Source organism: Scomber scombrus, chromosome 4, assembly GCF_963691925.1.
Source record: "Scomber scombrus chromosome 4, fScoSco1.1, whole genome shotgun sequence".
NCBI lineage: Eukaryota > Metazoa > Chordata > Actinopteri > Scombriformes > Scombridae > Scomber > Scomber scombrus.
The window spans coordinates 11,658,628-11,802,806 of record NC_084973.1 but is presented as its reverse complement, the minus strand read 5'-3'; the positions used below and the strand labels follow the sequence as shown (position 1 = coordinate 11,802,806).

General features: G+C 39.8%; 7 protein-coding genes across 10 annotated transcripts in view; 5 read left to right on the top strand and 2 right to left on the bottom strand.

Moving 5' to 3' along the window:
• Nucleotides 1–50,503, top strand: part of LOC133979751 (phosphatidylethanolamine-binding protein 4) — a 56,219-nt gene extending 5,716 nt beyond the window's left edge. Inside the window, exons 3-6 of the mRNA XM_062418345.1 lie at nt 19,476–19,574; nt 43,016–43,061; nt 43,303–43,419; nt 50,329–50,503. Of these exons, the coding sequence (XP_062274329.1) occupies nt 19,476–19,574; nt 43,016–43,061; nt 43,303–43,419; nt 50,329–50,420 (354 nt within the window). The 3' untranslated portion in view covers nt 50,421–50,503. The remainder of the gene's footprint in view (nt 1–19,475; nt 19,575–43,015; nt 43,062–43,302; nt 43,420–50,328) is intronic.
• Nucleotides 50,504–55,857: 5,354 nt separating this feature from the next.
• On the top strand, nt 55,858–60,490 carry egr3 (early growth response 3). The gene is made up of 2 exons (XM_062418021.1): nt 55,858–56,346; nt 59,159–60,490. The coding sequence occupies exons 1-2, from the start codon at nt 56,193–56,195 to the stop codon at nt 60,235–60,237; spliced, it is 1,233 nt and encodes a 410-aa protein (XP_062274005.1). The 5' UTR covers nt 55,858–56,192; the 3' UTR covers nt 60,238–60,490.
• Nucleotides 60,491–65,388: 4,898 nt separating this feature from the next.
• bin3 (bridging integrator 3) lies at nt 65,389–100,828 on the top strand. Its single transcript, XM_062418344.1, has 9 exons — nt 65,389–65,489; nt 72,989–73,037; nt 74,058–74,098; nt 81,743–81,804; nt 83,531–83,667; nt 88,107–88,147; nt 95,533–95,674; nt 96,740–96,874; nt 99,228–100,828. Exons 1-9 carry the CDS (start codon nt 65,482–65,484, stop codon nt 99,372–99,374), a joined length of 762 nt encoding a protein of 253 aa, XP_062274328.1. The 5' UTR covers nt 65,389–65,481; the 3' UTR covers nt 99,375–100,828.
• A 1,064-nt stretch (nt 100,829–101,892) lies between these two features.
• acsl2 (acyl-CoA synthetase long chain family member 2) lies at nt 101,893–110,174 on the bottom strand. 4 transcript variants are annotated; one of them, XM_062418305.1, is made up of 20 exons: nt 109,679–110,174; nt 109,461–109,579; nt 109,261–109,375; nt 108,332–108,396; nt 108,142–108,243; nt 107,501–107,600; nt 106,193–106,371; nt 106,041–106,073; nt 105,783–105,834; nt 105,553–105,626; nt 105,150–105,227; nt 104,915–105,049; nt 104,660–104,794; nt 103,145–103,313; nt 102,937–103,025; nt 102,733–102,849; nt 102,494–102,637; nt 102,286–102,387; nt 102,130–102,201; nt 101,893–102,033 (listed from the first exon to the last, which is right to left on the bottom strand). In XM_062418305.1, the coding sequence occupies exons 1-20, from the start codon at nt 109,707–109,709 to the stop codon at nt 101,893–101,895; spliced, it is 2,052 nt and encodes a 683-aa protein (XP_062274289.1). In that variant the 5' UTR covers nt 109,710–110,174. The 4 variants fall into 4 exon arrangements, with proteins under 4 accessions (XP_062274289.1, XP_062274287.1, XP_062274286.1 ...); XM_062418303.1 differs by having other exon boundaries at nt 109,261–109,364; nt 109,450–110,174; XM_062418302.1 differs by having other exon boundaries at nt 109,461–110,174.
• Nucleotides 110,175–117,900: 7,726 nt separating this feature from the next.
• Nucleotides 117,901–124,565, bottom strand: prkg1l (protein kinase cGMP-dependent 1, like). The gene is made up of 19 exons (XM_062417704.1): nt 124,376–124,565; nt 124,149–124,272; nt 123,775–123,941; nt 123,052–123,165; nt 121,476–121,581; nt 121,126–121,189; nt 120,777–120,854; nt 120,494–120,588; nt 120,231–120,296; nt 120,007–120,084; nt 119,816–119,912; nt 119,563–119,702; nt 119,324–119,413; nt 118,997–119,138; nt 118,752–118,915; nt 118,534–118,656; nt 118,251–118,313; nt 118,091–118,157; nt 117,901–117,984 (listed from the first exon to the last, which is right to left on the bottom strand). Exons 1-19 carry the CDS (start codon nt 124,563–124,565, stop codon nt 117,901–117,903), a joined length of 2,052 nt encoding a protein of 683 aa, XP_062273688.1.
• A 1,827-nt stretch (nt 124,566–126,392) lies between these two features.
• On the top strand, nt 126,393–131,125 carry ubl4a (ubiquitin like 4A). Its single transcript, XM_062417763.1, has 4 exons — nt 126,393–126,546; nt 128,501–128,606; nt 128,981–129,189; nt 130,500–131,125. Exons 1-4 carry the CDS (start codon nt 126,499–126,501, stop codon nt 130,605–130,607), a joined length of 471 nt encoding a protein of 156 aa, XP_062273747.1. The 5' UTR covers nt 126,393–126,498; the 3' UTR covers nt 130,608–131,125.
• A 648-nt stretch (nt 131,126–131,773) lies between these two features.
• Nucleotides 131,774–139,437, top strand: si:dkey-32e23.4 (dynamin-1-like protein). The gene is made up of 17 exons (XM_062417808.1): nt 131,774–131,915; nt 132,662–132,788; nt 132,945–133,086; nt 133,651–133,697; nt 133,795–133,866; nt 133,955–134,041; nt 134,204–134,366; nt 134,892–135,012; nt 135,190–135,528; nt 135,951–136,071; nt 136,277–136,432; nt 136,541–136,630; nt 136,759–136,857; nt 137,055–137,171; nt 137,260–137,369; nt 137,472–137,631; nt 137,762–139,437. The coding sequence occupies exons 2-17, from the start codon at nt 132,687–132,689 to the stop codon at nt 137,816–137,818; spliced, it is 1,983 nt and encodes a 660-aa protein (XP_062273792.1). The 5' UTR covers nt 131,774–131,915; nt 132,662–132,686; the 3' UTR covers nt 137,819–139,437.
• The last annotated feature ends 4,742 nt before the right edge of the window (nt 139,438–144,179 follow it).

Sequence of the window (144,179 nt, the reverse complement as noted above, 5' to 3'; positions counted from 1 at the left end):
AGGTCATATTTAAGAATTACTTCTGTTTTGTATCATAATACTGATAGACATAAGGATACTGCGGTATGTAAACACCTTATTCAGTTTTCTTATCATGTGTACAATGTAGAATTCAGTAAAGTAAACATAATGATAAAGAATGCAATTATGGTCCATACATGCTGAAATAAATGTGAAAGTGTGACAGATGACAAATGTTAATAAAGCTCTTGACTTCCATTACCGAACATTAAATGTAGTAGTTAAATCCAGCAAAGCACTAAAAGTGTCCAGGCCGTCAGAAACCAAACTGAGTTCATCCTCAACACTTGAGGTAACTCAGTCAGTTTAGAAATGACAGCTCTGATGAATGTGGATGAGTTAAAGAAAAACCTGCAACCTCAGACACTCAGACATCTGGATAATTTTAGAATCAGGTTAACAGGGATATGAATGACCAGGTTTCTCATGTTTACATGTTCCATCGACACAACATACCCCAAATATGATCAAATATACAAAGATTCATGTAAATGTACTCATAGAAGCTTCTGTTAACTTAACTGTAATCAAGAATAAGTGTCAAAACAATCACATTAATTTGTAGAAGCCACGAATAAACGTGAATTCCGAAGTGACAGCATTTATTTGTTTTAACCTGCCTGTTGTCGTATTTGACATGCACACTGTAGAAATGACTTTTCGTGCCTTTGTGACAGCAGGATAATAATGATCCCAATACGTTTGTTTTTCCAAACCACCTCCTATTTCTGATCACTAGTGACAACATTAAGTAAGCATATTTGATAACTGATCTAGACAATGAGATTTTCTCATGTTTTAGATAGGCACAGGACAGAATTAAGGGGCCAAAGCTGTAATTGGATCTGAATTCACAAGATAAATAATAATTAAGCAGAAGTCACCAGTAAAAATCACATTCATAAATTTCTACCTTACACAATTTTGTGCATTAGACTGTACTGATATACTGTTGGTTATTGATATTAATTATAATAATGTTAAATAGAAATGCAGATTAATAGTGTAATTTATGATGAAAAAAGTCTCTAAATGTCGAATGTGTGACAACTTGTCCTGTTACAAATCGTCTCTCGTGGTGTTCCAGTTGAATGTCAGTATTTATTGCAAATCCTAAAATGCTTTTAGGAAATTTTGTTTCACAGAGAAGAAGAGCTGTGCGGGTTCCTGATGTTCACAGAAGCTCTTTGGAGAACCAGCTAACTTGGCTGGAAGACAAAAAACCTGTCAGATCAAGCTTTGCCTGCAGAGAATAATACAAGAATAGTGACAATTTGGAAGTCTCCAAAAATAAAATAACCAAAACACTCTGAATTGAAAAAGATGAAAAAAAGTGTATATTTGGCTGTGTGGCTTATCCAGATGAGCTTTTGGCACAACCAAAAAATGTTGAGGTGAGCTTTCATCTTTTTAACCCTTTGTAAAATTGTATGTGTGTTTAAGTGAGCTTTAAATGTACTATGTGTGTTTAAGTGAGCTTTAAATGTACTTTACAAACAGCCTGATTACAATTATTAAAGTTTGAACATATTTTTTTATTATAAGACAGTTTCATCTAGTGATGCTTATAGTTTAATACTTTAATAGATGGCAGTTATGAGATGTTTACGTATTTTACCTGGACACCAGTGCAACGTTTAGCACAATTAAGGCACCTCTGTGGAAAGTGAAGTCTGTAGTCTTTTCTTTAATTAACAAACTGATCACCTTATTATATAGGGGGGTGAGAGTAGCGTCTTAAACGCATCCTGCATGCTTACCTTTAACTTCCCAGTTAAGATCCCTGACATTAACATAGTCTACATATTATTTTAAATAATTATGTGCCTCTATTTTTTTTATACAACTTGCTCATCTTCCATTTATGTAGTAGGTGTAAACAGCACAGGCCACAGGAGCTATCTTTACCTCATAGTTACTCCAAAAAGTGGAGACAGTTTTGGATTTGTTTTCTTTTTTTTTCTTTCAGTAAGGACCATAGCCACAGGGCACATTCTTAGACATGGGGGATTTTAAAGCCTTGTTTTTGGGTAGACATTTCTTGCATCTGGTGGATGGAATGAGGGTTTAAACCATTACTGCGATTAGAGCTGCCTCACTATGATCTCTTGAGCTTGCTTACTGCTGCTAATAGCTGTTTCCTCTCTATTTCCCTCTATCTTTTTCTTTTTCGCTTTCTCTCTCTGTGAATGATTTTTATGCTTTGCTAAAACATGTGGGGGCGTTGAGAGAGGATTTAAATGCAACGATCCCCCTCCTCTTTTTTTGGTGAATCTCAGCGTTCTTTTCTGCAAGCCTCTGATGACGACAGGGCAGCTTTAAGCCTGGCAGTGCCCACGGCAGGCTGCCGTCTCAGCGCTGCCCACTCTCCTCTGTGTTGGCATGCTGGAGAAAGCGAGGGTGGGGTTCCTCTCTAGCAGACCCTGTCATTCCTAGGAAAGCCTACATGTCCACCCATGCAGGATTCCTGATAGGTCTTCATGTTGGGGATTTGAGAGCACAAAGATAGGGATTTTATTTTCAGTAGGCGATGGTCTTCGTTGTATGTATATTGTGTATATTTAGATCAACAGACAAGACACTTTCTTGAGCCTTTATACTGTATGACAGTGAGGGTCAACAAGTGAAGCATGTACTGTAATATCCATCTAATTGCATATTCTGTGTCATCAGGTGGGTGTTTTTGGCTCTGCTGGATTAAATCAGTGTGTTTGGCCGAGATTCAGGGAGTTTATTTCCTTAGCTAATGTTCCCCTTTGTCATTGTAACACCCCGTTAAGCTGACCCGTGTCCCGCTCTATTCAGTCATTGCCCATTACTACACAACATATATGATTAATGCTCGCTTCTGAAGAGGAAAGAATTACAACCCTCTGCTACTCGGAGTGCTGGATTGATTATGCATATTCAGTAGAATGAAGAGAAGCAATACAGCACCTAAGCCACCTTTCCACACAGAAGAATAATTAGCAGCTTGTATTGCATGTCTGTGACTTGTGGACCACTACAGGTGCAAGCAAAAGTATTAGGGCAGACTGTTGTGCCTCGAGGTTTCAGAGGCCAGAACCCAGGCCAAAGGGATATGTGCTAATGTGTATAAGTGAGCTTGCACATGAGTATTTTTTATTTTTTCCTATTTTTCAGCTCAGCTTTCTCAACCATTTCCTTTCTTCTTCATCTTCAAAATCATCTGTGTTTCCTCCCATCACATTCATTTATATACTGACACAGTCTGTTATATTTTTTGAAGCTACTCTTTTGTACCCTGTTGTTCAAGATGTATGTAACATTTGGTCTCAGAGCGTAGGCAGCAATACTTTTACTCTGTGGCTGTGAGTAAAATATGATTTCAATTACCATGAAAATGTATTGTATTATCAATGGGAGGATAAGAACAGATTAAGGAAGCTCTGGGATGCTCTTACAGTTGACAATGGTCAGGTTTTTATGTGAGCAGTGGTATTGGAGAAAATTCACAGTTTGACAAAAGCTCTGAGAAAAGGAGGTGGTTCCACATGTAAAGCCAACCAAACAGGACCCTGATGTGATGTGTGGACATTATTTCCAAAGGTCCACTTTTTATTTTTTTATTTTTTATTTTTTTACATACAGACTAATATTGAATGGACTGGATAATCCTGACATGTTGGAAAACTGCAGCCATCCATTCTTGGAAAATATAATATGCAAAGGCTGTTGGAATTGTGTGCAAATCCCAGCATGAGACCACACATGACAATTATGAAATTCATTAATTAGATTTAAATTTGCGAACGAAAAGTTCAGTACAGAGGCAATAGCAAAGACTTAGAGTAGCAGCCGGTCTTTAATAAAAATACCACCTGAACCTGTGCCTCCTGATTATTATTCAGTATTCACACAGAAATTCTATCTTGTCAGTTCATATACATTGACGGTGAGATCTGTTCAAACAGAGATTCATAATCTGCATGGGAAGTGCATCTGCTGCTGTGGATACTTAGACAAACATACAAGATTAAATTTCTATTTATATGAGCCACAGAAACCTAACATTTGCCTGGGAATCATTGTAAGATCTGGAGACGACTCAGTGGTACTTTTGCACAGTAAGAAACTACAGTACATTTTCTTAATGTGATCTGTCCAGAGGGGAGATGCATGTGTCCTCATGACAACTGAAAATGTCACCTTACAAAAATATCAAACTTCTCTATTCAGTTTTCATTTTGTCTTCTGATTTTTGTTTTTTGTATGAAGTGTCTTGGCCTCCGTTTTGCACTTCACACCTTTTCTCTATGTGAGGATGTTTCTTAACGACTGTTGTGACTGTTAGACTGTAGAATAACTCATCTCAACTTTTGTGAATTTAGACACTTCTCAGAACTTTGCGGACAAGATTACTGTGGTGCTTATGCTTAAAACTGAGGTAATTGACTTTATTTTCTTTGACAGCCTCTTTTCTTTTAGAACTAAGTAATCACAAAGTTTAAAGTGATGATGTGAAGTTTACTTAAGACCCAGATGCTTGGCTTAGTGGCATTTTGCCCAAAATGTTGTGTGCTTCTCATTTGTGGTCCGGCACAGGGTTTAGTTACAGTTGTGTCCCAATCCTCTGATTCACCTTCTTTAAGAACAGCTTCAGGGCTGCTCATAATTCTTAACTCTCCATAATGCCATCCCCTTCATCTCCCCAGTGGTCTTATTGTCTTAACTCTGGAAGAGTTGTGAGAAAGTGTAAGAAAAAAACAGGTTAATACACGTTTGGCACAGTAAAAGTAAAGTATAATTTCAAAGATACACTATTCAAGTTTTTCTTTGGGGAATGATTTCTGTTTCTCCCAACTTGTTCAGTTACATTTGACTGATGTTTGTGAAGTTAGTTTTTTTCTGTTTTTCAAGGTGTATTAGCTGTGATTCAATTTGCTTTTGACATTAAAAGAATAGTAGCAGCAGTGAGGTCCATTGATGTGTTGATTGATCTGAGAACAGGAGATGATAAAACTGCCTTCCTTGTCATTTTCCTGATCCTGTAGTTTGGAAGCAGAGAAAATGTTATGCAAATGATTTGTTAATCCCTTTACATTATTTGTTCCATTTCTCCCTTTCGTTTTCACACTAAATTTCTAGCACAGTGAGCTGACAGGCGGACACCCTCAGATTGCTAATTCGTAAGATAAAAAAAGTCAGCCGATCCATCTTGCATTTAGGATACACTGTACCTGCTTCAATTATTTAATTTGACTTGAAAGATTTACCTGAAAAATTTACAAGAAGGTCCTAAAACCCTTTCAAGTAGCTCACTTCAGGGATCTTAAACTTTAACCTCCTTCGCATTCTCTTTGTCTATTTTCTTACATGCTTTCACCAGCAGATTAGCAGTCTCTCAAGAAAAACATTGACCTGCACAATTAAGGCTATCATATAAGTATAAGCAGGATAAGACAGCTGAGTCTAAGCCGAGAGAGCAGTGGCACATGAAAATGTGACCAGTGTTTTTTCCATAGTTTTGTTGTCCCAAAGGTTGGTGTTAAAAATAATAAGAAAGAGGTGGGATGGTCTTAGATTCAAGAAGCTTAAAATGTAAAATCTCAAATAAGCCCAATTTTCCCTAGCCAATCGCGTTGCATTTTGGTGGGCTTGTGTTGATCGTCTCAACTGACTCACACACCGCCCCTCCCCAAATAAAAACACTAGAGATTTACGTGGCTTTTCAAAAAATGTATCTAGACATTTATCCAGCTTAATCTTCTTAACATATTAAAGTGATTTGCTTTACCCTGAAGTGGCTGAAGCTACGAGCTCACCGCCCCTCATGGCACTAAGACCTGAGAGGTATTGTGGACATCTTCCGCTCCTGAATAAGAAAGGTGGGCAGAAGTCAACCTGCTTCTCAGCTGTGAAGCTGTGACTGTCCCTGTTGTGCATCCATTTTATTTTTTTTTGTTCTGTTATTAGTCCAACTGTTGCACTCAGTCAGTGTTCTTAGGCACATTGCTCTGCCAGAACTGCCCACACTGTGGTGTGGAGGTTTGGAGCTCTCAGCTTTTGAGCTGAACTGAAAGAGCTCTCTCACAGAGTAGGTGTTGGCAGGATGCTTTGTTTCTTTCTCTGAATGTCATGAAAGGTATGGATAATGAGAAAACTGAAGCTGTTCTGCCCCTACAAATGTAGTTTGGTCTGTTTAAATTGTTTAACACATGTAATAGCACCACCCTGTGGTAATACAGGTACAAGGTTGTTTCTTATTAACTTTTTCACTTCCTGTGTGAGCCAGACTTTAGTAATCAGGAAACTGTAGTAAACTCACAGTTTGACCACATTTTAAGTAAACTTCATGAAAATAAACACCTTTGCCGTGAAGTTTTTGGTTAGCTGTCTGGATAGCTAGCATCTTCAGCTAACAAGCTCTAAACAGTGAAAAGACTGCAGCACAGTCATTGTGTGGAGTTACACAATCCCAAGAGCTAAGTGGCTAGCACAAAGGCATTCAGACAGCCTTCGTGCTAACTTAACTCTTAACTTCTGATGTTAAAAACATACACGGTCATAATGGAAGAATTTGACAACACAAACAAAGGAAATACAGATTGATCTGTAAGCTTACAGGAATCTCATTAATTGTCCATCTTCAAGGCTAACATAGCGGTTGCAATGGCAATAACAAAAGCTGAAGTGGCCAGCGTCCTTGCTAAATATCCCCACAGCAACCTAGTGACCTCTGGACCCACCGCATAGGATGACCAGCCAATGAACTAATGGGCAGGGAAAACGTCATTCCAATGTGCTTATGCTAGCTTAGACCTATCTGGTGGAGAAGATTTTGGCCTGCTAATCAAGAATCTAAAAAATGAAAAAAAATTCACATCCGCTCTGACGTTGACCTCTGGGAGTGGAGATACCTACCCTGAATGCAGCCCACCATCATACCAACCTTAAGCACATCACTGACAAAATACCACCCTTTGATCCGGACGCCAACATACGCCTATTCGGCAGAGATATCCTGGGGCTGCACAAGGTCCGTGATCAGATTAGTGATCCAGACAATGCACAGTTTGCTCAAAGGCTGGACACAGGATGGGTCATCATCAGCTACAGAACATCCATCCTAGAGAATGGTCGTGCAAACCATCTACAGTTGCGCAACAGCAAAATCAAAGTGAAGCACCTAGGCATCAACACGATCTAGCACCAACCTCCACATACAGCTCAACCATGCTCGTTGGAGAAAGCCTTGGGCCAAACCATCTTCACTCAAACTGCTGATGATCACAGATGGAGGACATGAGATTTCTTCAGATCATAGAGGCAAAGTTCTACAAGGACAGCTCCAACAGCTGGATTGGACCTCTATCTTTCTGGTTGCCGAGACAAGGTCTGCTCAACAATAGGAAACACATGACCACCTTGCGGTGCACACTCAAAAACTGACCGTAGAAGAAGTCCCACTTCCTAGAGTTCATGGAGACATGCTCAGCAGAGAGCACACAGAGGTTGCACTGCGTCTGCAACAAGAACAAGACACTGTAAACACAGTTCATTTGGCAAAATATATTATATAATATATTAATATAACCAGCAGGTTATATATATATTTTACTGTAGCTGAATAGCTATGTGCTAGCTCCACATTTACATGCTATCTGCCTGTACCCAGGCTAGACTTAACTGTATCTCTATCTGCAATAAACATAGAATAAGTAATGGTAAGTATCAGGTACTTACCATTACTTATTCTATGTTTATTGTTTAGTACTGTTTAATACTGTTTAATAGTCTGTTTATTATGCTTATAGACACACCATCTAAGATTCTCAAACTTCATGAAAATCAACTCCTTTGCTGTGAAGTTTTTTGGGAGTGTTTAACTGTCTGGATAGCTATTGTCATCAGCTGGGGAGCCCTACACAAAAGTATATAGATAGCATGATTTATCTGAATGCCAACTTCATGCCTGACTGCAGATGGGGAATTTTCAGATAGATGATGTGCTTAACCTTTTCTTCAGACGCAACACAAATCTGAGAATCAGTAGTGACGGTTACAATGTGTTTTTCTTAAAACACCATTTCACAGGCCAGGCAGCGTAAAGGTCTTGGTCAAATTAAAGTACTGCTAATGTTCTTATTTGGCATAATGCTCTATGGATGTGCTTCAGGGCATACATTTTGCCTGATTGCATCAGTAGAACTGTAAGTTTAAACTAGGGGACACTCATTGGAGCTGAAGCCTAAGTCCATTCATTGTCATCATGGTATTTAGCTTAATGTCTGTCAAAGTTAAATCAGAGATGATGGGGTCAAGGAAATGTGGCCATGCTACAAGCATAATTTATTTCAATTGCATTGGAGTTTGAATTTGAGTTTGCCTGAAAGATAGAGGTAGAGGCATTTTTTAAATTACTTTTTATATAAATTGAAATAAATTTTTATTGGTTTTCTTAATGCATAAATAATTTAATGTCAAATGGAATATGTTTTTTGTTATGGGCTGCTGTCCTGGCTACCTATTTAAGACACCATCATTCTGACAAGTGGAAGCAAATGCAGTGTATCACCTTTTGTGACATCAAAAGCACTTGGTTTGATGATGAAACTTCTTCTTTAGAGAATATTGAAATACAGCTTAAATTAGCAATGCATATTGCTTTGGTTTAGTTTTCTGTGGAGACATAAATGCATGTGATTGATAGCTTGTTTGCCACCTAGTTGTTTATGGCAACATTTTTTTTTTTTTTTGCAGTCTTTGATTACATTGTGGCTGCATTTTTCTCTTCATGAGAAGGCATCTACATCTGTCCACTGTGGCTCTACTTAAAGAGTAACTTATTACCCCCTTGAAAATATTGTCTTTGCTGGCCTCCTGCGGTTTAACTTCTCACCTCATTACAGGGATTTAAGTGTATTTCAGAACCCTGTGCCATTTGCTGAGTGGGATTGGTGATGATTATCTTCTATTTAATATTGAAGCTCACTGCACGGTGTGTATAGAGCTGAGTTGCAAAAGAATGACATTGGGAGTATTGTCACGAATGAACGATGAATTACATTTTTAAAAATGGATTAAAATATTGCTGCAAATGAATATGAATAAATGTTGTTTTTGTTTTTTTTTAAAACCTCTGATTTTCTCACAAATTGTACCCTGGTCACAGGTACAACGAAGCCCACTTGTGACCATACCAAGCAATGACAGATGAGTGGAAACTGCAACGATAAGCATGTGTTGCTGTAAGTTTGAAAATAACAATTTAATATGCTAATTGATTCCGTGAGATGTTGGAACTTAAGAGACATTTTTGCTTGAAAAAATAATCTACTAGTTGCTGATTCATTTATTACTGACCGAATAAACAATCAACTAATGGTTTCAGCTCTGGTTTCATTTAACTATTAAATTAATGTGCTAAGTGACAGAATAACCAATAACAATTAAATACAAAATAAACAAATAATGAAATAATTAATCTAATGTATTTTAAACTGTTGTGTATCACTAAATCCTCCACAGTTTATTGTTGGTAATGTATCAAATCTCAGAAGAATAAGTCTATGTCAAAGTCATTGATTCTGTATCACTTAGTTTGCTGTAACATACTGATAGTTTGCAAGAAGTCTATTTGCTGTTAACTAGACAGTATATTTTTAATTTAGGTTACGACAAATAACATTGTTAACAACCTGCTGACAAAGTGTGACAACACACAGCAATTATTTCCTGCTGAGAACATATATGCTGGTCCTATATGAGTTGTGCCATTGTTATTTCACGATGATGTGTTTCTATAAGTGTGTCCACTTATTGGATACCTCATGAAATGAAATTCAGTGTTTTGCTGTATCTCCTCTCTTACTCAAACTGTCAGGTATTTGACCTCTTGCACTTGGACTCAATGTCTGACAGGTGTTAAAATCATAGGCTGTCCATACAAAATGTTGTTGAACAGCTCTACACAGACGAGCACTTCAAACAAACTATGAGTGGTTGCTTCTTTTCATATCACAGAGAATAGAAGAAATTGATTGGAACTGGGAGGCTTAGGACTGGATTTTCCTCAACCATAATATTTTTCTTTAACAACTGCAGCTTAAATTTAGATTTTTTTTCTGGCTTTGTTTTTTATTTCTTTGTCCAAATCCTATCGAATGGTGCTTCAGGTTTTTCCTTGAGTAAAAAGTTGATATTGTTGTGGGGAGGGAGAAAGGACTTTTTCATGTGTGCAGGAATGTAGATTTCTTCCCCCCGTGAAATCCTAATTGTGCCTTGGAGGGCTGGTAGGGTATCTCTGCTCGGCTCAGCTCAACAGGATTTGTGTCTGTGTATGTTAGAGTATGTCTCTTAGCTTGAATGCGGATATAACCCTTTCATTGCACAAGCTGCTGATTTTTCATATTTGCCGATAGGCTGATCCTGTGCATCCATAGCTTTTTGTGGAAAACATTGAAAGTTTTTGTTTGGGGAGCCTTCATATTTACATTTTTTTTCTTAAATATTTGATATTTGTTAAGAGTTAATGAAAACAACACATGGACCTTTGTCTGTGGATCAACCATATTTGAAAATTAAGCTCTTGAGAACAGGTCTTATCAATAGTGCATGGTCAGATTGGCGATAGCCAGAGAATATATCTCAGGTCAAAACTATGTCTGTCCCGTGTGCTTCTTGAATTATTGCTGTGCATTTATCTATGCAAATCCAGGATAAGATCCTATCTGCCTGCAGCGACATATCCCCCTGGATTTGGTCTATATGAGTAAGGCAGGTTATGGTTGACAGTCAAAAAGGAATTGCAAGAACATATACGGGAAGATTATTGCTGTAGTCATTAATTGTTGCTTGAAAGGGGATTAGGATTACCAGTCCTATAGAACACTCTTAACACCTGTCCTTCCTCATATCTAACAATATTACTTCAGTTTTCCTTATTTCAGTATCAGTTCAAGTTGGCAAAATAAAAAAGGCTGATTTATTCAAATGAATCATCAACGCTGGAAATGATTCAATATGTGCCACATTCAGATGGGTGATATATTATTCCCTTGGGGAGAGGCAAAGATGGAGCTGTGGAGCTGTTTTATTTGTGTTGTCTTTATCAGTGTGTCAGGCAGAAAGGCTGAGCTTGTTCTCTATGAATGGACGAGCCCTTGAACCATAAACCTGTACCTCCTCTGATAACAGTTTCTGCATTGTGATATAAGTGCCATTCTCTGTGATGTCCTCTCTGACAGCGCTAAATATATCAACATACACAAAATGATCTGTCAGACGAATTATTTTATTCCAACCAGTTCTCCAAAACTAAGGATTTTCAGTCGTGCATGCACACTGTGTGTTTTTGAAGACACATTGTGGATTTTGTTAAGGATTCAAAGCAAAGCACAGTATTGTGGTTGCATTTTACCAAGCGTTGCTATTCATGCTTTTAATGTTTTGCCTTTAGGTGAACATTACATTTCTGTTTTTTCATACTTTTTGCTGCATATCGTTTAATGCTATTTCTGCTGCTGAGACCTCAGAGAGCACTGACGTCTGTGGTTTGCCACATCTTCTAAGGTGATAAGAGTGCTCCCTGAATTGCTCAGAGCCTGTGTGATGACATGGCCCTGATTGTCAGACGGGTGGGCTGGTGACACTGGAACACAGACGGTGCTTGTCTGTTTGAAATATTCTGTTTCAAGCTTCCAAGCCCTGGGCAGTCCTCTCTCCCAGTCTCCCAACACCCAGCTTCGCCCACTGAAACAAGAGTCTTCCATACTGGAAAATCCAGCCCTGTCAACTGGCAGTCTGGACTACGTTCAGCCAATACGCCAAGCACCCCCCACCACCACTTCTACCCCTTAATAGGCACTAGAGTTTGCCACCCCATGTAGATGCCTTTTGGTCGCCATCCATGGATGGCGTCAATAGCATCTTCCTACACAACAGTGACTGAACGGAGGGCACACGAAAATGTGGGAATAATTTACACTTTCTCACTGTACTACCATCAGAAACCATAATTAATCATGATAGAAAAAATGTGGAAGCCATCTTGGCTGGTGAAACACACAGTGCCTGTGAACAGCCCTGACACCTTTAACAGCTCTGATGGCCAAATAGGAATGGGTGTCAGAGTGCTTACAACTAAGCTCCCTTCATGGCAGTATGTATCCCATCATCTTCAGAATTGTGTCGGCTGCATGATGGTTCTTCGTGAAGTGTAAATGTTGTTATGTTTATATTTCTTTTAAATAAAGTGCTGTTGCAGGCACTATACAGTCTGAAAACCTCACAATGTGGCACCAAGTTTCAAATAGATGTAATAATGGTATTTTACTCTGCTTTCACTCATCAAAAAAATTGAGGAATTGGTTTCCAGAAGAATGAAAGAGTTGCCAAAATGAAATGTGATGACCCAGATAATGTTAGTTTTGTTAAAAACTTGTTTTTCAAAATGCAAACATACTGCCTTCAGAGCACACACACAGACCAAACCATGCTGACTTTTTTCCTTGTTTTAGTTTTTCTTTTCCTTTAGTGCTTTCAGAATCAAAATAGTTGATTTAGATTTCCATTACCTGGTGAAGTAATTAGAACATGCTTGTCAATAAGTTTTATAGGCTGCAATGGGTGGTAAAATAGCAGATCTATGACTTTTAGTGTGTGACATGCTTGACAGAGTAATTACGGATATGAGTCCAGCACTGTAATTTGCCCTGTTTGACTGTGTTGTGCTCTCATCAGCCAAACTACATGACAAAAATATTTCCCTCTTGCCTCATTTAGCATGGGATGAATCTAAAGTTCATATCACAGTGCCTAGCTGCATGTTACTTCAGAGTACCTGTTCGTGGTAGTTACTGTGTTTGAGCATGTGCATTTGCAGAAATGCTTTCATGGCAGTGAGTAGGTGTATGTGTGTAAAGCCACCACTAGAAAGTGTTGAAAGCCTCAGCTAGCAAGATCGCATCCAGGGTGACTAATAAGCTTAACATGAGCACGGCTGTGTTCGCAAGCATGGTGCGGTGAAAGAAGTCTTCAATGTTGAGAGAAATGCAGAAATGGTTCCCTGGGCTGCTACTAATTCCTTCACCCCCCTCAAGCTCCAATCAGACTGTGAACTATCTTACTGTTAGCTATGGCTTCATAGCAGTTCCAAACCGCAAAAGTACAAGGCTTACCAACAGAGTTCAGGACAGAATGCATTTAAACAGTTTTAGAGTTTATCAGAGAGCTGCTCATTTTTGTATTTTAGAACCCAAAATATAATGCATTGTTCAAGAATGTGCAAGTGACATACAGACATTTATATTCAACGTGCCGAATCTATAGGCTAAAATTTAGATTGCATTGTCACCTTGCATTGTTACCTTTTGTCATCTGTTGATTGTTGATCATTTGATTAAAATACAGAATTGTAATACATTTTTGTATGTTCAAACAGAAAAAGTGTTAATGTGATTATGTAATTATGTAAACTTGTGTTTCATATTCCACTGTGATTCCTCTTAAACCACTGCCTCATAGCTTACTCCTGTTTGGCTACCAAGTAGGGATGTAGTAGCTGTGTGTTTAGGCCTCGAATATGTGTTTGTATCCACATGTGACTTTCCTTTGACCATGTGGCTCCTCGAAGTGTGGATTTATAAGCCACTTCACACTCCACTCCTGTGTGGGAGGGAGGCTGAGTTAAAAATAGGCAGGTTTGGAGGTAGTGAGCAGCCCGCACTGTGTGAGGCGCTTAAGAACACACTGAGGAGTATTGGCATTCTCTTTGCATATCATTTATATGTGTCAATAATCAATCTAAATGTTAAACCAGTGACTGTAGTTGTTATTGGCTCTTTTGAGATCTCAAAAAACATCTTATATAATAGTCTCAGTTGCACCAAGGCGGCAAGAAGCACTGAGTTCATGTATTATACAATAAATAATACAGCATTCTCTGATGAATTAGACTTAAGACATCAAGTGGCTTCAGTTACAAAATCTTTAGCTCATTGACTCTGTGCGTGAATTTACACTGTACATAATAGCTGCATTTGTTTAAAGCCACTATATCTGATTTTTTTAGTTGCTTGGGGGCAATGGAAGCAAACTGTGAACACAACATTATCACCACATTTTAAGTTAAACATATTTGCATACAGTTCCTAATTACACATCCAGCAGTTACAGAGCAATCATTTCTTTGAAGTCGTGTTTCTTGCCACCTGGCTTGGCTCTGTTTCGTTCTCCTCCAACTCATTAGTGAAATATCTGGCTTTTTTGCTGTTAACTGCTCCATTACGTTCACCAACTAGTTCTTAACTTTGTTTGTCATCCAGTGCTGGGCAAGTAGCATACAGCAGGTTTTCAACATTTGCCTGTTGCTGCTCGATTGAACAAACAGTTAAGTTATGGGCCAAATAACAAAAACTGACCTGAAGGAAGCTATAAAACTCATTAGAGCTGACTCAGCAGACTCTGGGGCTAATTTTCTATAGGTTCAATACTATGAGTGAAACCTTTCACATTACAAATAGTAATTTGATGCGTTGTTGCAGATTTATTATTGCAGCTTTATACCATCTCAAAGGGGTACTCAAGCAATAAAGAATTGTACTTTCATAAAATTGGGGACACGCAAGAGACAAATTTATTTTTATTATTCTCAAAATTTGAGCCGAAATGTCCGAACCTTTATTCACTGGTGTACGGAAAGCTCCAAAAACATGGGATTCTACATCCATAATGTAACTGGATTGAATCTTTCATTACACCCTTCTTCAAACTCCATGCCCTCAGGTTGTAACGCAGACCTTTTGTTAAAAATGTCAAGTCTCCAAGCCCAAGCCCATTTCCCCCCAATAATTTCTGAGAAAAATAGCACAGTGACATCACTTGGCTAATTTTCGCAGACTTTAGAAAGGTGCTTTCAAAGCCACAGAAGACATGTTGAACAGTAGTAAATTGACTTTGACATGTTAAATTGGTAGAGCCCATTACACATATTTTCTTACTGGAGGCCTGAAAGCTGCAGGCAATGGACAGGTATGAGCTATTGTACAGTATAATTTGTATAGCGCAAAACATGATGCCTGAAGGGGCCATGTGTATGTTCACAATGCCCGGTATGAAAAACCTGCCTACTGTCGCCTGTAACCTGACACAATTCAAGGTAAATTTGTTTTTTTTCGTATTGTTGTCCCTGCAGTCATTACCTAAAGTAAAGATTTTATTCTGAGTGCTGTCACAATCTGTGTTTTTTCTTACCCAGTTTCACTGTGGCAGATTACCACTCTGCCCTTTGTGACTGCTTGTGAAGGAGGTTTTATAATGCTGCTTGTCTTGAGGAACAATGAGGTTTTATAGCTTCGGCACATTAAGGGGGAAGGGCTGTTATTAATGAAAGTGAGGACCCCCTCACCTGTGAGGTTGGTGACCTCAAGGTGAGTGCCGCAGCCCCCCTTCTATCTCCATTTCATTTTTGGGTGTTCATCCCTCATTCTTTGGTCAGGATTCAATTACTGCTATCTGGCTGACCCTTGACCTTGCCTTCAGCAGAATGAACCACATCTTCTGACCCCCATAGTGGTACCACTGTTAACCTTCCCAATCTCTCGCTCTTCTGCCCTCTCACTGCTGTCCTGTCTACAGAAAAATACCCTATTTCTGTATCCTAAGTATAAAAGTCCACACAATCGTTGCTTTGTGAATTCACTTGATACTAGATCATAAATTCTGTTTAATGTCAAATATTTTTAAATACAGTTTGGCTGCAAAGACAATGAAATTGAAGTTGAGATTATGTCTTCATCATCTGAAATATTTACTTTTCCAGCCCTCTTTTAGAGTTTATATTTTTCTATATTTACAGATCGATCTTTCAACCTCGCTCTAAGCTGCAGTCGATGGTTGTTAAGCCATCACCGTCTCTTAATCACAACACAGATACCTGTTAATTACCAAACGAGTTCAAGTGTTTTTGCTACTTAAACTGGGATTTGAGATTGATACGTTGCTTTGCTCTGGGTCGAGCAGTGAGCAGAGTTGACCATTTAATGAAACGTTGTGGGTTCTGTGCACAGAGGCTGAAGGAGATGAGGAACAGGGAGGATAAAGCTGTGGGTATATTAATAGGCAGCTGCACGGACGACACTGTTTGGTATTGGGTCAGGGATAAAGCATGAACTTGTAAACTCACAGAGGGACCTCTCTTCCTTCCCTCCCTCCCTCTCGCTAACTCGCTCTCGCCCTTCGTAGTGTCATCAGTTAGAAGAGCTGGGCTCGATAGCCCAGGCAGCTCTACGAGAGCAGCGATTAGACATCTCTCTGATTCTCATCCCCAGCAGAGTTCACTCAAAGGTAAGCCAGTAGTTTACATCCTCAGAGATACTGGTCTTCCTCTGCCTTTGTTCTTCGCATTCTTTTGTTTTGCAAATACTGTATCTATTCGATGCTATTGGCATGGAGTGGGAGTTTCATGCCATGAAAATAAAAGTGTTTAAAAATGAATTTTAACAAACTACACCTGCAATTGTATAACATAATAAGGAAGAGGCATTTAGTTAGTCCCTTGTCAATCCATATAGGTGTCACAGAAAAGAGTGCCCACCCTGTTCCTCTCTAACACTGACCAGTAGCTGTGACAAAGACGCCCAGTCGGCTTCAGGATTTATTCCAGCTGCCTGGCGTCTAAGGTGTGGTCCCAGTACGTCGTTTTGCTGTGATCACAGCAGGCAGTGGGAGGTTAATCCCAAGAGAATGCAGGCTCAATCTCCCCCCGCCTCCAGCCTGCACCCAGGGCCCTCACATCCCCTGCTTTATAATGGCCCAATGAAGCTCTGTGGTCTTTGGCCGACACCTACCCAGATTTCACTTCTGCTCTGCACCCTGGGATTAGCGTGACATTTTTAAAGTCCCGTAGATACTAAATAACATTACAGAGCATAACAGATTGAGCATACTGACCTTCCACCTCTTGTACAATATAAAATGAAGTAGATAAAAGAGATTAAACACAGAATCATTAAACAGTTTGTCTAATCAAATAGATTTGTGTGTGCCCCAAAATATAGAAAATTATCTGTCATTAGTAATGTATTTGATTATTTGCAGTGTAAAAGCAAATAATTAAATTTCTAATTATCATCAAGGCTCAAAAGTTTACTCATTAGTATTAGTGATTAATACTTATAAGGTAGAGCTTCAGCATAATTTTGGAAAATGTGTGCCTAACAGTATCCAGCTATGAGAATTAGCTCTGTTAAAACATGTTTTGATATACATTTAGTTTGTTTAAGCCCTGATGAATTATTTCAGATGGCAGGATATGCATCTGTTTTTCCCTGGAGTCTTTCACACATATCTGTGCGTAATTAATGTGGATTTTGACAGATGGAGAGAAAAATGTCCTTGTAAGAGAGAAGGGTACATGCCACAATGTGTGAAGTGCAAGCATGGAGGGAGCCTCTTGTATTATTTGATAAGTCAACCACTAAATATGTGTAGAAATCATTGAAATTCAGTGCCCACCATAAATAGGCTGTGCATTTGTTGTTACAGTTGGAAATTAATGTGAAATGTTCTTAATGTTGTTCTAAATTTGGCTTAAGGAAAGCTAATTCCGTCCTGTTCAGTGTTTCTCCATACATGGTAAGTTTCGTGAAATATCCAATAAAGTGCTATGTCTTTCAGTGATAATTGTGACTGGAGGTCATTTTTAATTTAAATGCTTAAATTGCCTTTGAGTCTGTGTGTATATGTGTGTTTGTGTGTGTGTGTGTGTGTGTGTGTGTGTGTGTGTGTGTGTGTGTGTGTGTGTGTGTGTGTGTGTGTGTGTGTGTGTGTGTGTGTGTCTGTGTCTGTGTCTGTGTGTCTGCATGCGTGCGAGAGTGTGTGCATGCATATGATTGTGTGTGTGTGTTGTTTGAAGCCATGTTATTTTTGAATGCATCAGACTTAAATATTAGTGTAACTACATTATCACAGTGTCTTTGCCTGGTAGCAAATATGTACAAATGAGGATTACAACTCTTGAGAAGGCAACAGGTCATGGTTGGTAAGCTGCCCGGGGGGGGTCACTGATATAGAGTCACTTTTGACAGGCTGTGGAGGAGGCTCTATTGTTGCTGGTGTGTCTGGATGTTACCTGCAGGCACTATCACTGAGACTACAGTATTATCCTATTATTAGGCTTAGTTGTTTACGCTTATTACTGCTTGTCAGGTAGGCAGAGAATCCTTCTGAAAATGAGCATCTGCAGAAAAATACATGACTACTTCTTTATCACATTCAAGTACATCGGCTTAGGATAATTTTTCGAGGCCTTTAAGAATGTCTTGATAGGACACAACAAACAAAAATTTAAGCAAGCTTTATGTTTACACAGGAGTATTTCATTCTATGAAATGTTTCATTGCACCACAATTTTGTTTGGCAGCGTGAGTATGTAGGAAAAGCTGCATCTGTTTTATATGTATTAAAGCTGATAACATTATGTTTCAATAGTACTTATACAGTAAGAGGACATTGTGGATTGAAACAGCTTCGATTAATGTCTCTGTTTGTAGAGAAAGTGAACAAAATAAAAAAAGCCCATCATATGGTCTGGCAGATTTTGGGCACAGGACCAGGGATGACAAATGTGCTCTCGCAATAATTCAATCTGCTCTCATAATTCTCTAACTTTTAGGGACAGACAGAATGAATTTTTTTCCGGCAATTAAGCCGCCAAGTCAGCGTCCAATAACTGTGATCAAGTGCTAGTTAAGATGCTTTTTCTCTCACTTTATCTATTGACAGATTGAGGGATATAAAGATACTGAATAAGTGGCAGAAAGTTACTGTGAATATGTTAACGAGAGGAAGTGGTATTGGATCCAAAACATTGTCATTTTATTGATGTCACAGTAATGATTTAAGGAATAATATACAAAGAGAGCTGTACTTTTGCTATAAATTGAGTGTAGTGCAGTAGGTGATTAGCATGGCTGCAATTCTAATATGTGCTGTTGCCTTATATAAACAGTTTTACTTCATGCTTTATTTTAACAACATTGTCTCATGTTAACATTTTTTTCTCCAAGTAACATTTTAGCTTTGACAGCTGAAGTAAGACTGTGTTATAATTATGTGTCAAGCCACAAAAGGCAAACCCAGCCTTCTGGTATCAACTGGCTCTGTGAGCCTTGTGACAACACAAACAACTGAAAAATTCAACCACAAAATGTGAATAAGATAAAATTCACACTTTTTGCAGGTACAATAAGTTTAAACTAACAAAGCAATGATATTGTGAAACATCTGTTTTGAAATATTTATAATAAGTATTATTAGATGCAGTCATGGCTGTCATGCCTTGGGCAAAGTGAAGTACAAACAGCACATTGTTGCATTGAGAAAGTGAAAGGGATCACCTACTGCTGTTACTGGAACTGCCTCTGGGCCAATCACAATGTGTGTGGTACTCTAGTAAACGTTATAACATATGAATCTCCTTCTGTTTGCAGAAAAAGATGTATGTTCTGGTGATGGTTGATCCTGATGCTCCAAGTCGCACAAAACCAACATCTGCTCACTGGAGGCACTGGCTAGTCGTGAACATACAGGTACAGTAAGTCTGCAGTAACCTCTGCGCACTTAAAAACAGCCTCATGTGTTTTGGTGATAGGGACACGGGCAGCATTTGTTATTGGATTAGGAACTCATGTGGTACACATTTATGAAGTACTGGTTGGATATTTTGTTCTTGAAAATTGTGCATTTTCATAATCTCAGGGTCTCACTTGGCATGTCTTGTGTTTACATCTGCACTGGGGCCGATCGCAAGGCTGAAAAATTATGAATGGTTTTTAAGCCTAACTTGGTGAAAATAGGATGCCAAGTTCAAAAATGTTAATTTTTCATATCATGTATCTTGTGCAATAAATGCCTGTGACAAAAGTGTGGGAGTAAGTCTTTCTAAATGGCTGTGAAAGTTTGCAAGGCCCTGTCAGCAGCAATTTCCCTCTGCTGCAGAGAGCCTGGGACGTGTCAATGCAGGCGTGTGAGACTGAGATTGAGGAGAGCAGCATGCGAGGCGCACACTCTTTCTCCCATAGAGCTCCAGTCCCTCAGCTCCCCCTCCAGTGGAGAGATCTTGGCAGAGTGTCCTCCCTTCATCTGTTCCCCCAGGCAGAGCAGCTCCCCCAATGATCCACACTTCTCCATATTTTACACCCCCGAAATGGGCACAGCTCCGATCCCCTTATTTCTCTTCATATTTCACTCCTTTTTATCCATTCGTTTGTGTGTTTTCACATTCTTGCATTCTAACGCCAAATGCGTGTTGAGTTGTTGATTGCCTCAAATATTTGGAGGTTTGCAGACATTTTATAATCCCGCGGGAACCGGGAGATCAACCCAGTAGATTAAGACTAGTGGTCTGAAAAACAACCACACAAAGACGCTTCAGCGATGTATCACTGCTCCCGTTTCATTTTATAAGGCGTAGTTGTACACTAAGTAAATGCCACATTGATTCAAAGATCCAAATGTGATGTATCTGGGATATATACTTCAGTAAACCAACAATAGTCATAAATTCGATTTTTTCTGATTCAGCTCATCTGTGCTGTACTCAAGATAAGATTTATGCAACCACAGTCCTGCTGTCTTTTAGAAAAACATGAATAATTACCTCTTATGACTTCCATACATCAACATTATACAAAAAATAAGTAATTTCCACTTTGTAAAATTGCATCAGGCATCACCTTTGCTTCTTATTTTTAAGCCCATAAAGTCTGTCTGGCCGCTTGACCAGCTGTGAATAAACAAATATCTTTCAAGTGCTCAGACAGACCACATTCTCTCCAGCAATTCAATTTCCTGTCACTTGTGTGGGTGTTGACCTGGCTTGCCCATGTACGGATTGGCCAATGTGACGGGATGTTTTTCTGATTGTGACTGGTGGTTGGTCAGAAGGGTTAATGAGCCTTTTGAGTGATGCCAACCCATAGTGGGAGGTGTTTAATTGACCAGGGTGGGTAGGTCACATCACACAACCTGAGTTTTGGTTTTTCAAGTGTCAAGGTGAACGTATTGGATTATGTTTCAGTGCAGTTGTGATTTTGACAGCAATGTAGGTCAATTTATGAATTACTGCATATATGTTATACTGAAAAAAAGACCAAACTAGTGAACAGATATGACTATGATATGATTTGTTCATTTTCTATAATTTTGTTCCGTCTGTTTATAAGGTAAAGAGACTGATGAGTGTTGTAGAGTAACATGTATTGCATCACTTTTTCTGATAATGCGTTTGGTAGATTGTGTTGTAAAGATAAATAGTTTCTGCATCTGAGGTCAAGTGTCATGCTATCAAATGTCAAATGGATCAATGTTTTGATCCTCACTCGTCAAACAATACGAGCTGCTGTAGCAAAATAGCTTTCATATATATATATATATATATATATATATATATATATATATATATATATATATATATATATATATTCATTAGTCCAAGGTCATGTAGTGTTGCCCTTGTTTGCAGATGTTTCCATAATTAGTGTGTATTCGTTATCCGTAGCCACAGTTATGAGGGTAAAAGGCTTCCTTAAGTCAGCCTAGAGTGAAGTGAGGTCAGGCTGAACTGAGCAACACAGCACTGCAGATTTACCCTGATTCTTCATCTGAGGTCTCATTAGGGAGACAATGGTAACAGAACAAGGACACACTAGACTTCCCTGTGCATTACAGACGCATCCCTCACCTTGCTTTGAGCTACATTACGTAGCTCTGGCTCTTCACTTATCAAAACGTGCTGAGGATCTCTTCCCTGTGTCTCAGCCATGCCAAACCGCCTTGAACTACGATGAGAGCTATTTGGGGGCCTAATATTTGTTGCCACATAATGTGGCAATACAGCGTTTCACATGTATACAGTATTTATCCAGTGTACAGCCGTATGTGAAGCAGAATTTAACCAGAAGTGAAAGATCTCACTGTGTCACTGTAATGTTCAGGCACATTACTTTATTAGCTATATAAACAGGAAAGTTTAATGGTGTATCTGAAGAGAATAGGATTTGTTTGTTATGTGGTTTAGGTGTGATCAAAGATGCTCAGGGTGTGATGATTGGCCTTAATTTCTGATCACTTCTTTTGGATGGATGATTTTTTTTTAAAATGACTTTGACATTTTAGCCCACATTGCAGACTGAGCTGGATTCAAGTTGCCTCTACTGGCATTCAGTTGGCAAGGGCACAAGGTGAACATGGTCCAGGTGTGACACTGATGACATTTTTTTTTAAATAGCAAAGCAATATTTGGATCAGTTTTTGATTTTTAGAAGCTATAAAATTCCTGTTGAATTGAATTTTCAGAAAGTATTGTAACATTTTAAAAAACAATCATTTTTATTATCGATGAATCTGTTGATTATTTTATCGATAGTTGTGTAATCTGTCACCAAGCCCAAGATCCAACTTGAAATGTCTTCTTTTGTCCTGACCAACAGTCCACAACTCAAAGATATTCAGTTTACTATAGTGGAAGACTAAAGAAACCAGAAAATATTCACCTTTAAGAAGCTGGAACAAGATCATTTTTGCATTTATTCTTAAAAAATGACTTAAAGCAATTAATTGATTATCAAAATAGTTGGCAATGAATGCAACTAATCAACTAATTGACTAATCATTGCAGCTTGAATTACATTTCAGTACTTTGTGGGTGAATTACTGATTGACAATCATTTTGAGTTTCTGAATTAATTTTGAAGTTTGAAGTTTTTATTTTGCACAATAATAAGACAAAAAGGAAAAAGATAAAGAAATAGCAACAAAAGAAAGGTGCAAGGTAGCGGCAAGAAACCCCAAAGGGCTTATACAGGGCCTCTACCTATATTAAAATTCACAAGTTAAATTAAAAACAAGTAACTATGAAATAGAAAAAGAAAAAAATAATTACCATAAAAATAAAGCAAAAGTGTAGAAATTTGTGTGTGTGTGTGTGTGTGTGTGTGTGTGTGTGCATGCGTGTGTGTGCACACACGCCTGTGTATGAGTGTGTGTACTACTTAGCAATCAGAGCAGCCCCTAAACTCCTCTTATATGTGTTAAAAGAGGAGAACTGTATGGAACTATTGACCAAGGGTAGTACGATACTGAGGAGGGTGAAGTTTTGTCAATTGTCTAGTATTGTACTTATGTAATTGTGAGTTAACTTGGAAATATTCACTGAAAGGTTTAGGAATGGAATTTGGAATATACATATACTTAAAGATAAAAATGCATATTTGGTATATATTGATCTGAAAAATTGTCATTATCTTGAGTTTTTGGAAAAGGGGAGCAGAAAGATCTAGGCGTTTTGAAAATGTGGCAGTTCTAACAAATCTTTTCTGAACTAGATAAATACTATGGAGGTTGGAGGCATATGTACTGGCCCAAACAATGTTGCAGTATATGAGGTGTGGATAAATCAAGCTATAATATAAAGTAAGTAAACAGTTCTGATTAACCAGGTCACGAATTTTCCTGATGACACCAAGCGATCTGGTAACTTTACCACCTACCAGGTTGATGTGCTCTTTCCAGCTTAATCTCTCATCAACCAGTACTCCTAAAAAATTTGTGGAAGTAACCTGGGAAATTTCTGTTCCATTGATTATAATTTTAGTTTCATCTTTGCAGTATTTCTTGTTTTTTATTAGCAAATATAATAAAATTAGACTTTTTTATATTTAGAGATAATTTATTAGATTGAAACCATTTTGAAATTTGTTCCATTCCACTGTTAGCATCGGATATAAGTGAATTAAGATTTTTATTTGTGAAGATCACATTGGTGTCATCAGCAAAAAGTATGGGAAGTAAGGTGGAAGATACAGCAGGAAGATCATTAATATATATGAGGAACAGCAACGGTCCCAGAATAGAACCTTGAGGGACTCCACACATTATTTTAGTCCTACCTGATACTGAGCCATTCGCAAATACATATTGTTCTCTATCATATACATAGCTGTACAACCATTTCAAAGTGAGTTCATGAAAACCATAGTGCTTCAGTTATTTTATTAAAATTCATGATTGACTGTATCAAGACAAATCTAAAAAGATACCAAGAGCAAATTCATTATTATTCATAGCTGTATATATTTTGTCAACAAGTTGTAATAGGGCCATGTATGCCGAGTGTTTCTTTCTAAACCCATATTGGTGTTCATAGAGGATATTTTGTGCATCTAAATGTTCTAATATACGCTTGTAGACCAGTTTCTCTAAAACCTTTGAAAAACAGGGCAGAATTGATATTGGACGGTAGTTTGTGAAGCTACTAGGATCCCCAGATTTAAAAAGAGGAATCATTTTAGCGACTTTCATACTTTTAGGAACAACTCCATTTTCCATAGACTTTCCACAGATGTATGTGAGTGGTTGTACAATATGAGAACTAACCTCCTTAAGCAGTGATGCACTTATTTCATCATGACCTGCTGCAGAATTATTGAGATCAGCTATTATTTCCTGTACTTCAGTAGCACTTGGTGGATCCAATTGCAATACAGAGGGATAATGACCACGCAAATAGTCAAGTGGACTTCCAGCTGACTTCTTGATTCTACTAGAGAGAGAAACACCCACATTAACAAAAAAGTGATTAAAACTACAGGATATATCATACGGATTGTTTATTATTCTCCCGTCACTCAAAAATTGTGATGGTAGTGCAGAAGTTGCTTTCGTTTTATTTAATAATTGATTGATGATTTTCCAAGTGGATCTAATATTACTAGCAGATTCCTTAAATTTCTGAGCAAAGTAATAATTTTTTGATATACGAAGTAAGTGGGTAAATTAGTTTTTATATTTCTTGTAATTTGTAGAATTTAAGAGACATGGGTTTGATAAGAATTTTTTATATAATTTGTTTTTTTTGACAGAAGATTTTTTTAAGCCAGTAGTAAACCAAGGTTTGCCATGATCAAAGTCCCTCTTTTTATCATATTTGACCAGGGGAAAACATTCATGGAAGACTGAATTAAATTAGTCCATAAAGATTTGATAGGCTGTTTCTACATCAGATTTAAAACGATCCGTATTTTTCTTGTTGAACAATCTGCATTTGTAATCATTAGATGTCTGTTTGTTTGCATTAGCAAATGTAAACTGAAATATTAGGAAATTATCTGAAATATCTGCATAGAGAACACCACTTTGAGTTTTATGACCTAAAGAGTTTGTAAAAATGTTATCAATTAGAGTAGCAGAAGTACTTGTTCTATAATAAGCTTAAAGCAAATAACAATAACAAATACCCACTTTTGTAATAAACTTAACCAGGTAAACAAGTAACCTGGTAAAAAAAAATAAGACTAAGAAAGATTTTTAGAACACTAAAGCTACCATTTCATGAAGGAACCTTTTAGTTACAGATTTTATTTGCAGAGCATGGGACAGAAAGCAAAGTTCTTTGTTTGCATTGTAATGTTACTATGTAAGAACTTGTGAATTTGTCTGACAGACTGGCATCTTGTCAATCCACAAGGGTTGGCCGCTTGTATGTGCTTGACACTATAAATTACTAACTCACTCAGTAACTAACTAACTAACTTTAGATATAGATATAGATAAAACACATATTTAGAAATATGCAGAATAAGCATGAGTAAAATCATCATATTTTAATGTTTACGTCAGGTGTCAAATCTTTTATTTAATTGCCTGTATCACTTGTCACATCATTACTTTTGACTGCCAAGAACAATTTACTCCAACAGTTAAGTGTAAACCGTCTTCTCCCTCCAGCTGTCCGGTTTCTTTCAGAACTCACATTATTAGATACTATATGCATTTTCATCACAACTGCCCACTTTCAATGATCCCACGAGCTACAGACACAGTAATTTAGAATCTTCTGCAACACACTCTGTGTTTTACATCAATTATGGACAATTACCAAAATAACCATCAACAGATTGTCGTCTCGCTCTCGAAGTCGAAATCCAGATTGTGAGCCTCTCCCTCCCTCTCTCTGCTCTCCCAGAGTCTAAATCAATGCAGATGTTCCGGTATGGTCTCGCAGCGATAATTACTGTAACAAGCAAATCATTAGTATCTGAATAGAGGCAGCTTATATAAATACAGCACTGGGTGTTACTTTTACTTGTTAATACTTATTCTCTCATTATAGTTTTGGCGGTTTGTGAGTCAACATGATGCAATATGAACTTAAAAAACAGTGGTACGCTTAATGCTCTTTCCTGCTCTGAGAAAAGCCAAGGTGTTCATTATCGCTGTAAAATCCCATTTAAACAGAGATGTATAGCCTTAGGTTTTTATGGATTTTCTCGTACTTTTTATTATGTATGAAGTTTCTCTGCTAGGTTTGTCTCCGTGAAAGGTTTTAATTTTCTGACATACCTAACTTTTTCTATACTTATGCTGTGCAGAAAAGTTAACATGAAGGTAATTATTGAATTATCTGTGTGCAATTTTTTTTTAAATGAAATGGTTGCATACAAAATCAATTGTGCACATGTTTATATTCCATTTTTAGACCAGAAGCAAAAGTAATAAAGCTATAAACCTTTTTGTTGTTGTTGTTGTTGTCATTCAACTGAACTGAATAGCAATTTAATTATAGACGTTTTTTGAGGTACATTTTAAACATGACAAGAAATTCATGACCTGTTCAGGCTGTGGTCTTTCAGTTATAATAGTCCTAGATTCACTTCATAAAGGTCTGTGGATTGGAAGCATCATATGTTTCTTAACTTCCTCTCTCTGGCTAATTGAAGGCCAGTTGGACTGTTCAGCATGCAGCATGCTGTGCTCATTATTATGGTGCATGAGGGATATGCATGCTTTAACATCCATCTCTGTTGTATCGGCTCCCAAAGGAGGACAGAGCCTGTGTTCTGCTGCTGGTCCGGCAAATACAAACAGTGAAGTATTGTGACTGTATCAGACCAGCTGGCTTTGTGTTTGTGAATTGTGCGGCCTGCAGAGATCGTCTGCTCCACACCTCAAGATGTCCTTTAACTGCAAACTATTAGGCGTGTAACACATTATTGCATTTTGCTTAATGTTTTGCTGTTAGGATTAACACTGGTGTTATTTTGTCCTTTTGTTATAGTCAACAATTTCTGTGAACAAAAAACTAATTTACCGCACAAAAGGCGTAATTATGTAATAAAGGAATATCTCATCCTATCTAAAAATAAGGCTCTTTTAGTTGTGGGGAGATGACAGTGGGGTTTTATTGCAAAGAGGCATTAGATTGTAAGACTATGGGTATCTAAACAATATTTGTTGGTAGAGCAAATTTATTGTATTTTTTTCTCTTTTCCAGAGATTTATTGATAACATTAAACTGATTTAGTAACGCCTGGCTTATCTTTAAAAAGTGTAACCATAAGTCAGTAAGACAAGTCCTCATAGTCAGACACATTTCTACATCCACACTGAGTGTCTAGATTATATTTCTCACACTTGTGAAATTACAGTTAATATGAAGTTTTGCAAAAAAAACAGTCTCATTGTAAAGCATCAGTGTCTGAACAGCAGCAAATGATAGTACTGAGTGATTGAAATTACATTTTTAACCTCTACAGTAGCCTCAGAGTTTGTTTTAGCAAAATACCTATCCAATATTGCAAATAAACATACATAATTGCATTGTTCTTTATCCTGTAATTATCTCTACTGTGGCATGTTATGATTTAAGCGTTTATTTTTGACAGACAGCTGCCCCCATATGGAAGCCAAAAACAATTTCCCAGAGGCCAGCCGAACCATAGCTAGCTTCATTGTGAGAACAAAGAGCCATTGGTATTATTCATAATTAAACTCTTATTGTGTACTCTGCTGAATATTTCCATTCTTCTGCTTCTCTCCTGCTCACTCTCGTTTCCCCTCTCGGTACTTTGCACCTCGTGCTGGGAACATCTGTCTGGCGTCAGAGTGGAGCCTGGCTGTGCAGATTGGAGCAGGTAGAGGAGCACATTGTAGCCCAGCTAATGATGAGAGTGTCTGCCCTCTCTCTTGGAGGAGACGCAAGCTGCTGCTTCACGCTCGCTCACTCCACTCATACGCCCAGGGAAACAGATTTCCAAACATATGCAGTATGTTTTTAATCCAGTTGAGCACTTCATTTCCCAGCAAACACAAATAACCTTACGGGACATCCATATCTTATGACAAGGGGGTGGGCGCAAAGGAATTGAACAATTTTCCTTTTTAATGTGATTTTTTTCCCTCCAAAGTTGCTAAACATGCTCATAACCCAGGTTAACAGTTTGCTTGTTTATGGTTTCACAAACTTTTACACAGAAGTGCCTCCTGGCTCCAAGTCATATGAAGCAACTTTATCCAATCTAAACTCCACTCGGTGCACCTGTTGTCATCCTTTGTTTAAACTTAAACTGACAGCATAAACACATGTTTTTTGTGTGAAGTGTCTTAAAGAATTTGAACAGATTGTTGTCAATAATACATATATATTGGAAAAGTAAGTAAACTAAGCATATGTGTACGTGAGAAAGAGTTATGCCAAAACTGAAAGAAAGTTTTTTTAGGTTTGGAAAATGTGAACTGAAACAGTAAATGATCATTAAGCCTATACAACTTGTACATTTTATATTCTAGCTCAAATCAGAGGTTTGACCCTGATAAAGTTTAGATGCAGGTCATTCACCCTTTTTCATAACAATCAAAACCCTCCCTTGGTGTAATTCAACAATAGCCCTTAACATGGAAGCCCAGCTGGAGGTGCTTAACATTTAGAGCGGTACTCATCCTGCTGTCAGCTACAGCCAGACAAATGTCAGAGGTGACACTACATGGAGTTCAGCTTTTGGAAGTCATTCGTTCACTAAATTTCCTCAAACTCTCCCTCCAGCCTCTCAGCTGGATTGCTAGTGTTCGTTAAATTGGCTTTTGTAGCTTTTTAGTTGTACTCCTTAATATGTATGTTGTATGTTCATCTGCATTCGTGGATATGTGTGCATGATGAAAAGAGAGAGCAGAAATGAGTGATTTGTCAGGTGACTTCATACCTGGACATGCTGTCACTGTGGTCGTGTCTCTATTGCTCTGCTACATTTGGACCCCTCTGGTCTTGTGTACAAACACCCTGTTATAATATTATCGATCTTCTCTTACTTGCAGCTTATTAACAAACAGGTTCTCCTTCAGTGTGGGCTGCTGCTCTCAATGTTCTCCGCCACCTAAAGGGAGAATTACATAAGAATCCTCCGCTCAATTGTCAGCTCCATCCCCCGTCCACATACAACAAACACACACACACGCATACACTCTCAGTACTGTAGCTGATAACCTACCAAGCCATCTCTATAACAACTGACCTCCCTGCTATGGTTGCCGTGGTGAGATGGTTGAGGAGGTTTCACTGCATGAAGAATGTGAGCTGCTATGGTTTCAGAAGTCGTGAATGCTGTTTGGACAGCGAGCGAATAATCATCCATAAATCATGGATTTTACAAGTTGCTTAACAGTTTTTTCTACAAAAGCCAAATTCTTGTTGAATATGCCACATATTATATAATGTTTTCTCTTTTGTCTCAACTGAGAGAAATGTATTAATCTCTCACACATTTATTCAAGAAAGTAGGCCTACTGTGTGTCAGTGTGCAACCTTCATTTTACCCTACATACTGTCCTGGATATATCACGATTACTCTCCAAGAAAACAAGGACAACCTGGAAAGCCCTCTTTGATCCAGTCTGTCACACCATAGCCTAGTGGGGGAAAACAAAGAACAGATTGGACCTTCTCCATGCAAATGCAGTTTAAAAACCAGTAGCTCTGCACGCATAAAGGCGCTTCTTTTAATATGTGCCCCCTTTCTTCACACCCACGACCATTGTGTATAAAATCCAGTTTTTCCTGAAAAGATTTCTAGTCGCAGCCGCAGACAATGTTCCCCCACACAAGCTGTCGTCTTTGTCATCCCCCCCCCTTCCACCCTCCCCTCCACTTCAGTCAGTAAAGCAGGATCTTTGGCAGTCGGCCCTCCGTTTACATTTTTGCATTTCAGGGTACAGGTGGGGGGCTTTGCCGGAGTCTGCCTACCTGTTCCCCGGTAAACTGGTCAGTTTTGACAGACATGGACAAGGGGAGAAAAAAAAAGTGGGCATGAGAAGCAGGTGGGGGGTGGGGGGGGGGGGGGGGGGGGGGGGGGGGGGGGGGGGGGGAAATGAACAAATGTCAGGGTTAGCAGGGGGTGACTGGGGCTGCGGCTGACGAAACTGCTTCCTCTTAGGGGTGTCTCTTGATAGGGTACAGTGAAGGGGAGTGAGACATGCTGATAAAAACAACTCACTAACAATTATGCTCACCTAAAATAGCCCTTACTTAAGTATATAGCATGCTTGCCAGTTAATTGTACACAAAAACAAAGACTTCATAAAAGACCTCCTGCAGCCAATGTATTTTCTTGTATTTTGGCATGATAATTAAGTGTGACAGCTATGAATGCAAAATTGGCAGATATATTAGTGGCCTGTCTAACTCTACGTACTGATTATGATTGTTTGTATTCCAAAAGTTATACTAAACTATAAAATTAGAAAACCGCAGTATAGCACAAATAACTATATTGTATAATTGGAACTAGTATGACAGTTCACATTGTGTGCAATAAAATTAAGTGCACTGACATACAGTACTAGAAAGAGTGCAGCTGGCTTCTGGTTTAATAAATATACTAAAGTGTTTGACAATTATAGATCGAATCATGGGACAGACTCTATTTTACTGATATTGAATATATTGTGCCTGTCTTTGTGATTAGTGCCAACAATTATGATCGTTGCACTGTAGAGGTTGGTTTATTCTGTGCATATTACAGCCCATATCTGTTCCTAACCAAGCAGCATGGCATTTAATGACAGCATTTCTAATATTCTCAGGAGATCATGCTTTTCGTAATGGCAAGCGAAAAGCCACTGCCAATACAATATGTTGAGTAGAAGCCAATATTTTATCCGTTATACACTTGAATAATTTGTGTATGACTGCTGCATTTCCTCTGAATTGTTCTCTGGATTTCAACTTGTTCTTATTGATATGCTGTAGGACTAACAACCATGAAATCTACTAAGACCTCTGATCTGTACTATTGACCATTATCATAGCCAAGAGGTTTGTTACAATGTGGTATTTTTATGCTACAGTTGGTGAGAAACCTGTTTACATTCCAGGGTGCCGTATAGTTCACTTCTCTCTGCAGCTCAGTCGGATTCCAAAGCACTGTATAGATTTCTTTCAGCTGATGAAATTAAAAAGACAGCAGTGTGTGTGTGGTGTGCCTTCCAGCAACGCGATTTGCCTGCGAGTTCACGATACGGGTTGAGAGGGGAGTTCCTTTGGGGGGGATTAAATAGCTCCCTCTCTTCCTTCCCTCCTCCCCTACCCTCCATACTTGCAGAACACAAACAGCTTGCAGGGCTGTACAGTGCTTGTACAACATGTTTGCCACAGTGCTGCTCACAGGTAACAATAAGCCAAGGTCAAAGGTTAAGAGGGATTGTAGAGCTCAGATTCTTGTGTGTTCCTCTGGCAAACATTGTGCATACAGGCACAGGAAACAGTGCCCATAGTATCGCTGGCAGAAAGAAAGAGTGAGAAACAGAGAGCATGGGTTGGCTTGGAAGAGAGGGGGGGTATCAAAACAAATGAGACCGGAGCCGGTTGCATCAATATATATTAGACTGGTCTATAAGGTTAGGACAGTGTTAGTTTTGAGCTCTTTCCATTAAAGCAATCACACCACCTAGCAGATGACAGTCCTCTCCAGAGAAACTACTAGTCATTTGTTCAACCTGTTTAAAATGACCAATTTTTATGTTATCTTCTTATCAGACGGTGAAAGGAAAGAGTTTGGAAAGTGTCCTCCTACAGTCAGTGTAGGTTTATTCCAGTTTTAATTACCCAACATCCGATCTTTTAATCAGGTAAAAATAGCAAAGAAATCCATTTCAAATAAAAGTCCTGCAAAGTCATGTGTAAGTATAAAGGTGTAAGCAAAGTGTACCATTGTGGAGCAGAATGGCCCCAGTCAGAGTTAAATCATTGTTAATGTTAATGTATTATATGAGAGGGTTGCTGTTATTACTGATGCATGAACATAGAAGGAGCATTTTAATTGTGTAGCTGGTCATGTTGGAGCTAATTTGAACAATTTTATATGCTGTTGGGCAGTGTAATCTATAAAAGTGCAGCGTATTTTATAAACTACTAGTGGCTGATTTAAAAAATTATAATCAGAAAAATAACTGGTAAGAATAGCTAAAAATGTAATATATAAGTATAAAATAGCAGGCAATGAAAATACTAAGTAAAGTACAAGGACCTTACAATTCTATCCAAGTAAAAGGTACCATCCAACACTGCCTAAATTATCCATCTCTTAATAATAAGGGACACAGATCAGAAAATCACAAAACAACATATTGATAACATTGATCATTGATAAGAGGATGTCTGGACCAAGTTATTTTGATCTGCAATTTTATCAATTGCAGACCACTGGAAATAAATTTAAAAAGCATATATTGTTAGATTCTTCTGGAAAGATTTCCTTGTTTTTTTTTTAAAAAATGTAAAGAATCAGAAAAATACCCAGATCTATGCAAATTAATCTTATTTTGTGTAGTCAAAAACTAGATCACGTTGTGCAACTGATTAGCTGGATATCTATCTGAACTCTGACTGCTAGACTTAAGCCATGGTGAAAGTCTACCTTTGTGATACCAGATTTCTGCCTCCGCCAGGCTCTTTGAATGGAAAGGAGATTATCCATTTAATCTCTTAATCATGCATACTGTGTGTACATAGTTGGTCCTGTGCCTAAAACCTCTGTCCTGATCAGATGTATCATAGCCACCTTTTCCGATGTTTCCCTCTAACCCACAGACTAATTCAGGTTAGCACTGACACTTTTACACATGCTCCTCTCCAACTGTCAGTATATTATACCCTTGGTGCCCTGTTAAAATGAAAACCAGAGTAACAGTGCATAAAATGGAATGTGGAAATATGTAGATTTTAAAACACAGCTTTTAAAAATCCCTCATCACCACAAATGTATTCAGAATAAAGGCATTTGTTTCATAACATGAATTAGATTACTGTACATTTTGCACAGTATATGTTCCCCAAAAGTAGGAATTAATAATGAAGATGCTTTTTGGCCTGAAATTGCTATTCAAACAATTATGTACTTAGTTTCTTCCAACAAATGCATTCCACATTATTGTTTTGCCACATAGCAAAGCACCCAAAAGACTAAAACCTTTCATTCCAGCAAAGGCCGCTATTGGTCACCATCAATAAAAGCATAAAAGCATTTATTTCCCACGTTTGTCAAATTAACAGCATACTCCATCTCCCATAGGACTTGTAAGGTTCATTAACCTTTCTGTGAAGTGGGACAGGTTTCCAGCAGTTACCATAACCTCTGTCTCGCTCCTGCCTCAATTATAATAGAAGAATTAAACATCCAACGATTCAAAACAGCAATGCTGCCTCTTAAATCCCTTTGTACCGGCTCTCAGTTGTTAATGACTAAAGACACTGAATGAACTATAGAGTTATCAACAGATATAACAGTGGACATAAGCAAATCAAATGGCTACTCTTAACAGTGGCGATTACTGACTATACATGGACAGTTATTGTTTGGTGGCCATAATTTAATGTTTCTAAAATAATGATTTTTAAAAATGGCATGTTGTCATATATGTTGTTGTCAACACAATGTGGGGTTAATTGAACATAAAACTGTCATTATCAGCTGTGTAGAAACACTAATGGCTGATTCTTAGTTTATTAATCTTTGCAAATTTTGAAATATTTCACCCAAATGTTCCTGTCTGGCTATTCCTTGGCCACCGTCTTTCCAAAGTCAAAAGTATGTACTGACCTTGAACAAATTAAGTGGTCAATTACACGCCTGTTGATCTCTTCTAATTTTTTAATAATTAGATTAATTGTGTGGGCATAGAGTTCCTTCTCTTGTCCACCTACTCCTACTCCTCCTTCATCCTCCTCCTCTTCCTCTCACTTCTTTTTCTCCTCCTCCTCCGTGCCCAGGCCCACAACGTTTCTATCGTCATTTATTTTGTGTCACCATTCACACTTCAAAAACTAGTTTAATTCTATGGCATTGACTGTCTAATAAGCTTAATCTTCCCCACCCACCCCCTTACATCTCCCCCGTCCTCTCATGTATTAATCAAAATCCGGGCACGTGCCTGGATGTATTTGTAGGCATACAGCTCTATTATAATCTATCCGTTTCCTATCTCAATGGATTTCTACTCTCACCATCGGAAACCGCTGTAGCCATGGAGCAGTGAGGCCTTGTGTTTGTGTGTGTGTCGTATGATGCTACTTGTGGGCAAGCTCATGCTGGGATTTTCCAATGCCACCCCCGTCAGTGGGAAGCCCTATATGGGGACATGTCAGCGCCTTGTTTGCTTGTTGTGCCGATGAAGCTGGGGGTGGGGCGAGTGGGCAGCTTTGTTCAGGTTCCAGGATTCCCTTCAAATGAGTCAGCCAGCCCCCACTCAAACCGACTGTTACCTTGGGAACTCAGGCTTGGGCTTCCCTCAACAGTACTAAAGTACAGACTCATCAGCACCCATACTCACTAACATACACACACAGTAGCTGTAAAGGAAGCAGGACCCAGGTTGGATGAATTTAGTTCATTAATATGCTTTCACTTTGGCCTGTACTGCCCTGTTAGGCCCAATCTGCTCTATGAGAATGAGATGACCAAATCAGCACGGCTACTTTGTTAAGGAGCGTTTGTAATGTATGCAAATTGGACTGAATAGATGAGGGTGATAATGAGTTTGGCTGGCTAGTTTCTTAAGTCAGTGATTTGAGTAATAGTATGCTTCCCTACTAATGAGCATGACTGAAGGAGTGTAGGTTTGGTACATCACAAGTGTGTCGGCTGATGTCAGTGATGGCTTGAGTTCAGTTAATAACTGGACTGTTTATGTTTCCAACTCAGTTCATTACCAAAGCCAAATGAGTTTCCTTTACTAAAGCCATTAGTCTAACAGGCAATTGTTAAGTGGGTTAATTTGTTGATGCATTGAAGCAGATCAAGGGTGACTCCCCCACTGGCTTTCACCCTGTCCTGCTGAGGCCAATCCACCCCGCTTAGCTGATCACCATTAGGTTGCTCTACCAACCAATCACCCCAGACTCAAGACCATAGGCTTTTTAATAACACAGGCTCATTTTACCACTACTGGACACACCAGAAAAAGTATTATCAAGCTTTTGTTTGAATTAATATGGAACATAATAATTTTTTAAATTTTTTTAAAGGACATTTTGTTGTTTATTTTGATGATAAAGAACCTGACCGAAAAGACAAGAAAGAATTTTATTACAAAATCAGTGCACACATTTCAATTTAACCAATAAAATATTACTTCACTAAGTTGAATTGATTGGTATTCCTTCTTCTTTCTTTTTTTTGATGGTGATGTGAGGAGCAACTACATCACTGCTAGTATTTTGCAGAACATGAATAAAAAAATAATACATACATTCAGCATCAACAGTCATGGCCATCTACCAGCTGCTCAACCATGATATAAATGCCACAAAAACAAAGGCTACTTCCAGGTTATGCATCACATGGCTGTGCCAAGGTCTGTTTGAATGCCACCTTTGTATATCCGACAGGTGGAAGGTAGCCGTCTCCAGCTGGCCAGCTTTTGAATTTCAGAGAGTTCGACTGAGGGCCATTGTCTATAGAAACCACGTGAAAAGCAACTCTAGGAAGCCTGTTACCATGCAAACTCTGCACAGACCTCCTATAGCCTCTAGTAGAAAATATTCTAGACCATCACAAGATGACATTGGTTGCACAGTATACCACAATGCTCCCTATAGAAAAGCTCCTGGTTCACTGAGTGAGACATGATTTTGTGGCTGGCATCACTGAAGCCTGCAGAGTTACTTGTTTATACAGATTTTACTTCAGTTCAGAAGTTTATTAGCTCCACTGAGGTCTTTGAGGATGACCCATGGACTAGAGCTGGGAGAGTGTGTTCTACTAAGTGGCCAGCTGGAAGTCTGGGAGAGAGTCAGTTGTGTCCAGGCCTGAATCTGCTGATAGATGGACTCCTGACCTGCAGGAATGTGGCAATTAGAGTTGTAAGGGCTAACAATGTGTCATTTTTAGGATCTCACAGAGTGGAGCGGTGTTGTGGTTGTGCCTACCTTCTTTCTGGCCACCAATCACTGCTTCCAGCCGCTTCTGAAGCATAGCAGTCACTTTGTTATGCAGTTTGAGTAGAGATGGAGCAGACATGGTGCACATGTAGGATGACCAGTCATATGTTAGTATGGAGTAGGGTCCAATAGTTGAAGACTGAGTGCCAGTCCACACTTCTACAGACAGTGGCCTGTTGTTGGTGCCACAGTGAGCCATTGTTAAGGGTTGCCTGTCGAGAGTTTAGTCATCAGGAGACATGTTTGCACTGTCCTGACAAAGAAGGAAAAGAGAGAGCACAGGTAGGGAAAACTCCATCTTTACCATCTACCTGTAAGATAGCATCAACAACCGAGAAAATGTACAGGTTGTAACTGATTTACAGACATCACCAACACCAGTTGCAACCCTCTGAATTAGGGTATAGTATCCAAATGATATGCCTTGTGATAAAGTGCAGTATCTAGATTATATACCACCTCGCTCAGTGATTACAAGGATAAGCCCCAGCCCCATTAAACCCTGAACGGGATATGAAAGTGGATTGATAGATTTATGGATAGATGGTGTTGGTATAACATTACTAAATCATTTGTCAGTAAATTGAAGCAGGTGAGGTTATTGAATCCAAAAGTCAAGTGATCTTTTCACTTAAAAGCGTCTGGTGACTTGGTAATTTTAAATGTAGAACTGGCAAATTATATTGTTTGACTAAAAAAGGAAATCTTCTATTGATAATGTTATTAGAAAACAAGAAATTTGATTGCTACCAACAGACATTCCATGAAAACTTTATCAAGATTATGAAGCCTCCCAGATGAGCAGTGACATGATTCTCTCTATCACTTTGGGGTAAAAAAAAAAAAAAGTGCTTAACCTGTAAACGGTGAGGCTCCTTGTGAGACAGATTTTTAATTCACAATAACCCTCCAAATGAATGGGCTGATTAGTGAGGCGAAGATGAGGAGGCAGTCATAAACACTTGGCTTTAGTAGAATAGGCAGGGGGGGGAGGGAGGATGGGTGGCTGTGGCGGTACAAGTCCAGCCTCAGAAATAGAGCTGTGAACACCATCTGTCATGCTCTCTCTCCCCGTCTGTTAGCCTGACTGCAAGTAAAAGGGAGAATGATGCTCTCAGAACTGCATTAGAAGGACGTGGGTGCTGATTGTCGTAGGTGTGGGTTTACAGGGTGTGCTAGGGAGGGGGAGGGAAGTGGTGGATATACAAGGAGGTGCATGAGTAACTCTTGCTGACAAAGGGAAGCACTCACCCACACAGAGAAGGAGAAGGGTTTTTGGGCAAGTGGGTATTCCTGGTGAAACCGCACCCCTGCACCCACCCACCACCTCCTCACGAACTCCTACCTATTGGCTCTTGTCAGAGGATTCCTAGCAGAAGTTATATAGACACATTATACAAACACACCGCTCATCTGCTCCTAATAGCACTTGTATTATATTAAACGTGTACAATGTTTAGCAGGTTTACCTTTTAGACCCACCACAGGTGCATCAGTATCATCAATGATCATTATCAATAATGTCCTGATGGCTGTAGAGGTGGTATCAACTCTGAACTAACTCTAGAGGAAAACATGGATCATTATGTGGATTCTGATAAATGAGTTGATCTGGAGCAGCATAGGATGTGCTCAGTTGGAACAGAGAGCCCAAGTTGTTGCGCTGAATATTGTTGGTTGGAGTGTCAGGCTATTACGTGACCCACAAAAAAAGCTCTGCTGCATAGCTTTTTCCAGATTTTCAGAATTATTCATTGCTCATAACGTGTAGGTTGTTCGGGATCCTTTAGTCTTTTTTCTGAGTCAGAGTGTGAAATGCAGTCTTTTAAACATGAAGGCAAGCTGGGACAGGATGAACAACAGGGAGAGGCAGTATGAATTATCGGTCACACCACAGCTGGATTCAGGTTATTTAGGTCTGATTTCTTCAGTGGAAACAGGCTCTCACATTAAAATTGAGCAGAGAAAAATATTCCAGTGATGAAATCTACAGTTGAAATAGTTCCTTTTACATTTGGGGCAAGTATTTGTTGATATATTTAACGTATAAATTCTTCTAATGTTAATTTTGGTATTGAAAACAACAACGCTGTTTTCCACAGTTGTCTCCCACATGTAGGTCAAAGGTCAGGGTCAGCTGTACAACAGCTTGTAGGTCCTGTCTTGTGGACCATTCAGCAGGGCACATGTTTCTGTTGTGTCCTCTCTTCAACCCAGGAGTTGTCCCTACTCACTGCCCCCCCTGCTGCCACAAATATATCACTAGACCTTTGGAAAGGGTCAGCAGTGTTATTCATTACATTGAAATACACTCACTGTCACAGTTAGTTTGAACTACAATCAACCAACAAAAAATCTGGCACTGAAAGATTTTCTGATCATATTGATTGGATTCATGTTTTCATTTCATATACAAGGTGACGTAGGACAAAGATCCACCAGGTGCCATAACTTCTCTCCCTCTGTTGTTTGCTGCTCACTGTTTCTTGATGTATTTTATCAAAAATAATGATCTCTTAAAAATGACATTATATATTTAAATATTTAAACACCTGTATGCATCAGAGTCAAAATAATAATAATAAACTGCCATTATGATGCTTTTAGTTTTTACATCTGTGTCAGTTTCTGCCTCTCCCACACTGCTTAGTGTATGATTCACTATCACAGCAACAAGAACGGGTATTCCCCTAGTGTGAGGCTGCAAGGAAACGTTGTCACATTTTGGTTGACAAAATAAATCTGGAATATATTACATGAACTCAATCCAGGTAATATATCTCACACAGTGTTCTTGTTTTGTTGCAGCAACAAAGGAAATTGTCCCTCAACAAAGGAGATTAAATAGACTGTAACTTTATGGTAACCATAGATTAAAGATTACTTCTTTCAGTACTGTCTGATGACCACCAAATGTACATGCTGTTACATGTTCCACTTATTCAGAAATCTTTTAACCTAATGGATAAATTGCAATTATGGCTTGCATGCTTCTGAATCAACTATTTAAAGTACTAAGCTTTTGCTTCTCAGTTGTAAAATCTTGTGATATTGTGATGTGTCATTTCCTCCATGCCGTAGAATTCTGTACAAGTGTTTGCATGTAAGATACTTTTATGTCTATCACACAAAAAGGCTGGTAGAGCACAAATAATTTGTGCATTTTGTACAAATGTTGTTGAGGGTGTCATATTGTCATAGTGTAAGCTAAATATGCTATATGTATTCTTAATTATGTGTTATTGTATGCATTTAGCTCAATGAGTGTTTGAAAACTCATGGCCAACTAAATTTAAAATTGTAATTATGTCTACATATGAAATTATAAAGCAACTCTGGTAATATGTTCATTGGTACATGCATAGATAATGAAGCCATGTCGAATCATATTCATCTTTCTGCTGTTGAAATGACACAATTTGCAAATATCCAGAGGTTGAAGCACTGACACAGTAGCTGTGATTACTCTGGGTTTTTGTGATAAAGATACACATTTTAATATGTTTTATATTAAAGTGCTTCCAATTTAAACACATTGCTAATAGAGACAACTTGGGAATTAACACAAATTAACTGCATGTTCCACATTTGGATTCTGAGTAAACATACTGTACAGATACAATAGTCGATACTACTGTTTTCTCTGACATCTGCCTCTGCAAATGTAACTTTTATCTGCAGCTTGAGGCCAGCACAGATTTTCCAAAAATATAACTGTATGTAGTTGGTCAGCATAGATGTTGTACTGCAAAAGAGGTACGCTGTTTATTCTCAGTGTACACATTTGAAGACGTTTCATTAGAACAAGGGCCCAACACACTTCCTTACACCAGATTTTCCTCCAAATCCTGAACTACATGTTCAGTAAATCACATTTTATCTAGTATGTTACCTTTAAAACTATTTTATGCTTTTCTCATTATGTTTACCATATTTTGTAGCTGTAGCTATTGTCAACAGACATGATACCCGTGCTAAATGTTTAAGTATAATACATATATATATTGTATTTGTTTGTATTGGGTAGCTTTACAGTTTATGGTGTGTCAAGTCTCAGTGCTTTTAACTTTTCTAACCCTGGGCTCAGCGCATCATCCTCACTGAGGATATCATTGATCTAAGATTAACTTCATCAATGCACAATGGGGCTTTTGATTCCCCCTTACAAAGCTGTAATAGATTTACTATATGAAAAACGCTGTGGTGCAAACAAGCACATCTATCTTAAATACTAAAATATAAAATTAAAATATCACAAAACTAGTTGAAATTACTTAAATTAGAGACTTATGTGGACGCATGTTCACCAGCTCATTGGTGGGTATAACAGACATTGTGTGAGTCTAATAATCATATTACATCCCTGATATATGACATCATCATTGAGATTTTGCACGGGTGGGGTTAACAAGAAAATCATTCAACTGGATTGAGAAGCATTAGGTGAATTTAATTAGGGCAAACTGCAATGAATTCCAACCTGTCAAGTGGTGTTTTAATAATTTGAGTCATCATTTTAATTTTCAGTACATTTCCCCTTTGAGATGTATTTTTGTCCACAAATGTAACCATAGAACTTAATCATTATTAGAATTTTTGTACATGTACACCTGCATACATATGTATACCTAATTAAATAAAAATAAGTATTACAAAAATGAAGTAACACCTATTAAAGACCATATTATAAGCTTAAATTGTTGTTAATAAATACAGTTAACGCAGCAAGTGGCTGTCAATCATTTAGTGGTGAGAACTTTTCACTTTGTGCCCCGCCCCCACAGCAGGGTCCTGAGGGAGGCCGCCCACCATGTGAGACTGTCCTGTAGATTACTGTAAGCAAGTCGTCACTCCCTGTTGAACATCAGGGGTCAGTGACCTCACGGCTATAAAGTCTGCTCTGGAAAAGATCATTATTATTATTATTACCTTATTTTTATTATTTATATATGTTTGTATGAATTTTGACTCATCTTTTATTATTTGGCTGAATTTCAATATTGCCTTCATTTGCTGTTGTTTTTACTCGATGTATTGTAATGAAATTAAAAGGGCATAGGGTGCCATGGAGAGTGAGCGAGAGCCGAGCATTAAAATGTGGGAAAATGTTGCACGCTCAAATGTTGACTACCTGTTGCTATGGCAATGGGTTTGGATCCTGCAGGCTGCAGGACTCTTGCTATTTCTAAATAAAGCTTTTTTTCTCACTGATCAGCAGATGAAGATACTCACAGTTGAAACTAATCTTCTGAATTTTATCAGCCTGTGTAAACACTGGTGCTGTGCACTCTAATACTTACTGCTTAACCTCCAAAACAGCAGTTACAGGATTATAGATAAAATGATGCACAATAAGGAACACATGCTTCACTACTGCTACATTTTTGTACACAAAGAATATAGAATAAATGTATATATGCTAATATGAATGAATCATTGCACAGTTATGCATCTCAATCATTAAGACATATTTTTGTTTTGTTTGTGACATTAAATTATCAATATGAACAATAGATAGCTCCAAACATAATTTCATCACCTGCCAAGTGACAGGTGAAGTTTTTTCATAAACAAAGTCTTCATCTGATTGGTCCTCCAATCTCCTTTTCCTTTGGTGCACATCATAATTGTTGGATGCAAACGGTTTATGCATTTTCCCCAAGATGTGTAACTAATCAAATCTACAAAAAACAATTGTTGCTGAGTTGGTCTACATACAATAGAAATGCAGCTTCAGTGTTTCAATCCTACTATAATGTGTAATCTATTGGTCTCCATTATCTACTGAACTGAAAACTCTGCTGAAGGAGAGGAGAGAAAATGCTCCTTGTCCTGCATGTCTATTGTCCTTTCGTGCTGTCTAGTAACACAGTACCTTTGTCACCCTGCGGGGGGAGCCTGTGTGTGGAGAAACAGGGCAGAAATAGGTGCTGGGACCAGATATTTGATGCCTATGATGGGGACTTCCATGCTTACCTCAAGTGGGTTTTGGGCCATTTCACAGACAACATATTTAGCCCTTTTCCACCCACTCAAGGATGCAGCCGTCTTGCAGTAAGCAGCCAAGTCTATTAAATAAACATTCCTGTGTGCAATTTGCAGTGTGAAGTGCCTGACTGTGTACTTCCTGGGGATGAGGGAGTTTAACCTGACAAATATACAGTAGAAAATACTGAAAAATAACTTCACTGCACATCGGGTTACATGATGTCTGTTTCTAGGCAACAAGAAGTTAATATACAATTAATAATATGGGAAATTGCTACCTGGAAAACCACTAACTGGTTTAATTTGCTTGGAAGCTGTCATTTGATAGTAATATCACAGATCATTCATATTTTTAATTAGACATATTTAAACATTTTAATGTGAACTTGTGGTAGTTGACTTTTTTAAATTACTAGTGATAAGTGATGTTTTTTTTCCCCAATTATCATCTAAATGTTGATGTCTATCAGATCTATGCAAGATACAATCCTTTCCTATGATGAAATATAATTTAGTCAAAATTTAGCAATTTATCAGGTTTGACTAACAAAACTGCCTCTGAACAAAATTGGCATTGGCATTAAATGAGCTAAGGAAGCGCAGAATACAGTATTTGGCTCTGGGAACACAGAACTAAGGGAGTAGTGACCAGATAAGCGACCTTTAACAGAGGTTTGGTCTTAAAAATGGATTATATTGCATTGTAGATATGTCAGCTGTAGTCTAAAAGTTCATCTCCTGAATGTTTTTCCTCACTGACTGTGTCTGAATTAACAGGGAAGTACACTCAAGAAAGGACATATGCATGGGACAACCCTCACTGGTAAGTAGGGTTTTCAGCTGACCATTCATTTTTTGGATATACAGCTTCTATTTGTTTATTGTAAAATCCAGATGTATGAAGGGGATCTTGAGCCACTTATGTTTAGAAACCTTGTGCAATGAAAAAGACTGGGACATCAAACACGGGTGGCATGATAATTATGCATTTAGCATTTTTTGCCATGTGGCTTCATTCATCAATCTTAGCTCTCCTGACTCTGATTCTTTGTTTATCCCTGCAGACTATCATCCTCCAACTCCACCACAGAAGTCCGGTTTTCACCGCTACCAGTTCATGTTGTTTAAGCAGCCGCCAGACACAGCAGTGTCACTCACGGAGCAGGAGAAGTCAGTCCGTGGTAATGACCAGCACTCACCAGCACCTTGAGTTCACAACACTGCTGGCCTCTGTGGTATCATCTATCATATACCAACGCTGATCAACACAGCTGCCAGCAGTTTGTTGTTGAATCAGCAATAGAAAGATTAACCAAAGGTTTGAAACTCAAGGCCCAAACATTTCCTCTCAAATTAACCACATTATATGTTTAAACTGTAATTTTTGTGGCTTTAGGTTTTGTGTTTTAGGAACTGCATATGTATGAAATCCCTGCAGTTACCTTTACAGGCTACTACAGGTATTTTTGTAAGCATGCACTAATAGATTATTCTATTCCCTGACATTTTGCGTTATTTTACAACACTGTAAAATGAGTGGGCTTAATCTCATATTTGGGATGAAATGTAACCATATTAGGTGATAACAAATGCATCAGTTGCACTATTTAAGCTGATATTGTTAGTGATATTATGTTCCACAGCACTTCCTGTCAACACTATCTAACCAGTTTTAACCCCAGGTTTCAGTCTGTGGCTGTGTTTGGTCCAGACAGATGTCAATGCACATAATGCAGAAAAAAATCATGAGCGTTTAATTGTAGCATTTCAAGTTGCTTTAGGAAGACTGTTTTCTCTAAGTGCTTGAACTTAACAAAGGGAATGTTAATGAGGTTAGTGAGTGAGTCTGTTGCAGTGTTAATGCCTGGAGGGTCACGACAAGTATTGTTGGCACCCACGCACACCTGCACGAGCCTTGCTGACCACATCTCGTTAACCTCCACCGAATCTGAAAGCCTCATCAGCAGATACACATGAACATATTTAGTTTTTAAATGTGTTAAATTTTAAACCACTGCTAAGATCATTAGTTAGTCATTTTCGTTGCGTGTCTCTGAAAAGACGACTTTGCTTGTTTGTCTTGCAGTGTGCAGAGTTATTGTTTTGTATACTTCAGGTTTTCTTTACTTTTCCTCCCCCCTGAAGTCTCTGGGAAGGTGGGCAACTGCACATGGATGTACAATACCTCACAGGAGGCGTGTCTGACTGTCTGCTCTACTCGGGTCACAGCCGGTGATTTGAGGGGGGGATCAGGGCGTTTTGAGACTTCAAGCAATGCAGCCGTGAATGAGTGGAGCTGCCAGTCTGTGCTGTTTGAAGTTTTGACGGCTGTGTCAGCAAACAATCCAGGCACATTAGGCTGAGGTCTGTTTGATGTTGAAACCTCTGGAAAAGGAAATGTCAAAAGAGATGTACTTTTTTTGTATTTTGTGTATCCAAACTCACATTTGGGGAGGTTGAGATGAACACTTATCACATTGTTAAGGTATTCATTGTGTCAAAGGTAGTTACGCTGAAGAGAAATAATAGCGTGAATAATAGCCTGCTATTTAGAATATTTTTATATTTTTTGTGTGAAGTAAACTGGAGCAGACTCATTTTCTGCTACCAGCTCCAATAGTTGCCCCCACATTATGAAGCGATTGAACTGAGTGGATCCACCCATCCTTAATCTACTGGATGAGTTTAACTCCCGCTGTAGCACTTCCTCTCTCCGGCAAACTGTTCTTTCTATTCAAGGGAAATGAAATTAAGAAATTCACTTTCAGATAATCAAATGTTTCATCGGATGGGTCAATTCTGGAGAGGATAACTGCTTTAGTAAAATGGGTAATGGAAATATGTAGTGCGTGACATATTAAGGATGGACGCCTAGTCATGGTTTATTAATAGAAAAATGTTTGATTTTACAGCAATTATTTGCTCATCTGAATTCAGTGGTGTACCTGCTGTATTATTACCGGCATCCACTTGGCCATGAGCATGGTATTCCTGCATTGACAAGAGGAACGGAGGGAATCCCATGTCTCCCCACCTCCTCCGTTAAGTATGTTCACTTATTAGCGTCTGTCCTCCCTCCATGTGGTGTGACACAGAGAGCATTTTTCATAGCCCATGACATTAATTGATGTGATTTGCAAAGGGAGAGCATTTAGTCGTGGGTGGGAGACTCCTAATGATCGTTTTCCACTTCCAGTAGGACAGTCATTGACTCAATTTTATCGCAAATTTGTTATCTTTTTTCTTTCATCTCTGACCATCACTTAAGTAATAAAGGGGGTGAACAATGAGAGGTGGAGCAGGGCTGTTGTGAGGAACCGTGGGAGTCTGCTGTGCCTCCTGTGTTAAGGTTATGAATGTGGGTCAGTGAACTGATGGAGACAGCTGGTTTGTTACACAAGGAGCTACAGGGGGGCTGCGCTCTTGGCACCGGGCACAGGGGCGTGATCATAGGGAATCCCCATCGCTCTGGCTCAGGAACGCTGTCCCTGACTGTAGGCTGCCCCCGTGCCAGGGTGGGGGGCAGGCGTGGGCACACAGGCCCTCGTGATACTTGTCAGCCACTTGGCAAGTCCTCAATATGTCCTGCTACTGTTTTGTGCCGGCGAGTCAGTTTGTCAAGGCAAACAGTGTTACAGTGCCGGGGAGGGAAACACTGAGGCCTTTAGAGTGAACGTCTAGTGTTCTTTCAGCTTATACAGTAGTTTGCACATTTACAGTTCACACATCCATCTCTCTGTCTCCTCACTGGGACCCAAACAGATACTGTGGAATGGTCCGAAACAGTAATGTGGCCAACGCATGAAGAGCAGCATCTGAAATACTGGCTGAAGATTAGAGTAAAAGTTGAAAATGAAAAATTGATCAAAGTCATTATTCTTGTCCAAATTCTCCTGTATTTTTGTGTTAAATTACAGAGGAGAGGATGAACATGATGATCACGCTGCGTGAATGAATGGATCACAGTGGAGTTAGCTGCTGGATGGTGCACGTTGCTCATCTTGCTTCCTAGAGTCCCTACTGCCAGCTCAGCACACTCCACAGTAATTGAAGCCATTTGCAATGTTGCAGTGTGGTAATGGGCAGATCCATGTCTACCACCCACCCACAGCCTCTACCATTAATCAGAGCTGCTTTGAGTCAAGAGAGCCAGGATTTGGTTGCTACAGAAGGCCTGACTTTCAGCCAGGAGTCGGCTGACTTAAAGGAACACTTTGACGTTTAAAATTTTGGCTGGTCTCTCTCTCTCTCTCTCTCTCTCTCTCTCTCTCTCTCTCTCTCTCTCTCTCTCTCTCTCTCTCTCTCTCTCTCTCCCTCTCTCTCTCTCTCTCTCTCTCTCTCTCTCTCTCTCTCTCTCTCTCTCTCTCTCTCTCTCTCTCTCTCTCTCTCTCTCTTCTCTTTCTCTCCCTCTCTCCCTCTCTCTCTCTCTCTCTCTCTCTCTCTCTCTCTCTTTCTCTTTAACAGTCTAGTCAGATTTGGGGTAAAGTTTTCTAAATTTTTCTTCAACTCCACTTACTGAGCTTAATTGTATTAGAATTTACCACCGGCATCAATAATCAAAGTGGAGCCAAAATGGTTCGTCAATCAGTCAATTAGTCAATTAGTCAATTAGTCTGTAATAAACACATAACCAGCAACTATTTTGATAATCAGTGAATCCTTTAAATCATTTTTCAAGCATAATTGTCAAATATCCCTGAATTCCAGCATCTCAGTTGTGATGATTAGCTTTCTCTTATGTGATTATGAACTAAAAATCTTTAGTTTAAAAATCTAACCCTAATAAAACAAGAAATGTTTGGGGTTTTAATAGATAGGTGGATAACAGAAACATGGAAGAGAGAGATGCAAGAAAGGTCCTGGGCCGGACTCAGACCAGGGACATTGTGGCTCATAGTGGGCGTCATAACTCCTACGAGGAAACTTGGAATTTGATGATGTTTCCTTGGACTTCAGTAAATTGTGATGGCATTGCATTTTTCCACTGTATTCTCTTTAGTCTTTAATGGCCAAATTCTTAACCAATTAATCAAGCAAATAATCTGATTGAAACAGATTAATTGATAATGAAAATAATAATTAGTTGCTGTTCAAGTTGAAATAGAGTTGACTAATCAAATTGCAAATTCATAGATAATTAATATAATTGATAGATGAAGCCCTAGTTATAACCCTTAATGAGTGCATGCTTCCTCTATTCACAAAACATTCTGTTTTTTCTAATTGACTAGGACAACCACTGCAAACGAGCTAAACAATACAAATACATAATGTAACAGGTGATAAATATGACAATATATTATGCAGCGAGGTGCAATTTAGTGTGAGCTTCAATACAAGACCATCAACATTAAAACACATCACACAACTCTTCTCCAGCGTACCATTGCCATTCATTCATGACAAAAACATTTGGTGAGTAAAGCATGGTGCATGACAAAAGAATTGTATGCATTTTAAAGGTAAAGAATATTAACCAAATATCTTCAACATGTGACTGAATATGGAGTCCCCAGCAAGGTGACAACAGTTGGAAACAATGTAGGCTGCTATATTAACAGCAGGCAGTGAGCTGAGATCGGCAGCCAAACGTGACACCATTCCTCAGCCCAGGTTCCAACACAGCAAGTATCTGCTGCTGAAGCCTTTTTTGCGCAAGGCACATCTCTGCTCCAAGGCCACTGTTCCCTGACTTACCCCTCACTTTTAAAGGCCACAAAGAGAATTTAAGATTGCATTACTGTTACTATGAATATTATGTGAAAAGCTCAGTGCAGCTGTTACCCTGACATGGCTTCTCTTACTTTACTGCAATGAACAGGATCGCTTGGTTTTGAGTATTTTTGAGACACTATAAGAGGTTTAGCAGGGACACCGCCCACACCACTAAATGTAGCAGTTCTGTGTCACCTCACAGCAGTCCTGATCTCCCTGCCATACCCAGACAGAGAGGCAAGGTGGAAACAAAAAAGGAGGCAGGAAGACTTAAACATCGCCCTCAGGTCCCACACTATCTGTCCTTTCCATGAGCAGGCAGATGGGAGAAGCGGAAACACGTCTCCGCACCCAGCCTATTTTAAGGTCACTTGTAAGTCTAGGCATTTGCAGGGTACCAGCCAGCGTGATACCACTAGATATTGTGAATTTGCCTCTTTTTGGACTGCGCCCAATGATTGCACAGCTTTAGATGGGATTATGTGTGTAAAGCCTTACAAGCAGTGCCTCATTTTGACTCACCGTTTGATCGTCATTCTACAATAAGATGATCTTCAGTGTGACATTTTCTGTTAGAGGAAATGTTGCCTAACATTGTGGCAGGTTCTCCGTACGAAAGGAAAAAAATAAAGTTGAACTTTTTGCATGTGACTGTCATAAAAACCAAATCTGTCACATGACTTGTTAACTATTTCCCACTATTCAGTGAAAAATGTGTTGTGCACCTACCTCACACTGAAGCTTTCTTTAAAGTGCTACCTCTAAAGGGATGAGGGACCTTATTCTGGTAATGCAGGGGAGTTTGAGGATCTGCAGAGGCGGTGCATTATCCCCCACTGAAGCACAGGCCAGAGGGGCCAACGGGGCCAAGCCCTATCATACAGACAGGTCACTTGACTCTGTTGCCCTCGCTTGATTATTGGAGCACTTTCTGCAGGCATTACTCATTCACAGAGAGGACCAGGGCAGATTCAGGTACTCATCTGCTCATCTTCCAGTTATTATTCATCATCCTCCCCAGCTGAGCTCAGAACCTGACCTGACCTCATGGCAAACCCAGACACACAGTGGTGTCAGTCTCATAAGCTAAACATGTAGGGAGGAACATGAAGGGTGTATGAGCTGAAAATAGTTGGGTAATAATTTCGTAATACTGTCATTTTTTGTTTTAAACTTTTGATTTCTATAAAGATGAACACAGAAAGTTAAAAGAAATCTGCTTTAAAATTTGATGGCTGTTGTCTGAAAAACAATTTTTATTCTGGAAAAGGTCTGATAGCTTTGAATAAGACAAGTCTTTTAGGTAAGTCTGAAATGTAAATGAACCTTCTTATTTGTTTCTGCATTGTTGGGAGGTGAGTGAGAGTGTAACGCTCCTCCCAGATCTCGTCAGTGATGCCGGAGGATACAAACTGTGGCTCCCTGATGGTGAAAACAGCCACAGCAAAGGCCTGTAAAGCAGCTGCAGCGAGAGGTCAAAAGCAGTAATGTTTCTATCCAGGCAGAGTCAGACTCGACCTCTAACTGTGAGACCATTCTCTCAACAGATTTGGGCCCTTTCAATAGTTGGCTTTCTTTTCAAAAGATTATTTTTCCTACGCTATACTTGAGCAGCTGTTAATGTAATTACTCCACACGGAAATACCAGAATGTCAGCGATTCCCTGGATTAGGGAGCAAGACATTATCTTACGTACACCCAAACATGTGAAGATGCAGGCAGACAGATATTTAAGTCTCTCCAGAATCTGTTGAAGTGTGCAAGTTTAAAGCATGCAGGGTTTTGTTGCCTTGGAATAATAATTACGAATTTGTCTTTTTTTTTTTCTTTTTTTTTTCATAAACGGAGGGGAAACTGCAGGGATTCAGCGGTTGTCAAAATCTAAGAAGTGATATTGTCATACCAGCCGGATGGCCGTCTGGTGTTTGTTTAAAAGGGGAGGGAAGAAAAAAAAACAGTCCAGGCGATTGAATCATATCTTCTTGCCAATACGTCCTTGCGTTCCCACCTCCATCATTACAGCAACATGTTTTATTTTCAGCAGTGCTGTTCTCAGTGACTCACGTCCCAGAGCCATGTGCTGCTCAGTTAGGCCTCAGATCCTTTAAACATGGACTGAGCGGTCATGAGAAATGCTCTTGTAATGTAATAGACATTGAACTAAGACTGTACTCAATTTAAGCAGGATATCATTAGGATAAAATACTTTTTGTCTAATAGACATGTTAAGTTAAGGTGCTTTATATTATTTTGATCCATCTGCACAACAAGCTTGTATCAGATTGAAAATGAACCCTGGTTTTCAGTACTTGTCCCCCTCAAATGTCTGGAAAAATAAAATAAATATATGTGTTTGTGTCATCCTGCTGTCACAGGTAAATGGGATCTACAGGCCTTCATCAAAAGGTTCCATCTGGGAGCACCTGTGGCCACTCTGCAGTTTCTCACCCAAAACTACAAAGACTGAAGGATGCTCAGATACCAAAGAGATGTCTTGGAAGAAGAATCTTTCAATACAATAATATATTATGTTTTTCCACTTACTATGAATAAATTCCTCAAAGCTTGCAGCAGGTCAGCTCTCTATGTCTCTATCTTATCACGTAGAGAAAGAGATAGAAAGAGAAAGAAAGAGATTTCCTCTTTGTGTTACACCAGCTTCTGGGTTTTGATGTTGCGCTGTATCTCTGTCACGTGATCTGTAACCAAGGATTTGGGAGATAAATTTCGAGCTCACTGGGGATTTCTTATTAGTTTCCGAACACTGTCTACAAGAGAAGGAAGACGGTCTGATATCACAACTCAGTGTGGAAAGAGTTGATTCTAATTCAGGGGCGGAAACACGTCAGGGCCAAAAAAAGGAAGTGGGAGGTGAAACCGAGACCGCAACACAGCCGGATGCCGCAGTGGAACTTGAACCAAAATACTCTTCTGAGTGACAGGACAGGGGGGAGGGGCTGCAGTGCCTGTGGTGAATCGGGTGAAGGGAACTTACTGTTTGTGTAATTGTTTATCATATTTCCATTGACCACTCTTACCCCAATCGGAAACATTGAGTTACTTTCAGGTCCTTGATTGATTTTTTTCTGAAACAAAAGCTGCTTTCTCTAAATGCTGAAGTGTCCTTGAATGTAACTTTGGGATGATGAACCCAATTTGAACTTTGGACAGTTGCATAAGAGGCCCACCTGGCAGGTCTGTAGAGGATGGTGTGGATAAACTTTTCAACCCTTTCACTAGGAGATACTTTTCAGACTTCGTGGGTCTTTGTGAAGGGTGGGTCAGAGTACCCCCCAGGAGGAATATTGGTTTCTAACCAGCAACTCTCCTCTGGGAGGGGTTTGTATCAATACCCCAGATGTCTGAAAAAGGCTGGATTTACATGAGGGACTTTGATGTTCTGATGATCAATCTTTAGTTGGTGGTTTCATTGACCCTAATTTGGTGTCTCATCAGTGGGCTAGGCAGGAGTAGGTAATGGAGGTTTTTTGTTCCTTTGGTGGATAAGCCAGCCTTGGTAAACCCCTTTGTGCCCTCTTGATGAACTCTGGGAGATCATTGATCAAATTGTCCTGCATCTGCTTTGTTTGCTTCCTCGACTTAGCAGTCAAAGCAGCTGGGTCCACAAACAAAACAACCAAAACAATGCATATAAGCACACAGCCAGTCAGAGTCCATTGCTTTTGAACAAATGTGAAGTATCCGTGGTTGGAATGCCAATCTTGACCTTGATTTACCCATCTTATTTGACTTATGAAATAACATTTCTAAAAATTGGCAAGTAGAATATAATTCCACACTCATTGTGTGGCATGCCAAGTGGGAGAGCATTCTTCCAAAAACCACCTACTTGAATCCATCAGTACACCATTGAAATGCCAAGATTTGTACGTCCAAATACACTGTGCATTTTTTTTCTCGTTTATATCTTGGAGATATCCTGCCAAAACAGCTGGGTTTGCCACTCAGCTTCCTTGAATGTGTTTATTTTTACTCTAAATGTCAGGAGAGTTGAAATATTATGATTAAGAAAAACTGACAGCTGTAGTTCAACAGTGCGCAGTATATTACCTTCTCTGAAAAAACACCTTTTCACATCCCCTGATGATATGGGAATGGCATTTAATATTTTCTTAATTTATTCAAACTTACATTAATTAAAAGGAATTTGTATAATCAATTCAATTGCCTAACCGGCACTAAAGTGATCTAATATGCATGATGACTTGAGTCTCTATTCTTCTGTTCTCTCTGCTACTGAATAAGTACAGGAGATATATCTCACTGGAGAATTTCTCCAGTTCATCTCTTGTTCTACATAGTGGCGAAATGAACTGAATAGTGTGACATGTGTTCCTTTTGTTATATACTTTTTATGCTTTATTGTATAATAAGTATAAAAAAGTGTGACATCTATTCAATGTATCTATGTCAACAGTGTGGCCTGCTGACCACTTTGCACATGTGTTTACTGTGCCTTTGACCTCAACAGACTGCCATTGTTCTGCAAGTCTGACTGCAGAGATTCAGTGCAGTTCACTTCCACCTGTACGTTTGAATTCTGGCTCTGAAGAAAAAATTCACATAAATGTCCACATTTTAAGTTCTATTAAACACTTGTCTTCATTCAACAACAAGGAGGACAGCATATTTAAATGCAAACTTCAACCTTTTCACAATTCTGTTGAGGTATCTGTGCTGGCCTTGTGTCTTTAATGCAGGTTTAAAGACATTGGAACTAATGTGAAATAATGGAATTAATAGTGAACACATTTTTTTAAATCCCTGTATGGATGATGTGGTGAAAAAGAGAAAGAAAGAAAAAGCTCCTATTCATTTTATTATCTCCTCTTACAAAAGAGCCTACTACTATTGCTTTAACTTCATTTGATGCAAATATCATACTATGGGTTGAATACCTTCCACTAATGAAACCCTTTCAAACTCTCTTTCATTCACTGTTGAGTGAACTTGAAATTTGATTCTGATCCACCTGAATAAAAGGTTAGTGATTGAAAGACAGCATGGTGATATGTAGTCTGTCTGGCAGAAAGAAAAATTAGACAAAAGTAATAGTAAGATAGTTTTAGGATAATTTACTTGCTGGGACATCAAAATCAATGATTGGAAAATATGACTCAAAAAATATGTCTCATGTCATGTTATCTGTATTAAAATGTGATAACACTGGTGATAATAGATGCACTGTCTTAAAAAAGTAAAAGAAAGGATGCAAAGACACTGTTGGTATTACTGGCAACATTTTTATCTTTCTAGTTCTTTCACCAACAGCGAGGAACAATTTTAGTCTCCCCCATGAAGCTTGGAAAAAAAGCAAGACTAATTTGACTATATATCCACAGTGCCTGGGCAGTTTTCCACTGTGCTTTAAAATGAGCCTGTGCTTCCATGGAATCCCCGTATGCAAAGAAGCCAGGATGCTGCAATCAGAGAGATCTAACATAGCGAGCTGTCGACCAACACTGCAGGCCCCATGTGACACGGCTCACAGTCGAGGAAATAAGCCCACAACAGGTAGGTGTTCCAGCCGGGATGGCCAACTTTCCAACCACAGAGTCACAGACGTTTCCCCCGAGGAGAGACACTGTAGGTACAGTAAGTTCTCAACCTGACCTGCCGGGATTTCTCATTACTTTGCATTTATAAACATGACAGTTGGGGCAGCCTTTTCCATGGATCTCCCACTGCACTGATAAGTCTGGGCAACTCCATGGGGGAGAGAGGGGGAGGAGGGGTAAAATAACAGGAACCGCAGACATTATAACACAATCTGATGCAATATTCCTGCAATTATTAGTTTTTTATTATTCTTCATTATATTTTGACTTTCCAGACATGTACTGATTAAACTCTGCTCCTTTTTGTAGCAGTAGGTCATTGATTTGTAGTGAATTACATTATAATGTTAGGACTTCCTGTTGTTTGGTCCAAACAGTATCTAACTCATGCCTAGATTAGATCAATTATACAATTTAGAAACAAGTTAATAATGGGTTCATACATTTACTCTTAGGAGATGTTATTCAAAACTGTTGTGTCTGATGTGACTGTGTACATGACACATATTGTACACCACAGCACCTAAACAGCCTTAGCATAGCATGTAAAGCTGAACTACTGTCAGATTGACAGTTCACAACTACAACTTTAGCTTCAAGCTTATAAAGTGCTTCATCACAAGCCAAAATGACAATTGTAGCTTTTGGTGCCTTTTGACCTCAGCATTGAGCCAGTGTGAGGCAGATGGAAAAGTTAACATAAACTCACATAATCCATATTTGATCTGCCACAAGAGTGTTGAATTTTGAATGGAGTCCATCAGGTTCACTGTTGTCTATTATACTGATTCAACATATCTGACTGGGCAAGGACGTTGCTCTGCCTGCTGGTGTAACTGGTACTCATAAAACACATACACACACACACACACACACACACACACACACACACACACACACACACACACACACACACACACACACACACACACACACACACACATCCACACAGAGGCCTGGCCTATGGTGATGAGACACTCAAGATCACTGGCTGCTCTGTTTGTGTAAGCCCCCTAAACACGGAGCATGATTCAGACTAATTCTCCCACACACTCTGTTTACACTTCTGGTTCATTGAGGTTCTATTAATTTCCCAGGTCTGTCTGAATATTCAGGCACTGACATTTCATTCAATATTTTCTGTGATTTTTTTTGGAAAAGCCCATGTTTTTCTCATAATTGTTACAGCTGAAAATAGGTAAAGTTCACACCAAAACTACGAATACCTCCACAAAACTATTAACTGTGTGCAAAAAAATTAAATCAATGTTGTGACAGTGATGCATGTGAAGTCAGTGTAATGACCTCACACAAGCATTTCACATAACCCATTCTTTGTTTGTCTGAGTGACAAATCTAATTATAGAGGGGTATTTTTTGAAACATTATAAGGCAACCAGAGTTAGGTTTTTTTTTTCACAAGTTTGCAAATTGGTGAAAAGCGAGCCATGACGCTTTGTCCACTGTCATCTCTTTGAACGTCTGTGGCTTCCGATCACTTTTCCACTACTACTTCACCCGGAACTCACATGTCCAAATACAGACATGGCGGGGCGGGGCCGGACACTGCCTTATTTGGAGTTTCCCACTTAAGCGGTCATTTGGGATCCAAGTCAAAGCAAGCCTGTGGATTTACAAAGCCCCGGCAATATTTACAAGCGATTAACTCCGTCAATTACTGTCTTTGTAAGACAGTTGCTGCATGAAAAGGCGAGTTTGAAGCAGTGTTCTGCAATACAGCATGGCCCAAAGTTTGTGCATGTTCACCATAAGCAAGGAGTATAAAATGAAAGCATTCATTCTGAGTCAGTTTTCTAGCAGAGTTTATTTGGACCAAAAAGTAAACACACATTGGGAATAAATTATCCAAATAAACTTCTTCCTATAGCATATTTGGTAAGGGTTCATATATAGGCCTTAAATGATGACATTAAGGAGTTTGTTATGGCCACAACACACTGTCTATCTCAGCTGCATGAATAGCTCACGCTGTGCCGGATAGTCCATAAAGAGCATAATAATGCCTGACAATAATAAAGATAAGGCGCAGTTGAATCAGTGTAATGTTTTCCACAGCAGAGGGGAACCCGGCTCATCCCGAAGAAGGACACCGCTGGAGGTGCCATGTAGATTCAGTAAACTTTGTAGCAGTTATCTATCGGAGCCTTTGCCTCCGCTGTAGTTTCCACCGACTGACGCGCGGAGAACCTGGCGCTGGGCGCTCTGTCCATATATGGTCATCTACGTCACGCAAATGTTCCATCCCCCTATTTAATACAGGCAGACTGGAGTCCCCTATCCAGCTCCAATAGAGCAAGTAGAGCCGCTCTTGTGCAACCAACACCACCACCTCCTCCACTGATTCACAGACTTCAAATTCCCCCACAAGCAGCCCATCAGCTTCCACGGTGATCAGATTAATAACAACAATAGCTTGTGAACACGCAGGAGGAGATAACCGGCCGCTGCTCGTCCTCCGCGGGATACTTGGATAGCTACAGCAACAGGATCCATCCCTGCTCCTTTCTCCTTTTTTTGTGTCACGCCTGATCCACACCTGTGTTTTCTACTTTGAGAACACCCGCTGCTTTTTTGTGTAACTACTTGGATACCTGCGCGCTGTCCTTTATAGCCTAAATGACGGACTGAATATAACTGCTATGACAGGGAAACTAGCGGACAAGCTCCCTCTTACCATGAGCAGTTTAATAAACACGATCCCTGAAAGTCTCTACCCAGAAGAGGACATCCCGACATCTATGAATATTTTCACCAGTACGGAATCTATTAATCACTATTCCCAGATGAACACAGGTAAGATTCAAACTTCTTTTTTTTGCGTGCTTGTGTGCTTGTGTGCTTGTGTGCTTGTGTGTTTATGTGTATGCGTGTGCATGTGTATGTGTGTGTGTTTGTGTATGTATGTGTGTACGTGTGTGTGTGTGTGTATACTTGTGTGTTGTTTTGGTGAAAATGAATCAAACTGCGCTGTGAGCGAAAGGCAACAGTTGTCTTTTGAGCACCTGTTTGCGCTCTGGCTGTTGCGCACAAAGGCAGATTCCCTCGCTGAATACTTTCTCTGGGTCAAGTGTAACACTGCCCGCTATAATTTAGATACACCTTTAAAATGCTTGACTTTTAGCTCGCCTCTGTCATTTTTTAAATTTTATTTGTATTTTCTCTCTTGTCCGTAGCCGAAATGTCAGGGTCTTTATTAAACTCGACGTGAGGAAAAAGGCAACTGTACTCATTTCAAAAACTTTCTGTTTAACCCTCGGCTAAGATGTTTTATTTAAGAAAACCTATTGTATTTATAGTGTTTTTTATTCTCCAAAGATGATGCGTGTTTGTGGAAATGTGTTTGATATGAAAGGTTGTGGAAAAGGGCTGTTTTACGCAAAGTCTTCTAAAAATGAAATCGGCTATTGATTGAAACTGAAAGCTGTATATTACGAGGAAAGCTGTTTAATTATTGCGGTTACAGTACAAATGCCACTGATTTCTTAATCCAATATTCACCCGCAAAGATGACCCATGTACTTTAGACAATGACTTTCATTCATAACTCTATTAACATGTCAGAGATCGGGTTTTAAGTAGGCGTTTGTGGCTGCCTTTCCCTAGCCTATATGATACATATTAAAGACGCCAGGCCCGTGGATCCTCTACTTCTTTATATTCGAGGCCTGATTTATTGCTTAGTCCAGATTAATGTATATTTCTGATTAATTCAGACGCCTACATAACGTGGTTTGTTGTTTCTGCTCGGTGTCGTAGATTGGCAGTAAATCAATCACTAATTGTGCAGCTTCACCTTCTGAGGTGATGGGTCAATGCCGCACAAAATATACTAAATCTTTCCTGATGTGGCTGAAGAGACCATCATGTGATGTTGTGGCCACAATTAACTTCTACCCATAACCAACTTTGTGACTAAATCATTTTTGTTTTATGTTCAACTTTATTTTGTGCACAATTAAAAATAACACTTCAGTTTGATTTCAACCCAAATATGTTTGCCTGATTTACCTCAAGAGTGTGTGTTTGAATTATCCCAGCGCCAAGTCTTAAATTATATATATTTTTTCTGAAGTAAATTAAATATATTACATATCACATTTTTCTTTAAACACGGGTATAAAATATATTTTATGCAACAACGGACAGGAGGCATTTAAAACAAACGGAATGAAACCTAATATTATAGAAAACCTTACAGAGCACAAGTGTGTGTTGCTCTTTTAATTATGTCTGGACGTGCTGAAATTTATATTGTAAACTGTAGATTATTTTTTTATGTATTTTTTTGCATGTGAGCTATTTTCTGGCAAATACATTTTTTTGTTTAAGTACAAAGCTGAGATGATACAGAAGGAGCAGGTGTGTGCTGTGTACTGATATGAGTGCTGACCCATTAGAAAACATTGATGACTTTATTTCATGCCCCTCACTCTTCTTAATTGCCCCCATATACCCCCAACAGTGTAAAGATTTAAAGTAAAATACATAAATATCAACTCAAGCTTGTTTTCTTTGTGTCATATCTAAGCCTAAATCATAACCACAAGTGTTCTTATGTACATCATGTGTTCAACAGTATTGTGCAATATATGTAATTTATTGTTTGTTTCATTAGAATTTGCCTATAGCTAAATTCCAGCAGGCTGTAATTACTGGGTGAGAATATATCAGCAGCCCTGTGTGTGATTTCATGCCAATGGGAGAGACATGTATTTTAACCTTCTGTTTAAGAAGGAATTCTTCTCAAATGTTTCATATTTAGCCTTCAGACCACGATCGGCACATAACTGTATCCCCATTAGCCACATCTGCATTTGATGGTTTTTTATGGCATCTTCGGAGTTGGTAAATGTGTGTGTGTGTGTGTGTGTGTGTGTGTGTGTGTGTGTGTGTGTGTGTGTGTGTGTGTGTGTGTGTGTGTGTCAGCGTGTGTATTCGGCATGAGGTGTAAGATTCTGTACAATTAAAATGTCAAGGAAATCTGTGAAAATTTAAGCTCACTAATGCAGAGATCGGATAGGAAACATTTATTACCCCCCCCCCCTTTCCATTATGTGCAGATGTTCTTTGCTGCAAATGTGTTTTGAATCCTTGAGCGTGATAGATGTGGCGTCTGCCTTATAATCCTCACTGCTGTAAAGAAATCAGATCTTGCCATTCAGTTTGGCTGTCCTCCTGAGGGACACAATGACTGGATCAAAGGGGGTGTTTAGGTCTTGATTTATGAGGGCTTGTGGGATCTGAGAGAGAGAGAGACACCACTGTCTCAGATGCAGCAGTCAGTCACTTAACTTTCAGGTCTGACAGCGCTCACATTTCTTTATGAACTGTATTGGACTTTTTCATTTTTGAACTCTTGTTGGCACACTATTACAGAGATATGCAGACAAGCTGAATTTCGGACAAACCCAGGACTGTCACTTCAAGTTCATATAGGTTGGCGGAGTGAATTTTCAAGACTTGTTTTTTTTGGGGGGGTTTTTTGCACAACTTTTGCCACTTTTACAACCTTTTCTTCTCAACTGATTGCATTTCATATTCATGTTTTAGAAACCATGTGGATGATTTATTCATGACATCTGATTTTTGTTTTGCTTTTATCTAGATAATATCATGGATCTGGGCATGGGAAGTGAGAAAGGATCGGCAGAGATTCAGTATGGATCCAGCTTCCAGTCCAACCGCAGCGGGCAGACTGTCACCTATCTGGGGAAGTTTGCCTTTGACACTCCTCCGTCAGGTGGCATTGGTGGTTCCGGCTGGTGCTCTGATAACAATATCATCAGCCTTGTCAGTGCAGGAATCCTGGGCGTTTCGCCATCACCCGGCACGGTAACCACGCAGACATCATCCTCCGCAGCCAGCATGGGCGGACAGACGTCAGATATGGAGCAAGTATATGGTCCACCACTGCCTGCCTATTCCACCTGCAGTGACCTATACCAGGATCAGGTCTCCTTCCACCACAGCCCTGCCACCAGCACGGCACTAGCCTACCCTGGCAATGACTATCATTCCACATCCAAAGCTTCCATGGATGGCAGCCTTTTCTCCATGATCCCTGACTACAACCTTTTCCATCATCAGGGGGAGGTTGGCGTGATGGAGCACAAGCCCTTCCAGACCATGGACCCCATCCGAGTCAACCCTCCACCTATCACACCCCTGGAGACCATCAGAGCATTCAAAGACAAGCAGCAGATTCACCCAGGATTCATTGGTGGGCAGCAGCACCCTCCTCAGCACCACCCACCGCCACAGACTCTGACACTCAAGCCTATCCGACCACGGAAGTACCCCAACCGTCCCAGCAAAACCCCCGTCCATGAACGGCCTCACGCCTGTCCGGCAGAGAACTGTGACAGACGTTTCTCTCGCTCAGACGAGCTGACACGTCACCTCCGAATCCACACAGGTCACAAACCCTTCCAGTGCAGAATATGCATGCGCTCCTTCAGCCGGAGTGACCACCTGACCACACACATCCGCACACACACGGGCGAGAAACCCTTCTCCTGTGAGTTCTGTGGACGCAAGTTTGCCAGGAGCGATGAGCGAAAGAGACATGCTAAGGTTCACCTGAAACAGAAGGACAAGAAGCCAGCTGACAAAGGTAGTGGGGCAGCTGGGAGCCACAGCTCGCCACCCAGCTCCTGTGGGGGGCCAACAGTGGGAACATCATGACCGTCACTACGTGCACTTGGACTGGACCTTCACCATGCCCCATAAACAGACTTAAGAAGAAGGGACCACATCCACTATGAGATAAATAGGTGACTCTTTTCCTCTCTTTCACATCCCCTGCTCTTTTCAGTTGTATTCCTTCTATTTTGAGATGGATGCCTTTAGTTTAAGTAAGAGGGGAAAGGCTGCTATGCCCTTCTCTTTCAAGCAACTCAGAGCCTCAGCTACTGTAACACAGTGCCAACACAAAAAAGGGCACCTTGGCATGTTCTGTCCACAAGGCCACTGTGTATCTGTCAGTTTGGGGTGGATACACTTTTGTAAATTTTACTGAGAATTTCTAAATTGGAAGGAAGCCAGAATCCATCATAGAGATCGAAACAGACACAATTACAATGGAGCTTAGTTTAAGGGTGAGTTGTCTGGGATGTATGCATTAATTTTACTAGGCTGTTTTAAAAGTGCAATTGGTTATATTTGTGTATTGTCATGGATACCTTATTAGTGGCACTTGTCTTTTTGTTGTTTTTATTGAGGTGTGGTGTTTTTTTTTTTCTTCTTTTCTATTTGAATGTTGTTTTCTCAGAAGAATGTGCCAAATGTATTGTGGTAATACAGCCAACCTTGTTCTTATTATTGTGCCTGACATTTGCCAAACATGACAGTGATATCAGCTTAGCACACAGTTAAAAGGAAAAGATCTGAGTCAAAATGCCGCATCTCAGATTTAGATTTACCTGCACAATTTGACTAAATCTAAATAATAACTGAATGGGTCACAAAGTAAACCAACGTCTTGTCCTGTTACTTATAAAACAAACATGCCTGCAGCAATCAATGCCTTTGCCAATACTTATTTATTTATAGTCACTTAGAGACACTGTGTAATTTTTTTTGCCTTTTTATATGGTGGCTTTATGTGGTGTTACCAGATATAATTTTCGTGTTTTTTTAAAGGTCACCAATACAGTTCAATTTTTTTTCATTTTCTTGAGTTCTGCCATTATATGCAATATATTCATGACATACTATGTCACCAACCTGTAAATCAAATGAACTGAGATCACAGACAGATAAACTGAACTACTTAAATATTTGACACTGCGTTGCAAACCAGCAGTATAAGAAAGCAAGGATGACGATGGAGATGATGATGAGGCTTCACATTATCTGGACACACTGTAAAACAAAAAGAAAAAAAAAGAGAGAAAAAAAAGAAAAAAGAAAAAAAAAAAGAAATTACTGGGTTTAAGTCACCCAAAGATGAGCAGCATATTATGAGAGGAAAGCTCAAACATCCAAATCCATGTTTACATCTTTTCTAATACAGAGAGACTGAGACTGAGTTGTAAACTAAGGGATTGTGTTTTTTTTGTACAGTATACAAATATGTATGCAGGTAGCTACAGTAGAAGTTTCACTTTTGTACTCAAATGTCAAATGCACCATAACTCAGTATTAAATTGTGCATATATGTGCATGCCCTCATGCACACTATGTAAATACAAATGTCTGCATAAATGACAACTTTCAATTGACTGAATGCTTGTGCGGAATGTGTCTTAAAGCTTTTAGTAATGTAGTTATGATAAAGAATATTTTGTTGTCAAAGGTCATTGCAAAATTTAGGAGCACTACAATAGTGCCAAATATGGTGTGTTATCTTCCATTTAAAAAAGAAAAAAAATAGCATTTACACCATCTGTACGCTTTAAAGTGGTAACTGGTTTAAAGAAGCACTAATGTGTTCTCTGAATAAACGACAAGATTTTTTTTTTGTACATTTTGTGTATCTCCATTATAGTTGCAATCAATTCTTTCAATTAACACATCTTCCCCTCTGTGTAGAAAACACTGGTTGTTCTCGTATAGAGAGGAAACAAAATTATTGGATAGTCTCTGAAAACAAAATACATGACAGGTCAATGCCAATGTTTTTTTAAGATATGGTTTCTTATTGATCATATGCCTGATAGGAGGAACTACCTCTCATATCACATCTTATTCAATGAAATGTTTTGTGCTGGCTCATCTCTTCAATTGGCTTTTCAATCCTAAATCTTATGTTAAACCCATATTGACATATGCACAGAAGTAACCACGTTTGATAAAACTTACTGATAATAGTTGAATTACTTTTTCTTGGAAATGTTGTTTTGATTTACGTCAGAAAGACATTTTTCCCCCTCCAAGACTGTATTATGACCCTGTGGAAGAAATGCAAAAAGTCAGAATGGAGATTATATTTAAAAAAATATGGATATAAAATATAGCATTGCCATCTAATACAATGCATTTATCACACGTTTAGTAAAATACAACAACAACAACAACAACAACAACAACAACAACAACAACAACAACAACAACAACAAACAAACAAACAAACAAACAAAAAAAACACAATGAAAACTGTGTGGTGAAGAATGAAGAATGAGGAATTAGTACAACTGTAGGAAACCATGACGTATTTACTTCTGTCAGGGCTATAAAATCCAGATGTCAAAAATATTAGTAGGTCTTACCAAACAATCAATATGTGTTTATTTCATTACTGTAAATGTATTATTCGAGGAGTAATAACCTTGTCAATTTCTGATTCATTAGAATCCTTACTTCTCTAACCTTATTGCAATTACAGATGTACTTCTCTCTCTTTTAAAAGAAGCATCCTTCTCTTCATCCAGTTTGACTAACAATATCTTGAGTTATTGGCTGTGCTCCCTGACTGTTAGGGAGAGCATGCTGTATGTGAGGCAAGGACGTTTTATATACATTGTCATCAGCTGAAAAAAGATCTTTGTACTGATTAGTAGATTCAGCAATCAGACTTAAAGAGAGTATGACAAATGCAAAGGCCAAAAGAAAGGTTCAGACAAGTGAGGCCACAGAGAACACAGTGCTTTCTGAAACAAGCTTCCAAGGCCATGCTTCCTCTCCTGTAACAACCAGTTTCATTGCTGAGCTTCCTGGCAAGTGTCCACTTATTTTCCAATTAATTTGGCCTCAGAGAGTCTTTTCTCAGCTCATCTACATGGTTAAATGAACAGACCTCCTTGCACTTTTTGAGATGGTTTAAAAATGTGCAGAACCTGTAATATCTAACTGTAAATCAATAGTTTTTTATCATAAAAATACACAATTGCGTGAAAACTCATATAATGCAACTCACCACTTAAAACTCCTGAAAATCGACCTTTAAGACATCTAATACAAAGCAATTGTCATTTCTAGTTCCAGATCATTTGTTTAATATTGAAATATTGAAATGTTAGATTTGGATTAAAGGTAAATCCTGTCACAGGGAATGTAAACATTCTGTAGCAGCTATATTCATGGAGTCAGCACAAAGAAATATAGTATATGAGGTGATCAGATAGAAATAGAAAATGTTTATCTTAAATGTCATATCGCTGTATAAAGGACAATGTGATGTTAACCCGCTGATCATAGACTCTGGATCATTTTGAATTTATTTGACCAAAAATTATGCTCTTGTGTGCTCTTGATTTGACGCTCGCTGGTGAGAATGGATGTTTTTAATTATAGTATATTGAATGTGGCCTCCTCTGAGAGAAAACTGTGTTTATGTTGCTTTGTGTTAAGGAATGATGCAGAGCGAGACGGAGACTACCCCAAACTATTTCCATGTCTAAATGAAGCCATGTAATTACAATTTCGCAAACCCAATATTTCATTGGTCATTTCATCTGACTGTATTCGTCACTTGGCTTCGTGACATTTTCGTAATGGACAGAAAGATTTTGGAAAAAAATGTATGATCCCCTCTATCCCACCCCCTCAATATAGTTTGGTGGTAGAACAATACAGGCCACACCATGTTCTGCAGAACAATAATCCTACTGTGTAATGTGTGAATGCTATAGATATATGTCAGTGACTTGGTAAACAAACAGAAACAGTCCCATTTTAATACTGTTTCTCCAAAAATAATTCATTTTATATTTTTATGTTCTATTGTCCAAAAGTGGGCGGCTGAACGCTCGGAAATTGGAATTTGCCTCATCTTCCTTCTCTGCTCCATGTTGGATTTGAGCCAACATCAGCAGCCATCTTTGTGCCAAACTGGGTTGCAGGGTTGGCTGATCAAAAACAATATGTGATGAGAACTCCACAGGAGCAACAAATCATAAATGTGACCTCAGTCTGCTTGCAGTTGAAGGCAGCCTTATGCTAATGTTTGTGTTTAACTGTTTGATTTAGTCTTTGTGAAGTTGGCCTTGGGCAAGGCAATAGACTTGGACTCATTCATGACAATTAATAATTACACAAGGGAAAAAACTCATTTTGAAAGAGATTTCAATAATGTGTAGATATTACAGGCTACTCATGTCATCTTATGGACTTCAGGGTGGCTTCAGGGATTTTGTGGTCATCAACAGTAACACTGTGGTGTTCGGATGGAGTCGATACTCACTGTTTTCTGTTGTGTTGTGTTTCCTTATCATTACAGTATATCCTCATGTTTGCATGTGCACGGAAATGTTCCAAAGTGCTGCCCTCAGATGCTGTGGGTGGTACTCATTTCTTTATTATGCATGAAAATAAAAAAGACACATTGGGTGGAATGGGATAAACCGAGCAACAATTCAAGACGGACAATTGGAAACACACATTGGGATAACTGTTCTGTTGGCTTTTTTTTTAGGGGGTCTTGTTTAAAATGTTGTGGATGTCTTTAGCCTATTTCATGTTTTTATTACCTTATAATAAGGTCCTTTTATGATGAGCTGAATATTGAAATGAATTTTACTATATCCTTGTGATGGGGAGACGTGCTCCCCTGTTTACCTGGCACTTCAGTTTGTTGTAATGCAATTGTTTTGTTATTTCTATGTAAGTACTTGAATAAAGAAAAATATCACTTGCCTTCAGTTTACTGAAGTCTCTACACGCACGCCAACGCGCGCACCCGACACACACACACTCATTCACGCGCTTGACATTTAAATTAATTAAGATAGCCTAACCTGCATTACAAATAAACGTTTCACAAAATAAAAAAAACAAACGCATATTACCTGTATGGTATTATGATTTTAACACGATAGTAATATATGCTTCCTTTGACTTGTTTCTGTCATAAAACTTCCTTAGAGGAAACGCGAGTGTCTAAGTCCCGGACTTCCTGTTTAATGTTCGGTTATTGACTAGTAGAAAGGGATGAGGTCTTCGGGAGAAAAGAAAACCATCCAATGAAACTGGAATAAAAGTTCACTCAAAATGAGCTGGTATGTATTTTGGCTACATCGTTCATTCGGGGTATCTGATAAAGAATATAACCTGAAATGACACATTGTTAGTGAGCTAGAACAGATCGCATTGTCGACCGGGCTCTGGCTATTTCCTGGAAGCGCTAACTCAAAACACTACGAAATAGAAGTTAGAGCTAGCTTGTTAACACCACAGCAAGCCCCCTAACAAAAGCTTTCACGGTGATTTTTCTAACTAATTAAAATAACAGTTTTATTGCGATAGTTTGCAGGGATATTGTCTTGTGAAACAGCTCTGTTAACATCGAGCGGAGATGTTAACTTGAAGCTAAGTTAACGCTAAACTCAGTCATGTTAACGCAAGTTGCCGAAGCATTAACGAGCAAAGCTATAATGATTCACATATGAGGTTATAGTCGCTCATTATATTATTTTAGATACAGTTAAGCAGGAAAGAAATAGCCTCAAGCATAACATGGAAGCTCAATGTAAATGGTCTAGGTCAACAGGGTCAACAGTGGAGCCAGTTAAAGGGATTGTTGCTGTTTACAGTAATTAACTATTTTCTGTTGCTTTCTGTACTCACATGTAGCCAAGATAGTAAAGTGATGGTGTGGTTTTGTGGTGCTGTATTGCTAGTGTACAGTAGTGACTAAAGTATTAATTAATAGTATTCATAGAAAAGTTTGTTCATGCCCCCCAACATGTGCACCAAACACAGCAGTGGATTTAAAGAGGTATGTTCAACTTTATAGGAGGGCTACATGTTTAGATGTGTTTATGTGTACAAGCTAGACAGTTGTGGTAATATTCACATTAATTTAGGGCTATTTGTCCACATGGCCAGTGTAAGCTCTAAAGAAAAGCTCTAACAGCACATGTTTGGACACTTAAGATTATCTGCATATTCAGTCTTTATCTTGATGAAACATGAGATAACCTTTAGTGAGTAAATATTCGACACTTCACACTTAAGGTCACTGCAGTAGGGAATATGAAAATGATACATTAGTTGTTTGACAGAAAATGTATCGTCTACTTTGGTCATCGATTCATTGTTTTTATTCATTTTTGAGGAAAAGCAAGCATAAATTCTCTTTTACCAACCTCTTTAGTGAATATAATATAATACAAATAAATTATTCCTGGTTTCTTTAGTTTTTCTGTGATAGCAAACTGAATAGCTTTGGATTGGTGGTTGGTCAGGACTAAACCAGACATTTTAAGATGTCGTCTTGAGCTTTGGGAAGCAGTGATTGGTATAAGCCGTTTTCTGATGTTTCATAGACCAAGCAACTAATCAATTAATCAAGAAAGCTTTAGCTGCAGTCCTAATTGTTAATTTGTTTTTATTGCATGAATCTAAACATCTACATTTTCAAAATGAACCATACAAAGTTGTGTCTCTTTGAGGATTTGAGAGTTTTTAGACTTTATAATAATCCGTGATTTACTTTGGATTGACTAGATTATTGTGGATTTAGGTTCAATGTGAACAGTTGGTCTTATGACATAGTCTACATGGTTGTTGTGCCCTAGATATTAGCTCAATCTGCAAGTCTTGTAATTAGAGACAACAACAGTAGCCGGATGGTAACAAAGAAAAAAAGGATTAATCCACAAAAGAATATGTTATGTGCATTTCAGATTGTTGACTTTTATCCCAGCCAAGTTAAATTGGTGTAAATAACATCCTAATATAACAATGTATAGTACTAATTGATTTTACAGGCTTACATCAGCACTGGTACCTGACCTAGCCCAATATCTCAGAAGACCAATTCCCCCAAAACCTTAGTACAGTAAACAAATGAAAGAAATGTCACTCCAGGACAACTGAAAGTTCAATTATTTTGAGCTTTGAGCTTTGAACCCTGATACATTTAATGGGAAGATCAACTTCTGCTTTCAATTTTGGTTGACTCATGAAGCAACAGGTTGTTTGTTGTTCTTTGCCAAGATTATTTCTTTAAAAGGAAATGATTACCCGCCAGGTTCAGCATGACCTGTTATTCACTGTAAAGTTGCATCCGTCCGGCACATGCGTGGGGGGGAGGGGGTGACGTTTCAATGTCTTATTTCTATGTGTTGCACCCACAGGTCGCTTACGTAAATCACGATGGCTCAAATGTTTGATTAGATTAGATGCAGCTTAACATTGACAAACTTTTGGTGACTGTTTGAAAGTGTGCAAATTTTAAAGAACGGAATCTCTGCACACTTGAGTAGTGGCAGGTGTGTAGGAGGGAAGTGCAATAAAAAAAAAGCTCCTGTACACTTTCTCATTCACTGCTGTTTGTTTAAAGTTGCATCGTTTCGGCCTATCCATTTCAGTAGGATAGACTGAAACGTTGCAACTCAATAAAACAAATAGCAGTGAACGAGACAGTGTGCAAGAATTTTTTTTCACTGTGTGCAAGTTTGAAAAATGATTTGGGTGCACCAGAACGAAAGACACTTTGAGGTCTGCCACCTGGGTCATCAAAATACACAGATTTGCGAATCTCCAACGCTAACAAACCTGTTAGTTAATCTTTTATCTCTGACCAATCTTTGCTCATCTATCTATACATGACAGGAACGTCTGTCTGTCTGTCTGTTATCCGCATATCTCTTGAACCGTTCATCCGATTTATTTCAAATAAGTCTTGCTACGGGCACGAGTAAGTGCAGTGCCAAGTTTGACGTTGTTTGGATAATAAATGTAAAATATATAGATAAATATATCGGTAAAGAAGCACACATTTGCTGTTGCCGCTCTAGCCGCTGGCCACTCCCCAAACTGAAAACACTTTGAATAGCCCATGCTACTTTGGACTGTCTTCAGACTTTGAATAAACAAACAATAATTCCGACTGCAAGGTCTCAAATTGAAACGAGCAATAGGCCTAATGGTCCCGAATTTAAGGACGTTTCAGAATCCCACACATGCAAAGCACAACCAGCTACAGACAATAAGTGGCAGACAGAACGTGAACTTTTGTTGTGTAATTGTAACAATGAGCATTCAAACACATCAAACCAACAATATAGTAAAAACACACGCAAAAACAGATTTTGCATGGGCACTGCACTAGATAACATTAATTCTATTAGTAATTTGATGGCGGGACAAAATTAAACTTGGCAGTTTTTAAGGGTTTGCTTGCGCTCTGAAGCCAGTGTTTGTCCTCAGTGAGGGGTGAACATCTGCTCTATAACACTACTATCATGACTGGTTTGAGTTCCCAGAAACACTGAGCGTGTGGAACCTTCTCTTTAGTTTATTGCGTCTCCTCAATTTCAGGCAATCTATACATACACTATATACTTTTATTATCAATAGTTTTGAATCGAGACCTTCAGTAATTGGTTCAAAAACCTTGTGAAAAACAACTGTTATTATCTGTTATTTCAGTGTAGCAGATACATGTTTAATCAGCATTTAGGTAGACAGATTCTACTATTGTCAGGTTGGACTTTTTTTTGTTAAAGAAATCACATTGGGATCGCGGCCAAAGAAACATGGTCTAGACATGCTTACTTGTTCCCCACAATTCATGAATAGAGCTCAAGAAGAAATGGATAGAAACTAACACATTATAACAAACCCTTTCAGTATGTGACGTATATGTATATTATCTCTCTTATATACATTACAGATTCTTAGTGTCTTTTTCAGAGAAGATGGTTATCAAGTGAGCAAGACGGCGTCATTCAGTTCAGTCAGATAGTCAATAGCTGGCAAGCTACGCCTCAACCAGCACGCACCGCCAAACACAAGGTCAAGAGTGGGGTGCACGAACAGTGAAAAGAGTCCTTTATGGACTATGCTGACTGATGCATTCCAGCATGGCCTGCACACTTTCTTCTATGACGTGAGGGGTTTGACTCCGGGGTCATCATCAGAACAATTCCACTTCCCAACATCTTCAACCAGCGCTCTGTGCTCCATGGAATATCCAAGGTCGAATGATGCACAGTCCCTCTACTGGCATACACATTTGCAGTTTGGTGAAAAGCCATTGGTTCTTCCAGTCGATGCATAATGTGTCCCGGTTAGAGAATACTGTTATGTCTTTGTTCATGCCTACGTGCTTACTGGATGGTAGTGACGTGTAGCCTGTTACAGCAAACTCGTAAATGCAAGTTGACTGGGCTTGCTGATAATGACAGCAAATATGTCACAGGGCAGTTTTCAAAGTATCCGGGCCAGAAAATATTACCAAGAAGTTCTCAAGCTGCTGTGATCCCCTAAAAATCTATGACACCATGAGATTAGCTATCATATATTTCTTGAATTATTGGTTAAAATTTAGTTGTGTGAGTATTTGTCAGTTTAGTCCTTTTAGATTCAAGTACCGTAGCTTGAACCAATACTTTAATGACATGATTATAATGTTAGTTATCAAATAGTCCAAAGAATTTAGCACTAACTACCAAACCATTGAAGCCAACATTGAGCTGAACCATTACTAGGCTTAGATTTGTTTTGGTACAACACATACGTTTTCTTTTCATAGCACTCTTGCGGCCGCCAGGCCTCTGCCATGTCAGGCACTATTTCTGCGTTCACAGGACCTGACTTACCAGTGTTTCTAAATGTGACAGCCCCTACAGAAATATTGCTGTGTGAAGAAACGTTGGAAATGATTCTCACAGTGACTACCATCCTCCGTCTTTCTCATTCTCTCCCTCTGGTTGCCTGCTACATTTTCCCTCTCTCTTTCTCTCCTGAGCGCACTTCACTCGGTGTGTTTGCCAATTCTCACGAGCAGTTGAAGAGAGTGACCACTTTCCTTTGGCTCTTTGTAGAAGAGGCTGTACTCTGAATCCATAACATTAAGGACTCTCTTCAGTCTTTTTTTTTTAAGCAAATATAGAATTTGGTATAATTACAGGTAAAGTCCATCCAAATATAGTTTCATTCAAACTGTTGATTTCACCAAGCAAATCCCGTCATGGCCAGTCATGCCAAAACAGGTAGTAAAAGGGAGCATTGAAAGCAGATATTTGAATACATACACTTCATGGTGCATGGACGGCAGTTTGGAGGACTGTAATGTTTATACTTAACTCTCCAGTTGGGTTTTTGCTGTGGATGTCATGATTTTCTGCCTGACACACCCATCAAATGGGAGCAAACATCAAAAGCTGTTGCCAAATGTTGCGCAATGTTGGTAGAAAACAGATTGTCCAACAAACATAAACTAATGCAAAATCACATTAGAGACTTGTGCTATCTATTTAAAAGACCAATTTAAAGGCACAATCAAAAAAAGTGACATTATACCGCTCAATTTTCTTTAAAATACAACCATCTTGGCTGTCTTTTAGCACTTTTATGACATTACAGTGCAACCCCCATGTGGCCTCTTTTTACTTATGAGTTGTTTCTTAAAATTCAGTTATAAAATACTTAATTGTTACAACAGATACACATTGCTGTTGCAAAAAAGCTTTATTCATTCAAAGTCAAGATATCTTTAATAGGAGAGACCTGTGACAAAATGTATGTGTACAACATCACAACAAGAAAATATAGTTACACAAAGAAGTAATCACAAACAGATATGCTAATTAATTAATCACAGCTTTTAAAATATAAGCAAAAAAAACTTTAGTACCTCAAAGGAACAAGTCTTCATTTTGTGTTTCATTTCATTCTAGTAGAAAGGTGCATTGAAACCTTAGTATATACAAGTCACTTGTGCAGCTGTGTGTAGTTTTAGTCTCTGCCTTAACTATGGATTTATTATTCAAAAACAATAAAAAATCATGAGGATGAAAACCAAACACAGGAATACTGCATTAGCGAAGTGAAGCAGTGATAACAACAAGTAGGCGCTCACTAGCCGAAAGAGTTAATGTACTTAACCCTGGAAACCAGTGTGAACAACTGCAGCTCAAAAACTGTGGTGATTGTTTGGTGTGTCTGACTAGGTTGAATGACTGGTAAAGTGGATGTTCCCAGACTTAAATCTCATTGTAAAAACCGAGCTTGCCTTTGGAAGATGAAACTGATTTGATGATACTTTGAGTAACGACTAAAACGTGTCCAGCAAGTGTTCAGTTTGAAAAAAAAAAAAAATTAGGTTATTTGACCAAAAAAGCAACAACTGGCGAACAGGCTAATCAACATTCTTTAAAATGCCAAAATACACCGGATGAAGGCTTTACATTGACATTCAAAGAACTCTCTTTTAAATTATGCTGCTGTGGGAATAGGGATTGCGGACAATTTCAGACCGCTACATCACAGCATTTGCATATTGTACGATACGTAATGTGATGTTAGTGTTCAAGCTGATCAGGTAAGCCGAGAACGGTGAGTCACCTAAAATGGAGCTGAGTAATTTCTGTGGGTATTTTCCGTGTTGGCTCATGCAAATGATGACATAGTGGGTGAAACTACTTTCCTGAGCCAAAAGCAACAAAATGTTTTTAGCGTCAGTGATTTGCTCGGATTCAAAAGAGTTAAGTATCTTCATAAATCTTGAAAATCTTGATATCTGAGCCACAAGAGAAACTTGTTTTCTCTCTGTGTATTTTTTTTGTACTGCCTTAATCTTCTTATTTGACCATGTTGAGTTTTGTGATTGAGCTGTCATCTAAAGGATCCCCCCCACACGTCAGTAGCATTCCCTGGTTGCACAATGAGGCCCTACATCACACCCTATCTTTTCCATCTCATTAGTCTACACACCTATCTTTTGACGCAGCTGTTGCCTCACCCTCCCTGTCAGCAGCAACTGTCCATCATATAGCTTGGATTTCAGGCTATTAGTGCCACATCAAGACAACCTACAGCTAAGTGCATTGGCAAGGCAGTGTTCTCTGTCTTGTGGATTTCTAAAGCACTCTGATGCTCGGCAGCCAACTTATTAAGGCACAAGCAATGTTTTGAAAAGGGGATGAAAGATTGTGTTTTAACTAAGAAGGAAAATATGTTTTTCTACCAAAACTATAGTGGGGATCTTTGCGTGTGTTTTTCTTTCTTTCAAGAGTGTAGAAAAGTTTGTATTTCATTCATATTCACATATATTCAACTGCAGTGACACTAAATCCCATACCATTTCCCCATAAATGTCCCCTTAAAGGCAAGTCATTGTCCTGAACTTGTTGAGTTCCAACATATTAACATGTTTTTGAATATGAATGGTGAAATACGCTCACTGTTTTTCTGATGGTACAATATAGCCTGTGCATCTGTGTTTGATTGTTAGCCTGGGTCATGCAGTAAAGGCACACAGAGAAGAGGGGACAGCCACTTCTGTTTAGTGATCTGCCTGCAATGGGAGCCAGATGTGTTTGGTGATGACATGAAGTTAATGTCCATGGCTTTGAGTGCATACTTGAGAAGGGCAGGGATTAACAGCTTCAGATTGTCCATGTCAGGGATCTGAAAGAGGAGCATGTTCTCCTTTTAGATTTGTACAAGCCTTTAGTTATCCAACTGATGACTCAGTAATTATACCTTTTAGGTCAAACCAGTTGCTTATGTCTGTCACCTGTACATTTCTTTTGTGTCATTTCAGGATTCCCTTCAAGATTGGGCAACCAAAGAAGCAGATTGTCTCTAAAACTGTAAGTAATTAGAGGAAAGGTTTGCATTCAGTCCACTCATCATTCAGTTTAGTGCAGAAAATGTTATCAAGTCAACATACATGTAAAAATAAAACTTGCATTCAAGTACTGTTATAAATGTTTAGCTGTAGTGGTAGAGCTTCTCAAATGGTATATGACATATAAATATGTTTAAATAATGTCCTCAGTGTGCCACAGCTAAAAGATGTATTGGATGCCAATTTGTCTGAGCCATACAAGGGGGCAGAGGTGGTTACCTTGAAGTGACAGTGAGTGGGTGCACTCCTTACCGGAGAAAACCACTTCCACTGTAATGGGCCTGTGGCCCAACAGTCACTGTCAGACCGGCTTTCCAGCTTCCTGTACCATCCTGGACAAAAAACAGGGAGTGGGTTAAAGGCAGCCCAGTTAGATGATCCATTAGTGACAAAGTGACAACTGCCTCCCTCGTTGTTTTGGCCACTGTGTTTATGTCCAGGGGCCCACAGGACCACAACACAGGAACCCATGCTGCCTCTGTAAACTGCTTTGCATGTTTAACAGACATGCTCGGACAAAGTGTTCAATCCCTTTTCAACCTTGGAAACTTGATGTACTCAAGTATTTTACCATAATTTAAACTTCAGATTCCAAGGTCCTCTTAATGTAGTAATAATAATTTAAAAAAATGTTAATGTAACAAGGATGTACAAGGTCCAGGAACTGTTCAGACCACAAACAAGTACCAGTTGTTGCAAGTACGTATTAAGTCTCAAACCATTGGTCACTTTTTAATTTACCAAACGTCATCATTCTTCAGATTATGTAGAAATGTAATTAGGAGTTTAGCCCCCAAATGCATTCCTGACTTTGTAGCTGGGACTTGTATATCCTCGGACTGTGTGGTCGAAAAGGGCAACGTAATTGTGTGTTCATACCTTGTGATTAACAATTTGCTGTGATTAAAGAACAGAAACAAATGAACACATATGTTAAATAATGAAATCCCAGAATTTCACATGAAATGTGTTCTTTTCTTAGGTTGAAAGAGACTTCGAACGAGAATATGACAAGCTCCAAAAGTAAGTTTGAATTTTGAACCAAGGTCTATATTGATGAGGGTGATTATTGAGGTTCCTGTATCTGGTACTCATGTCTTTGGACAGGTTTGGTGCTGGTGCTTTAAGTTTGTTGAAAGGTCATTTAGCCTACACTATATCTGTGACATAATGCATTTTCTTTTTCGGAAAATACTGTTTAAAATCTTAAGCCCAGTCATCAGTCAGAGATTCCCTTGTGTTTAATGGAAATTCACATTTCAAATATCTTGGTCAAAAGGATGCCAGTAAAACAGTATCTCAAACATTATTAAAACAAACTGTAATAGCAGAAAGTTGCTCTAAACTAATTTCTCATGTATAAATGCATTTTAACTACCAACTTATCAAGTAAACTCTTCTCTGAACAATATATAGTGTAGCAGGGGTTATGTTGGATATTGTCCCCTCCCTGTCAAAGAGGTAAGTCTGTGCAGAATACACATGGTAATGTACATGATGTAGATCTGAAAACACTGGGAACTCTCTTATACCAAATGTTCCAAATTTAGATAGTTATGCATTATTTAATAATTTTATTTTGAATTAACATGTAGGTATTTTACCTTCACATGTTTAAAAGCACTTTGAGAAACTCGCACTTGCAGTGCTCCTCAGTATACAGTCATACAGTTTCTTTGTCCCACAGTTTGGTCACTTTTTTTCTTAACACTGAATTGTGAAAGGACCCATATTCAAATTATGGAGGAGTCTGAAATAAGAAATGGGAGAGACGGTTTACTTTCCATTAAAGATATGATATATTACCCTCAACCTCTGAATTTAGATTCAAGCAAAAAGTTATAATCTTGTGAAATTTCCTGTTAACCTATTTGTTTTCATAAATTCAGAAAAGCTTAAATGTCAAAGCATTTCATTGAATTTTTGATGTAGACACTGACAGCATTTCTACACGTAATCCTGATTAATTTAGAGACTGTTAACAGCTATTGTTCAACCAGCCTACTTCGAACGGAGTAACATGCAATCAGCATTTCTTTAAAACAAACCAAAAAGGGGTTCAGAGCACTTAAGCACCCAAGACCTAAAATCTCATTGCGTCCGGGCTTTCTCTTACTGTGAGACCAAGGTTAAAGAAACTCCCTGAGGGCCCTTTTGAATGAGTGGGATCACTATTTTACTCTCAGGTTTTGTTGAGTAGGAGGGCCCTTTATCAGGAAGGTGTGGTGGCAATAGACCTTTATAGATGAGTCAGAGCAGTAGGCATGTACAGACATTTAGAGTCTCCACCCAAGAGATCCATATCACGATTCATGGTGGATCTGTGACCTAAATATTCTTAATAGACCTTTACTATGATTCCTGTTTTAGTATTCCCATCTGGCTGATGTTTTGGGCAATTTTTTGTGATGGTGTTATTAATTAATGCACTCAGCAGAGCTAAACTAGAGCCTAAACTAAATTGTTGTGTTACGGCGACTCATAACTTAAACAAACAGTACAACAAAAGTATATTAAGAAGATAAATAGTGAACAGGGCATTTTATCGTTTAAAAGCACACCTCGTGGTATTCTCTGATAGGAAAACTATGTAGCAGCGACACGATTTTAAAATGATCTCAAACGTATTGTCAGTATTACTGAACTGCATTCTCTTATTACTTATTAGCCAACATGTATACCAATACTGGTACTAGGTAATGGCAGTTGTTGTATTGGCCCAGGTGATTTATTAATTTGAAAAATTAACTTTAAAAACTTGTTTGGTGACCATCAGTTAATTACTTTTTAGGGGTGTCAACCAACTTTTCAAGATCAACATATTATAATAAGGGTGTGAGAAAATTATATGGCATTTAGCACGAAGAATTCTGTTTGATGAATGCATGCCACGTTTAATTTCTATTATAAAATGTTAGTGAACAAATTAATGTACTGAAATTAATGTACACAAAGTGTGAAATTTGTCTTTCAGATTTTAGCAGTGATTTGTACTGAAATAAAGTTGCAGACCTGATTTTTGTTTGAGTAGCAATGACCTCTGTCCTTTGGGTTACTTACCCAAAAAGAGAGGTCTGGGATGACTAGTCAAAGAGTCTTTGAAACTCATTTTGAAATTTCATCACCACTAAATTTAAATACCACTGAAAGATTTAGTTTACATACATGGCTGCAAATATTGGTACATTCGACCTTTTAAAAAAATTGTTTAAAAAAATTCTCTGTATTAAGTTAAAACTGACAGGAGTATATGATATCCATCATTTTTTATTTCACAATGATTGTAACTGAAACTTTGCTTTTGATTTACAACTGAATATATTATTTAAAATAATAAAATAAATAAAAATGGCATGGCCAAAAATATCAGTACCCTTAATATTTTGTAGCAATGACTGCAATCAAACGGTTTCTGTAACTCTGTATAAGGTTTCTACATTTTTTCACTGGTAGTTTGGTTCATTCTTCTTGAGCAAACTGCTCCAGTAGGTTTGATGGGTACTGTCTCCCAACTGCAAGTTTCAGCGCTTTCCACAGATGTTCAGAGAGATTCAGATCAGGACTCACAGCAGTTTGTTCTTCTCATCTATTCTTGGGTCCTTCTTGATGTATGTTTGGGGTCATTATCCTGTTGGAAGACCCATGACCTGCCACAAAGACACAGCTTTCTGACACTAGGCTGTATGTTTCACTCCAAAATGCCTTGATAGTTGTCTGATTTCAATGTGCCCTGCACAGATTCAAGGCACCCAGTGCCTGAGGCAGCATAGCAACCCCAAAACATCACTGAACCTCCTCCATGTTTCACAGTAGGCATGGTGTTCTTTTCTTTGAAGGCTTCTGTAAATATAGGGTTGGTGTGATTTACCAAAAAACTCTAATTTTGTTTCATCTGTCCAAAGCACATTCTCCCAGAAGGATTGTAGCTTGTCAACATGCATTTTGGCAAAGTCCAGTTTGGCTTTTTTTGTCTCCCTCTTAGATGTGGGGTCTTGTACAATGGAGCCCATTTTCAATCAGACAGTGACAGATGGTGTGACTTAAAACTATTCTACCTTTTAACTTGAAGATCGGCTTGGACCTGTATTGAAGTTTTCCTTGGCTCTTTCTCGACCATTCAAGCAATCCTCCTGTTCAATCTCAGGCCAATTTTCCTCTTCTGACCAGGTCCACAGATGTGGGCTACAGTTCCATGGACCTTAAACATCTTAATAATACTGACAGCAGTGGTCACAGGAACATCGAGCTCTTTGGAGATGATCTTGTAACTTTTACGTTGACCATGCTTGGCTATTACCTTTTTTCTGTCTTCAGAGCACTCTCTAGTTTCCTGTCTCTTTCCTATGCACACAGTAGTAACTTTCTTCTCTTAAACTGGTTTCATGAATGATTATAAGATTGAAAACACCCATGATATTAATTTAATAGGATCAGTTTAGATCTAAAAAATAAAATAAAAAAAATATCTGGTTGTTCAAATTCACACTAAACGTCAAGATAAAAGATTTAAATCTAGACATCTTGGATACCAAGGACAAGCAATGAAGTCACGATGGAATTGAGCCATCCTATTAAAGAATAAATCTGTTTAAAAGAGTCTTATATATGTAGCCATCAACTGCATATTTGATATGATAAAAGACTGACTGATTGACTGGCTGGGGACTCACATTTCATAGGTCTATAAGATTCCTCTTACCAAATGTTTGTCTACCTGGTTAGTTAGTCTAAAAGAGAGACCCTCCTTGTTACAATTCCCTGTAGAGAGAGCCACACCCTGGCTGTTCGTAGTGTGATTGCCTTCCATTCTGTGACCATCAGCTTTCTCCACAACATAAGGGATATCTGGACCAAATCTGCCTGCGCTGTAGTGGGGGCTTTTAGGGGGAGAGGATCGCCCAGAACAAACAGGCTTGGGCAGAATGGGATGTCTAATTTAAGGATTGGTTTGATACTGTCATGTATGGCTAACCAGAATGTTTGTACAACTGGGCAGGACCACAACAGGAGCCAGAGTGTACCAATACTCCCCACACACCTCCAGCAATTCATGCTGTGCCTTAATCTCACCCTGTGTAACCATGAGGGAGACCAGTATACCCTGTTCATTAATTAAATTGCACTAATCTTCACATACATGAATTTCTACACAAAATGCTGCTAAATTTCAACTTAAAGTATTTAGTCTTGATGCAATTTCACAATCAGGTATTTAGTTTCACAGAGTTTGTGAGTGTGGAAGTCATATAAATTGCAGTAAGCTCTTTCCACATTTCAATAGACTGTTATGGCTGCGCAAGCCCAACATTGGGGCAATGGAGCAGGGAGCAGCAGCTGTTCCACCAGGCCACTCTATTAGCACCTTTTTGAAAGAGACTCCAGGGCTCACCTGGCACTCATCCAGAATGACTCTCTCACTGTCAGTGCTGACAGAGTGAAGAGTAGTGAAGATGCAACAGCATTGTGCAACACATTTTAAAGTAGGAGGTACTCACTGGAACAAGAGTTTCACATGCACAAACAGGCAGTGCCAGAACACATCTTGAGGTACGCTTTGGTCTTAGAGCATGCAAGTTTGTTTACATAGTGAGATGCTCTCACCCACCATCATGCAAGCCAATCTCCTTGAAGGATAGGATTTTGCTGTTACACTATTATTTTCCCTTCCATTACTCTATACTGTAATAATGTAAAAGCCTCATCACATCAGAATCACATTCACTTATGGAGTACCTTTTTTCACAAATGCAGTTTCGAAGCTGCAGGTATGACTGACAATAGAATTGGTACATGATGGCTGCATGTAATATATTATCTAGAATATTATGTAGAATATTTTGTCAGATTCAAAATGTTACATGTTCTCAACAAAACAGGATAACTGTGCTTTTTGTCTGATGAGACAGTAGACTGAATATCTATTTGTCACAGACAAACCTCACAGCACATAAATACGATCTCTGTAAGTAGCATTTACTGCAACTAGGAAAGCCCATTTCTAAATATCTGAAACATAGATTTTGGTTACTTTAGAGGAAGGCTTACAGGGCTTATGAGACCCAGTTCCATCTAATTGGTGAGAGCGATAAAAAAGTTACTGTGGAGATTGTTTTGACAGAATATTTCTTTCCTGTGGAGTGAACAACAAAGGACAGAGTTACATCATTTACTCCAAATGACATTTTTGGAACAACCTCCATCTGGTCGGTGGCGATTCTGTGTAAAATCCTAAAAGATGTCAAGATGAACAAAAGCATGTAGAAGACAAGCGATGATGGGAAATAATTAATAATTTTCAACTTCTTTTAGACCCTGCATCCCTTAAGTTCAATCATACATCCTTGCTAAGATCATGCAAGTGCAATCTGACCTGGGTTAGTAAGTTGTTGTGCTCTTTGCCCATGACCCCATATTACTGTTTCAATGTAAGTGTACATTTGTAACCAAGTGTATGAAATGGCTGGATTGTATTGTGTGGGTAGTATTTAAATCAGATGTTATTGGGCTTCAAAACTCTTGAAGATGATGGTGCTGCACAAGCTGTTTGGAGTGATTGTATGATAACACAATATGATTTCCTTTCTGGAGCTCAACATCTTCTTTACTGTCCTTTTACTGGTCTTTTGATGTCAAGCTAACCCAATGTGTGTGCCAAATGTAAATTAAAATTATAGCAATTACAACTTTAGGTGCATTATTCCCTGTCGCCCTACACCTGAAGTTTAGTACTTTGAGGATTGCAATGATTAGTCATTTAATCGTCAGAAAATTAATTAAAATCTACTTTAATTATCAAGTGATTGTTTTGAGTAATTTAAAATAAAATAATCTCTAATTATCTGGTTCCAGCTGCTCAAACACGAGTATTTTCTTTTTATTTAGTCCTCTATGATAGTAATCTTAATATTTAAGACAGTGAAGAGTGTTCATCGCTTTCAGACCAAACAACTAATCAGTTTATTGAGAAAATAATCAAAAGATTTATCAATACTGAAAATAATTGATAGTTGCAACCCTCGTCCTGAGTGTTAACAGATGGCATTGGGGAAGCAGAAAACCAGGGACATGCTTGTTTGGTTCTTTGTGTATTCCAGTAAAACCTATGCTGTGCCACCTATGCCTGGCTGCTAAATAATAATAATAATTATACTAAAAAAACAACTGTCAAAACCCAATATTTGATGTTTGGCTGCACCTGAATTCCATTTTTGGTTTGCAGTTTTCATTTGCTCATGTTTTTACATGTTGTGTCCAGCGCCCATGGTGCTCCCACAGAAATTATATCTTTCTAGATAATATAATCTCTCAAAGCAAAGATGGAAATGAAACCCCACTACATTCCCTTTTTCATCAAACCAGGAGAAGTGATATGACAGCGGTCTCAGGGGAGATTCTAAACCCCTCGTTTGCCTTAATTGATATAATGAATGGCATGTGTTTTCAGCCTCCGTAGTCTGGTAATTGCCATTTTTAACACCCATCAATGGAATATGTGCAGTGGAATGATTGAAGACATTAATGCTTTTGAGCGCAAATGTAGTTGACAGCAAAAGAAGGATTTCGTGTATTGTTAATTAGCTAACGGATGTTATAATAACATTTTATGTGGAATCAATGAAATGTGTAATTCCCTCTTGAACCGTGTTTTCTTATATGTTAATTTCTTTTTCCAGGTTTTTTATTTAGGTGTTTTCTTTGTTTATGTCAGCACATCTTTAGTGAATGTAATATATCATTAATTATATATAGGTAATTATTACACTCAGTGGCCACTTTATTAGGTACACCTGTTTGACTGCTTTTTTTTTTTTTGATCAAGGTATTTTTATTTAGTTTTACAAGTTATAGTGTACAATTTAACATAAGTACAACAGAACACACAGGGAGAGAAAACAAACAAACCGTAAATCCCATCCACCCCCCACAAATACCAGACATACAGAGTTCACATTATGAGATACACAGTTCAATGTTTGACTGCTTTTTTAACGAAAATATTTAATCAGCCAATCATGTAGCAGCAACTTGGCATGTAAACATGGTCAAGACGATCTGTTGAAGTTCAACCGAGCATCAAAATGGGGAAGAAAGGTTTGAATATTTCACAAACTGCTCATCTACTGGGATTTTCTATGAGAATGGTCTGGAAAAGAGAAAATTGTGGGGGATTTTTTTCTTGGTACACTTTGGGCCCCTTAGTACCAATTAAGCATTGTTTAAAGGCCACAGCCTACCTGACTTTCGCTGCTGACAATGTCCAGTCTTGTCACAAACTAAGGAATCTGACAAAGAGGGAGTCCACACAAGAGTATACTTAAAACAAATATAGTATTAAAACTAAAGCTAACAAAAAACTGGTGTTAAGAACAAAGTGCTAATCCAAGAAATGCAGACGATGCAGGGTGGCAGCAGGAGGAAGGGAGAGAAAAAGTTTGGAAGGCAAAAGTGGGTCCAACCCAGCACTATCAAGATGCACCTAATAAAGTGGCTGGTGAATGTAGTTGTGATATGGGTGTGGACGGCCTCCTTATACCACATTTTCCCCATTTCTTTCATTTTGTTATACATGTTCATCCCGTATTACCCCCTGTTGTCAGTTTTACTGATGCGTTACTGTATTACCTGAGGAGAAGGTGGCTGATAATCATTCTTCTTCTTGTCTTGCAGGCTGGAGGATCAGACAAAAAAGCTTCACAAGGACATGAAGAAAAGCACTGAGGCTGATTTAGGTGTGTTCTGACACTAACATGTGTGTTACCGCCTGGGGTGCTATTGATCTCCACTTGTTCACCAACATACTTGATGTTGCTCGGCAGGTTTTTCAGGGCCAGAAAGACGTTTGGTTGTCTTGGTTTGTTTGCTGGTGCGTCAGCTCTCTGAACCACTCAACAAATGAGACGAGAGAGCGCGGGCCTCCGCCTTAATCTTTTATAGGTTTTTTAGGCTATAATAGTGTGTGTGTGTTTTGGATTTATGAGCGTATTGTTTTCCACTGTATTCACTTAAGGCTCAATTTGTCTACCCTTGCTGCTTTCATTTATTCACATATTTGTCAGCCACAAAAAAAACATGTTTACTTTTTATTTGCTTATTTGTTGGTTTTGGAGTTATGTATTTGGGAAGTAGCAGCAGACATGGCCTGTGGTAAGCAGTCAGTTGTGGGGGTGGAGGCGTAGGGACGGATGGAGGAGTGAGAGGCTTCTTCATTTCCTCTCCTTTGTGCTCTGGAATATGGAAGTCTGCATCATCAAAGTGTCATAGCTGTCAGGGCCTCATTATCGTTAATGGATTCCATCTGTTGCACAGGTCCCGTTTCCACCAAGTGCTACCAAACAAAGAGCTGGACTTAGTCCGCATGTCAGCACTGCATTAACTGCACTGCTTTCTATAACAACCATTGGCCATCATTTATCAAGTCAAGGGTTGTGATATGCAGAGCTCTATTTGAACTCCCTGACAATTAGCTGGTGAGGGACGATAATATTCTCCAGTTCACAATTTCAATTAGGGTAAGTGAGGAGGAGAAGAAATCGGCAGGGATAAATGTGCTATCACGCTGAGAAATTGTTTGTGCCGTTTCAACTCCAGGTGATTACAAGGGGCATGAGCATCAGTGAGCAGACTAATAAATCACTACCCATGGATCACCTCTTGATTTCCGTGATCCCAGTAATAAACTTTCTCTCTGTCATCTCAGTTAAGGTCAAATCTCGCAATTTGTTACTTGTCAAAGGGAGAGAAATGCAGAAACGCTACACCTGTGTAATTGATTGCTCGAAAATTGGTCGAGAGAATCCTAAGGGAGTGTGAAAATAGACCAATGACTGTTCCAAATCGCGGTGAAGCCCATTTTCACCATAGCCTCTCCTGTCAGCTTGTGTCTCCTCAGCGCAGCTCATTTATTTTGACAGTGAAGCCATAATCTGATGTGTGCTCTGTGTCTAAACAAAATGGCACGACTGCAGATTAACAGTAATTTGTGCTGTCAGTGTAGAAACATTGCAAAGATTCTTGGTGCTCTGGTGAATATTCAACACGGCAGCCAGCCCCACCACCCCCTCAGATTTTTACAATGGGGGCAATGCTGTGCCATTCTACTTTTATTCTTTTAGTTCTTTACCAAAATCTCACTTTTGGAGACACACACACACACACACACACACACACACACACACACACACACACACACACACACACACACACACACACACACACACACACACACACACACACACACACACAATCACTCTGGATTAAATGCTGAGAACCTTAGTATAATCCTGTTCCCGTGTTTTAAGAAAAATGAAATAAATCTGGTGTTGAATTGCATTAGAATGTGTTCATTTAGAAGTGTAGGTGAAGACCTTAATTTCTGTGGGCTGTAATATACACAATTGTTGTTATACATAGTTAAACAAATTTCAACAATATTCTCTGCTTTTGTGTGTTTCTCAGCAATGTCCAAAGCAGCAGTGAAGATCTCTGCAGACCTGCTGAGCAACCCGCTGTGTGAGCAGGACCAGGCGTTCCTTGAGTCCATGACTGCTTTAGATACGTCCATGAAAAGGATGGATTCCTTCAACCAGGAGAAGGTCAGACTCCTTCCCGCAGTCTTTCACACTTTACATTTTTAGTGTGCCATTTCACTCGTCTTCTGTCTCATCTACTTTGCATTCTTGGCTCTTGCCATTGGTATTAGATTGGTATCTGGGGAAATGTCTTTCTTAAGACAAAGTGAGTTTTTGTAGGAAATGCGTGTTTTCATATTTGTCAATATTGTGCAGCTTGTAGACTAAAATCTATCCGTATGTCTTTCCTTCTGCTGTTTTTGAAAAGCATCTGTGGCATCATCCTCTATAAGCTCAAGCTACTGGTTATCAGCTGTGAAAATTGATGCATTTGTGACTCACTGGTGTCTAAAATAACTCATACAATGGAAAAGCCTTTTTCTCAACAGGAAAATATGCCCTACCAAAAAATTCATAGAAGTAACTCTGTTCACAGCTTGAGTAGTGAACAAGTCCGTTGTATCGCTTGTATACTACGCATTTTACATCAGCAGTTCACTCTGTGTAGTCTTGAAAAGCTGTTTCTTTCCTCATGAATTACAGCAACTGTGATCAGCTGGAATTTGTAACCAAAGTCTTACATTAACTTCTCAAATCCTTTCTGTTACATTTCTATTGGTAACACAACATAAAAGATCATGGAGGTAATGACCAAAGTTTCAGACAGTACCAACAGCATTGACTTTTCCATCAATAGAGCCACACCACTAGTGTGGCCAAATCTCATCTTTCTCCTGTGTCTCCTCTCTTGATGCACATTTTTGTTGTTTGTGTTTTATTTTTTTTAGAGTATTTGTTGATTTGAAGCGCATTTTTTTCTTCTCACCGCTGTAAATGTTTTGTCCAAAGGGGAAACAGCAGCAGATACTCAGACATTTCTCTTCAGAACTGTAAGCAATACAGAGTAATCGTCCCCGTTGTTCCACAGCTGTATTCTGTGAAGATCTCTTCTTTGGCTGTCAGGCCTCTTCAGATTATTTTTCCGGGTTGCATTTCAGCTTTTGATTAGAATCATTGCCACAGGTAGCTATAATGTGAATCATAGTGGCACCACATGTGTGCATCCTCAAGGCACTACACTGTGAAGGGTAGACTTTTAAAGAGGAAAAAATACAGGAGAACACAGGAGATCACAGTAAGGCATATACTGATTGACTTTTTTCCATCTGTGTTTTCTTGACTCATTGCCCTGCTGTTATGTGTTCTGGGCTGTTCACAGTTGTTGCCTTGAAATATTCCCCTTTCTTTTCACATTTTATTGTGAACGAGAATGATTTCATAACCTTTTCCACAACAACGATCCAACAAGGTGGAGAAAATGAATACCGCTCTGAAAAGTGGATGATTTATTTTTCATGGTAAAATTGTACTGTAGCAGACCTCAGGAACAACAAATCATCTGGATTTATCAGTTTGGAGTTGAGAGCATGTGATATCTGTTTTCTGTGAAACGTCAGGATCATTACTCAACCTCCATCAAACCCTGTCGTGAGCACTCTGAAGCAGCAGTGTCAGCCTAGTGAAAGGTTGTTAAGTCCTCTATCATTAAACCTCATTTTGAAATAAAGATAACTGTCAATCTAACAAGCATTAGTTGTTTGGCAGATTCCACCCCAAAGTTAAATACTAGACATGTATTTTAGGCGTGATGTCATGTTGAGGATTTTCTTTCAGCTTTGATGCGACAGCTACTTAAATGTCACACAAGATAAGTTACATTATTGCATTAATATAAATATGCTAAATGTCTCCAGGGTGGAGTTTAAACTAGACAATTTTACTGTAACTATGCAGTCACTTTTGTTTCTTTGCTTTCTTATTCAGCTTCAACATACCAGTCTTTCAGACTGGCTTTGCTCACAGCTCATCAAATTTTACAGGAGCCGTTTTGAGTGACTAGACAAAGTAGAATGTGGGTTGGATTGAGCGTGTGGGTTTGTGACCTGGGATGCGTATGTTCCAGGACTTGGCTTGGTCGAGTGCCCAGGAGAGCACTCCTGCCAGTTTGACTGTTTTCAGGGGTAGAGTAACTTTTACATTCTTCAGATTTCATAGGATATCTTTTTTTTTCTCCACTGTATTTCAAAATCGGAACTGAAGGAATTTTGTCACCACATAAATGATGGTGCAATGGGTCCATTCAATCCACCTCTTTTCTACGGCATTTGAAGACCATATTTTGAAGGTAGACTCCTTCAGCATCAAAGTCTATCTACTTACCTTCGTCCCTGTTTTCCTCGTAGCTCTTTCACTGGATCCCGCTTGACCTTGCACAGCATTTCTGAGTAGTCCCATCATCCCAGTCATCTCTCATTTGAATGCAATGTTGTATTTTCACATGTCTCCAGTAGCAGAAGGGAAATCTGGTCTTCATAGTCAAAAGTCCTGGACTCATTTCCTGGCTCTGAAGAGTGCAGCTTGCCTGTTGAGCACTGACCAGGATGTGTTTGACAGTGATTCAGCCAGGCACTTTGATCCCAGTACAGTTTCTAACTTGTGGAGGACAACAGTCACCAACTGTATTGACGTGGTTGTATTTTTTTAACACACTTTCATCCAGAGTGGATTTTGACAGCTAGGTCACACCTGATTTTCTCTGCACTTCTTTCAGTCTGACTAAATAAAAATCCGAACAACGTTCAGTTCCAGGTCTCGGGCTGGGCTGTGTTTCCTTTTGTAAAGTGGCTAAAAGTGAGCTAAAGGCAAAATAGTGATTGTGAGCACTTTTTGGTCAGTCTGCTGTGTGAAATATCACCTCAGGTTTGCTAGGTGTTTTAAAATCCAGCACAGCTCACTGCAACACTGCTCCAGCTTCTCCCTTCAAGCTGACTGTTGATTCTGACGGCACCAACAGCAAACCCTATTGCTCCAGCAAAACAGACACAAAAGCATCCACCCTTTGCTCTTCTCTGGGTTGAGACGAGATGTTCCGCCGCAGGGCCCGCAAGTGAGAGAGCCAGCAGATAAAACGTGCAGCGATAATGAAGGCAGCAGTGGCCCAGGTCTGTGTGTTTATTTCTGGGGCTGAGGAGGGCGCACAGCCCCGCCGGCACACTGCTGCCGAAGCTGAGCCCCAGTGTAGATGGCGGCAGCGCAGTAGAGGATGCTCCGTTTGGAGGGATATTGATTTCCTCTGCGATCTGTGTGTATTTTTGGGAGGCCTGTGTGCCGGGATGGCCTCTGCCCCGTGACTCACTGATGGAGACTGCTGCTTTAGCGCCGGCCTCAGGCTCTGCTGGGCCTCCAAGGAATAGCTCTGCCCCCCCCTCTCTGTGGGAAGGGGCAGAGGGTAGAGGGCACCAGCATGCTTAAGCAAATCTGCCGCTGTTGTTCTCCTTCCTCGCTGCATGCTCTCACCTTAGAAGCAGCGGCGCAGCTGAAGTCGGGGGGGGGAGGGGGAAATGTTGTGAATATGTAAAACAAAGAAAATGTGAATTCCCATGTACTTATTTGTTATTGGTTCTCTGTTTTCCCTCAAACCACAATCAACATTTTGTACTTGGAAATCTGCCTGTGTGAAGCAGTGAGCGTTGCTGGATGTTGTCATAGATGGTCAGGGGCATTTTTTACAAAGCACAGCTGCGATCTCGCTTCCTTGTTGTCAGATTGTGTGATTGACTGTCCTTCCAATAGCAAGTGAACATATGATTAGCGGAGTTGCTGGCTGTTTTCATGCAGCTGTCACTTCACATCTCGCCGCTTTAAATTCTCTTTCGCTGTTCTTTGCGTTGTGCTCGTCGCTCTGCTCGTTCGCCTAGTTGACTTAGCGCTCTGTCATGCTTGGAGATCTAGCAGCACCAGTCATTTTGAATCTGCAATGTAAATGACGCTGGAAACTTTATTAATTGTTTGCCAACTTCTGTCGATGAGACTTAGTGCCGGGGCTGGAGGCCTTGAGATGAGATGTTCGTTTACTTCCATTTAACACCCCCCTTCCCCTCCTTATCCCTCCCCTGTCAGTTCTGGCAACCAGAAGGAGAATGCAGGAAAATATAAACTGTTATTGTTAAAATGTTTGTTTGCAAAGAACTTTCATCTTGTAAGGCAGCCCACCCTCCACAGGATTTGAAATCAGTTGGGCTTTGCTTTCATGTCCGTCCCCTGACAGTTCCATCCTTTTGTATCACAAGCTCAATGAATATTCAGGGGTTTCTCCTCGGGGCTTGTGTACAATAAAAGAGTCAACGTCACGAAAGTTTCTTTGCAAGCCCCCTCCCCACTCTCGCTCTCTCTCCCCTCCTCACCCCCCCCTTTTTTTTCTTGAGTGCTCTGTTTGAAATACACACAATTATTGATGTTTGTGCAGCGACATTACTTTGCTGCTAATGAGCGAGAGATGTAGAAGCTATTTAGTCTTGATGTAACTCAATTTTACAATGAATAACCATTTGTAATGCCACTTCCCTTGATATAGACATGTTTTTCTTCTTCTTTATTTTAACTGTTTTTCATTTTTCTTACAGGTCAACCAGATCCAGAAGACCGTTATTGACCCTCTGAAAAAGTAAGTGCCCATCTTACTTTTTTTTTTCACACTATATTGTAAGAGTTGCTTGTCTTTCAATCTATGCCAGACCAGGGTCAAATTGTTGTTGCTGATAAGTTTGAATTCGTGTTGATTAGTTGTGAGCCAGAGTTTGAATTTAGATGCATTATAAAATTACAGTAAAGGCCATTTAGTTAAGTTTTTGTGGCTTAATTTTCCCAATGTGATAAATCCATATGACACTCCAGGCAGATTAAGTTCAGTGCCCCATAACATTTTTAGTATTTGACCTAGCTTTGCTCTTCATACTGGTGGGGTGGAAAGTACAGCTGTAGTGTAGGACCACAGGAAGGCCTGCAGTGTAGTAATACAGATTGTAAAAATGAACAAAGGAGTGAGCAGTGCTGCTGTGGTGGAAGTGTGTCTGGAAGAAAGTTTATTTGCTTCTCATTCCTAATACTCGCCCCCATTTGAGCAGGCAGTGAGTGCTATTCCATTCCTTCATCCTCGTTTTTTCAAATACATACACATACACACACACACACACACACAGACACACACACACACACTACACACGCACATGCAAAGCAGAGGTACTAAAGGGAGTGGTTGGACGATCCCACCCGTCTTCCGGAGCGCTTGTTAAGGCTTTGCTTCCTGCTCCTGGCTCCTCCCAGGAGATTAAACATATGCTGTGTAAGAGAGCATGTGCATATGATTCTATTGCAAGTTTGTATTGAACTTTCTCCTCCATAAGCCTGTTAGTTCATTTTTTAAAATAACCAATGTGAAGAGATTCCTCCGTGAGACATGAATAGGTTGGGTCTGTGTGTGTGTGTGTGTGTGTGTATGTGTTTGTGTGTTAAGCCATTTCTTTCTCATGTGCTCTGGTGGCAGAGCAATGACAGGATGGAATGGTTCTAATTTCCTCTTCCTGGTGGGCGGCAGGCGGACGTGTGGGCAGGCTCAGAATATGGCAAAGGGCCCAGCTTCCTGGGCCCAGAGCCGTGGATTGGTTGTGGAGGAGAACTGTCTCAGGACAGTGCACACTTTCACACAAACATACCATAAAGGCCATAAAGTTAGGCATTTACATGATGTTCTTAAATGACTTTTGAAGCCACGCTAAACTGACCTCTTCATTAAATTTTTCCCTCCATAAAAACACAGCACTATTAGTTATTAGTTTATCAAAGTGGCTTCTATAGAAAAGTGAGACACAAAAGCTACAATACTTTAAAGCTTCCATTAAGATTCCATTAGTCCTTCGCTAATGAATATTTTTCATTGTTTACTTGGTCTCTAAATACTCTATTGGTGATTTTGTGTCATCATAAAGAGAATTAGAGAAGAGTTGAAAAGGAGAACGTTAATGTTAATGGAAGACCTTGAATGGGCTGTGAGTGTATGTACAAGTATGTATGTGTGTTCGGTACGTGTTTGTGTCCATGTGTGATCGCCATTTAAATTTTTGGCATGCAGCCTTAATACTTAGTGTGGTAAAATGTAGAGTTAACAAATGAAAAAGAAGCAGCCCCCCCCCCCCCCCCCCCCTCCGCTCCCCCTGTCACTGTCTTTTCTCTCTCATGCTCAGACGTGAATTTCATCCACTCAGCAGGGTCACTGAATGACATCACAGTGTTTATGTGAGGGGAGGGGAGTGCGTGGGCATTGAGGCATTTGTGTTATCTAGGCTTCCTAACCTAGCCCTTTTCTGCTCCGTTGCTCTTTTGGGTGAGACAGAAGTCAAGCCTGTTTTGAGACCTCTGCCCCGGGTTCAGCTATGACTGGACAAGCCACCTCCACCAGTCTCAATCAGAGGAAGACTCCACTCCTGGAGCTTGCTGTGAGGCCTCAGGCCAATAGAACTATTTGGACTTAACTGTGGGGCCAATGTAGTTTTCTAGAGGGATGCAGGGATTTGAATGCGTTTTGTTTTTGGATTCAGTCTTGTGTATTCAGCATGCTCGTTATGAAGTCATCTTGTTTTTTTTTAATCTTACCTGGTGTGTCATGGATCCAGACTATGTGTGATGTTGGCTGAGTTTTTCAACAACAAGGCAAGTTCCAGCAGATCAAACCCCCCCAACCCCTCTCACCACCTGCGTTCGTACAGTAGTTTTTGTATTTATATGAACACACAGCCCACAGCCTCGGGTCTTACCTAACAATGAAGCAATCCTGTCCAACTGGAGAGCTGTTAGCCCAGCTAGCTTGACAGCAGTTTGGGATACTGTGTAGATGTTGGCACAGCACTTTGTCATTTCTCTCCAGGAGGTCTGAAGCAATCTTGGTTAGTATAGTTTGTCAATGGAGCGGACGTTGCCGAGGAAGATTGATGAGAGAGCTGGTCGAATGGGGTTTAACCTTAAGCCTAGCTTGGATGCCGGCTTGCTTGCTAGCTTATTTGCACGCAGTGAACAATATACTGTGACATCGAAATTGTAAAAAAAAAATTTTAATCTAAAATATTCGTCACATCCTACTACATGAACGATCCTGCCTGCGCCTTTCCTTGCAGGTGGTTAGTCTTGACATTCCGACCCCTGCCTTAGGTAAGCTAACAATGGATAAATAAAACAAACAAAATAAAAGTCTCCGGAGATTTTAAGGCGTGGAAAGCCGTTCACGGACTGAGAATATGAAACAATCGTACTCTCGGACTTCAAGGACAAATGTGAAATTGTTCAGAAAATTAGAGATATGCCGTTTTCTGCAAAGACCATTAAAGGCTAAACATGGGGGGAGGACATTTGTGAGGTTGTTGTGAATTGTTTAAAAGCCAAAGAAATAAACACCAGCCACATGGTGTCAGTGGCTACAGAAGGGGCACCTAGTATGAGAGGAGCACAGAAGGGCTTTGTGACTTAACTTCAGAAGTCGCTGGATCGAAAGCTGCTAACGTTTCGCTGCATCTTTCACCATGAAGCACTGTGAGCTCAAACATTTTCCTGAATGGAGCTGATGAACCTTGTTATTCAGATTGTGATCGAAATAATGGCAAAAGGGTTAAACCACCAACAGTTCTGTTCATTGTTAGATGTAGTCGACAGATCTCCTGCTGCATAACAAAGTCCTGTTGGCGGTCCAGGGGAGAGGTGTTAAAACGGTTTGCTGCTTGTCTGGAAAATGTGTAAACCCTCCTAGAAAGCAAAGGCCTCACCTATCCCGAACTGGAAGATCCCAATTGGCCAGAAAAGTTGCACTTCATGGTGGATATGACAAGTCACCTAAACACGCTGAACAAAAGTCTCCAGAGAAAGGGAAGCGCAGCCCTGCAGATGCTGCAAGATTTTTTGGCGTTTGAGTGCAAGATGACAGCATTCGCCAGAGATGTTCAGAGAGGCAAGCTCTCTCACTTCCCCTCCCTGAGAGAGTTCAAAGTAGAACATAATCACATAAATTGTATTTACAGTGTGCGGTCATCGTAAGGCAAACTGCATTTGGGGAAAGATTCAGCAAGTTCAGAAAGGAAAAAAAACACATTATCCTTCCCTGTCACACCCCTGGACATCGACTCATCCCTGCTGAACATGTCCACATTCACAGGGGTAAGTCAACCCGATCTTGAAATTGAACTGGCCGATGTAAATGATAAAGACGTATGGGTGTCCAAGTTCAAACACTTCACAGCTGATCTCAAAGATGTCAAAATCTCAGGAGCACAAATGGCCGACGTAAATGATAAAGATGTATGGGTGTCCAAATTAAAACACTTCACAGCTGATCTCGAAGATGTCAAAATCTCAGGAGCACAAATGGAGCGATATTGAAAACCTCCCCAGACCTGACAAACTTGTTTGAAACATGGAATGCCATTCCCGACACTTACATGAACATGAAGAAGTATGCATTTGGAGTCCTGTCCATCTTTGGATCAACATACTTATAAGAGCAGGTTTTCTCAAGCATGAATTTCATAAAATCCAAATATCGCTCCCGCCTCGCAGAAGACAGCCTGCATCCTGTGTGAAGATCAAAGTCACATCTTACAGCCCTGATATAGAGAAAATCTGCAGTGATGTTCAGAAACAGAAATCACATTAAACAGCTGAGAACGCTATCCTTTAATAAGCTATTATTTTGCAAAAAATATTTATTTTAGACCCTGAGCTGATGTAATTATGTTTTATGCTCAAGCACGATGGTTAATTGCTATACCTGGTTGATGGAAAAAACAGAAGAGGATGACAACATACTGAAATGGACTTGAGTCATAACTAATGACAAACTAGCCCATTGTTTATGTTTATGCTATTAGGCTGCAATTATATATATTTTTTATTTATTTCAAAGTGGGCTACTTTTTATTTTATTCATTTTTCACAAATATGGGAAGGACTCAAATAGGCCTGCATATAGTTCTGTTTAGTTTATTACAAAGTAGGTCTTCACATGACTGGATTTGTTTTCTGCTCTTCATAAGAGTTTAGTGTTTTCCTTTGTAATAACAAAACAACAAAACAGTTCTATAATTTCAAAAATGCAATATAAACTATAGTTTTTGTACAACTATATATAAATGTTTATAGGCTGTGTAATCTCTATTTTAAGGGTTGAATATGTTTTGTGGCTCCAGACAAATTTTATTTGGTGGGAGTGGTCAAAAATTTCGTTTTTTTTATAGTCAAGGTTGCAGACCCCTGAGCTAGGTGGTTGTTCTTGAGGAGTGATGACGAGATCCTTGCAGTGTGGTGCCTAGAGCAAGAAGAGGCAAAGCAGATTCTTCAGTGTATCACGTAGCTGCCTAGGTCCCCACTGTTTTACCATATATCACATAGTATATGCACAAGCACATTAGACTACCGTACGAGACAGCTCTGGTTCAACCTTAAACCCCGCAGCAGGCATCACATAACTGAGGTATTGTGCTAACGCGGTTATCGGCATCCTAGCAGCCCTAACGTCACACACGAGTTCCCATAGCCCACTACTCTTAAACCATTTATCCAGCAGGTGGTATTTATTTCACATTGAACAAAAACTGCCACGTGATATAACCTTGTCTGACACTCTAAAGTCTTCATCTCAGAATGTGACGCATTGGAGGTGGTAATTTGCACACAAACAAGTCCCTTTCGCATATTTTTTGTGGTTCACTGTGTCTTTTTTGCAGTAGTGAGTTATGTGATGGTGATAGTCAAGAGCCAGCCTTCTAGACTGAGGGTGTCTGGACCATACTCGGGCTTGGCTGACGGGTCAGACTGGCCTGTCTGTGGATTGGCAGCTGCTCATAAACATACTCTCTGGGCCAGATGCTATTTCCATCCAGTCAGTTCACCACACCCTGACCTGTCACATGGACAGTGGTGTGCCCTTGGCCCCCGTGCAGCCCTCAGCCAGCGTAAGGCCTCATCCAGACAGGACTGACCACAAATGCAGACCTAGCCGGCTGACCGGTAGTTCTCCAGCCAAGGCCCGGACATCGAGGGAAATGTCCAGTTGTCAACAGTTGTTGAGCAAATTATCATTGCAAGGCATCCATAGTCACCTTCAACCAGAGCTACTGCTTCACATTGTCATGTGGAAGCCTTTGACACAGCTGAGTCACTGTAACTTCTGGACACAGAGAGCCCTGATCTAAACAATGAGACATCAGCATCCAGCATGGAAAAGACAGGAATGGGTTAACAAGCAATTGGCTTTCTGTCTAGCACTTCCTCTTCCCTCAACGCCAGGAGAGCAGTGGCCCTGAAGTCTCTCAGTGTGCTGAAGCATACTAGTTGCTGGCAGCGTTGTCCCACTTAAGAGCGCAAACAGCAGGCCATCACAGTGTGTCATGAGGAAATTGCGCCGTGCTGTCAGGTTATGTGTGCCCATGAGAATGCAATCAGCCTTTGTGTCGTTTGAAAGCTGGTTTGCTGCTGCGTTGTCATCAGCCAATAGGATCATGCTGGAGAGCAGTCATGCCTAGAGGGCAGTTACATAATCACTTGGCGCTTCAAGTATGTGTACACTGGAGCAGATAGTAGACTTGAGGATCGGCATCCACCCCTGCCATAAACTGGGCCAAAGTGGTATTTTATAAATAGCGGTAGAGCGTGGGCCGTGGGGCTGGGCTGAGCTGAGCCCCGTGATGTCACTCAAACACTACAAGACCACTCCTTGCTTCCTGTCGGAAACAATCCCTGCTTGTCTGAGTCTCAGTTCGTGTCACTTACTTCTCCCCCCTCCTGCCCTCTGTGAAGGTACACAGGCAGAGATGTTGGTAATCTAGGATTTCACAATCAATCCACAGGTTCTTGGTGGTTCCCTCATATGCCTGACAGAGCAGGGCAAGGGTTGGCATGAAGTGGAACGTAAATCATGAAGCCCACACATTCTGTGGCTAATAACACTATGGGCAGAGGCACACATAATAACCTATTGTAGTAGTGTGCCTACACAATTGATGAAATGCTTTAAATGAGTCATTCAAAAAAGCTATATCTCACTCTTCATTACGATGGTTTTTATTACTGACTCACTTGTAGCAGACACCTGTGCGAATAATTTTGTGGCCTGTTTTGATATTAGAAAGACCAAAGTGTTGTTTTTTAATGGCCCTCTGGCTTAGTTTGCTTTGCTATGAATTTGTTGATGACTGCTGGGATTTCAATAACTCATACTGATGCTGCCCTCTTTCTTTTCCTTCATACTCACACACATTATTAGTAGTATATGCTTTCCCTTTTAAAATAACAGAAAATAAACCTACCTCAGTTTAAAGAAATACTGTTTAGCCTTACAGCATACTGAGTATTAAATACATTAGGAGTCTAATCGTGTAGTTTAGATACTACGTATCATCCATGCGTGTTAAATTTTATTTTATAATTCATTAAATCTTCTCATAAGGTTGGATATTTACTGTATACAGTATTCCTGCTTCCCATTATAAGCAGCCACAAAACCAGTGCAACAAGTCCCAGGATGAAGCTCAGACTCCTGTTGCTAAGTTACAGATGAGTGTTTTCCTATTTTTAGTGCAGAAGACTAGGATTCTCGTTGCAAGAATATATTTTCATTTGGAATATGATAATTGTCACAAAATGAATTGTTTCATGCCATTTTGAACTATAGTAATTAGATAATAGATTAGAGGAAGCTTAATGCAGAGCTGTCCTCTGGGGTTTGAGAGTACCTCTACAATAAGATGTTGAGAAGAGGGGTTTTATTCATTCATAATGACTTTCATTAAGATGGGATGCAATACAGAATGTTTCTCTGCATATTTTATAGAGCTAGGCGAGCTGCTTAATAATTTCAGTAACTTAATTTTTTCCCCATTTGAATACTGTGGTGTGAATGTATGAGTATTGTTTTTGTTTGTCTGCATGCATGCTTTTATGTCTTATGTTCAGCGCTCTATTTAGTGTGTCAAAGGTGTCAACAAAGGTTGTCTTTGTGCTGCTTTGTTTTAGGTACAGTGGCGTCTTCCCCAGCCTCAACATGGCGGTGAAACGTCGGGAACAGGCGCTGCAGGACTACAAACGTTTGCAATCCAAAGTGGAGAAGTACGAAGAGAAAGAAAAGACCGGGCCCGTTATGGTCAAACTCCACCAGGTACTGCGAGTTTAAAGCATGTGTCGGTACACGTGTTGGTCCACACTATCTGCAGGGGAGCAGAGTTCACTTGCTCTTACATGTTGCACGTATTGTGATTAGAGCGCAATAAGTGGAAAAAGACACAAATGCTGACTGGATATGAACAAAAATAGTTGAGCACATGCATACTGTACATGTGCGCTCCTTCACCCACGCAAGCTACCAGGCTCTCAAGTAGTGCCTTTTCAAAAAGGCACTGCTGCACATCTACAGGCACGTAATTGAGAATTGTAGACACACACATAAACACTCACACACACACACACACACACACACACACACCGTGAGGCCACTACAGAAGTGCACACATTCACAGATAGCGCTGCAGTGTTGCCTATGCTATTGCCTCTAACACATCCTCACATGGCGAACCACCCACACACATTGAGAAAAGCACTGTCAGGGGAACAAAGCCTTGAAGAGGCCCCTACATCCCTGCCCTTTGCATCCCAGTGCACTTAAAGGAATGATCCTAACAAAACACTAGTATGCCATTTCAACCGTCATGTGTAAAGAAAACTGAGGTGACGAGACCGCTCCATAATGCAGCAGATAAACAATATGTTGTAGTTTCAATATAGCAACTCCCCCTTCCCCTTAATAAAAATTCTCACCCTCTCGCACATATTCATTGTGCATTCCATAACTCCATGCCTACAGTAGACTACCCACTAATACATTCACACACAGATCAGTGGTGCTGGAGTCCACTCACAGCCAAGTCTGCCCACATTACCCACTCCTCCTCACTGCGGTCGTGATTACAGCCTTTTTTTTTGTTGCACTGCTTCTCCGTGGGAATTAGGCAAATATCTTTCTGAACAAATAAGAAAAAGGACACTAATTATATCTGAAATTCTATATCACAAATTTCTCTTTTACCCTGTATTGGTTTTTGTAGAGGAATTAGAAATTGAAATGACATTGGTGAAATGAGGGGGGATGTCATGTAAAGTTGAGCTGATAGTGAACGCTAGTGACCTGTTCTTTTGTATTCTCTCTCTCTCTTCTCCACGCCCCCAGGCCAGAGAGGAGCTCAGGCCGGTCAGGGAGGACTTCGAGGCCAAGAACAAGCAGCTGCTGGACGAAATGCCCAAGTTCTACCACAGCCGCATCGACTACTTTCAGCCCAGCTTTGAGGCTCTCATTCGGGCGCAGGTCAGTGATTCCCCCTGGAGACGCACTGCACAATGAGACACTCACGCATGCATGCACAGCTCACACCCACCCCACAGTGTGCCGTTACGCCCTCTGAGCGCAAGTTAAACAGTGGATAAAGTGTCTGATGGAAGGGAGTGTATAATCCTGGCAGCCTGTCTCCCTCCACGCAGTCCTAATGTGATTAACCCCAAGTGACGGCCCACACTACTGTGTTTAGCCTAGGAAGGCCTCATCTGTCTGGCTCCACTGCAAGCTCTGCAAGTCATCCTCTAACCTGAAGCTTCTCTTAAAGCAGCTGGACGTCTTGAGTTAGCGTCGCCATGTCCCCCTCCCCCACTCCAGACCTGCCTGGCCATGTCATTTCCCCTTTGGGATAGTCCCTGGCACACTCCTAATGAGTAAATTAGATTATCCTAGATCTAATGACAATTATGGACTTCTATGATGTACTTTGAACTTGCAGTTAAATTAGTAAACAGTAGATTAAATATAGCCAACATTAAATGAGTGCTCAGTCCACAAATCAAAGCTTTTTAAAATGAAAGATCACATAAATCACATTTTTACCTTTTACCTGGCTTGATGTGGTTTAACAGTGCTTATTAGTCACATTTTGGGTTTCTTTTGTTTTTTTCAGTGTAGTTTACCTTTTATTCATGTATCTCACGCACATGAATGAGCTTGTACACATTTACACACAAACACAGCCACACGTGGGTGGCCAGTGGACCAGTGGACCTCATCCCCAGCCTCACTGCATATGCTTGGTTTTATCCTCCACTCCCTTCTCTCCAAGCCGCTGTTGCTGCTCAGCTCCCAGCGGCAGCAGGAGAGGCACAAAGGCTGCCTTTGTTGTGAGCCCGCAGCTTCACTACCACGAGTCCCGTCCAGCGACTGTCAGTGGGACACTCGGCCTGACCTGTCCACCTGTACAGATGTTGATGAATTGAGACATTGTGTTGATTTTTTTTATTTTTTTCTTCTGTTTTGCATTCACTGCTGTGTGTGTTCATTTAAAAAGCACTTAAGAGATTACTTTCTTTGTCCTTTTTTTCCTGTTGATTCACACAGTATTTAAAGACTTGCTGTGTAGGGCGCAACTTAAATTATTCATTATTTTGAGGTCAAATAAGTCAGTGTAAAAACACTGTATAAATATTAAGCAGCTGGGACTGTGGTGTGTCAAACTGCCCAGACAGAGGTCATGTAAAGTAAAGCTCTGGTTTACCCAATGGCTCCTTTTTGTGTAGTAGGTGGTCACAGTTGTGTTGTGGCTGCGTTTATCCCTCGTGGTGACTCGACTAATTGTAATAGTAGAGTATCATTGCTAGAGAGGGAACCCAGACACTGATCTGGTGTACATTATCATCACTGGTCATATGGACATTTCCGATGGCCCTTTCAACAAGCCACTTTTCGGAAGAAAAAAAATATCCGCTTTACCCCCACAAACAGCAGTAACCCAATACTTACTGCCCACTCATGTGGTTTAGGTGGCAGATATCGGTATAAACATACAAATGTCTTTCAGACTGAGCACTTTAAAAGGTTTGTTGTTTAGGTGGTTTAGAAAACTTGACTTTTTTTTCTTTTTGGCCGACAATGACACATTTAGATAATTTATTTCTATATAAAATGCACAAATCTTTATTTCCAATTTGATCTAGCTGATGCTGTCGTGACCTTTAGCCCATCAGCGAGTATTTCCTCCTCCAGTATCTCAGTTGGTCTTGCTGTTTCGGCCCACAGTAGGACACGTGCAAATGCAGATAAGCCAACGATGCCCCCTTAAGTGCATGGTATCGTATGCATGGCTGCATGAATAAATATTGAGAATGTGTGTGTGGGTTTCAAGGGGTTGTATTTCCCAGTACTTTCTTTCTCTGCCTACTCTTCTGGAGTCTTGTAATGTGATTAAAGTCTATTAATCATCAAAGCAACTCTCTAGGGAGCCTGACTCATGAACTAAAGGGAAGAAGCAGGGGTGGGAAGTGTCAAGAAAGCTTTCAGTGAACACTCTCTATCTCTTGTTCAGATTGGGAGAGAAAAGCAGGGTCACTACCCACAGAAGTCATGGGTTTTGGGGCTTTGTCGGAGTTGTTTGATATCTGCGGGTTCCCTCTTCTCCTCTTGAATCACTTCTCATTAGCGAGGTTGAAGAGAGCAGCTTTAGACTTGTGTAAGTAAAAGTGAGGTTAGATTGTGCGAGGAAAAGAGTTTGGATATCATTTTCTGGAGAGGCGTCTAAATGAAAGGTTTGTGGATTCACCTGTCCACTCTTTATCAGAGGACAGACAGGACTTTTTCCTGCAGTGACACTTTTTTTCCCCTTCTCTTTCCTCTTCCCCAGGTGGTGTATTTCACCGAAATGTACAAGATCTTCAGTGAGTTAACAGATCAGATCGACCAGGCAGGGTTGACTGATGAGCAGAGGGAGAGGGAGACAGAGGCCAAGCTCAGCGAGTTGCGTGCTCTGTCTATTGTTGCCGACGACTGAGGGAGGAAAGCCGTAAACCGGGAAGGGCTCCTTTCATGCCTCTCTGAATGGATTGCACTCTTTTCAGGCTCCTTCAAACGCTTCAAACGAACAGCATTGGCCTTAACCTGATTATCAGTTTGTTTCCTTGCGGCCTCATCATCAATCCCCATTCCTCATGCACTACAATCCCATGTTTTATTCTCTGCAAAGACTCTCTGCAGCTGAAATGCCACATGAACTAAGCCATCAGCCAAGTGCAACATAATAAGCCAATATGTTGGATTTTTTTCTCTTTTCTTTTTTTTGTAAAGGAATCGAATATTTCTCTTTAGAACTGATTAACAGGGTCACACTTCTTGGTTTCAGAGACGTTTATAAGCATTTGTTTCTAGAGTAGGAAATGAGCAAAGAAAATGTTTCTGTTAGTCACGTCTGCTGTGTTAACAACAGTCTGTGAAACATAATTTTTATTATACAACTTTGAAATTACCAACACTACAGACTGAATGTTACGTAATGTACTGTAGGTTGTCTGCACGAACATGTACAGTTATCAGTAATATAAGCTCTGTGCCATGTTGTGAGGGCTTTTTTTAAATTGAGGTTTACAGGCCGATCTTGATAACGTCACCTGTGTTTAATGTGCCTACACTGTCCTTAATGTGGATGTAACATGAAAACTACCGTGTGAGTGACATTGTGCCTGAGCAGCGGTGTTGAAAGGTCTACCACTCGGGCTGCGGAGAAAACGAGCAGGTTATTGAAGTGGCATTGCTGTCCAAAACAAAGGCTGGTGCTCCCTCTAGTGGAAAACTTTGATCATGACACCCAAATTTTCTCTCATTCAAACCATCCATCCTTTGTTCTATTGTTGGTGGCTCCATTTGTCTTTTAGCGAAGAACTTCACACATTGTTGGCACTGTTTGGAAAGTCTTGTCTGTGTACGTGCCACACCAGGGTTAGAAGCCTAATTGGCTCTCCTTCATTTCGGACCAAATCATACTGTTATTGCACTCCTTTGTTTCCACCTTGTTTTTATCAGGTACTGCCTCATTACAGTATGATGAACATGCTCTGGTTAATGTAGTAAGGTGGTAAACATATGAGTGCTCTTATATCATGTCTGAGGTGTCATACCAAGAAGCTGACTATTTATCTATGGCAATCATGTTTTTATTTCAGTTATTGAAGCAAATGCTTAGTCGATTGTCTAGCTTTGTGTACTGCAATATGCAGACTGTTTGAATTACATGTAACTATTCAAGAAGGTGTTTTTCTAAATGATTAATGGTTTGTTTTTTTAAGCTGTACTAGTGATTGATTTTTAACACAAGTGAGTGAATAATTTAACATTAGAGTGGGTTTTATTTAGGTATTTAAACGTATCAGTACAACAATCGACAATGTTTTCAACTGTCATCTAGATGTATAATCAATCATGAAATAAATCATCTGCTATACTAACAACCAACTACAACTGCCTTGTTAATTACTGTTTTATTGGGGCCTTGATGAGTATTCTCAGTTTTAGTCTCAACATCTGCAAACAAAGTGATTGCATGTGATTTGCTAAAAAAAAAAAAAAAAATCTATATCTTTTATAGACTGCAATGAATTTTATAAATGGGCTTTAAAGCCATAACACTTTACCTGCCATAAAAATCTAGCGACAACGAGGGGAGAATGTAGAATTGAATCACACAAAACAGTTAACAGCAGCTAATCTTTATTATCTGTTAAGCTTTACTGGAATTAGTCAGTAGTGTCCTTTCAAGAAATCTCACTAGAAGAAGTATTTACAGATCACAGTTTCTTCAAAAATGTGATGCCGGTTGAAATCCTCATTAGTTTTAAATGTTCCAGTTGAAGGATTATGCTGGTATGTTGGTCTACGAAAACCATTAAGACCCAATTAGAAAAATGCATGACCGACAAGCTTAAAAATAAAGAAGCTTCATGAATACTTGGAGTGATACGAGGACCCGTCAACAGTAAAATAGACCTACAGTTAATGCATGAGCAACAACGTTCCGAGTACACATCTTTAACAGTGTCCCTTTTAAAAAAACAACAACAAAAAAAACTCCTTTTACATGAAAAGAGGGAATCTTAAATTAAATTCCTACGTTTCTGCAGCTTGATTCCTAATAACTTCTGTGATTCCTACCTGAAAAGCTACACAATAATTTATACAACGGTAAAAATCTCAGTGAATCACAACTCTGAATTAGTGACATGGACAACAGTCAGATTGGAACAAACATCAGAATAATGGTTTTGGTCCCATTAGATGAAATCTTTCATGTGAAGAATTAATAGATATATGCAAGTGGGGGCACGTGGATGTGAATTAAAACCTCTGTGAAGCAAAATACCAATAATCAAAAATAAATCCAGTTGTATGTTTTGCATGAGGCAGCGCTGGCATTTAGGATTTTAATTTTCTTCTCCCAGGTGACTGTCCCTTTTTATTCCCTTATTGGACACCGGTAACTCTTAGGTGGTGTCTGTGTGTGAATTACTGAACAGAGTCCGTTACATGGATGTCTTGCTGTACATGTTTTCTATCTGTTCCTGAAAGACTCTGCGGATGTCGGCACGTCTACTTTTCAGGGTTGGGGTGAGAAGGCCGTTGGCGATACTGAACATCTCCGGGTGCAAGTGAAGGTCCTTCACCTAAAAAGGAGAGAAAGGTACAACACAAGAATTCAGTATTGAGCATTTTGTGGCACGCAAATTTATAATGGACAAATGTCAGCAGAGATTCCTTACTTGTTCAAAAGACTTGAGTCCTGCTTCTTTCCCCACAGCTTTCATATCATCTAATACTGCGTTCTTTACATCCTGTTCGAAGGAAATCCTATCAGTTTTTTGAAGGCATACTATAATGTGAAAGTAGCAGTGCTGCAAAATTCGGATATGACTTACAGGATTCTGGCACAGTTCCTCGTAAGATCCCACAAATCCTCGCTCTTTAGCCCAATCAACAAACACCTCTGGATCAGGCACAACTATGCCTATGAGATAAGACTGGTGGCATGAAAGACAAGAGAAAATGAAATGGTTAACTTTAACCAAAGCAAATGCTGTGAACATAAATCCAATGAGTATGAATCAGATTGTTTATGCATGGTACCTGTAAACTATCTCCATGCACGAACACCTGCAGTAAAGGAACACAACGCATGTAGACATTTTCTATCTTCTCAGGAGCGATGTACTCTCCCTGGGACAACTTGAAGATGTGCTTCTTTCTGTCAACGATGCGTAATGTTCCGTTCTGATAGAGAAAAGTTGTAAATGTAAACATTTTCTTACTTACAGGAAACTAGATATTTATATCTGTCACTTTTACACTGATTTTTTCCGTCTTACTGGAAGCCACTGGCCTACGTCCCCACTGTGCAGCCAGCCGTCATTGTCCAAGGCTTCAGCCGTCCTGTCTGGGTCCTTCAGGTAGCCTCTGAACACACTGGGGCCACGAATGCAGATCTAACACGGAAGAAAGAATTGAGAAGTGTGAGCAGGCAGCTTATGGTCTATATGTTTATATCTGATTACATCTTGAGATTAGCTCACCTCTCCCTCTCCGTTCTTAGCGTAGTACTTCATGTCAGGAATATCAACCAGCTTCACCATGGCACAGGGCAAAGGAGCGCCGACATGACCTGACAAACACACACGCACGCACACAAATTGGAGGTTCAGTGTATCCACCTAAACGGCACTAACACACGCACTGAACAGCAACTTGTGGAAAACTGTTCAGAATCAGTTGATGTCTTACCTGCGCTCCAGTCACCAGGCATAGAAAACGTGCAGCCAGCGGTGCATTCTGTCTGGCCGTAACCCTCAAAGATCAGACAGCCGAGAGTGGCTCTGAGGAAGGACAGCACAGTTGGGGAGATGGGTGCTGAAGCTGTCAGGGCGAACCGCAGATTACCTCCTAAATTGGCCTGAAACATAAGCAATGCAGTCAGGTTATAGAAGCGATCATATAATCATATTGCGGGTCCAAGTAAAATTCCTTTTTAACAACATTTCCAACCTAGACCATATTTTCCCATCTGCATTGACCACATTGAGCCAAAATCTTTCAGTTGCTTCACCGTTCTTTGCTTCCCTGTGTGCATGCTTCTCCAATACACTCCCACACTCCTGGTGCTTTTGGCACTGATTGCTGGAATAGTTCTGCTTCTCTTATAAAGTTTGGATACAAATTTGTTGATTATTCACAGGGCTGCTTGTCTACATGTATCACTGTGTTAAGTACTGTGGAAAACATAAACAGTGACAACTACAGAGTCCTGGATTAACAGAAAATCTGCCATTAAAGAGTGGAAACCAAAGTGTTATAAAAAAATAGATTTTTTTTTTGTTCAAAAGTGGCCCCTGGTCCTGTAGGTCTTTAGCAGAGAATCAAGTATGTGGGTTAGCAACACATGTGGTCACATGTTAAAGAATTACTGTTATGTCACTGTGTTCAGAGATATTAGATCAGCATAAAGAGAAAAAAGGAGATATTAGTTCAGCTAAAGCTAAAGAGGATTGTTCAAGTGAAGTTACAGAGATTTCCAGGGTGGCAGTGAACATTTGTGTGAGATATGTACCTGTGATTGGCAAAGTTAGGTGTCTGTTGTTTTGCCTGCTAGTTTCAGGAGTGTGAGTTGGTCTGTGTGCAAGTTTCAGAGAGATTTTGGCTGAGGTCTAACAGCAGAGTTAACTATTTAACCATATTTTTTGTTTTGGAGTATCTAATAAACTGTCACTGACGCTTGTAGTCTTATTCTCAAGAGACGCTATAATACAATACCACAAGCATTGAAAAACAAAGGAAATGTTTAACAAGTTAACAGCCACGCTAGCAGCTCTGTGAGGCTGTATTTAAGCTAAACACTATAGCATAGCACATTAGTTTCGCAGGTGTTGCATCATAAACTAAAGTAATGGTTAATGTTAAAATTTTGACCTAATGATGGTGCGAGATTAAAAGTTTCAGGATCACCAAAATCAGAAGGCTTCACCCTCTGGTGAAACATAAAAGTTTGTACAAAAATGTTTGCAACTGTTGGATATTTAGATACTAAGTTTAAAGATTGAGCTGCTGCTGGCAGGAGTCATGAGGATACATCCTTTGGATATCTGTCCTAAATTTCATTGCAATCCATCAAATTTGACAAGATATTTCAGTCTGGACTTAAATGTTGGATGAACTGACATGGATGCATATTCAACAGAAATAATGACTACGATGAAGAATGGGAAAATGTGATCGAAGTGAAATGGTGTTTCCGCAACTGACCTGAATCCTGTTAAACACCAGCTTGTCCCAAAGACTGTTGTTACGTACAACACCGCTGCTGAGCTCCGCTTGCTTTCTCCTCACAGCGTAATGAAGCAAAGCCCGCCGCAGCGGAGAGGTCACAGAACCCAGGATCTTGATAGACATGGGTGGAAATGCACAGAAACACAAATGAGGTGTAAAAACATAACTGACCCCGAGCTCAAGAGGCGCTACATATGACACTTATGAGACCATCCGAGTGTGTTTACCAACCTTGTCATAGATGCGATTGAGTAAACGAGGGACAACAGGAAAGAAGGTCGGTTTGAGAGTTTTAATGTCATCCATAAGAAGAGAAATGTCTCCTTGGTAGAATCCTACTCGGGCTCCATGGCAGAACATAGAAACCTGAGACAGAAATAGACTTAATTTGGGGGCTTACACACAAACGCACACTTAAAAAAAAAACCCAAACAAACAAAAAAAGCCTGAGAAGAGGATCAACTACCTGAATCATCCTCTCGAACATATGGGCAAGTGGCAGGTAGGAGATAGACACATCCTCTTGCTGGATCACAAACGAACCCTGAGAGAAACAAGAAAAACAAATGAGCAAAGCACATGGGAGAGATTAAGTTCAGGCGGCAGCATACAGTGAAACCACACGGGCAATCAAACATGCTGTATGGCTTTTTCAACAGCAGTTAGATAGCAGAATCTTTACACAGGGGCAATTAGTTAAAGTACCTCGCAGCGACAATGGCAATCAAACACCCAATTAATCATACCATTAAACACAGCAGGGAGAGGGACAGTTTGGAGATAGGTGAACAGAGACACAAGCAGATAGGGAGTGACGGGAGCTGTGAGGCTGTTCTCAATTAGACAAGGAGGTGGAAATGTAGACAGACCTCCAGGATCTTAATGACAGAGGAAGTGTTGGAGGCGATGTTGCCGTGGGTGATCATGGCTCCTTTGGGCTTTCCTGGATAAATAAACAAGACATTATTGCAGTGCCCGGCGCAGCATAGGAAGCTACAGCAGTGCCATAAAAAGAGGTTGTTAGTGGGCACTCAAGGACACTTCTCTAATGATGTGAGTGAAGGATAATTATGCAGAGACTTATGGGATCAGACGGTACCTGTGGTTCCACTGGTGAAGCAAACCACGGCCAGATCCTGAGGCTGGGGCGGCTACAGCAGGCAGCAATAAAATATGAGAATATGAAAACGGGCTTCCTCCACTCTTAATTTAAGGCCTGTTTACAAGTGAGTGTTAATGATATCTTACGGGACATGAGCAACAATAAAACTGTCATCCCAGTATTTAGAGGGGGATTAGGTATTTACCGAAACCAGTTTGATGCGGTGATGTAGCAGCTGAGAGATAGTAAACTCACCACAGGATCTTTGAGGTTCTGCCTTCCAAGCTCCTAAGATGTGGACAAAGAGGAGTTATTCATAACAGTTTAAATATCACCATCGATGACTCAATTAGAGGGGATGCATTTTAATGAGCCTGCATTATTATAGTGATTTCCACCCTGCTCACCATGAGTTGTGCCAGTTTCAAAACCTCCACCTGGCAATTCTTCGCCCTCTCCACGAAGGCTTCGGTGAAATCGTTAAAGAGAACCAGGCAGGAGAGCTTTGGAGTCACGCCTTGCTCCTTGTTCTCCAACAGAGACGCCGCCTTCTCCTCCCGGTCGCAGATCACCAGAGAGATCTCCGCTAAAATGCACCATGACACAAACATTACACTAACAGCGGTAAGTGAGAAATCAGGGGGTTTCTGCTCCACCGTGTGCCAGCTGTAAATCTAGGGAAGCTAAAAGGAGCAACAAATGTGTTCTATCTCAGCCACAATTCAAACTAACAACATGAGGACAGACATTCTTCACAGACACTGAAAAACAAATTTTAAAGTAAAACCAAATGTTTCTCACACTCATCTAATGCAACAATCCAACAGTTTGAAGTTACATGATTGTACTTTGGGTCCAAAAAAACAAACAATGATAGACAGTAAATAAATACTTAAAATTCTGAGGTATTTACACTTTGAGTAACTAAATAAGTCTAAACCACTACATATTAGGGGGAAATGTTGCCCTTAAAAAAAAAAATAAAAAAAAATCCACTACATTTATCTGACAGCCACAGTTACTTTTCAGATGAAATATTTCACATAACACATGAGCTTACATGAAAACATGCATATAAAGATTAAACCAGTGGTTTATAATATATTGGTTAATGACTAACAAACAAACAAGTCTACTTGGCAACTCTTCTCATATTTCAGATGATTCAGGTATTGTTAGTAGTTGTCCAAAATACATTCTTCCCTCTAAACTAGTTTCATTTACATAACTATTTACTGTACAAGGTCCAAAAAGGTCAAATTACTCAATATTTCAAGTACAAATTTGTGGTTTTTCCCCCTTCTTCCCTCACCTTATTATCTCACCCCACCCCCCATTTTTACACAGCACAAGTACTTAGCTGACAGTACTCCTGTAGCATAGTAGGGGTAAGCAGGATTTTTATTTTAACATTGTTGTACTGGCAGCTAAGTAAACGTTTTGAGTGCTTATTCTACTGCTGCATCTAACACACTGTATACCAAATTATCTGCTTATATTTTACAGTTTTTGAATTAGAGTTGGAGTTTGTCTGTCTCTGAATCTCAAACTGTATTCTGGGAGAGGGCTTGCTGAATAATGCTCATCACAGCAGTCTTTGATTCAAAATGGGAGGTTGGCAAACTGGCCAAGTTTATATAGTGAAGTGACCTGTGCCTTTAAGTAAGTGAAATTAAACGTGTTTTGTTGTTATTTGTATGTACAGGTTCTCTCACCCAGGTTGAGGATGTGCACCATTGCCTCCAGCCCCAGTGTGTCGTAGAGAGGCACCACAGCCATGGAGTAGGTGTAGCAGGCCAGTTCAGAGATGATCCACTGTCACCAGCAGAGGGAGACAGAGCAGCACCGTTACACTCATTTCCAGTCTTTGCTTATTCACTTGTTAAGATATTTAAATATTAAGGTGCTATGTGTATTTTGACATTTAAAAAAAAACACCAATAAATTAGTAAATTATTTTGAAGCCACGCTACAGGCTCTGATAAAGTCTGCATAGGAATTACAAAAATGGTTTTGCCTGACTGATATTTTAAAAAATGAGTTTGGGAGCAGACATGCTCCAATATTAGCTGCCCTGGAGACCCACATTCACCAACAGCAATTTGCTCTCAAGATGAATAAGTATGAAGGCAAGCGCACTTTGAGGACAGACAGACAGAAAGACACATTTTCATTTTCAACTTCATAGAAAGAAATATGATCTTGAGGAGGGAAGAGGGGGTTTAATGGCCACTTCTAAACTTATGTGTGTGGATATAAAAATATATTACCGGTAAATTTGACCTGCAGGTGTCTTAACAGATATCTTCAAAAAGTTCAAGGTGGAAACAAATCAAGTCAGGGATGAGTCGCGTACCTCTGGTCTGTTTTGTGCAAATATCCCGACAAACTGCTCCGGGGTCGGCTGGCAGCCTTTAGCCAACAGCCCAGAGCCCAGCACCTGCGCCTGTTCAGCCACCTGGAGGATGGGTGAACAAATAGCAAAAGAAGATTATACAAGAAATGCTATGACATGTGGGGGATGAAAATACAACAACGTGTCAGACCTCAGTGTAGGAGATCCACTCATAGGGCTGCCCCGGCTTCCTGAAGCCAAGACATGGGCCGTTTCCTGAAGGGCCCAGAACAGTTGTGTCAAAGTCAGTTCAAACGTATTGATTATATGACACTTCTGATAATTATGTTTTTGCTTGAACTAGAGGACTTTATAGCTTCAGTATCAAAATGCTGCTTGTGACCCGATTCAAGTAAGAATTGTGAGAAAAGGATTTCTGTCATCTGTCATATTCAAAATCAAAACAAGAAACAAGAATGAACAATACTCATTTACAATGTCCCAGTGAAACTTGATGATGAATAATGTTGCAGAAAGTAATGATAAGAAGTATGTTAATTGCTTATGGTTACTAATTACAAATATAAAACATATTCTATATAGACTATATATAGACTATTTTAAATATGAGTTTGGGTGTGATGAGCCAGTTTGCAAAATTTACTTTTTTATCCAACAGCCAAATGGCTAATGGATGTTCAAATTTCACCAGCCACTCAATAGATTTTCTTTTTTTTTTTGGCTGGTGGTGAGTGAAGCAAATCTACCAGCCACCTACATATTTTACCTGCTTTTAGCTGGAGGCTGATGCTAGTTTTGTGTCCTGGATGTTGCATATATAAATGTGTGCCTTCTTTTTTATACCTTGACATTTGCTGTGTTCATCCCCACCTGAGTTTGAGAGCCTTTCATAAGATATAAGGGTATCAAGGTTTGTAAATCATGTAATCTTTTATCATCTTCATCAATCTTTTATCTTTTTATTAAAACATGAAAGCAACCAAAGGTGGACTAATGAAGATAAAGATAAAAGAGGAGCAGGAAACTGAATTTCTTTATCCTGTTCTTTGATATGATTACATGGTCAAATCTGGGACAAAGACAAATGAAATGTTTTGTGACTGTGTCCCGTGTCATCACCTGCGATCCTCAGGCCTCTCTGGAACATGTCATAGGCCGTCTTGGTGTCATCGTAGTAAAACTCCAGCAGTGAGTCATCGTTAAGAAGAGCAGATCGCCTGCAGCTGGGATCTCCCTACAAAGACACACCACAGTAAGACATCTTAAAATAGCACTCACGACAAATCAAAACATTATGACGCCTACAGCAATCCACTCACGTTCACAGCTACAGACTGAGCTTGCAGATCACAGGGGGGACGCATGGGTCGAGGACGTGTCACCAGCCAATACGCAGTGAGGGAAGCCAAGGCTCCTAAACCCAGCAGAGAGGAAGGCGACAGAGACAGGGAGGACAAGGACAAGGAGGACAGAGGCAGAGATGGCAGAAGACTCCAGACGTCGTCTGATTCGGATACTTTGAGTCCCGAGCTGGAACGAAGTGATCGTAACCACTCTTGGAAATGCATATCTGAGAGAGGAAAGACATGAGAGAAAAAAAAGATAAAGGAGCAGTGAGATAGAAGGCAATTATATGGTGTGTTCACATCACACAAGTTTCATTGTGCTGCAATAAAAAAAAGAAAATCAACACCTGCAAGAAGCATCAAACAGCAAACATGAAGAGGACTGAAACTGAAAGATTGACTGTGTCCTTTCAATCACTCTTAAAAATGCTGTTTCCTTGCAAAAGCATTTTTAAAATGGTATTTTGCCTGTTTATTTGCTGTTTATCTGATGTAACAATTGTTTTCATTAATGACTAATATGTGTTTCTTTTCATTTGATTGATTAATTGTTTGGTTGTCTGTCATTTGTTCAAAAATAGTGAAAAATGCCCAAGTTAACAACTTCAAATTCCTCCAACTAACAGTCCAAAACCCAAAGACTTACAATTTACAACAACATGGAACAGAGATACGCAAATCATCACATTTGAAGGCAAAGCCATGAAGTGCTTAGAGACCCCCTCTATGCCTTCATACATGTTTTAAGATGTATAGAATGTATAAAATTCAACTTTGAATAACAGTTGGTCACTAGTATGGTTTTTCCACAAAAAACGTCCAATTATCTTGTTAAAATCCTTAAAAATACATACTATGTCTACCTCGTTAAAAAAATGCATCAGCTATGAATATGCAAATATTTTTCATTTTAGAAGTTTAACAGCTGGGCACAAGATCTCTCCTACTTCGCTGTAGAGCCCACTATCAGTGTTTGTTCACTGGAAGCTTTAAGTCTTCACATCACACTTGTGAAAGTTGCATATTGGACAGTGATTGCCTCCAAACTAGTTGTACTTTCTGTCACAAATCATGCTATTAGGCACAAACCTTAAACTTATTTTCAGTGAGCACAGACAAACTTTCCCCTTACAGCAGAAGATGTGAAAACAGCCTCTTAGTGTCAAACTCTGCACATACATCCTTCTGCACAGTGAAGTTCAAACATCCAACTGAAGCCACAAGAAAAACTGATTTTTGAGTGGAGGGGGCCTTTCACATTTTTTCTTGATAAGGGCTCAAACAATTATCCCAACTTCATTGATGATTAATTTTAGTCATTTCAGCACTAAGACCAAGAAGCAGAACTATTTCAATACATCTCCAAATGGATATTTCTAGCGATGCACCAATACTGATATCAGATATCGATGCGATACTGACTCAGATAGCTGGGTCAATGTTAGGAAAAGCAATGTTTAAGTCAAGTCTGATTTCTTCCACATAAAAGAATGAACACAGTCTCTTCCACATGAAGCATGCAGCTTATTAATTAAACACTGGTATTGGATTGGTACTCAGTATGAACTGATGCCCAAAGTCCAGATATCAGTATCAGAACTGAAAAAGATCAGTGCATCCCTTGCAATTTCATTACAAGTTATTCAAAAGGTAAATGCATTTTTCAGGATTTCTTACTCACTATAACTGTTTAAAAAAAATGAAAATGAATCATATTCCCACTGAATCTGCGCTAGAAAATCAAAGCTAAGTTTCCAGTGATTTTTGCAAGTTATTGCATTTGTTTTCTAACTAAAGTATTCCAGTCATTTAACTCCCCTATAGTAAACCTCTCTTTACAATATACCACAACTCATCTTGAAATAGATACACACATCATTCCACTTGTGAAACTGTAGCATACCAGACTTGAGAGTCTGGTTAAAAGGCTGAGGCACGCTGGGCCACAGGCTTGGCACCGCATAGAGAGAGAAGAAGAGAAGAAAAGGCCTGAGCTGCATACAGGAGGGGTGGAGGGGTGGAGAGACACCAGGAAGTAATATTGATTGGCTTAACAGAAACAGCCACCGGGGTTACTCTCAGTCATGGTGTGCCACTCTTTTATCCAACAGGGAGAGAGTGTCGGGGTGCGTACAGTAATGGGGGGCTGGTTGGTGAGATAGGGTGAGGGGGAGGAACAACCTGACAGCTCCGAGCCTGTGAGTCCTCCCCCATCACTCCCTACCAGAGACTTTATTATTCATATCTAAACTGAATGAAAGAGGAAGAAACAGGGAGGGATGAACCTCAAAACAAACTTCCACAGTGTTCACACACAAACGCTGCAAACTACGATTCTCCCCTAAAACTGCTTATTTCACCCATTCCGACAAACCACTTTATCTTCAGCCAGGCAAGGTATTCTCTTCACTGAATAAATCTCTCCTTTCCCACATCCCCTCCCCTCCCTGCACACCCCTCAACCTCTCACCCACTTTCTCCCCCTGTACCCAAATGGAGGAAGGAGGGGGGGGGGTGATATCATCCCCCCTCCCTTCTTTTTAACCAGACCGATCCTGCAAGGGCAGAGCGATGCCACGCTCGCCCTCAGTGGATTTATAATCTACTCTAATCATCAATTTATGTGACCTAAAGCTGCTCAGTTGCCACTTTACACCTGCTGAAGTAACAAAGCAGATGGTGAACCCCTTGAGTCCTTTCACTGGGTAAATAAATAGGAAAACAACAGGGTTTATGAAATTGCGACACATCCCCAAAAAAATTGACAGTTCGCTGTGAAGAGAACTTCCTGTAGCCCCTTTCTGTCACTCTCCACCACTCCCTCCTCTCTCTCTCTCCCATTCATAATGGCTATTGTCAAGGCTCAGACAGGGACCATTGTGCTCCCAGCTTTTACTCCCTGGGAGACATGAGACAAAAGAAATGGCAGACACGTGAAAATATACTGAACTGTTTCAGTTACCCAAAAATGCAGCTTCACAGCCTGTGCCAGTCCCTGCTGGGACAGAAAAACGCCACTGTTTTGATGCTTTGCACCTGAATTTACATTATGAGGAGATGTTGCAGAGCAGGGCACAAAGATGTGTTTGTTAGTGATAACACAACATCAGGTGGCATGACATTTAGACTGTAATGGTGGATTAAATGAATGTTTGCTGCAAATTGTCTTTAATCTAACAAATATAATGATGTAAATATATAAAGACGTGAACATCCTGTTATGGAGCATGTGAAAGAAGGGGGAAAAAGCCATAAAACAGCAGAATGCAGGTTCACAGGAGGATGGCAGGCATGTAGTGGATAGCCTGAGGCAGTCTGCATGTCTGCGCACATTGACTCCTGCTGACAAGCTGAGACAGCTGAAAACACACAAGACATTTAGAGCAGGAACCAAGAACTGGTCTTGAGAAACTGTGAGAACAGTTACTGTTATAGCTGTTTGCTATATTTTGGTGAAACGTGTGTGTTTACAATTACTTAAAAAGCATCATTAGTATGACAACTGTAGGAGAACTACCAAGTCTTACATGTAGGTTTTATTGTCATGTGAGGTGCAGGGAGATATTTTGCCACAGATTAGGTTAATAGGTGCAAATGTAGCTCCATCATCACATGCTTTAGGTATGTTTCTGGTGTAGTGAGAGGTAGAGAAGCTATTGGCAACATCACCAACACAGTAAGGGAAAGTCATCTTCTTATAAACAAATAAGGAGCCAGTGCAGATTATTTTAAAGTAGTTTTAGTCAAAACTGAGAGTATGAACCCTTAAATGAAAGGCTGCCAGAGAGCATCTTGGTCACAGGAAGATGGAAAAAGGACTGACATTTGTGGTGTTTTTGTTATATACCTTTAAAATGGTACTTCAAACATGCATTAGGTATCCATCTAGAGCACAACTTGAGTCTTTTTTTGTTTGTTGGTATTTTAGAGATTAAAGGGAAAATATGCCACTGAATAACATGAAGAGTGAGGAGAGGCTCTGTACAGTAGCCTACAGAGCTTCTGTGGTGATGAGAGCAATGCTGGGGAATGCTTCCCCCTGACCCAGAAAACTACAGGAGGTGACACATGGGGGGAGGGGGGTTAAGGGGGATAGACAGAGAGAGAGAGAGAGAGAGAGAGAGAGAGAGAGAGAGAGAGAGAGAGAGAGAGAGAGAGAGAGAGAGAGAGAGAGAGAGAGAGAGAGAGAGAGAGAGAGAGAGAAGGGGGGGAGGGGGGGCACAACATTTTGTACCAGCAGACCAGCAGCAGCAACAGCAGTAGCAATGAACTCTGCACACTTTCCATGTGCTCGGAGAAGTGAATGGTCTGATCGAGGGGGGATGAGGAGAAAGTTACGGGGGGACACACGTGAGGCCGGCTGGGCAGCGGGGGGAACGAGGAAAAGAGAAAGAATGAAACGCACGGATGTTTTCCGGCTGTGATTCCCAAATGAAGCGTGAAGAACACAGACACACACTTGGTCACAATGAAGTTTTTCTTGTCAAGGGGTAAAACAGAGTGACCACTATCCGGCACGCAGAGAACACCTTCACTTTTCACTTTCTATTGGATGATCACAAGTCTCCCATTCTCTCAGGCTCACTTGAATTCAAAGACAATGTAACAATTGTGCAGTTTTCTCCACACTAAGGTTTTCAATTTCATTAAAATAAAGCATCCGGTTCAAACATCAATGTGAAAAGGGTGATCTTCCCCATTGAGCTTTTCTGGAAACACATCTCTTAGGAAACTTTTGAATCAGTGAGTGTTTTTGTGCATCAGGGCAGATCAGCCGAGCCTTCAGCCGCCTCACTGTACGCTACAACTATCAAACACTCGCAGCAGATACCGGAGAAGCTGGCATCTGGCCATGTGAACAACTTTAGACATGTTGCATTGCATGGCCCAGAATATGTAGACATGCAGGTTACGGTACAAATGTTGCAAAGTAGGACACAAACACAGCAGACACAGGATGAGGACATGGACGGGGGAGTGTGATCTGACGCAATAAAGTCATAAAACCTACAGTTGAGGGCTGCAACACTTTCCAAACACGTAATTATCTCCAGGCTGGATCAGGAACAAAATACCACAGCACAGTGCGGTGCTTTAACTTGACAGCTAAACTTAAAGCTCAGCCCTTTTCTTATGAGAAATTCAGAAGTACACAGCAAAGAATACCAGATCAAAATTATAAGTGACTACATCTACTAGATGACTACTAGAAAAGCCTGAGAAAGTGCAATATTTATTATAAATAAGAACTGCTTCATGTTTTGAAAACAACAGTGCTCGGATGTGTTTCATAAAACTGGATTACCAGCTAAACTAGGCTTATGTCAGTAAGTCTGACTTTATTTCCGGAAATTTTCTTTTTCATAAACCTCTAACCTACGTTGCCATGGAGACACATCCCTGCAGACTAGACTAGCCTAGTCCTGGTTAGGCTATATTTTTCATAATTTTCCACTCAACATATAAAAAGAAGCAAATAAGTAACATATTTTGCCTTTAAATGCCACTGTAATAATACTAAAGAAACACATACCCAGTAATCAGTATTTTAAAATACCAAAAGGGCAACGGTCAATAAATCTAAGGGTATTTAAACAGTATCTCCACCTGCATGCAAGTAAACTAAACAGCACCATCCAAGTTTGAAGAAAATGCTGATTATTTTTTTGGGATAAATTACCTCACTGGTGTCCTATTGAGTTATTTAAATACCATGCTGCATCTCACACATCTTGTGCAATCATTTGTGCATATATGATACAAAGACATTTCACATTTCTCAAGCAGCTGCTGCAGTGAACTTGGAAGTCATCTCTCCGTAACTTTTGCAGTTTTTGTTCATTTTTTCATTCATATTTTATCCTCAGTGTTATTTAACATGAAGCTTTATACCCACAAACATGGCACTGGTCTGTGTTTTAAAGTCAGATCTTGAACCATACTTGAATCAGTCTTTAGATTCATACAGATTCTTCAATCCTGGTTCACGTCGTCTCATTCAAGACAAGCAGGGTTTTTTTCTCAATCGGCCCGCAGTGAAGTCTGAAACTCCTCACTGGATCATTTTAAAACGATCTGTTCAGTTTCAGTATGAAACTTTGAAACTTGTAACAATTTGTAAGGAGTTGATTCATCTCCTCATGACTCCAATGACTAATTTACACCAACAGTCGCAGCTCAGCAGCCTGGAGCGGACTGCAACCAAACTCTTCTTGCTTTTACAAAGGAGAAATCGTGGCTCAGATATGTTTCTGTATAGAGCTGAGACGATTGAAAACAAACAATCAAACAAAGTCTACACAGAACTTACCTCGGTAAAAGCAGGCCTTCACTCTTCCTCTCAGACTGAACTCCCAAATCACTTCAGTGTCTCCATCGAAATCTGCCCGCGCGTCAAGTTACAGATGATGGAAACGCGTTTCCGGTGTTCAGCCTATCTGGTGAGCCATCACAGACTGTGAGCTGTGCTGTTGGAAGAAGTAGGACTCAGATCCTTAAGTAACAGTAAAGGATAAAGTAAAGGTGTCAATACGGTCATGTAAAAACATCAATTACAAATAAAAATTCTGCATTTAAAATACTACTTAAATTTAAATAGATACTTAAATAGATTTTCTGAAAAAATAGCAATTTCATCTTAGTATTTTAAAGTAAATTTAACTGGCAAAACTTTGATACTTTTACTTAAGTTTAAATTTAAAACCCAGGACTTTTACTTGTAATTAAGTGTTTTACATTGTGGTAACAATACTTTTCCTTAAAGCAACTGCTTCTCAAACTTTTTCTTTTCGAGAAGGACCCCTCAACTGACACAAAACTGACAAGATTTTTGCTTTTAGCTGCTTTATAACAAAAAGTGTATGAAACCCATGACCAAAAAAATCATACATTCTGCCACTGTGTCATTTATGGATGACATTTTAATGAAAATAAATTAAAGCCGCCACGGAGCTCCTTCAAAGACCCCTGGGGGTCCCTGTAGCTCACTTTGAGAACCACTGACTTAAAGGACCAGTGTGTAGGATTAAGTGGCATCTAGAGGTGAGGTTGCAGATTGCAACCGATTGGGTATGTTGTGTTGATACTTTGAGTCTGTGGATAGACCAACTAGCTTACAAGCATGTAGGATAACCTATAGTGACTAGAAAACTTTGGAGAAATGCAAAAGGCCCTCTCTAGTACCAGTGTTTGGTTTGTCTGTTCTGGGCTACTGTGGAAACATGGCGGTGCAACACGGTGGGCCCCATGGAGGAGGACCTGCTCCCTGTGTAAATATTACTCTAAAATAACAAAACACAACAATTCTTAGTTTCATAAGATTGATGAAAACTTACTTATCAGTATTATATTCCATATCTGCCAAGTCTGTTACGTTAGATGTCACTAAATTCTACACACTGCATCTTTAAGTAAAGGATCTGAGTACTTCCTCCAACACAGCAGGTCACAGAATCTGATGGGTCACTAAATACAGTACAACACCAGTAAATTCAAGATAAAAGCCAAGATAATGCAAACACAGGATGCAACTAAGTTTGACAACTATTAGAGGATGATTATATCCAGACAGAAAAGTTAAAATTATATTTAATTTTCACCCCTCAATGCCAATATTCAATATCAAAAAAGTAAAAAAGCAAGTTGAAAAAAAGACAGATGACACGGGCCGGCAGCTAAAATTGAAAATGATATAGAACTCGAGGGTTGTTTTTCCTCTCCTATATATTTGTGAGTAAAGCATCTTCTCAACATGACACCATCACAATAATCTATTATCCCTTTCTTTATAACAAACAGGTTTCACTACATATCTTGGCATCAGCTTTATTTTTTCTCTCTGACTATTCCTGCTATACCTACCTCAACAACATATCAAATATCCTTTTAAAACAATTTCACTAACGGAATTTTATTTTCAAGTCCAAATCAAACAACTTCCTGTATTCATCTGTCTTACTTTCTGTGGCTGTTAGCTTTTCCGAGACTGAGCCGACTCTGATGTCACTTAATTGTCGTCACATTTTGAGGAGAGGTCAATTATTACAGAAGAACCTTACAATCAAAAGTGAAACTTGGCAGTGAGACTATAACATTTCAGAGGAAATAAAAGACAGTCAGATGAAGTCTATTTGTTTATTGAGTAGTTTCATTTAACTGCAGTGACATTACTGAACTCATTTGTATATAAATCTATAAGTTTTGCAGTCAGAAACAGTCTCAGCTCACAGGCAGCATGGTTCATTTATCAAACAATATCTGCAGTTACTGATACTGTGGAAAATACATTTTTTCTGAAAATATAATTAATTAGTGATGACAGTAAGATTGGCGGCAGTGAATTATTCACGATAACTAAACCTTAAAGTGATGAAACGTTGTTAAACAGGTCTTGATCCGATTCACAACTCATCCATCAGAAATCATCCCAGTCTGTGCACAGCTCTGCCGAGTCCCCAGTATAATGACTACATGTGGTGCCGTCCAAAAGATGTTTAACCTTAAAGACAAAGGAACACAAATCAAGAACAATAAGGCAGCATAGTCTATTGCCTATTACTGTATACAAAGTAGGTCCACTCATTACAATAAATAGTGTGTTTTACTTTGGGCATGAGTGGTGGGATTAAAGTTCCTTTACAAAGTCCGTCCCAGTTGAATCCTTCAAACCATCTGAATAAAAACAGAGCATCACAACCTATAAAACCATGTTTTCAAGCAGAGGCCTCAAAGCTTTCCCCCGGTGTAATAAATCTGCTGTCTTACTTGTGCTTCTGAATGTTCTTGGCCCCATTTCTCTGACTGCCCAGTCTCTCCGAGGGATTGCTCCTTGGTGATGGAGAGTGGAAGAGAACACACAAATAAGTAAACTATGAATTCATAATCAGATTCTGTTAGTCAAGAGGTGATACTGCATATTCCTCTAGCACAGGCTGTGCTGGTCTGAAAAAGCACCATGAAATTACCTGAAAACTGTCATTAGCTTTTACATTATAATTCACAGCTGCACAGCATGATGATCTGCTCTAGTGGGTCATATTTACAACACCTGCACAGTTTTTTTATGAGGCTGGAGGCACTTTTGCTGATGGTTTTTGGGAAGTCGATCTGATCGATGCCACGAATGGTCGCAGTGAGACCTTTCATTGGGTCGAAGCCATCAAATGGAAGTCTGGAGACAAAAACATCTGCCAATAGCCATCATTTTTATCCACAACTGGAGAAACTAGTTTGAAATGTAAGGCTGAACAAAACTGTAAAACCTACCCGCCACTCAGAAGTTCAAACACAAAAACACCCAGTGACCAGAGGTCTGCAGATATATTGTGGCCTTTGTTCAGGATGATTTCAGGGGCCATATATCCGGGAGTACCGCAGAACGTCCAAGTTTTCTTACCCACTTCAATCTTCTTTGCACACCTGGAGCCAATCTAAAAAAAGCAGATATCAGTTTGGTAAAAGTTCAATAGATTACCATTCCATAATCAAAATGTGAATGCAAGCTACACTACCAGTTTGGCATATCCACGCTCATCCAGAACAACATTTTCAGGCTTGACATCTCTATAGACGACACCTCGACTGTGAAGAAAGGTCAAGGCCTCGACAACACAAGCAGTGTAGAACCTGGTGATGCATTCATCCAAACAGCCTCTGAAACAGTATGCAGAAGGTTGATTTGAATGTGCGCTGTAGACAGACGCAAAACATCAGTCTTAGAATTGCATTGTGTTGAAAGCTTGGAAAAGGAAACACAGTGGAGGGACAATAAATATTTTATCAGTATGATGACAAAAAGTGCTTTCAGTCTTAATTTCCTTTAGTCCAAAAATACTTACTTATCTCTGAGTAGACTGCAAAGATCACCACAAAGACAAGCCTCTGTCAACATGTAGAGGCACTCTGCATCTCTGAAGGTTTTGTGTAGCCTGCGGTTAAAAAATGGTAACATGTTAAAGATTTTATATCTTTCTTTTATAGATTGAGATAGTATGCATCTTAATCACTTAGCTACCAGACATCTGAAAGATGTTTTTTAAAATGATTAAAGTGAATATGTAATCAAAACAACACACACCTGACTATGAATGGACAATGAGCCTCAATTAGGATGCGCTGCTCTCTCAGTATGTGCTCTCGTTGGCCATTGTTGACAATCAGCTTCTTCTTAAGAACCCTCATGGCAAAAAGACACTTGACATTGCTTTTTAGCTGCACCTGACATAGGTGAAAATCAATACATTGCATTAAAGAAACATGGAATGTCAAGACGGCAGCAGTGCGAGGGATCTGTGTCATTGTGTGTGAGCTGCTATAAGATCCACCCTCACCAGGTCTACGTGACCCAACTCCCCAACTCCCAGAGCGCAAATAATCTGGAAATCACTTAAAGTAGAAGATGAGAGGAGTGCAGCATCCTTGTCTGACCTGCTCACAAGGAAAGGAGGGGTGAGATTGTAGTTTCTATGGGCACCAATAGAAAGCAATAGTTAATACAAAACAGTATTACAATGCTCCTTACTCGACTTTAGATTCAGTGCTTTGCAGCCCCCCAGGACTGCTGTCAAATACCAACCCACTGATGATGTCTTTGAAGGTCCTGGAAGACAGAAATATATCTTCTGACAATAACATTCCACAAATCACTGCATAAGGACAACAATTTATTTCCAATTTAGTGCAAAGCAGCAGAGCCAGTTAGCTTGCTTCTGCAGATAATTGTATTAACCCAATTTATTGACTTACTCTCTGTCTATTAACAAACATGTAACTTCACCAGCAGCAATCACATCCACAGTCCGAACATCCTCTCTAGAGACAGAAAGGGAAAACAAGATGAGGAAATTTGATCAAAATAGATCAATACAAAGCACAACATACAAAAACAAAAGGAAAATCAATGGTATCATGGAGCTACTAATACTCTTTTACCACTCTGTACTGTTTTCATAAAAACAATATGCATAATTTCCTTCAGACCTTCTAAAAGGGCATAATTTCCTTCTTACCCCCACAGGGCTTTTTCTCCAAACCACTGTCTCTCAGAAAGCTTGGAAAGAACCATCTGCTCTTCATGGCCTGGCTTCTTTTCTGTCATTTTCACCTGGCAAATCATAAAGAGAGGTAATGAATTAGAGGTAATGGTGGAGAGCAGTGTTGAAAAGTGCCAAAGTCAATTATCACTATCATAAAGCAATTTCAAAGCCCTACGCCAACACTTTGTCCTCCATAGTCTAAATCTTTTTCTCTGAAAGCCTTATTTCATCTGTGTAGCAGAGTATGAACCTTTACCTGGCCTTTGCTAATGATATAAAAGGTGTCTCCTGTGGCTCCTTGTCGAATGATGTAGTCACTGTCAGTGTAGTGTGTCTGTGGAGCAAAAATGACAGTTAGAGAAAACAGTGGACAATTATTTGAACAGAGAGTCGGTTACAGAAATAGAGATGAGAACTGGAAGCAGTGAAGGATTAATTCTGACTCTTTCGCAGCACGTGCTGCAAATAGAAGATTCAGAGGGACCGTGTGTACCCATGAATGTTTACCTCTGTCTGTACACATAATCTATTGGCTTCATTCTGTTTGATGAAGGAGTGACGGTTACACAACGTTTTGCTTCTGATTTTAAGTACTTAATCCGTACCTCTTCCAGGAGATCAGACATTTTCATGATGACATCCTCTGGCAATGATTGAAGACAGGGAACGCTGCAGACAGGTACAAGTAAAGCACAATAAAATAATATCCACATGGAAAGGTTATTAAAGAGTTTCATTTCGTCTTTCTAGCAGTCTTGGATGACATATTTAGAAACATATCATGGGAAAGTTGACATAGTGGTCAGTGATAGTGAAACCACATAGAAAACTACTAAAGACTTTTACGCTGCATTGTGGTGACTGACAAACAACATGACCCTTGTGATATTGTGCTGCAGGAGCCAGAATACAAAGCAGGTGACTGTCACATCAAGTGTATCGGTCTTGTCTTCACCTGCTAAGCAGCTCCATTGAATGAGAAAGGCTGTTGAGACCACTCTGCGTAAGTATGGTCTGGTAACTCTTGTGGTCAATAACCCACAGCTTGGTGTCCGTTTGTGCTACAAGTGAAAAGAAAGGTTGTGTCAGTGCAGTTGCAGTATTCAAATGGCTCTCAAAGACATGTGAAATCTGTGATGGATGTGAGTAGACAATGCAGGACAGGGCATGATATTAGAGGACAGAATGGGCTACAGTCTGAAGAGCAGGCCATCTGCGACTTGAGTGCCTCGTTTTCTTACAGAGGACTTTTAATATAAATCTTATCTGATTTCCTCACCCATTATTACACCCTTCCTTTATAATAGAGCTTGAAAGAGGGTGTTGTGAATTAATAATGACATATTGATTGGTTCACTGAAGCTTCCTGCAAACGGAAGTGGATGTCCTCTAAATGGTCTAATTACATCCACCATCTGATAATGAGGAGAAGTCCTGATATCTCAATTGCAATATTTGGATATACCTCTATCTGTTTTTTTTTTTAGTTGAGCATGATTAAACACGTAATTTATGGCCATTGCTTTTTATTTCCGTGTGAAAGCTGGGCAGAATCTTTTTATAAGAAATAATATTCTGTGATCAAAGGAGGATTTTGATGATGAAGCTTTCACCTGTACCTTTATCACTGTCAAAAGAGACCACACACGCAATAGCCTTATTGTTGGTCTCAGATGGCAAAAATGAAAAAAGAAAAAGTAATTTCGGGTCAGGAAGGAGGCCCTGAAGAGATCCAAGGGAAGGGCTAACAGAAATGACCATGGAACAAAGGATACCAGACTGCCGACACAAGCAGAGCATTGTTACCAGAGCAGACATGAACAATAAATTGCAGAGGCAGACTGGTGGTCGAAAGATAAAGAAAGCAGTATCAGAAGGGAATGAGATGTTTAGGGATGGAACAAGGCAAATAAACTGATTTTTCAATTTAAACTTATCCTGGCCATTTCCACAGCCTATTTATTTGTGAAACCAGGTCACACATAGAAGGCTGAGAAAGTTTTCCCACTGGACTCTGCGATCAGATGCTGGGAAGTAATGATAGCACACTTTCCATTTGCTGGGGAATATGACAAATTCTTACAGCAGAAATGGATAGGTCATAATACAACCATGAGAAAAGGTCACGGACGACAAACTGTTCTTGAAAATGTTGCTTGTAAATAATTGTGAAAACTCAATATCCACGAACAAAGACATTGCTGCATGTAAGAGTGCAGGGAGAAGATGTGGCAGTCAGACGACAGGAAAGCAGAAAGTGTTTTAAATTCTCCACATCTCTAAGAAAAAACGTTTGAAGCTGTGGTGTTGTCTACAAAGGTCTTTGATTTCAAATTCAACCGACATCTTACGTCTAAGACCAACAGCCAGAAATCTGCCTGCTTATGATATTCTCTTAAACAAGAATTATTTATATCCCCACCGAGTCAAAATTAATCACAGTGAAACTCCACAAGTATTTCAGTGTGACTGATCTCTGGCGATATCAGCAAGCAATTACAAACTAAGAAGCTGACACAAAGCTTTGATACCTGCGACAGAGTAGGCGTGGGTGCAGTTGTAGAGGAGTGCCACCTCTCCGAACATGTCTTCTGGTTCAAGTGTGAGCACCTTCAGTCCGTCTTTAGTCATTTCCAGCCTCCCCTCTGCAATAAACAAACACACAGTGAAGACATGTAGCATGATCATAACATGTAGAACTATATAGTGCACATGTGAACTAAAACTGCATGTGTATTTGTATCTTTAAGGAGGCCTTCCACTATCTGAAATATACCACATAAACAGCAGATATGCAATCATCCCTGCGCTGAACATTGCTGCAACCTCTCGCCAGTTAGTGTGACAAGAGAAGAACAGGGAGCAGCCACTAGCCATTAGCTGTCACATTACAAACACAGCCAAGATTCCTGAGGACAATCAAGCACATATGAACCCTGTAAACCAGGGCAGGGCGAAGAACTGCTTTTCTCCTGCCCCTTGTATCAAGTTGACATTTCAAGAAAAAACATCAATGTGGGTTGCTTGTTATTCCCCGAAGTGCTTCTTATTTTCTTGCTCAAACATGCTTTTCTCATGTCACTGTGCTCGAGAGCAGAGTGAGACTGTGAGCAGCAGTAAGTGAATTGATATATAGATATATGATTTTTTAAAAATCATCTGACTGTTCTTAAGCAGCTGTCATCTCGAGGAAATGTTAACAAATATCATCAAGCATGATTTACATTAGCGGTTGTGAGAAGAACATTATTTACCTTCTAAAACATAAGCCTGAGCCCCGTTGGTGCCCTCCTTAATGACGTAACAGCCTTGATGAATGTTGATGGAATACATACAGGCTATGATGGCTCTGATTTCTCCTTCATCAAGGTTTTTCAACAAGTCACTCTTCAAAAATGCTGACCGAATCAGCTTCTGAGACCTGATGGCATGAAGGTAACATTTAAGAGCACTTTTTTTTTTTTTTTAAGTCTTGAATGAAGTGTCACAGGCTACTGTGTTTGAAAATGATTAGACATATTTATTGATTCTGAGCCTTGTATAAACCTCTTGGTGAGCCTTGAACATTTGGGAGACAAATTTCTCAGTTAGAGCAGGCAGGAGCTGAGGGAACAGTGTGTGCTCTTACTCCTGGCTTTTGTCACAGCTCCTGTGGAAAATCATGGCGAGAGTCACCGGGTCTGGAGTGAATGGCTCAGAAATGACAGTCTTCCTTTTGGCTCTCTGGTTCTCTTCACTTTGAGCAGAGCAAGCTACGGTGGGGGAAAAAAAACACGGTAAGCCGGGTTTAGGACTTGTGCAACCTGTTGATGCTTTAAAATACGACATATAATGTAAAACCACCATGTTCTGTACCAGCACCGACTGCAGAGGGACCTGGCAGGGAGACCGTAGCTCTGTAGCGATCCAGTTCTTCCTGCAGTCTTCGAATGAGTTCATCCTTGGTATCCAACTCCAGCTCTAACTCATCTATTAGTGTGTCCCTCTGACGAAGCTCCTCAATCTTTAGTTGCAGAGCAAATTGGAGGTCCCGAAGTGTACCCATTACCTCCAAACACCAGGTGATGTCCGTTACTGTTTACACACGCAACCAAACATACACTCGGTGGGTTCACATAGGAAATATGAGAGATTACTTTCTGATATTGAGTTGCAGCTACAATCTACATTTCAGTTGACTCAAAGTTCTACAGTTGACGCTCTTATTTGTCTACATCCCCTCCTGAGATTACTTGTGTTAACATTATTAATATTAATAATACAACAGGGAGAATCAATAAGAAATGATGGCTTCTATTTGAATTTGAATCTAATTAGCATACACAGCAGCATAAATGAAACATATTCTATGGCATCCTTATTTAAGAAGGCTTGAATGGGGAGAAATTTGCTCAAACCTAATCCCATGAAACAGTTTCCCATAAAATAAGAACACTCCAAACCTTTCTTTGGTCAATGAGCTTGCAGTGTGTTTTATAACATGGGTGGCTTACAAAATACATTACTGATACAGTAAGTTTTCAGTATGCCTATACTGCTCTTTCTCTCCCTCAACTTCATGGGAAAAAAACTACATGAATTCAAGGACACTTAACAAAAGCACAGAAGAGAAAAATAAAGGATTCGAATGAATGAGTGCTGGAGTAATACCATGGAGATAAAAACAACATATAAACTCTCTAATGAGTCACACTCACTTTGAGTCCCTGCAGGAAGACAACGTGGATTTATTTTTGATATTTCGGGTCGCAGATGCGCTCGGAGCTATACATAGGGTAATAGCTATTATAATGAATGAGTTGGTAAAATCTGACAGCGGCGTGTTAGGTTTGTGATAGACTGTTTGTAAACACATTTGCATGCTCTGTCCTGCAAAATATAACGCCGTGCTGTATTTCACGCCACACACAAAGATCACTTACCACAGATGTAGCGTCTTTGTCAGTTGTCCTCAATAGGTTTGTCCCTGTTTGGCGGCATGCAGGTGCAGATCTCCTCCCTAAGTGAAGGAGAGGATGCTCCTCTCTTGCTCGGGGCTGGCCGGGGCTGGGCACAGACAGCAGGTATCACATGACCAAGACAGCGGTGGCTGTAATGAGGAATGCATGGACTGGATCCCAATTGGGTCAGAGGGCCTTTGGGGTATTTCTGAGGCTTTGGGATTGGTAGGTTTCTGGTAAACTGAGTAGTGAACATGAATCATTTCGGCCGAGATGTCTAGTACATGAGAAAGAGACTGATCAGAGGTTTTACTCTCCCTACATGTGGCTACCTGTGGAATATCCTGATTGACTAAATTCTGACTTCTTGAATATAATTAGGCTTATTCTAAGTGACAATAACAATGCCAGGTGATGTTAACATAAACGCGTAGGTCTATAAAAGCAAATTATTCTTCGATGATGTTGGGACAACAATTGTAGTGTTTTCAATTGGTCGAAAACAAATCTATTGTGGGGTTTTCACACTGAAACGTTTTAAAATTAGTTGTGATGTTTACTCATACTGGCTAATTACCTAATGATTATTGTAATTTGATCAAGACAAGCCTATAGCCTTGTTTACATGCAGCCTCACTCAAATTTCTTCACAAAAATAAGACAAAATTATTTAGTATAATGATGATAATAGGCCAATTAAAATAATTAGATGGTAATCATGTTGTTTTTAGATTTCAGTGTCCAACAGAGTCGTCAGTTCATTCCTGCTTTTTCGATAGAATTTTTAATTATGGACTGATCATCCAGAGCAGAGGGATCAAAATAAGTTAAGTGAAATTATCCTCGGTAGTGACACACTCCGGCCAGTGGGCGGCGCTCAGCTCACCTGAGAGCTGCAGCAGCAGTAGCAGCAGCCTGCAGCTGACGGAGAAGAAGCCTGTTGGGTGTCCTGAGCTAGCAAAGTGTGCGAGGTTTATTATTACTTAACCTGTGCCCGTATTGTTGTGTGGTTTTGTTTAATTCAGAGTATCATCGAAAATGATCCTCACCGTGAAGCCGCTCCAGGGAAAAGAGTGCAGCGTACATGTAAGTGAAGTAACACAGGCTGAGTCCGCAGCCGCAGACTCTTAGTTAGCCTTCACGCTAGCTGGTTGATTAGCAGGTAGCGGTTGTCCTGTTTGTCACACGCCGAGCAGTTTTAGGAATAATGATGTCCAATTTTAAAGATTTAACAAAATGTGGCACAAACTGGGTGGTTGTACAGTATCTTTTTTAACACCAGTTATACATTGACGTTAGTGTAGCTAGCTTGTTTGCCACAGCCCCAAAAAAGTGTTAATGGTTACCTTCCTACTTTACGCTGACACCTTTAAACACAGCGGTTTATCAAAAATGTCTTTATGTCTACGTTATTTTAGGAAGAGAAAGTCAGTAGGTTGTGTGAATTCGTTTAAGAAAAGCGTCCCAGGACAAATGGTTTTACTAGGCCGGTACAGCTGTGTAACTTCCTTCTTTACAAGTGACCAGCGTTACTTTTCCTGCTCTCAGCAGTAATGTTATGCTCACTGGGTCAGTCCTGACCCCAGAGTGTTCCTCGCATGTTTTCTAATGATAACCTTGTATGAGGCACAAACTGGGGCTTACACGACGTGTGATTATGAAAGGACACTGAAGATAGTTTACGATTCGGGGATTAAGGAAAGTTAAAGCTTCCAATCCTTATTTTATTTATGAAAATATTTTTAAAAAAATCTCCATCCAGAACACATTAAACAGATCCAGACTAAAAAAACTATACTCAAACTTGCCAAATCTGGTCTAGATTAACAGATACTCCACAGACACAGCTTCAGGTTTGTGAAACATGAACATCTGGCCTAATGTGGTCTGGATGGAGAAATTGCACATCTCCCTTTTTTCACAAACCTGAAATTGTGTTAAAACCCTCAAGACTCTCATGTTAATCTAGTTCAGATTTGACAAGTCAGAGAATAGTGTTTTTTTGTTTTTTGATGGGAGAAAAGCAGTGACATTTTTCATTTTCTTTTCTTTTTTCAAAAGCAAAATAAAGGTTTCACAAACCTGAAAATGGGTTTAAACAGTTTAAAGGCTTTTGTAACAATATCTAACAGTATTTCATATTGGCAAAGTGTTGCAAAAGTAGAGAATCAGCCCCTAAACATCATTATTTAGGCATTAAAGGTGCAGCGTGTAGAGTTTAGTGGCATCTAGCAGAACGGACCCTGCCATGTATCTACAGTAGCCCCGAAAGGACAAACCAAACATTGGCTTCAGAGAGGGCATTTGCATTTTTTGTGAGTTTTGCAGCCACCATAGGTTCACCTTCATGCTTGGAGGAGGGGAAAGGTATTCAGTTGGTTACAATGTAACTTAATCCTACACACTGGTCCTTTATCTATTCCCTTAGCCCCGAAGCAGAAGCTAACTTCAGTGTTGTGATTAAAGGAGCATTTGAACTTCATCAGAATATCATTTGAGCACAGCAAACTCTGTTTTTAAAAATGTTCACTATACTCCCTGCTCGGGTAGTGTGGCGTTTTGTGTGTAGTTGATGGAAAAAAGAACAATATTGATGTCTAGCACAGGCAGTGACAGTATTTGATGCTGTTTATGTCAAATGGGGAAGTACATTTTGTATTCTGTGGAGGACAAGTGATTCTAAATGCTGTCTCTATAAAGTGTGACAGTGATGAAGGCCATGCCATATTTCTCCTAGCTCTGCTCTGAAGGTAAAAACAAAAAAAAAGTACCAGCTCTTACTAAAGTGCTCAATATTTTCTATGTTTGCAGTGCTTGCTGGGATAAATACTTCCACTACAGTCCCAGTCATTGTATTTCTTTTAATAGGAAGAATATACTAACAGGGCCATTCAAGTCCACATTCATTACAGTTTGTTGATGCAATGGATTCATTTCAGACTGGCTCTGCCCCTCTGAAGTTTGATTTCTGTTCAGCTAAACTGCTTAAAATATTGTCATCATGTAGTGTGACTGCATCATCATACTGTTGATGTTTCAGGTGAATGAAGATGAAAAGGTCTCCACAGTGAAGGAACTTGTGTCCGAACGTCTCAACATACCAGCTAACCAGCAGCGGTTGCTTTATAAAGGCAAAGCGCTTGCAGGTGAATTTCAAGTGTTTCATAACCTTTGTGCAGAACTGTAATTGCTTAATCTACCAACCTAATTTTTTTGTGATTCATACTAGAGCCTGACCGGTGGCTTTAGTATGAATGGCTGATGTTAGTTGATTAGCAGATGTATCGTATTAGTGTATATGTTAGCCAATGAACAGGTTCTGAAATAGTGTCACCATGCAATAGTCAGCCAGAGAGGAGTTTGTTTTTCAGCTGTAACACATCCTGCCTAGTACAAGAAAATTAATAGGTCAGATATTTTAAACTCTCTATCAATATCGGCCTCAAAAACCCTGCATCGGTCGAGCTCTAATTCAAACGTTTAAATGTTGGATGATTGAATACTATATTGCTTTCCTCAGATGAACACAGACTGAGTGATTACTCCATTGGGCCAGAGGCTAAATTGAATCTGGTAATCCGTCCAGTGGGAGAGAGGACTGGAGCATCAGGGATGAGTGCCAGCAGCAGCAGCGGCACGCAGGGAGGAGTATGGCAGACGGTGTCTGCTATTCTTGCTCGACATTTCAGTCCTGCAGATGCAGCAAAAGTGCACGAACAGCTTATTAAGGTATATATTAAAGTTTACGAATGGTGTTCTTTAACGTTTTGATTTTTTGCTACCAGCAGGGGTTGTTGGCAAAAGATACATTTGTAATATTTTCATTTCAGCTGGCATTTGGGGCAGTATTCACAAAGTGTCTTATCACAAGGAGCCCTGATCAATGCTGCAAAAAACCTTGCAAACAGCTATTTATAAAGCTGAATAGAGCAACCTTTATAAAGGACCTGATAAACATCCTAAGCTAAGAGACTGAGTGATGTTGTCACGGTAACTATGGACGACATCATGCTTCTGAATGAATTTACTCACTGTCCACAGATTGGTGGACAGGTGACTCGTCTATGTCAGTGCAGGTGAAATTAAATAATTATCAGTTCATAAGAGTTTGAAAAGTAAGGCATATTCTACATGTAGTTGGGGTCATAAAATCAGCTTAATTTATTTTTCATTTGGTAATTATTTAATGTACACTTAATGAAGTGTCAGCTATTTTGTATCTAAAAAGTGCATATTTATTTTTAAGAATGATTCTCACTTATAGCCGACACACATCAAGTTGATCAGGAATACGTTTTCCAGCGTCCTAGTAGGAAGAGCTGTGCAAACTGCTGTCTCAAGTGTTATTCTAGATCCTAGAGATCATACTGAAAAGACAAAGCCTGTTTCATTCCAAAGGCTCCTTCAAATATTTCTAAGAAATGCAAATGCCTGAATTTTGAAAAAGACAAACTTTATCCTTTTGAATCCTCTTCCAGTCAGAAAATACTGAAGATTAGAAAATATTGTGAAATCACCACATATTTTACCTGTTATGTCAGTTCAGGTGGTTGAGACCAGTGTATAATAAAAACGAATATAATGAAAGCCATAAAGTCCACTTTAGTTATAATAATTACTACATGCACCTAAATTATATAAAATTGTACTGATTTGTTTTCACTTTGGCATTTGGCAAATACAAATTATATTCACTCTGATTATATATGATTGTATCTTATTAAGGCCAGGAGTGGGGCTAAATACTCATTATAGGCCCCAAAAGTAGAAGTTACATCAATATGTTTAAACCTCAAGATTGTCCCAGTTCATCACTGTTATTTAGAATATCAGACCAATATCTTGGTGATAAACTTGCACAAGGGATGTTAGTTTGGTCTCTCAGGATAAATTACATGTAAAGGAGAAATTTAAGAGGCTTATCCTTTGATTTTATTTAAATAGAGCAATATTCATCCACACATGTCGTGGTTGCAGTAAAATGGATTCAGTATATCTACTTTTAACCTGCTCCTTCTCCACATTTCCTTTTCTTTAAGGATTATGAACGTTCACTTCGACAACTTAGTCTAGATGACATTGAACGCCTGGCCGGAAGACTGCTTCACCCCGATGGCGAGGGCATGGACACCTCATACATGGACTAAGAATGTTCAGCTCACTGTGATTGTCTTCGGAGAGGGGCTCAGTGCTTGGAGATGCATACAGTGTTTAGAGTGTGAGAAACGCAGTATCAATTTTCTCGCAGAGCCCCATGTGTGTGCCTAATTAAAGGCTGAATGAACACGGATAACAATGACTGTTGATTGCCTCAACAATAGGGCTTTCTTATCCACGACCGGAGGACTTAGATAAGAAAACTTAGCCACTTTGAATTGGTCCCTGTCATTGATGTTGCAGTAATGACACAATCTTGATAACACAATATTTGAATACAAAGGAATCCATTCATGATGTTGGTTTCACATGATCTCTGGCTGCTATGACTCCCAGGGGACACTACCTTGTACTGGAGGGTATTTATTAGTGATGTCTGTGTTGGATGATGACTGGGTGTTTTTCTGTTATCCATCCGTAAGAAAGTAATACATGTTTTATCCCATAACAAACTGATGGTCATTGTATGATTTGTAAATATCATGTTTATATATAAAAACATTAAAAACACAGGAAAAAATACTCAATTTTCAAGTTTGTTGATATTTTGAGTGACTTTATGATGTGATGAGGCTGAATTTTTCCCCTCCTTTCTTTACTTTTTATTTTATATCTGATGCCTTCTTCCTCTCAAATAACTCAACTGGTTGACAATCACACTTTAATAGCATCGCTCTGCACAATGTATAATAATGTTTCTATTGCACATTGGATACCGTATTATAATAATTCTTAATATTTTACTGTTTACTATATATATATATATATATATATATAATAATAATTGCGCATTGAATTATAACTACTCACCTATTTCACCACTCATTTTTTACATACTATACATACAATTGCTGCACAATGTATAACATTTTTTATTATTTATTATTATTTTGTTATATTGTGTATGTGATGTGAGCTTGACGGTGCTGTTGTAACACTGAAATTTCCCGCGAAGTTTAATGAAGTATTTGTTATTCGTCTAAAAAGTAGAGTTGGTTAAGCAGAAATGAGAAAAGGGATGTTGGGCTTTTAAAATCCATCCACTGTCTTGGTACAGTGCGGGGCGGGTCCGTTACGCGTCAACCAATCAGCTGGCAGAAACGCTCATGATTCATATTTTTCGCCCAATCAGGTTGTTGGAGGGTGCCGCCCCGGTGGTAAACTGACGCTTATCACTTGCTGCTAATTTTCGATAACTATCGGGGTAAAATGCGGTTATATTGACGCGTTCCCGTTTTACTGCGAAGTATGAAGGACATACACGTTTGACACGGAGGGATATTTGTCGTTGAACACCGGTAAGGTCAGAATGGAGCCTTCGGTGGTTTCCGCGGCTTAGCTTCTTAGCGTTAGCATAAGGCTAGCGCATCTCTTTCACTTCCTGCTTTTTTACCAATTAGCTTTAGCCAGCTGCTGTTTATGGCGAGCTTCTCGAATTGAGCTGATGCTACACCTCTACCCATGCCACTTAGACGTCAACTCAGTGTCATGATTGATATCGAAAAAGGCTTATTTTCGTGTTATACCCTGTTAGGATTCAGCACAGTGTTGTTGGTGTTACATCCCCCTCTCTCATCAGGACCACTTCCCCTTAGAAAAACATCACTGATGTCTATCTCACTGTCTATCAATATATATATATATAGCTTTATCTATATATATTTATACATATACAGCGCATAACCCAACTTGATTATTACAGGGTCTTTTGAGAATGAATAACTCCCAATTTGTTGTAATTTATTTCAATTTCGTTGTCATTACACAATGTGCAGCCAGGACATATGCAACTAAGGGAGGGGGCCATACACATTGACACAGTATACTCATACAGTTATGCGCAATATACTAAAACGTTGTAAAAGCCTTGCATTATGAGATTAACGTTTTGTAGGAGAGCTGTGCAAACGGCATTGTAAACATATGGCAGTAGTGCAAAAGGAATGTCATTGTGATATAATGTAACTTGATTAACTGTGCTGATTGTTATGTTAAAAATCCCCTAATTGTATTAATGTACATTAATTCTATCTGCCTGTTATAGATAGTGTGCCGAGTCTAGTGGAAGGATGGAGAATCTGATCCCCACCATCAACCGTCTGCAGGAGGTTTTTCTCACAGTTGGAGCAGAGATCATCCAGCTGCCGCAGATAGTGGTGGTTGGATCTCAGGTAAATGGTGAAAAACAAAAAGTAGAAGCTTATAGTTCATCATATGTACTTTGTGCTTTTTGTGAACAAAGCACAGAATACTTTTATGACAACATTTGCACTTGAGTAAGTGTGCCAAAAATGTTGCTGAATTGCTCTCTTCATGTGCCCCAACAGAGCAGTGGAAAGAGCTCTGTGCTGGAGAGCCTTGTTGGACGGGATTTCTTGCCTCGGGGATCGGGAATAGTAACAAGACGACCCCTGGTGTTGCAACTTGTTAATGTTGCCCCTGTGGAGGAGAGACTGAAGGTTGAAAATGGTACATACATATTTATCTGTTATTTCTAAATCTGTTTGTCCAAAAATCTATATATAATTGTTAACACACAATTAGGGTTTTATACACATTCTGATTATGTCAGCAGGACAGTAGGTTTGCTATTTCTGTCTTTGCATGTAGTCTACTTGCAGTAGTTAATGTGTGACTAGTACTCTGCCATGGCACCTTCTCTCACTGTCTGAACTGATAGATTCTCATTGTAGGGCATTGATTTCTCTTTGCTAACATGCAGTTTATCTTCCTCTTCTTCCTCTTCAACACTTTTTCAGGAAATGCGGTAAAACAAAATACCCAAAACAGCTACCCAGGTCTCTTTATATTTGGTCTGCATGGACTTGTCTTTGTTTAGTCTCTTCATTTCTTTTGTGAACACTCTCAGACATATTGTTCATCTGGTCTTCATCTGTCTGGCATGACACAAAACTCCATTGTATTTGTATTGTTTTCAATTTACATTGTTTTTCCTGTAAACCTTAATTATATCTGCATTCTACATTTTAGAGGCATTTCTGTCAAATAACTTGCTTTTATGTGTTTGTGAAGGTGTCAAGGCTGAAGAATGGGGTACATTCATGCACTGCAAGAACCAGGTACATTTATCCAAGGGATTTAAATGATGTGCTTGCTGCATTTATCCTGTAGTGTGAAGCTTTTACGTAATGCATCGTTCTTTCACCTATTTAAAAGATCTTCACAGATTTTGCAGAAATTCGCAAAGAAATTGAAGGAGAGACTGAACGCAGTTCAGGTGACAACAAGGTAAGGAAAAAAGTATGAATGTAAATGTTATGATGCCTTGAGTGTAGTCCTCTTTTCAACTGGATCCCTTTTTGTCCATATCTTCCAGGGAATCAGTCCTGAGCCCATCTATTTGAAGATTTTCTCCCCCAAAGTCCTTAATCTCACTCTGGTTGATTTGCCTGGCATTACTAAGGTAAGCTCAGCCATGTGACAAAGATTTTGATTTTGTTTAATGTGTACAAACACACCCACACTAGATTGATGCTGATTTCACTCTATATCTGCAATGCAATCATCACAGTCACAGCAGCAGTGTTCTTACAGTAACTATGGTTGCTCGTTGTTGTTGCCTCAGGTTCCTGTTGGGGATCAGCCAGAGGACATCGAATCTCAAGTGCAAGAGATGATCTTGTCCTTCATCTCCAATCCAAACTCCCTCATCCTCGCGGTTTCCCCTGCCAACTCTGACTTGGCCACCTCTGATGCACTGAAATTGGCTCGTGAGGTTGATACAGATGGTAGGACATTTTGCACATGGGCGCTTCTTCACTATCTAATTTCATTTTAATTTTCTTTCTTCTCCATTGGTGCCTATTACATAACACGCTTTAAGTAGAAAGGCTTTTTAAATGATTAAATGTGCAGGAATAACACATTAAGCACACCAGTCATTTAAGGCAATTAGACCTGCCGGTCATTAAGTTCTGACAGAATCCTGATACTCATCGGTTGCTTGTAAATTGAAAGTTGCTATCATGGTGCACTTTGATAGATTGATAGATAATGAAAATCAGTCCGTGGTAATTGTCCAGGAGGTTGGCAGTGTGGCCTAAAACTCCCTAATGTGTTCAGTGATTGTGTTGTAGTTAGGATAGGTATCTTGGCCCAAATGTTCCCCAGCTGGCCTCAAATCCTGTCCTATTAAGGAACTGTTTTCTGTTTCTCTTCTATTATGTGCTACTGTAAGATTTAGAAGGGTGGAAAAAGAAATAGGGAAAACTGTTCACTGTCCTTTGATCTCATACTGTCTTTGTGTCTGTCAGGTCGAAGAACACTGCTGGTGGTCAGTAAGCTGGATCTGATGGATGCAGGGACCGATGCTCTGGAGGTCCTGCTTGGTCGAGTCATTCCAGTCAGGCTTGGGATTATCGGGGTGGTTAACAGGTTCGTAATAATAGTACTACTTCTAAGGTTTAGTGATTAAAGCCATGTTTTCTTACATTTTCATTAAAAAGTGTTTTTTGCTTCACTATTCATCAAGTTGATGTATTGTAAACGTCCTTGTTACCCTGATTATCTGACTACACTCCCTCTCTCTCCCTTAATTGGTGATCCTCCCAGGAGCCAGCATGACATCAATACCCAGAAGAGCCTGGAGGATTCGATGAGGGATGAGCAGGCCTTCTTGCAGCGCCACTACCCCTCGCTCGCCTCCCGCGCCGGCTCACGCTATCTGGCCAAAACTCTCAGCAGACTGCTTATGCACCACATCCGGGACTGCCTGCCAGACCTCAAAACCCGAGTGACCGTGCTGAGTGCCCAGTACCAGACACGACTCACCAGTTATGGCCAGCCAGTAGAGGACGAAAGTGCCACTCTGCTGCAGATCGTCACCAAGTTCGCCAGCGATTACTGCAACACCATAGAGGGAACAGGCAGGCACATTCAAACCACAGAGCTGTGAGTCTGACCTTTTCACAGGAGTGGGATCTTCATTACATAGCTAATGCTTTTATGATGACAACAGCCTTTGCTTCATGTTTTACTGAATGGTCTCTCATTTTCTCATGCTGTTACTGCATTTAATTTAGTACTTATTGTTGCAGAACTCAGCATTTATGTAGCCTGGTGTACAGTGCGTGTCATTAGAGGAACGTCCTTGGGGTAATGTAATTGTAAATTGAAATGGTATCAGCATCTTAAGTTGGCACCTTCATTTTCACAGCTCTCTTACCACAAGGCGATTAGTTCATGTAAATATATGGAGAGCAAATATTGACCTTTTTTGGTTGACTGAATTTAATTTTCAAGCGATTAAGTGTGCCGACACACAGCCCTGAGAAACAGCGCCAGTGTCACAGCTGAACCCATCTCTTCTGCAGCTGTGGGGGTGCTCGGATGTGTTACATATTCCATGAGACCTTTGGCCGTACTTTGCAGTCCATTGACCCACTCGGGGGACTCACCGAGCTCGATATCCTCACTGCCATCCGCAATGCTACGGTAAGCTTCTCTCGACTTCTGCTCATGTTTGTTTAATCTGAATTCTAGTCAAGTTCTCTCATTTGGAGGGAGAGCAGGTGAATAGTAGAGCTGGTGTGTGTGTGTGTGTGTGTGTGTGTGTGTGTGTGTGTGTGTGTGTGTGTGTGTGTGTGTGTGGGTGTGTGGGTGTGTTTGTGTGTGTGTGTGTGTGTGATATACCCTGCAGGGCCCACGGCCAGCACTTTTTGTGCCCGAGGTGTCCTTTGAGCTGCTGGTGAAGCGGCAAATTAAGCGGCTGGAGGAGCCCAGTCTACGCTGTGTTGAGCTTGTCCATGAAGAACTACAGAGGATCATTCAGCACTGCTCCTCCTTCAGCACGCAGGTAATCCAAGTTATGGTGATGCTTTTTACATCTCTTTAACTTCCTAAAACAGACTAGCCTTATTTATGACAGCACCATGTTAAAAAGTGTGTCTTTTATGTTTGCAAGGAGCTTCTGCGATTCCCCAAACTGCACGATTCCATTGTGGAAGTGGTGACTGGATTACTGCGGAAGCGCTTGCCTATTACCAATGAAATGGTATTTCACAGTTTTAGCAAAGACAATCTTTCATACTAATTATAATAACCGATATCCAAGTACTATTCAGTTCAATTCAGTGCCATTAATCATGTGAGGTACTTTCCTCTTCATGTTCCCTTTTTCAGGTGCACAATTTAATAGCAATAGAGCTAGCCTACATCAACACAAAGCATCCCGACTTCACGGATGCAGCGCAAGTCTCAGCATCTGTCAACAATCAGCAGGTAGTTATTTGTCCCCTACAGCAGGTACTCTCATTTATCATTTATCTGCAAGGATAAACAGCACGTTGTACTCTGCAAAGCCTTAACCGTTACATGTCACATTCAAACATAGCCCCTTTTTAAAGTCTTTTAGTGGAATACCAGGCTCAGGCAAAATTGCTTTGACCGTCTGACTTCCTCTGTTTTCTCGCTGTCAGGCAGAGGCCCTTGATGGAGGGAAACGCTGGAAGAATGAGAAGGTCGCAGAAGAGAAAGCTCCGGCTGCAGGCTTTGGCAGCCCCAGCAGAGGCCATGCCATTAACCTTCTTGACACAGTGAGTGGTGGGATTAGCAGTGAGACAAAACATTTAGTAGTGAATTCATTGCAGACTATCAACTTTACACTTTCGGCTTCTCTCCCAGGCGGTGCCCGCATCCCGCAAGCTGGGTGCAAAGGAGCAGAGAGACTGTGAGATCATCCAGCGCCTCATCAAGTGCTACTTTCTTATTGTCCGCAAAAGCATCCAAGACAGGTCCGACTGGAACACATCCAGAACTGCTGTCTCTATTGTTGAGTCTCTCTGATGTTATTGATGCTGATTTTCTAACTTTGTCTCTGGGCTGTGTGTCCACAGTGTGCCTAAGACAGTGATGCACTTTCTGGTGAACTTTGTGAAAGAGCATCTGCAGAGTGAGCTGGTGGGTCAGCTTTACAAACAGCCACTGCTGCAGGAGCTGCTCATTGAGTCACAGGACACTGCACAGCAGCGGACCGAGGTTGCTCAAATGCTTGAGGTAAAATTGGCTGATACTTTTGTTCTCTGAATAGGTTCTGAGAATTAAGAACAGCAAGTCCTTTCTCTTTTCTTTTATCTCTTATTCTAAGGCCGGTGCTTAACTAACTCTCTTTTTTTTTCTTACTCAGGCACTTAAAAAAGCCAATAACATCATCTCTGAGATCCGGGAGACCCATCTGTGGTAGCCAGCTGAAACGAACAACTCCCTTGTCATACAACAGCTTTGAGAGTATGAGAGTGTATGTGAGTTTACAGCAGAGAGAGTGTGTGTGTGTGTGTGTGTGTGTGTGTTTGTAATTATGTGGCAGCACAACTGTTTTCTCATGGACCAATGACCATACCACGTTAAGACTTACTCTCTTTGTCATCTGTTGGCCCTGAGCTGTGCTTTTCACTGTGTATGTTGTGTAGTGACAGAAATTAATTGAACACTCAGGCTTAAAGTGTTATTGTTAATGTAAAAGAGACAGCTGTGAACAAAATATTTTTTTCTTTTTTGTCATAAAATGTTTGTTGGAACATAATTCTGTAATATATGTAAATTATATGTGGTATATTTAAGTTCTCTTATTCTGCAGTTTCCAAAAACTTGGCTTCCTCTGAGGCCCTTTAGCAGGTGCTGAAACCATGTTACATTAGATGTTTTCCAAATTCAACCTCCTTTGTTGGAGCATTTCATCAGAGATAGAAATGGAGTGAAGTTCCAATTCAATTAATGATGACTGCAATGCAACACTGAAGACAGACTGCAGTCACTTGTGGAAAAAACAAAATGATTGCACAATGTTTTATGAGCTCTGTAGCGTTAATTAATATCAGAATTATTTTCTATCTACATATCATCTAGTTTGTACTGTTATCTGTTTTGCTGACTTTACAGTGTTGTATGTAAACTCGGGGACCAAGCGTTCACAGCTTTTGTTTTTAAGGAGACACACACAGTTGGACACATATAGTCTGTAGCTTACATGTATTTTACTATTTGGTACACAGAAATTAATTCATATTATTAATAATAATAAATATAATTAATGTAGAAAACTTGTCAGAAGATAATAATAGAAAGTTAGGATATGTCATCATTTTTTAGATTTTAGATCCTGATGGTATATTCTGTAACTTCCCTTTATTTCCTCAAACTAAATGTCTAACCAGTTCCCAGTTTTAGAGATGAGCTACATCCCTATCATTGACCCTCTCCAGTAGTAAAGACAAATTTGCCCCTAGGATTGAGAGAATAACAGTATGGAGATACCTCCAGCATGCAGTTTTTGCATCTCATTGTATGCTGATGTCCCCATATGAACCATAAACTTGCATCTTAATTAAGCCAGAGTGATTTTTCTAGTCACACAATTAATTCTGTAATATTGCTTGATGTGTTTTAATTATCTATTATCACATCTGTTCTTAACTTAGACCATTGTTCTGGCAGATTCCTCTCCCGAGTGCTGTAGCTGTTAATGTGAATCTGTTCCCATAAACAAAACAAATAGTTATCCTAGGCTTTTTCAGAAAGAACTGCCTTAATGGGACCATTGAACAGTAACTGACTTCTGTGTGATCAGGGAGCCAACACAATATCCAGTCAGTCTTGTCCCTCTAAAAGCCCTGTCTAAGTTTGCATGTCTGTGTTCAGTATGCATGTGTGGACGTATGAGTGAATGATTTGTGTATATTTTGTATTCTGTAAATGTATATTATGATCATGTGTCAACTGCCTCTGAGTTCTTGCCTGCCAATATTTGTGATACATGTTTACTGGATGGAGTCTGTAGAGATTGGAGGGATTCATTAAATTCTAACAGAGGACATCGTACAGAGTTTGTTTGGGTTTTATTGATGACATGCAGTGATAACAATTGATTGGATTTTATAAGATCTGTTTGTCTCCCACAGTTCTGCAGCAATAGAAGTGATGAGATTCACTCTGCTTCACTTTATTGATTCCAGCTGACTGAAAAAGTCTGTTGGTCAGATGAGTCTGTAACAGCTGCACCAACAGGATGAAGACAAAATGTCCTGAAGGCTGCCAAAACACACTCACACACACGCTTACAGTGACATGAACACCAGTCTCCATACCTGATGTTTTCTTTGTGTTTGCTCTCTGCACTGCACCATGGGGCAAAATTTCAAATCAGACTTTTCCACTCCCATTTCAATGATGGATTATTACCTTTTGATGTCAAAGCAGTCAAAGTTAAATCGGAACAGAGGTGGAGAAGTGAGGTGATGGATGTGTTGGATGTGGCAGTAAGAGTAGAGTGCTGGTCATTAATGTTTGATGTGAGTGAGCGAGAGCGCCACTGGAGATGCTACAATTCAGGAAGAAGCATTATTGACACTACAAAGCAATTTAGACAACTCAAATCAGTGCTGAATTCAAAAAGCCTCAATAAGCATTAGCAGTGATGTGCAAACAGCAACAAAATTGCATCTACAACAGAGTCAGATTGAATGGCTTCATTTCATCTGGTGCTTGAAAATGAAAATGAAGCACAAGCTAATAAACTCTTATTTCAGGTGAATATTTTAAATTGATTACACTTTGTCTCCCACTGTAGCCAGTTATTCTGATCACCCTCTTATAACACTCCCCACCAACTGAGCCTAGACTAGACCATACCAACTCTGACAGAAAGGGAGGGGGCTCGGCTGCGACATCAGAACCAACTGCATCATTTTGGTCTCATTAAACCAGCTGAATGAGGGTGAAACCAGTTTGAGACATGTCTTTACTCATTCATGAGATCCCTCTTGACTCTCCAGCCTTCCACCAGCAGCGTACGGAGGGCTTTGAGCTTCCTTTCCCTCCTCGCCTCTCTTCCACTGGTGAGCCAGTCAGCAGGGCAAGCTGAACAAAGCCATGGGAGAGAGAGAGAGGAGCTTCTGGGAAGAAATGTCTCTCCCTGACTCTGTCGCCTGGACAACCGGGTAAGAGAGGAGGGGAGGGAGTGGGAGAGAAAGGACCGAGGAGCATAAAAGGAGAGGAAAACAACACATTATTAACTGCTGAGATTAGAGGATTCTTTAAGAGTGTGTGTGTGTGTGTGCATGTTTTAGGAGAGGGGAGTAGATTTTTGTGTGTCCTTCTCTTGTTATGGTTCCATTAGTTGCTCCCTTGATGTGTTATTAACTATAATAATAAAGCAGTGAATTATTTTTTTCCCACACCAGAGCATGGAGGAGATGAAATTGCAGAGCACAAGTTCACCACATTACAAGTGGACCCAGAAGGCCTGAACACTCCACCTGTAATTCTCGTCTCATCAGCCTCAGGTAAGATTCCTCAGTGTTGGAGACATCTGCTTTAATAGGGATGCGTTTATTGTTGGTTGATTTATAGATTGAAGTCATAATTGCTACGGGCAGTCAAGTGTACAAATGTAGAGTAAGAAAGAGAAAGTCTTAAAATTATTTAACAAATCAATAAAAGCTTGTCCTCTCTGCCTGCAGACAGTTTGGGAGACAAGCGTTGTTCATCAGAGCAACTCTGAAGCAGACACGTTTTGACAAACAGGCTTCATGTTATGTGTTTGAATTTAGTTGTCTTTAGATTAAGTTTTATTCTGCCAGATAGAAACTGCCTTTTTTTTGTTTAGGAGAGTGAGAGAAATTGTATTGTGCATCTCCAGGATGCTTCAGAGCTGTGCGCTCTCTTCAGTGCAAGCATGAATTCATCGACAATAAGAAAATGAACACTGTTGTTAGGTGCAAATGGATCTCGAGAGTTTGAGTTGAACCGTGGACTCTGGATTCACGGTGCGTAAAGAAAAGAGGCACGTCCGCTATTAAGATAGCCCACTGCTGAGCACTCATGCATATGGAATATATATTCATAGAGCACTAGTGGTGAAATCAATGCCCCTTTAAATGAGGCGGAATGCTGGCTGAGTTTACACTAGGCTGAGTGTGTGTGGGGCAGGACGAAGCATATTGGATGAGATGGAGGGGAGATAAACTGAGCAGGGTGTGTGTATGTGTGTGTGTGTGTGTGTGTGTGTGTGTGTGTGTGTGTGTGTGTGTGTGTGTGTGTGTGTGTGTGTGTGTGTGTGTGTGGGAGGCGGTGCAGGGTTATTTTATCTGCTGTCAGTAATGAAGGTTACAAATCTTTAACCTTTGTGGACAAGATAGAGATGTGCAGCAAGGTTGAAGGGAGGTAAAAGGTAAAGAGAGTGAAGGAATGGAGAGTGAAGGGAGGGATGAAAGAGATGTTGAGAGAGATGATTATAGGTGAAGGGTTCAGGCTCGCAGCGTGCTGGAATTGCTCACAGCTCACCTACCCGACACAATCTAGAGATGTAGCGGAGGGTAAAAACGCTGACGCTCGGCTTATCCATGCTTTTGTTGGAGTAAAAATACATACACTCCTTTCAGGAAAAATCCACTGTAGTTTGTGCTTCACCTTTTTTTTTTTGCTCACAACTCGCTGAACACGACATATAAGACAGCCCAAATACAGCTCTGTGCTGCACCATCAAGCACAGCAGCTGTACTTCCAAAAACCAGGTACAGCACGGCAGCACTTGTTTTTTTGGGGGTTTTTTTAAGTAAAAAAGCTACAGAAAAAGTTCCCACTGAGTCCTACGTGAGGGCAGGCAAAGGCAACACAGTCACACACTACACTTAACACAAGAGCAGTTTGATCTCTCAGGCGGTTAATGCAGTATTTCATACCTCATACCCTGCATGGTTCACTTCAGACCATTCAGCACCTTTATCTGTCTCAATTTTGAGTATAAAACTGCATCACAGACAAAAGAACACCGTCTCACTATTAAGAAAGACATAGTTTTAATACAGTGTGAGCCATATGGCTGACAGCTTTTATTCCAATAAATACAGAACATAAGATTCCAAATACACTCTATTTTTAATCCACACCTGTGCAGGGTTTAAATCAACTGTGTACTCCTAATCTTTGCAGAAAAATATCACTATTGAACAATTCTGGCAGCTTGTAAACACATTAGTTATACCAGGCTCTGCACTGCTCGCAGTGCTTTGCAGCTGCACACCGCTCATAATTATTGTACATGAGGTGCAATGTTCTTGGATGCAAAGACACGTCGGACTCATCAAGGAGGGAGAAAAAGAATGTGTCCCTGAGGCCGTACATCACTGTGGTTATGGTTCTTCCAGTGTACCTGCGTGCTGTCTGTTGGAAGGTACACAGCAAGCAGTGGAGGGTAAGTATAAAGCACAGAGCTCTGCCTTAATGTCTAATAGGCATTGAGTCTGCCTATCAGTCTCTAATGAGTCCCTCGAACTGTCAGGCTTTGACATCTGCACTACTAATCAGCCTGTTTGATGTTGAAACGGACACAGAAATGGAGCTGCAGAGATGTGCTGATGGTCCTTTCATTTAGATTTCCTCCATGAATTTTAAGCAGCAGAAAAGCATGATGTCTTTTCACAGATGTTGAGGTGCTGGGCGTTTGTTTGAAGGGTGACTGCTGTGCTGTGTGTGTCTCTTCACTCACTCATTCCCCAGGCTCTCTTCTTTTTTCCCTTCCACTTTTTTCATCCTATTCCTTGCTTGTCTGTGTGCCTCCTCTCATCTCCTGCAGATGAGAGCACCATAATCAAAACCGGAGAGGGAGAGATGAAATGTAACAGGATTACAATAATCTAATTACCCAAAATTAGAAGCTGTATTCCATTTCATTTACTGCGAGAACACAATTATATCTCACATATTTCTTGAAATCTGATGATATAATTGGTCATTACTTAAGCAGAAATATATTTGAAGAGATGGGGGAAAGAGACTTTTATTATGGCATCATAGAAAACAACATAATAGTGCTCATTTTGAAATAACATCCTATGATGGTTGCAGAATAATAATACCAATAATACCACCTTCAAATCACAGCCTGAAAATTGCAACAAATTATTTTCCCTCTTATTTTAGAAATAGAAGACATTGCACATTCTGTCCTCTGTGTAAATGATTCGTAAACTCTTCCAGTTTACACTTTGAAAGCAACTTCTCAACACCAGTAATGAATATGCATGTCCTCTGAAGGGGCAGGAAGTTCATATTCACACTGCGTGGGCAGATGCTGGTGCACTGCTCTTCCAATAAAAGGTGCACTGGTGTCCTTGTCTGTTCAGTAAGATGACACTGGTGTTGTGCAGATTTTTAAAAAATGGCCAAAAACAGGCCTTCTTTCACAGAATATTAGACACAGTGGAGATCTTGATTTTCAACTCATCAGGCCTTCTTATCTGTTTCATAAAAGTGCAAGTTCTCACTGAATGAGACACAGAACTGGCATTCGTGTCCCTGAGATATGAGTACACAAAGGTTAACATGGAAGATGTCCTCCACTGAGACACACAGAGTGGAGTGTACCCTCAGACCCGTGTGACCAGTGCCCATGATGTTGAGGTGAACACAGGGACCCTAAGCCCGACCGACCTTGGGCTGGAAGGACAGATACAGACTTATAGTCAATGATTGACATACAAGAGGGATGCACAGACAAGGAGCATAGGTCTCCCGTTCTCTTGGCCAAAGCCAGGTCTAAGAGGAGT

Coding starts and splice junctions, on each gene's coding strand:
- egr3 (XM_062418021.1), top strand. CDS start 56,193: ATGACAGGGAAACTAGCGGACAAGCTCCCTCTTACCATGAGCAGTTTA. Junction 56,347..59,158: donor CTATTCCCAGATGAACACAG/GTAAGATTCAAA, acceptor GCTTTTATCTAG/ATAATATCATGGATCTGGGC.
- bin3 (XM_062418344.1), top strand. Junction 74,099..81,742: donor GAATATGACAAGCTCCAAAA/GTAAGTTTGAAT, acceptor CTTGTCTTGCAG/GCTGGAGGATCAGACAAAAA. Junction 95,675..96,739: donor TTATGGTCAAACTCCACCAG/GTACTGCGAGTT, acceptor CCACGCCCCCAG/GCCAGAGAGGAGCTCAGGCC.
- acsl2 (XM_062418303.1), bottom strand. CDS start 109,709: ATGCATTTCCAAGAGTGGTTACGATCACTTCGTTCCAGCTCGGGACTC. Junction 107,601..108,141: donor TTGCACAAAACAGACCAGAG/GTACGCGACTCA, acceptor TGCTGGTGACAG/TGGATCATCTCTGAACTGGC. Junction 102,850..102,936: donor CTAAGAACGGAGAGGGAGAG/GTGAGCTAATCT, acceptor CTTCCGTGTTAG/ATCTGCATTCGTGGCCCCAG.
- prkg1l (XM_062417704.1), bottom strand. CDS start 124,565: ATGGGTACACTTCGGGACCTCCAATTTGCTCTGCAACTAAAGATTGAG. Junction 118,657..118,751: donor TTTGAACTTCTGAGTGGCGG/GTAGGTTTTACA, acceptor TTTTGTCTCCAG/ACTTCCATTTGATGGCTTCG. Junction 117,985..118,090: donor TCCCACCACTCATGCCCAAA/GTAAAACACACT, acceptor TTTGTCTTTAAG/GTTAAACATCTTTTGGACGG.
- ubl4a (XM_062417763.1), top strand. CDS start 126,499: ATGATCCTCACCGTGAAGCCGCTCCAGGGAAAAGAGTGCAGCGTACAT. Junction 126,547..128,500: donor GAAAAGAGTGCAGCGTACAT/GTAAGTGAAGTA, acceptor TTGATGTTTCAG/GTGAATGAAGATGAAAAGGT. Junction 129,190..130,499: donor TGCACGAACAGCTTATTAAG/GTATATATTAAA, acceptor CTTTTCTTTAAG/GATTATGAACGTTCACTTCG.
- si:dkey-32e23.4 (XM_062417808.1), top strand. CDS start 132,687: ATGGAGAATCTGATCCCCACCATCAACCGTCTGCAGGAGGTTTTTCTC. Junction 136,858..137,054: donor CATCTGTCAACAATCAGCAG/GTAGTTATTTGT, acceptor TCTCGCTGTCAG/GCAGAGGCCCTTGATGGAGG. Junction 137,370..137,471: donor CGCAAAAGCATCCAAGACAG/GTCCGACTGGAA, acceptor GTGTGTCCACAG/TGTGCCTAAGACAGTGATGC.